Below are 144179 nucleotides of genomic sequence, written 5' to 3' on the forward strand. Positions count from 1 at the left end.
GACTCACTCGACTCACAGATCGACTACTAGGGAGAGATAAAGATATACAAAGTCTGTCAGGATACCTACAGTATAGCCTGTCTCTGATAACTACAGTATAATCTGTCTAGGGATGCACCGATACCGATCCGATACCCATTGTCAAATTTTTTTCCCCAAAAATAATTTACAAAAAAAAGATTTTATCCACGTTTTTTTAAATTTATTTTTTTATATTAAAAATATATTTTGTTTTCAAGAATTGTAAAGGATCACAAGTGTGTTTTTGATTTGTTGTAAACAAAGACAGAAAATAAACTTCATTCATTCAATTAATAAACGGTATGCCTCACTGTCACTGTGTGGAAGAGACTGGGATCATTCTTTTGTGCAAGGAAACATCAGGCTTGATTTAAAACATTACTTTCCTAACTTAGTGAAACTAAATGTAACAAATTAACACAGATATAAATGTACTGAATGGTTATTTCTTATTTAATTTATTATACATTTTTTAATAAAAAGAAATAAAATCCGATATATATTTTTACCGATACCCGATCCAGCTATTTTACTGTTATCGGCGGCCGATACCGATACCAATATCGGATCGGTGCATCCCTAAATCTGTCCCTGACAGCTACAGTATAATCTGTCCCTGATAACTATAGTATAATCTGTCCCTGATAACTACAGTATAATCTGTCCTGATAACTACAGTATAATCTGTCCCTGATAACTACAGTATAATCTGTCCCTGACAGCTACAGTATAATCTGTCCCTGATAACTACAGTATAATCTGTCCCTGACAGCTATAGTATAATCTGTCCTTGATAACTACAGTATAATATGTCCCCTGATAACTACAGTATAATCTGTCCCTGATAATTACAGTATAATATGTCCCTGATAACTACAGTATAATCTGTCCCTGATAACTACAGTATAATCTGTCCCTTATAACTACAGTATAATCTGTCCCTGACAGCTACAGTATAATCTGTCCCTGATAACTACAGTATAATCATCTGTCCCTGATAACTACAGTATAATCTGTCCTGACAGCTAAAGTATAATCTGTCTTGACAGCCACAGTATAATCTGTCTTGACAGCTACAGTATAATCTGTTTTGACAGCTACAGTATAATCTGTCCCTGATAACTACAGTATAATCTGTCCCTGATAACTACAATATAATCTGTCCCTGATAACTACAGTATGATCTGTCTCTGACAGCTACAGTATAATCTGTCTCTGATAACTACAGTATAATCTGTCCCTGATAACTACAGTATAATCTGTCCCTGATAACTACAGTATAATCTGTCCTGATAACTACAGTATAATCTGTCCCTGATAACTACAGTATAATCTGTCCCTGATAACTACAGTACAATCTGTCCGGACAGCTACAGTATAATCTGTCCCTGATAACTACAGTATAATCTGTCCCTGATAACTACAGTATAATCTGTCCCTGATAACTACAGTATAATCTGTCCCCTGACAGCTACAGTATAATCTGTCCCTGATAACTACAGTATAATCTGTCCCTGACAGCTACAGTATAATCTGTCCCTGATAACTACAGTATAATCTGTCCCTGATAACTACAGTATAATCTGTCCCTGATAACTACAGTATAATATGTCCTGACAGCTACAGTATAATCTGTCCTTGATAACTACAGTATAATCTGTCCTTGATAACTACAGTATAATCTGTCCTGACAGCTACAGTATAATCTGTCCTGATAGCTACAGTATAATATGTCCTGACAGCTACAGTATAATCTGTCCTGATAGCTACAGTATAATCTGTCCCTGATAACTACAGTATAATCTGTCCCCTGACAGCTACAGTATAATCTGTCCCTGATAGCTACAGTATAATCTGTCCTGATAGCTACAGTATAATCTGTCCCTGATAACTACAGTATAATCTGTCCCCTGACAGCTACAGTACAGCTAGAAATACCTGGTAGTCCACATCCGTCCTCCTTCTCCTCCTCCTCTCACATCTACGATCAGCATAGGTGAGGTTTTCAGCCGCGCGTCTCTCCCAGTTATACATTGCGAGGGAATACAAAGGCACAACACTCTGAGACAAACAACAGACAACTGTTACAGGTGGTGCGTGACGTCATTTCAGCGAGAGGCCAGTGGAGAGAACATACATGGGTGTTTCTCACGCGTGACATAATCTCACAGACAATTAGAGCGGGTTGTCACTGGTCACCTGTATCAGGTGTGTCTGCTCTGTCGTGTGCCTATGGTACTGTTACAACCTTACAGAATTACATAAGTGAGCTGGTTATACAATCATGTGAGTTAATTGACAGGTCATGTTGGCGTTGGCGCTGGGTGGCGAGGGCCTGGTGATGGTCGAATGTCTCACGTTTCAGAGGTCGTCCTTCGAAGGTCATCCACATGTAAACTGGCGATTACAGCTGTCCCCGTCGTCTGCTGTCAACGCCACCTTTCCTCCCACGTGTCAGGCTCCTCATCAAGTTTCTTTAATAGTTGTCATACAGAAGTACAGAATACTTTTATACAAAATGCTTCTTACTGTTACGCTCCAGAGACTGTGCAAGACAAGATAAGTATGAAATAAAATAACATAGTATAGCATGTAAATTAGAAGTAAAAAAAATGAGGTCACAGTGTTCAGTATAGACATGTACAATGTTCGATGCAGAATAGACGTAACTGAGTTACCATATAATATACAATACTGTGCAGTGTACTAATACAATACTATATAGTGCAAGGCAGAAATGGGATGAGGCGCAATTTAGGTACAATTTACAGTGGGTGTACGAGTTGTAGTGCAAATCCTTTATCAATAAATATAAAGTGTGTTTGTGTGGTTTAAGTGAGTGTGTGCGTGTGGGTGTGTGTGCTGTGTGCATTTGATGGTTGTTGCATAGTGTTTATTGTTCGTTTAGCAGCCTGATGGCCTGGGGATAGAAGCTTCTTCTGAGTCTTTCTGTGCTCGCCTTAAGACTCCGGTATCGCTTGCCTGACCGCAGCAGTTCAAAGAGGCAGTTGTTCGGGTGGCTCGAGTCCTTAATAATTCTCTTAGCCTTCCCCCTGCACCGCTTGTTGTAAATGTTCTGGAGGGTGGGAAGCCCCCCTCCAATTGTGCGTTCGGCTGAACGTGTCACTCTCATTCACTTCCATTCATTTTGGGGACCTATAGTCTAATATCATGCTTCTGAAGTATAGGCCTAAACAAACTACCGCTGTGCAGATTTAAATAAATAGACAATTCTGAGTCAAAGGTACGTGTTTGTTTTGGCATTTCATGTGTCTTTACAGATTCATGACCGTTGGAAAAATAAAAGCAGATCTGGTCAGTTAGTTTTAGTGTGCTGTGTATCTTTGCCTTGCATGGGATTTTAGGAAGTGGTTACCTGCTGCCTTGCTGTAAGAAAGATGCTAAACATTCTGTGAGAAGTTGACAGTTGGTCAAACAACTAATAGTTCTGTATCACACTAGCTCACGCTCAGCGTCTCATGCATATATCTCGCTTCAGCATATATACACTGAATACATTTCAAAATGTACCTTTAAATGCCAGCATTCATCTGGCCACACCCCCATCCGCTTACCTATATAAGCAGGGGTGGTGCCACACACTCATCTCCTTCTCAAATTTCATCACAAGCAACGTGTTGCTATATGCCCACTTGACGTGGAGAAAAATATTAGCTGTAAAAGCAATGTTTATGAGGAAAGGAAGAACAAGGAGATACGTTGACATCATATCTTTATTTTCTCTCTCACTATTTTCGAGAAAATACGGCGATATTGTCTTCGTCACTGGAGTGTCTGGAAGATGGTGATCATTCTAAAAATCCTCCACCGGTTTTCGTATTGGGAGCACGCCGCTGCATGCCTCTCAACTGCAGTTCCTTGCTGTGTTGGTTGGGGTGAAACCTTTCAGGACACAGCTGAACTGTAGGACGCGCCGCTGTTGTGAGAAGCGGTGGGTTTCAGGTTGGGTGAGTACTGTTTGCTTGCGGCTCCACTTGTCTGTTAGTGCTATGGGGGCTAACTGACAATGTTTACGAACACCGGCCCCAGTTTAAGGTCTTTTGGTTCAGCCTCTTGGGCAGCAGCGGAAGACCTTGATCTGAAGCCCATTATAGTTTGACTAGTGGGCCACGACCATTAACACTGGTGATCCCTGTGTTTTCTGGACGAGTGGATATCTCTCTGTCACCGTGTTAAGGCCCCATCTTTCATAGCCAAATGAGAGTATTCCCTCACGAGGAGATATGGGCATAGATGTTCTTTAGCGGAAGATCTGTGTTCAAAGTCAGCTACACAGGCCAGTTGGGTATTGTGCTGGCTCCGTCGGGTGTTGGTAAAATCACCGTTGTAAAACTGTGTTAACATCTTGTTTCTCTTTTCTCTTAAAAAGTGAGGAGGGTTTCAGAACGGCGGCCTGTCTGGGTGAGTGTTATATCATTGTGTACAAGTTCAGGTGATAGCTGCTTAGCTTACGGTTAGCCAGTCAGCTGTTAGCTGCGGCGTTAGCCTGCTGTGATCACTGCGTGGCCTATCTAGGTTGGGCTTACTGTTAGCCAGTCAGCTGTTAGCTGCGGCGCTAGCCTGCTGTGATCACTAGGAAACGTTAGCTTGCTGCTATTGGCCAAGGCCCAGCGCGGGGTGGTTCCAGCTCCTCGCGCGCCGCCGCGAGCTCCCCTCTGGTCGCGTGCGCCGTTCGCTGGCCGTCTCGCGGGCAGGGGCAGTAGCGACCGACGGTTGGAGCGGCCGTTAGCTTAATGCTACTCTGTTGAACGTGCTTTGATTATAACATGTTTTAAACACTCTTGACTACGACGTCATCTTTGACAGAGGATGTTCGTCGAACCTGCCCTGGGCCAGGACGGCAAAGCCTGCGTCAACAAAGGGGACCGTAGCGACGGGTTGGAGCGGCGACGCTGCCCAGATCGAACAACACAGGACGGCTGTGTTTTCTACGGTGTCTTGAGACTGCACTTCGTTGATCTACGCTCCGGGTAGGCCAGGTCTGACCAGACCTTGTACACTTCTTCTGGCTTTCCCTTCTAAATGTTTTGTAAATAACGATGTTTTCCAAAACGAGTGTTACTGCACTACATTTAGGATACGACGCGAGTTGTGTGTGAATTGTCTTGTCACTAGGTATTTAGCTTCTCCGTGCAAATCGGGTTGTTGTTTCAGATGTGAAAATGATCTGGTTTGTTGTGTTGAGAAACATCATGTGTGTTTATATGTACTGTGTACTCACAACTAAGGGGGTTAACTAACCTATAAAGCTATGCTTAGTGACAAATGAGTAAAGAATGTTCTTTTCTCAGCCTGTAATGACAATGAACAGTGTGTTCACATATTAACAGGTTTTCCTGTTTTAACTGGCCTTATTAAGGGTAAAGTAGGAGGATTGTGTTTCCCCCCGGTTCCCTGGGGACTTCTTCATCCTCCTACTGTATCAGACATGTTGTTGCACTACATTGTGTCTCTGTGTGGTAGGGATGCGATGTAACCCTTAGCTTGATTGCTGAGGTTGTGCTAAAACTGCTGGAGAAACTTTATTTTCCTAAAAGAAAAGATTGTTTGGTCGCTTTCGTGTGTGCTTAACAAGGCCTGTGGCCGATACTAATCAAGAATTATGTATTCTCTCATTATGAAAAACGGCGTTCCTCTGTAGAGTGTTTTTGCCATTTTTTGTAGGTGATGATGGGTTGTGTGTGTCATGTGACCTACAACTGGGTTGGACTGGCCACAGAAGCACATGTGTAAGTTTGGTACCGGGGCTCTTGAAGAGCCCTCTCTATTCTGTTTTTTTTTCTTAGTAAAAATCAGATAGCAGGTTAGCTCATGCGCGGCCTGGAATATTGGGCGTGTGCACCGCAGAAATTCCCGCCATAGAGTACGTCACCGTGCGCGTCTCTGTTGGTAGGACTTCCGTGTGCTGTTCAGGTCCATGTGATGGATCTGTTTCGGGGGGGTGGTCAGGGCTCCTCCTCACCAAGCTCCTATTCGGGCCTTCTGTGAGTTGGGACTCCTCCTTCCATGTGAGGGAGCCTCCTTCAGAGTACAGAGCCTCCTCCTCAGATTGTCAAGGTGAGTGGACCCTCTAGAAGGAGTCCTACTCTATTGTGTGTGTATTCGATTCAATTCGATTATTGAGTGTGTATGGGTTCAGTGCCTCCTCCCCGGAGAGCCCTAAATCCAATTTTTTACATGGCTCAAGGTGCAATATATTCTTTTCAATCTGTACAGCTCACGTGGGAAGTCTCTCTGGGGATTCCCGTCTCCTTCCTATGGGAGGGTGGTGGGATGTAAAAATTTGAATTTTTTTTACCCCTGGCTGTGTAGACTGGGATACATACTGTTGGTGCTTCCTTCTTTTCTACAAAAAAGAGTTGGAGTTAGGAAGTGTCACACCCCTCTTGTCGTTCCCCATGGCGCCTTGGGGATTCAATGACAGGTCTAAATAGCCTGTTCATTGATGTGGGTGTGTCCCGACGCACGTATAGTGCTAGCTCGGGGTGTTCTGTAAACAGGCGACTGACTGGCACGCCTTGGTTGCTTGAGGTTAAAACGGCGTTTTTATAAAGCAACTGGGATGGAGGTTTTTCCTCTTCCGACAACCAAATCCAACGACCTGGTTTTTGTTATCGACGGATTCTCGTTCATGTCTGGGGGATGATGACGGAATGGATCTGAACATATGTAGAGGGGTCTCACGCCCTGGGGGTGGGCCACCGGGCGCGGTTCGCCCGAACGTCTGGGTGGCGCCTTCTTTTCATGTTTAAGATCAACACGCATATCTGCCCTTTCTCCTGGAGTAGGCATGTCGGCGTGGTTAGGGCACGGGACTGGTTCTGGTCACGCTGGTCCGGATCAGTTGAACCCGTTGTCCGCCGGGGATGCAGATCTGCTGTTCTGGTACCCTGAGGGACTTGGGCTTTTTTCAGGGGGAAAAATGCCAGGTTGGTCCGGGTGTCACAGGGTTAAGCACTATGGAGACCCTGGTTGGGTACGTTTTTTACTCAGCACTGTCGTAATGGCTTACGGCCATGCCAACCTGTACACGCTCGATCTTGTCAGATCTCGGCCGCTACACAGGTTGGTCCTGGTTAGTACTTGGTTGGGAGACCGCCTGGGAATACCAAGTACGGTGTGCTTGGGGTTGGTTCTCCATTCTTTTTCGCTCCTCTCTCACGCATGGCGAAGAGGTGCCTGTTGGGGTGGTCTTTGACCTCCTCTGGTGACCCTGTGCTTCCCGTATCGCCGGGCCCGGTCCGAAGTAATGTTTCGTCGACCCGTAGGCCTGGGTTAACCCTTTTTTGAAAAACTGAAACACTTGTACTGCGGTATAGCCGGTGTATACCCGCAGGTGTGTTTTGGAGTTTTTTCTTGAGGGGTTATAGGAACAACCACCGCATTGGGTAACACCAAGGTGGTTGATTCCCTGGTGTGTTGGAGCAGTGTCAACTCCCGGGTTCACCGTTTGAGGGTGCCCCTGCACGTTCATGACGTCTGCCAATCGTGTCAGCCTTCTCTGCCTCAACCCCTCTGGGTGGTTTTTTTTTTAAATGGAGGCTTGGTCATGCAACACCGCCAGCTTCCGCCCCTTCCGCCGGGGCGGCTGTGTTCAGCTGTTCCCTCTGGCGCCTGTCTCGTCCGCAGTCTCCAGGCTAGGGTTAATAGCCTGTTGCCTGGTTTTTTCCCTGGTGCGCTGCCTGCTTCCGTTGGTTAACCTTTTTTGTGTGCTTACGGCCATGCTGACTGCCTGTTCTGCAGGGTCAGTGTGCCAGGCGGTGTACTATTGGGGGGACAGGGCCCGCTCGGCTGAGGGGCCTTTGTCCGAATACGCTGGCGATGTGGGGGGCGGGGTCACTAAGTGCCCACCTGGTGGGGTCTTGATGCTGGCATCATGGACTTCTCCGGGCCCCCGTTCCAGGGGGTCCAGTCCCTTTGGTGGGTCTGGGTCTTCCTTCGCGCTCCGCTGCTACGGCCTTGCCACGGGTTGGGTTTGCCCTTGACCCCGTGATTCTGGGGGCAGTAACGAGGTTTTTCCCTCCGTTCGTTCCCGGGTGGCATGCGGGTTGTGCGTGTGTGTGTAGTCGTGGGGTCAAGCCACGGTCTGCTCACCCTGTGCGTTGAGTTGCTTGAGTGCCTCTTCGCACGGTCGGGTCCGTCGCCCTCCCGTGAAGCCCTCAATAGGGGGGGTGCCCTCCATTAGGGGGGGTCGGGGGGGCTCGGTCCTCCCTGATCTGATGGTTGTGGGGGGCCTCAGCAGGGTACATTTGTCGAGCTTCTAGCTCCCGCTCAGCTCCTATTATGCATGAGACGCTGAGCGTGAGCTAGTGTGATACAGAACGTTAGGTTATGACTATAACCAAGTTCTGTTAACACTAGTGAACGCTCAGCGTCTAGACGCCGCTGCGGCCCTTGATTTTTCATTGTGGTGAAATTTGTTGGGAAGGAGATGAGTGTGTGGCACCACCCCTGCTTATATAGGTAAGCGGATGGGGGTGTGGCCAGATGAATGCTGGCATTTAAAGGTACATTTTGAAATGTATTCAGTGTATATATGCTGAAGCGAGATATATGCATGAGACGCTGATCGTTCACTAGTGTTAACAGAACTTGGTTATAGTCATAACCTAACGTTCCTACTTCCTATAATTAGAAAATGGCAACATTAGCTTCATTAACAAGTACCTTTGACTCAGAAAAATATATTACACCGAATAATATTGCTGTATTGTTTGTACTTCAGAAGTATGATATTTAGACTAGGTCCTCAAAATGAATGGAGTTAATGAGGAGCCTGACACCTGGGAGGACGGTGGTGTTGACGGACGGGACTCCTTAAAAACGCTGCATCTCATGTTCTATACCCCTCACTCACCCCTACACACGAATTCCTAAGCAAGCGATATAGCTGAACGGAGTCCCACAGTTTTGCAGGCCATGTAGGAGTGTGAATGAATGAATGAATGAAAACTGTATTTAACAGATTGCAGAATGGGTACAATACAGTACGGCTCAATACACACAATTGTTAAGGGGATGCAGACCAGAGAAAGACGTCTGTCTTGTTTACATCAGGGACCCCGGTCCATGGCGCCCGTATGAGATACCACGATTTTAGTAAGTCCTCAACAGGGACAGCTGTGGCTGCTAGCTTACTTGTAGATTACCTTAGTTTACTGCTGAATTTTGACACGTTCTGCTAAAGTGGGATATCTCTTTAACGCTACTGGTCCTCGTTACACTATGCTAGCAAGATGTAAAACAAAATCATGTGATCAATCAATCAGTAATTCCACTTACTTACGTATTATTCAATCGGACCCATGTAAAACAAATTAAAACTCCCTGCATCTGGTCTCCATGGAGATGAGGTCGCATCTCTCCCACCCACTCACCCACCCCCTCCAAATGTACAGTCTCCACCCCACCCACCGTATGTATATTTCTCTCCCACCCACCCACCCCCTCCTAATGTACAGTCCCCTCCCCATCATATGTATATACTCTGTCAGGATCTATGGGTAACAGTACTGTATATTTGAATACCGTTTATGTCACAAATGTATCAGTACTAAATACCTCTATGTCCCTATGCCATAAATGTCATGTATGTTGTGTATGTCATAAATGTCGATATGAATTGAAAATGGGGGACCCTGATGTAAACAAGACAAACGTCTTTCTCAGGTCTGCATCCCCTTAACAATTGTGTGTATTGAGCCATACTGTATTGTACCCATTCTGCAATCTGTTAAATAAAGTTTTCATTCATTCATTCATTCGGTTTGCTTCTATGGCACCCGTCTGTCAAAATGGCATCCAATGTAATAAAAAAAGTCAACCAACGAACACGATTCTTGTACCGGATCTCCTCACTGGTAAACAAGAATACCCTGAAGACTCTGGCAGGAGCACTCATTCAAGGGTACTACGACTATGCATGCACCTCATTTACATTTACATTTACTCATGGTACCAAAGCACCTCAAAGGCGCTAAAAACTAAATTACAAACATCTCAAAACAAACTGGTCAGACTACTGCTTGACCTTACTCCTAGAACCCACCTCACCCCTGCCCACTTTGACAACCTAGGATGGCTTAGAGTAGACGACAGAGTACAGCAACTTGCAATGGGCCTGGTCTACAAGATACACTACACGACCAAGGTACCCATGTACATGTCAAAATACTTCCCAAAGGTCAGTGAATACCACGATCACAACACCAGAGGGAGCTCCACAAATCATGTTAAACACAGATTCGGCTCAAACAAGGGACTAAACACGTTTCGCAATTATGCCACATCAATGTGGAACGCCCTACCCAAAGCTGTAAAGGAATGTGAATCACTACCCACTTTCAAAAACACTCTCAAAACACCTACGGGAGACTGCAATTCTAAACTGGCCCCTGTAAATGTCCTAACACAACCCCCCCCAATGTACAGTAAATGACCAAGTATGGTCTTGTCAATATTCCAATGTACAGTTTTGCTTGTTCAGTTGTACAGTGTCCCCCACCCACTCCTCCTACCCAACCCCCCCCCCCCCCCCCCCCAACCTCCTCCAATGTACAGTTTCTATGTCAAATGTATATACTCTCTTTTGGTATGTCATAAATGTATAGATGTAGCAGTACTGTATCTATGTCATGTATGTTATGATGAATTGAAAATGGGGGACCCTGATGTAAACAAGACGAAAGTCTTTCTCTGGTCTGCATCCCCTTAACAATTGTATGTATTGAGGCAATTGAGCTGTACTGTACTGTACCCATTCTGCAATCTGTTAATAAAATGTTCAATCAATCAATCAATCCCAATAATAAGGGATTTGCTGCCACCCGCTGGTCAAGTTGTACATTACACCACTGTGTGTGTGTGTTTGATTGATTGATTGAAAACTTTATTAACAGATTGCAGAATGGGTACAGTACAGTACAGCTCAATGGGGATGCAGACCAGAGAAAGACTTTCGTCTTGTTTACATCAGGGTCCCCCATTTTCAATTCATCATAACATATATGACATACACGACATACAGATAGACAGTACTGCTACATCTATACATTTATGACATACCAGATTTGCAAATACAGTACTGTTTGTGATATAAAAAGAGTCTAAAAAAGAGAGTATATACATTTGACGTAGAAACTGTACATTGGAGGTTGGGTAGGTGGGGTGGCGGGGGGGGGGGGGGGGGTTGGGGACTGTACACTGGAGGTGGGTGGGGTGGGGGGAAACTGTACAACTGTACAAGCAAAACTGTACATTGGAATATTGACGAAACCATACTTGGTTCCAAGAGGAGGGTCTCGTTAGGGCATTTACTGTACATTGGAGGGGGTTGGGTTAGGACATTTACAGGGGCCAGTTTCGAATTGCAGTCTCCCGTAGGTGTTCTTTGAGAGTGGTTTTGAAAGTGGGTAGTGATTCACATTCCTTTACAGCTTTGGGTAGGGCGTTCCACATTGATGTGGCATAATTGCGAAACGTGTTTAGTCCCTTGTTTGAGCCGAATCTGGGTTTAACATGATTTGTGGAGCTCCCTCTGGTGTTGTGATCGTGGTATTCACTGACCTTTGGGAAATATTTTGACATGTACATGGGTACCTTAGTCGTGTAGTGTATCTTGTAGACCAGGCCCATTGCAAGTTGCTGTACTCTGTCGTCTACTCTAAGCCATCCTAGGTTGTCAAAGTGGGCAGGGGTGAGGTGGGTTCTAGGAGTAAGGTCAAGCAGTAGTCTGACCAGTTTGTTTTGAGATGTTTGTAATTTTGTTTTTAGCGCCTTTGAGTTGCTTTGGTACCATGAGGTGCAAGCATAGTCAGTTGTGCGTGTGCTCAACTATCTATCCATCCATCCATCTATTATCTATCCATCCATCCATACATTTTTTTTTATTTTGCACCATTTCAGGAAAACAGTAAAAAAACATTGGCCATGACAGAAAGTGTATATAAAGGTGCTGAGTAGAGGCAAGGGACCCAGATGGGCCTATACGGGGCCTCAACTCATTAAATCATTGGATAAAAAAACCCACAAAAGTAAAGTGAAATAAATTCATAAAACAATTTTCATAATATTAAGATAAGATAATAATAACAATAATAATCAAAGTAATAATAATAACAAAAACAACAACATTAATAATTAGTCTAAACAAATTAACATGAAACTGTAAAACAAAGTGACTAATGGTTTTATGAGATTGAAGCTATTCATTTAACAATGTATATTTAAGCTTGGATTTGAGTGATGAAATAGATGAGCACATTTGGTATCCGTAATCGTACAGGCTAATACTCCATGCAGATATGTTACACATTGGTCAGATACAGACCTTGAGTAGAAAACTGGGAAAACCCTGATGGAGCAACACTGCAGTAAAGTAAACAGGACACTCACTTTAGAAACTTAGAGTAGATGCTAAAAACTGATTGTGAACCACTTTAAATTAGGTTCTGTCAGCTTGACCTCGATAGATGGTGATTGATAAGTAAGGTTGCCATGGGAACATACTGGGAAGAGCAGCGTTACAGAGACGAGGGGTTTATGACCAGCCTCAAACGAGAATCTAACAAACTCGCTGCTAAAAGCCACATGTAGATTTTCCCTCCATTTTTGGGAGACAGAGAAAGGGTGAATATTGGATCAAACGCTGGCATACCCACTAAAAAACATTAATAAAATAGGAGAACCATATCATTGTTAAAGAAATAAGATTCTAGTTAAATTAGAACTAATATTTAAGACTATTACTAGCGGGAAACCAAGTTAAACAAAACAGTGTGTTTAGAACTTAAAACAGACTGCAAGAGTAGTTTAGCCTACACCTAGAAAAAAGAACAAATAAAGTAAGCAATAGATTGGAATATTCAAATACTTCTTATATTAAATTAAGGACTCAATTAGGATAAAATATGTTTAAAACGTACTAGGTACATTGTGTAAAGACTGACCTAGGAGGTTTAGATAAACTAGAGAGTAATATCTAGGTTTCAAGATACCAAAAAAATAGACAACCATATTTAAAGCATCCTGTCAAACTTATATGACTTAAATTCCAACGGACGAAACCCTCCTCTGGGACATTCAAATCAACCCCTAGTTGGTGCTATCTTGAAACCAGAGACTCAAAATGGCCGCAGACTAGAATTCCATAGGCCAAGAGCAAACCAAGCCTTCTAGCCCCTGTGTCATCCGACAGGGCAGAGAGGTGGGGTTTTAGGTTTTTAAACAGTGAACCCGCTGGGGGAACACACACACACAACAGACACAAGGCAGATGAGGCCAGATGGAGATGAAGATGACGAGGAGAAATGGCCAGAATTGAACAAAGGATGAAGGCTCTCTGCTCTGCCATGCCAATGATGACTACGACTATGCAAAATGCCAAACGAAGACCAAACCTGCTGAAATAATGATTTTGTAAACAACCATCCAGAGAGTGTGTATTATGATATTTCAGAGAGCTTCAAAGACGACCACCTTCAGGGACTCTTTTAAATAAAAGCTCTAGTATACCACTCCAACTGGCTTGTGTGGACTCAGATTCTTCTGCACTACACCTGCACCAGACCGGTGGTCGAACCAGACACGTAGCCACAGACGAAGCAGAGTACTGACCCAGAATATACGACACACATTTTTATTATGGAGGGTTTTCCATCCATCTATCTATCTATCCATCCATCTATCCAACATTCTAATTATTTCGGACAGCAATAAATCCCAGTGACTCTCCTCATTCAAAGGCATTCATAAATTCTCAATGAATATGTAACAAAACAGTTACATTTTTGTAAAAAGTTATTTTTATTATTAAAGGTACACTTGTGCATTTTCAGTAATTTACAGCATAAATATGCTATCTTTCTATTTACAAGACTAAAAGAATCTCTCTTTTCAAGTTCCATCTCTCTTCATATTGACCAGAATTCTTCACTGGTAGCTACAGTTCATTATTCTATTGTTACTTATTGTTGGTGCCTCCAGTACAGTAAGATGGAAACCCAGTCCAGTGGAACATATCTAGAAGCTGTACCAGCAGGCCATGTCAGCGTCTAATTCACAGCAGGGTGTTGGTAGTAATATTCCTTTGACACGTTTCTATATTACAATAAAATATGGCGTGGGTAAAAATGAGACTGAAAAGACATAATATCAGCATAATACAACCTCAACTTATTGCCATATATGATATATTGTAATTTAAAATCCAACCCAACATTTATGAGTACATTTTATTTTTTAAATGGGCTAAACATTTTTATGGAAGCATCCGTTTGATCTTGCGTTAAACATAAGAGCGTTAATGCATATTTCCAGGTCTGACTTCAGGTGTGTCGTTGAGCTACAATCACTGTGTATGCAAACATACAACATACAACTGATGCCTCAGTGAATCCTGCAACACTTGATTTGATTTGTCAGGTTTAGAAATCTAATGCCTCGGGGAGCTTCTTTCCACTATGGGCCCCCATGGTTTCAATAAGGAATGTACCTTTTTCTGCACAAAAATGTCAAACTATTCCTTTAAGGATGTGATACAAGAGAATGATTTGAGGCACATCTGCCAGCAGTTAAGACTCGTTTTTCTCTCCTTACTTTTAGTTCCATAAAACCCATCATTATAACGTGCCTATAGGGAGGTGTAGTGGTTATGTCATTGGTGTTTCCCGCGCGGTCCACCCTCCTTGAAATTGCCATGTATTTCCAATGGACCCATTTCTAAATCGTCTCGTTTAAAACAAATAAAGCATGAACATTGGCATGGTGTACCTTTCTGTGTATTCATCCACAATCTATAGCTCAACATGAAAAAATTCGCAATTAATCGTAAAAGTAGCAAAATAACAACGTTTATGTTTTCGTTCACTGAGGAATACACTTAACTTTGGCGCTGCTGACTGACGTCACCACAGCATAGACTCCTGGCTGTATTAGGCGACAGCACTGAACGGCGTTCTACTGGTAAGTGTAGTTCTTTTTTAACAACAAATTAAAAACCTTATAACTAACTAACTAATTTCAACCAGAAATGCTTAAAATAATGTTAGTGATAGAAGGGAACTCATTTTGTGCACAAATGGAAAGCTTGCCAATGTTCATGAGGCAGAATTATTACAATAGCCGATAATACATTTTCCCAATAATAAATCCCTATACGGGTGGACCGTGCAGGAAACTAAAGTGACATCAGACTACACCTCCCTATAACTGCCTCTCTATGTCGCCTCAAAATGGCGCCCGTCATGCCTTTCGATGCTCTCCTGTGTTATAAGGTGTGATGCAGCTTCTCGTGCTGCAATACTGCCGAAGATAATTAAAATGTTTCAGGCCTCCAGGAGTAGCAAGACCTGGACGCAAGCAATTGTTGAGTGCGTTTAAAATAGTTGAAGAGAATGTGAATTTTAGCGTTATTTCCACTTTTGTGTCTGTTTGTTGCGTGGAATGTAAATAAAAATAAAAATAATTGAAGGGTTTAATTCCAAAATGCTATGGTGCTGTTTTTTTTGGAGAGAAAACTATTATTATCTTCATGACTCAAACCTTAAAAATATATAAATTATTCCTGCGCTAAAATCAGCCATAGATAAGCACAGACAAAATCTCACAGTTGCAGTGCCACCTCGAGTGTATTGCATATTTAGGGCAGCGGTGGATAAGGTTAAAGGTTAAAGGTTAAAGAAGCTTGTGACTTGGAGGTCGCCGGTGTGATCCCCCAAACTGGCCGGAGAAATCTTGGCAGGGAAATTAATGAATAACGTTCTCCCATCCCTCAATACCAACCGCTGAGGTGTCCTTGAGCAAGGCACTTTAACGCCCAACTGTTCCAGTGGAGTTGCTCAGTGGCCAACAGTGTCAGACTGTGGTTGTACTGGGCAGCTCCTAGTGGTCAACAGTGTCAGACTGTGGTTGTACTGGGCAGCTCCTAGTGGTCAACAGTGTCAGACTGTGGTTGTACGGTGGTGGCGGCACGGTGGTGTAGTGGTTAACACTGTCGCCTCACAGCAAGAAGGTCCAGGGTTCGATTCCCGCTTGGGGACCAGGTTTCCATGATGCCAGTTACCCAGGTGGGGTATCTCCCAGGCCTTTCTGTGTGGAGTTTGCATGTTCTCCCCGTGCTCGCAAGGGTTTCCCCCCCGATAAGATAAACCCAATGGAAAAACATGCACAACAATAGATCGCTAACGCTGTGGCGTCCTTGACGAAGATGGACAGGAGCACTTTGATTGGTCCCCTGGCGCGGCTCACGTTGACGCCTGTCTGCTCCCGGCTGCCCTTGGGGGGGAAGGACGATGGGATGGGTTAATCGCAGATACGAATTGCATGCATGCATCGCATGTGTGCCGATTGATGACCTCTGAGCAGGTCTTAAATTATTATTATAAATTATACTGGGCAGCTCCTAGTGGATCAACAGTGTCAGACTGTGGTTGTACTGGGCAGCTCCTAGTGGATCAACAGTGTCAGACTGTGGTTGTACTGGGCAGCTCCTAGTGGATCAACAGTGTCAGACTGTGGTTGTACTGGGCAGCTCCTAGTGGATCAACAGTGTCAGACTGTGGTTGTACTGGGCAGCTCCTAGTGGATCAACAGTGTCAGACGTTGTACTGGGCAGCTCCTAGTGGATCAACAGTGTCAGACTGGTTGTACTGGGCAGCTCCTAGTGGATCAACAGTGTGAGACTGTGGTTGTACTGGGCAGCTCCTAGTGGTTCAACAGTGTCAGACTGTGCTTGTACTGGGCGGCTCAGGGCGGAAGCAGGGCATTGCTAAAAAAGAGCATCTTTAAAAGGTAAAATAAAGAATAATAATTGCTATTATACCACAGTTTTATCAACAATTTGAATAACAACAAACGCTTATTTCAGCTGCTTTTGCTGTTGTAAAATGGATGTGTAGGAGTGAAAAGGACGTTATCGGGAGATGTTGGCATTGTGGGAATGTTGCAGAAAAAGCGAGATGTGAACTGTGGTGTTTATCTTGTGTTTCTAGGCAACAAGGATGCTGCTAACTTGCACTTCTCAAGTCTGTCACACAATATCCAGAGAGGTATATACAGTATTAGCCTTCGAGGTCTGTCGATTTTGAATGAAAAATGGTTGTTCTTTCTCTTCACACTTATCTTTGTTACCAGGAGAGTGAGCTATAGCAGAGCGGTTTAGTCCATGTAGATGTTTTCAGCTTGGGAACATCCGCACTAGCTACTAGCATCTTTTCCACGAAACTTAGCAACCGGAAAGAACTAGAGCGGGTGAAAGTGGGGCCGGGGGAGAAGCAATAATGAGTGAATCATTCACAATAATGACAACTGGATTCTTCATCTGGATCTGGAGGTCTGGAGAGAGGAGGCTCCTGCAGGCGGGTTCAGCTGGAAGCGAAGATGAGCTCGTACTCGTTGAGGATGAGCTCCACGATCTGGTTCTGGAAGATCATGTGCATGGTGATGTTGGCCAACTCCATCTCCGGCCGCAGCAGCGTGGGGCCGAACACGATGGCCACGTTCTGAACGCTCATGCGGTTATCGTCGCCGTATTCGATGACCCTGAGGAGAGGGAGGAGAGAGTATTGTATTTTAAATTAAAAGGAATTTGAGAAATAAACAAATAACTGTCTCTAATAAACAAAAAGACCAGTTTGAAAATCTTTCTTGGTGAATAAATTAGAAAGGGTTCAAGATGTATTATGTGTGAAATGCCCCTTTAAAAGGAAAAAGGGACTAAAATGGTAAAACAACATACTTGCGTAAATGACCAAAGAGAACCTCCATAGTGTCATGATTTTCTGGAGGGAGAGACTTGACGAGGTCACACATGTAAGACACTTTCATGTTGTAATCAGGAGATCCTAAAACAAGGTAGAAGAAATCCAGTATGTTTAAATAAGGACAACAAAGTATGAATGAATGAAAACTTTATTTAACAGATTGCAGAATGGGTACAATACAGTACGGCCCAATACATACAATTGTTAAGGGGATGCAGACCAGAGAAAGACGTTTGTCTTGTGTACATCAGGGTCCCCCATTTTCAATTCATAGTGATAATCCTTTACATAACTTAAAACATATTGATACACTGATACATAACATAATATATTGTGTTATGTAGTGTTGTATTGTATTTACTGCTGTCAAGCGACTCAAGTTTTTTCTTTTTGTACTATAAGTAAAAGTGTATTATATAATGTATTATACTAAATTATGTTATATCAAGTAACATTTTATGGAAGAAGAACATTTAAATGTAAGGGGGTAGGGATCAATAAGCTTAGCTTCCCTCTATTCCTTTTTTGAACATGTCAACTAACTAACTACATTGCTCTTGACTTTTTGTTTAATTTCTTTTTCATTATGATTGTTCTGTATGACGGAGCTTGATATTGTGATTTGTTTGGAGGAATATGGAGAATACATGTTCAAAAATTTACTTTTTCATTAATTCATTCATAACTTAAAACGTATTGATGCACTGATACATAACTTAAAACATATTGGTGCACTGATACAACTTAAAACACATTATTGTGTGAAAGGTTAAAAATAAAAAGCTACTCACTGATGGCTGAGATGAAGCCGGTAAAGTGGCTGAAGGGGAACAGAGGCTCGGGGAGCTCTCTGAAGAACAGCTTGAGAGCTCCGGTGATGACGTGGACATCCTCCCACTGACCGTCCTCCAGGTCCAGCTCCTCTGTGTGTCACAAGCACAACACAACCACTTTTATTCTGCATCATGATCTCACACAGGAGAACAGCCTCCGGCATGAATCCGTGGGAGTTCACAGGGTTTGGATTTGTGAAGGCAGCGTGTGTCTGAAACTATAGGCCCTACATGTGTCGAGTCGGGACCCAAAATGGGTTGTATTATTGTATTATTTTTTCTTTTTCTTTTTTTGCATTCGACTAAGAGGTTGGCAGTCGACTACGGCTCCTTTCGATCGTTTAGTCGAATATTCGACTAGTCGGGGTCAGCCCTACTCAATATTAACACATTCCAGGCCAACCCTGAGATATCTCGGGTTAACTCGCCATGCGCTGGGCGCCAAGACCAGAGATATCTCGGGTTTTAATCGATATTTCTTTTATTAGCTATATCCATTCATTTTTCATCCATCCAGCCTGACGTTATCATTGGGAATGGGTCTGAGCTCGCAAAAGGGCAAATGCCGCCGCCTACGCCTTCCAGCAGGTATTGCACATCATTCAAATCCCTCCCCCTTGGGCTGTACGCTGATCTAAGAAGTCCAGTCCAGGTTTTCCTTCTCGGGCATGCAGTATCATTCTAACAGATTGACTGGGGACACTCAGAGCAGCGTGGATTATGTGTTTTGGATCAATAAACACGATCAATATTTGGAATGGCGATCAGGAATTGGATGAATCTTTTTGCACTACATCAGATGTGAGGGAAGGACTCTATGTTACGAATCTTGGGTTAATCCGATGTTTCTTTCACCGCCATCGGAGTGTGTGTGTGAGGTTCGTGCCGACCAAAGTACGGAGAAGCGATTTTTCAGACGCTGCTTCTGTTCGTGCATGATGACACATATAATATCGATAATCTAGCGTTTATTTGAAAACGATTCATAAATCAAGCGACAAATGGCATGATTTCTAAGGAAATACATTGAAGCTCGATTTGCTGGAGTTTATTGAGATTAGATAGAACGCTCTAGAAATATATTCATATTCATCACGGTATAAAACGGAAATGTATGTATGAAAAAATTATCTGTTTCGTGCATGTTGACTGGAAGCAACTCACTGACGATCAACGTGTTATTTAGATCTATTGCTATTATATTTCATATATGTTAAGCACTCGCAAGTAAAGCTATACCTACATTGGATAAAGCACTGGCGCTGAAGGGCCATCAGCGCCCTCTGCTGTTGGCCCCCAATGAGTTAAATGACTCAGATTGAGGGCAAAAGACCTTGATTGGGACGAGACCTTCCTAGAATAAAGGCAAGTCAGGTTATTATCCTTTACTGCTGGGAGACAAAGTAGCGTCGTCTCCCAGTGCTAAATAATCCCAACCTCTTCTTATACGTGTAGGCCGAGGTGAGGATTTCGACAGGGAGGCTCAGTGTGCCCAGCAGATTCATACTGATGATGGAGCTTACCGTGGTCAGCCTTGAAGCGGAGCTTCTGGATCACGGCCAGGTTACCATTAACCCTGTAGATGCCGTCGATATCTAAACCTGTGAAAACAAACATGATAGCGGTTAGTCACACAACTACTACATAGTTTGCATGAAATTATTAACAGTGTAAGTAAGTAAGTAATGTTTATTTATATAGCACCTTTCACAGACCAGGGTCACAAAGTGCTTCACATAATAAAAACATCAGTAAAGTGCAAAGATAGCAGCATGGTAAAGAAAAGTCATTAAAAACATGAAAGAACAGGAAAAACAAAAACAGATAAAAAGTAGGGCTGTCAGTTTATCGCGTTAATTAGATTAATTAATTACACAGCAAATAATCGCGTTATGAAAATTAACTCAAAATTTATTACAAAAAAAAGTTTTATTTTTTTATTTTTTTATTAATAATAATATTTTTTTGTATCTCATTCATTCCATAAGCATGTAGAATACACATTTACAGATTTTTTTTTAAATATGGTCCATTCGCATGTTCTTGGTATCTGATTCTAGGGACATCTATGAATCTCAGGGAATGTATTCCCAATTTCCCAGTGTCAGAAATACTGTGGGCTAGATCCACAAAGAATGGATTGCACGGTGCAAGTTGCACCCTTACTTACAATTCATTATGAATTGAAAATGGGGGACCCTGATGTAAACAAGACGAAAGTCTTACTCTGGTCTGCATTCCCTTAACAATTGTGTGTATTGAGCCGTACTGTATTGTACCCATTCTGCAATCTGTTAATAACATTTTCATTCAATCATTCAATCTGCGCGGTGATTGATTGAATGAACATTTTATTTTGAGTAAATTGTAATGAACCAAATGAGAATATCAATACATTTTTTTTTATCTTTGACTGTGAATAACACCATGCTCAAATTGACCAGACCTGAAAAATCTAAGCAAATTAATAGATGGAAGATGATTAAACAGAAGGTTTTGTAGATACAGTACTGAATTCTGCCATCCGGACACATGCAATTTGAAATATGATTATAGAATATAGAATATGAGGCATAAAATGGTAATGCGATTAAAATGCGATTAATTAGATTAATTAATTACAAATCCTGTAATTAATTAGATTAATTTTTTTAATCGCCTGACAGCACTAATAAAAAGACATAAAATATTTGCACAGACATAGTTAGCCAAACGCCTGTTTGAATAGCACAGTCTTTAGCTGCAGTGATGGAATACTGGCATAATACAGGCACTTCGTGTACAACCAGTTAAACCTACGCATGTGTAACATCCTGCCCCTCCTGCCATGGATTGCCATCTCTTTGTTCCCCCTGCCCTTGTCATCGACATTCCTTCTCCTTGTTTCTGTCTCTCTCTCTTTATGTTCCCCTGTTAGTTTAGCTGTTTTATGTATTAAAACATATATACAGTATATACAGTATAATAGAATAATTGTACATGGCCACCATCATACATGTATGTAAAACAGTAGTATATGGGTAGATTATAGGATGAGGTAGGTAGTTATGATTACAGTGCAACACGTTGTGACAGTGTGTCCTAGTTTAAATTATACAGTGATTTTCTTTTATTGGGTTTTATGGGCCCTCAGGCCGTGAAACTTAATTCCCTGAAACACTTGTTCCCAACCTGGGGGGTAGGGACTCCCAACCTGGGGGGTAGGGACTCCTCAAGGTGACTTTGGGGGTCGCAAAAAGATTTACAAATACTGTACCAAACAGAGAAGGCAAAGACGACTTTAAACTGTTAAACAGTAATCCAGAACTGTTTTGTACAGAATTGTATTAATGTCTGCACTTTATGTGCTCATTTGATGTCTATTCTCTTCTACAATTTTATTGCACTGCACTATTTTACTCTGTCTATTTTATTTTACTCTTTTTATTATTGTCTATTTAAAACTGAATCAAACCATAAACAAGGTGGCCTGTTGGGATGTTAGATCCTAATGTGAAAAACTGTGATTTGATGTCTGCACTTTATGTGCTCATTTTATGTCTTTTTTCTGTTGTGAAGCACTTTGAGCTGCAGTTTCTGTATGAAAGGTGCTATACAAATAAAGTTTATTATTATTATTATTACATTAGAGTTTCCAATTATATTAATCCAGCTAAACATCCTGAATTTCTTTTTTTCAAAAACTGGTTTCAACGTTCTGTCTACTCTCTAGTCTAGACCATTGTGGGTTGGGTTGCAAACAGGCATCACTCTTTTAGGAGCCACAAAGTAACAAGTATCCAATTGAAACATTCAATTCAATTGACATTCTTCATCATCGTGATACAATTTGTGTCTAAATTTACGAGGGGAAAGAACAAGCAAATGTTACATTTTCGCAAAACATGATTTCTGAAGTATTTTATATATAACGTTGCGAAAATGTATCATTTAGCTTGTTCTTTTCCCTCGTAAATTTAGACAACAAAATTGTATCACGATGATTCAGGATACAAACATGAAACGATAATACTATAATATTAATAGCCGATTAATAACGAATAATCGGCATGTTGATTTACTTACCCCTCTTCTCCACCGCTCTGATACAATTCTCCACAAATCTGGGAACAGTTGTCTTCTCTTGGGCACACAGTGTGGCCAGATGGCAACTAAACACATTGTCTGTAGTGATTACAAAATAGTTTCAAAATTAGTGGGCAACGCAACAGAAAACACGTCCAGAAGCCTCCGTCTAAAAAGTGCCAACATTTTGCTTGGAGCAAAAGGGGGCGTAAGTGACACTTCGGGTGAAAATGAGTTTTATATATAATTTTAAAGCTCTTGATGAGCTCTATCAAATGGTAAAAGGATAAGTTCACTATAATTTAACTTTTTCAAATAAAGGCAGAAAACATAAATGCGTAAGTGGGAACCTTCAATTGAGTTTGCCGTTTGTCTTTGCTCTCCTGTAAAATTCAGAAAATGTCACTTACGCCCCTTTTGCACCAAGCCCTCTAAATAGAGAACATTCAAATCATTGAGAGTAAACGTCGTCGGCAGACGTTTGTTTTTCCGCCGTGCGGGGGACACGGAACACGTCGCACCTCGGATGTAACCTTTCTCCTTGATGGACTGGAGTGTGGGGCGTTTCATGAGGAAGTTCATCAGCTTGGTTCTGACTCGCTTCTGTTCCGTCTCTCCTGCGTTGCTGAAGGAGCTGTGGAGGCTGGAGACTTGGGGAGAGGAGGAAGAGGAAGAGGACGAGGAAGAGGAGGAGGAGAAGAATAGCATATATTTAGATGATAGCGTCTATTGTAACTATTTATTGTAATGCAAATATAACTGCATTACAGTCTTCTACTATCACCATGTACCTGTACCTTCCCCTCCCCCACACTGCTATGATGCCTGAATTTCCCCAAGGAGATCAATAAATTAATATCTTATCTCATCTTAAGAAGAAATAATTCAAATGCTTCTCCTAGATACACATAATTCATACATACAGAGAGGTCAGAGCATAGGGTCGTTACTGAAACCGTTTGAGGGGGGTTCAGTGCCTTGCTCAAGGGCACTTTAGCAGAGATAACCAAAGATGTAATACCAGCCACCATACAGCGTACATGTAATAAAGTATAATCCAAGATTGGATGCTAATCCAAGCTAATATCAGAATATGCCACCGCTATTTTACAAGTTTCTCATAGGTGATTTGCCTATCTGGGGTTAAAGTGAACAGGATATTACATTTAAATGAGCCAACTCAGAAAATGGAACAATTAAAGGGGCTATAGATCATGTTCAGCCACTAGATGGCACACCAGCACCAGCATTGTCCATTTATCAAATCAGGTGCATTGTACGTGAGGGAAATGGGAAGTAGGGAGGGGATGCATGCAGGCAACATGCAACATTAATTTTGGACCCGAAAACGAAATTAATGAATCAATAATTATTTTGGGGAAAAGCAATACTTTCTAAAAGCTCTATGGATGCATTTCTTTCTCTTTTATGATTAGCTACTCTACATGAACATTTTATACAGCACCTATAAATAGCATGTTTGATATGTTGATGACATGCTTTCACAGATACAGGGTTAGGTGTGAAACAGCTTTCATAGCTCAATCCAAAAAAGCCAGTCTTACTAGTACTACGTTTCTTCTCCTGGGTCAATACAGGCCTGTCGTCCCGCTCTACAGACTTCTCACTGAGAACCACGTCCTCCTCTTCCGAATGATGGTTTTGATAATCCTGATGCCAATGGACAGATGGGAATCAACAAATCAATCAATCAATCAATCAATCAGAGTCACTTTATGATCCCAGATAGGAAACGTGGCTTGCAGTTATAGAAATAACACAATATACAAATAATAAATATACAGTGTACAATGCCTCACTGTGCCTCACTGAGTAAATCCCTGTATATCTTCCTGTACATTTTCATTTGTCTATATCTATAGGCATACCTTCCTGAACATTTACATTTAAATTTGACTGTATATTACCGTATAGTGTCGGACTGTATATTTCAGAATTTTAGAATGTATATACATATTTTAGAATGTGTATCTCTGACTGTGTATTTAAATTGTATTCCTATTCTTATTTTTGACTTTTGACTAACTAAATGTTCATTGTTTCCCTCGGGATTAATAAAGTACTTCTATTCTATTCTCCATCTAAATGCGATACCCATACAATATATAGTACACACAAGTGCCCTCAGTTGCGCACAGAACAGATGATTATTATGCATAACAATGGAGATCAAGCAGCCCCCCACCTTCTCGTAGGTTCCTATTATTATGCAAAGTCTAGGTGACAAGTGGCGGCCGCCGGCCGGGTAGCTTTCTACAACGGCCGGGTACTTATCATTGCGCGCACTTCTGCCCTGAGTGACTACTAATAACACGCCGTGTAACCGCGTGTGTGCACGACTGCACCCCTGGGTATGACGGTGGGGACAGACCCAACGCGACTGAGACAGACACTTGCAGGGCAAGGACCAGAAGAAGAGCAACAGGAGAGACCGCCACAGGTGGATGACACGGGTAGCTAAGAATGGTATATAGGTATAATCTATGGAAAAGGGTAATTTCTATTTTTCAATATGTGGAATGTGCAGTTATAGTTAAGTAGTTATTTTCAGTAGTTATTTTCAGAATATAAAACGAATCAAAATAAAAGCGCACTTATGTTACTTAATAAAAGAGAAAGGGAAAAAGCGCCGGTGCACACGCAGTTTGCGAGCTCCCCCAAGGGGTTTACGTACTTGGGGATAAAGATAACCCCGGAGATTAAAGACTTAGTACAAAGTAATTACGATCCAATAATGACAGATGTAGAAAATAGCCTTGAAAGATGGAGCAAATTACCAATATCAATGATAGGCAGAGTGAATATTATTAAAATGACTATATTGCCTAAATTCCTTTACCTATTCCAGTCAATCCCAATGCCCTTACCGGAAACTTTCTTTCGGAGATTGAAAACGATGTTCACACGTTTCATATGGAACAATAAAAAACCCAGGTTGAAACTGACACTCCTTTACCTCCCGTATGACAGAGGAGGGCTCAAGGCCCTCCCATAGTCGAGCAGACTGTACACAGAGCAGACTCCGCGGAGGTCCACTGGACTCTTTGAGCCTTCATAGTCGAGCGGATCTCCGCGGACCAATTTCCTACATGTCACGCGCCAGTTTACACAATTGTCCCCACGCTGTTCAACTTCTGTCATGTCGTCGTCATCCGATGTCAAAATAAAGAGTATGTTATCTCCGTTTCCAATATTTCGATAATAAAACGGGCAGTTTTACGCACTTGAATAACAGGTATATAGGCAGCGAGATGCAATGTACCGTATAGGCTTGAGGTGGACAGCGCGGTGCTGAAATGACAAACACGCATTGCATGAAATAAAAGCACCAGTTTTATTTCAAAATATTGGAAATGGAGATAACATTCTATGTTATCTCAGTTTCCAATATTTCGAAATAAAACTGGCAATTTTACACACTTCATTTAGAAAAGCCATTCAAACATCTCTCTTGGCACGGAGCGAGTGGTCAGAGTAAAATGCGTTTTGTGTGACACCAAGTCAGCGGCGCGGACGTCCGCGCGTCAGAAAATAGGAGCTTCGCACTTGGACTCTGCTGTGGGTCTGCTGTCCGCTGAGATCAAAGCTCAAAGAGTCCGCGCGGACCTCCGCGGAGTCTGCTCTGTGTACAGTCTGCTCGACTATGGGAGGGCCTTTAGACTTCCAGATATGAGGCTTTATTACTGGGCGGCACAGCTCAGGACAGCAATCTACTTTCAGTTCTACTTTCAACATGCAGATATACCGGCTTGGATGGAGATAGAAAAAGAAGAGACAAAGATAACACTAGACGCATATATATATATTCACGACAGAGTAACTTGTTGATAAAAAATACAAAGAACTTGTTCCTCCAGAATACAGTAAGGATCTGGCACAAGGCGCACTTACACTTAGGTAGAAGAGATAAGTTATCGGGTATACACCAATCTGGGGGAATGAGGAATTTAAACCGGGAAGGAATGATGGGGGATTAAAAAATTGGGCAGAAAGAGGTTTGGGTAAGATTAAAAACGTATACTTAGAGGGAGAATTGATGACCTTCGAACAGATAGTAAGCACATTTGAAATCCCAAGATCACATAGATTTAAATACTTTCAAATCAGGAGCTACGTAGTCTCAAAGAACGGGGGCACAGAGGAACCACCCACATCCATAATAGAAAGACTTACGAGGAACAATATGGTGGGAAGAGGACAATTATCCAAGTTTTATGATGTATTGTTATCAGGATCGGAAGAGAGCTCTTTGAGCAGTTTGCGGGCATGGGAGAGGGACATGGGGGTAGAAATAGCAGAAGAGGATTGGGAACAAGCATGTGAGATGTCACAGACACTCTCAATTAATACCAGATGTAAACTCCTACAATATAAGTGGATACATAGAGTATATATGACACCAGAGAAATTACACAAGTTTTATCCCATGATCCCGGATGAATGTACTAAGTGTGGGGTAGAGGTGGGGACCCTGTACCACTGTATGTGGGAATGTGAGAAGATACAGGAATAAAGGAAGGAGATATTGGAACTCATATCGGAGATGACAGAGATAGAAATCCTGACCGATCCTAAGTTATGTATACTACACTTATACCCGGAGAAGTTCCCAGCTTATATTAGAAAGAAGAAATTGATTAATTTTTGTTTGTTACAGGCCAAGAGAGTGATAGCTTTGAACTGGAAGGAGATACAGAGACCAGGAGCTAAACAGTGGTTAAAGGAAGTGTCAGAAAACTTAGCAATGGAGAAACTAACATATATACACAAGGGAAAAACAGAGCAGTTTGAAAGGACGTGGACATCGTTTATACACTTCCTGGAAAACATAAGAATCTAAAGGAGAGAGATAGGAAACATGAAAGGTAAGGGAGAGGAAAGGGAAAATGGGAGAAAGGTTTAGGAAAAAAAAAAAAAAGAAAAAAAAAAGTGGATGGAGGTAGAGAAGCCGAAGGACAGTTGTTTATTTTTATTTTTATTTGTTTTTTTTTATACATTTTATGTTATTTTATTAGTGTATCTTGTATTGTAGTTTTATATTGGTTTATTTTTTATTTTTATTTTCGTGCTGATATTTCCGTGATTTCTTGTAGGTAATTTAAAGGAGAGCTATTTTGCTGTTTCTTTCACGGTGTGGGAACTTTTACACAGTTCCTGTGAGTCTATGGAACACCTCTGAAAGGTTTAAAAAAAAAAAAAAAAAAAAAAAAAAAAAAAAAAAAAAAAGAAGGAGGAAAATAGGAGGATCATTGTTCTATATTTCTAATCAGGTACTGAAAAGCAGCAGTGTTCTACCTCAGGATCTTGGGACATATTAAGGCTGGGCTCCTACTACTGTGTGGAATGGGGCCAAATGCCACACCGACTGCCACATTATTAGGTGGTTGAGGAATCTTGGACATTGAGAGTCGGAGACGTGGAGCCTGTAGATATGAATCCACATAGCTGGGGTCGGTACTGGACACTGAGGAGGGCCATTTATAAAATAGTTCCCCTTTAACGATTAACAATTAAGCATTAACAATAATTGTTTCTATGGTAATATGTCTGCGGAAAGGTCAATTGTGTTGTAATTAGGGAAGGGAGGGGATTGAAGGGTGTCTTTTTTATTTTTGTCATGTGCTGTTGTTTGTATATATGTATGTTTGTGTAAAAGATTTTTTTTACAATAAAAACATTGTTTAAAAAAAAAAAAAGGTGATATTCACAACTCTGAAATTAGAAGGATACATGTGGATCTTAATCCGGTCAATCAAGGGTTATATTGTGAATTGTGCGTTTAAATATTTACTTTTAAATTCTTTAACATCGTATTCAAATGACTTTTATTCATTATTTTTGATAACTATTAGGTTAAAGTATCTAATCATTTGTATTTTTGGATTACTATGTGACTATGTTACCCAAGCCCCCAGTTTTATTGTTTATTGTTAATACAGTTAATAGATTGTATTAACCAGATCTCCATTGACAGAGTAAGTTATTATGTAATCCACACTTCCAGTTACCATGGAGTTCAATATGATCACCGTTCATTGGTTATTTTAACAAGCAGACTTTCGCTGATACAAAATGTAAATTTTGTATATAAAATACGGCATTTAACATCTTGCTTAGGGACTACAGTTGAAAACTAGCTACCCAGCTAACACTGGTATATATACAGTGGTGGTACTCTGTCTCATTACTGTTGAATAATGTGCACTGTCCCTATTCAAATAAACGTAATAAACAAAAACAAATATATATATATATTATATATATTATGTATGGCTATAACATAAATTTTCCCCCCTGTGGTACTTTATTTACGCTTTCTGAGGAGACCGTGTTGGCATGTTGGATGTGCGAATATCTCTGGAAGAAATGAGGATGTTAAAAGAACTCACAATTTGTCGTATTGTGTCCATCAAGACTCTGTGCCAATCACAGATGATGCTGTCAGTGTCGTACTGTATCAAGTACTCAGATCCATTCCTGCCTTTTAACTGGGGGGGGGGGGGACAAAAGTAGATGATGACGAACATTTAAAGGAACATGCACGAAGATAAGACACCAATTGCCTCTCTGTGTGTTCAGTAGGAATCTATACGGCTGCAACCTAGCCTAGCTTAGCACAAATGAATGGAAGCAGATACAGATCAGCTAGCCTAGCTTAAGAGGTGTTTTTGGCCAACAGTTAGGCTAGCTGATCTGTATCCGCTTCCATTCATTTCTGTTAAGCTAGGCTAGCTTGCAGCCGGATAGCTTTCTATTGAATTCTGGTTACCGGTTCTGACTACCACAGGTGTCGATGGATCCACTCTACTCTCTCAGTTTCTACAAGTATCTTCTTGTCCCATAATGTTGCTGTGTTCCTTTAACTCTTTCAATGCCATGCCTGGTTTTCCGTTTTACCGCTTGAATGCCACCATCGGCGCCAATGTTAACGTTAATATCGCCTAATCTATGTTTTAAATTATGGCTATGTGTCTAATCTGCCCATCGCATTATCAAATACTATTTTCCAGTCAGTGCTGTGAAGGCAGATTCTTTTTTTATCGCGTCGTTTCCGTTTTAGAGCAGTTAGAAAAGCCCCCGTTTTGATATAAAAAACAGCTCATTCTGGAGCATTCTATGAAAATCGTCTTTTAGTGGAATATTCCACAACGTTGATATTCGTCTGCCTTTTTATGAATCGTTTTCAAATAAACGCTAGATGATCAATATTATACGTGCACGCACGCACATTACGGCCGCGCACTGATAATCGCCCCGTTGATTTCCTCTCGGACTTTTACAATGAAACCGAAAGAAGACATTTCACAAAACAGCTTATAACTTCATCAAACTTACTCCGATTATCCTACCACTGATAACACAGAGTCCTTACCTGACATCAGATGGTATCCAACTGGTATATTCCAATTCCTGATCACCATTCTAAAAAATCGATAAGTGTATGGATCCAACGCGACACAGTAGATCTCTATGATCCGCGGGGATCTGAGGCTCCAGAATGAACTGTGGTAACCCCGGCTGGATCAGTGAACTGGAAAATGTGGAGTACCGGATTTTTTTCCCCATTCATTTTCATTGAGTCCATTCCAAAATCACTTATGTCATCTGGGAGACGACAGGGGGCGCTTTTTTCCACAGTGATCGTCGGCGCCCCTCGGCTATACTCGGGTAGGCTCGGGTGATGCAATCATTTTTCAGATCGCAAAAAAAAAAAAAAAAAAAAAAAAAATCCGAGAAATCTCGTGAGTGGCTAGCAACCACCTATAAAAAAACACGAGAAATCTCGTGAGTGGCACTGAAAGAGTTAAAGAAAGATTATACTCTTTAATAAAAAAATTTTTTTTTAGTTCCACAGCAAATAACCCACCTCTAAAACGTTCTTTTTGCTGGACTTGTCTTTAGGGGCCCAGCCAATCGATGCCCCTCTTAGTTCCACCGTGACCTCCGGGAGGATCTGACTGGTCTTCTGTTTTGAGAGAAAACACAACACCATTACAAAATATAGAAAATCTGACACCAAAGTATAAAATATAATTATATGAATTAATATAAGCCGGCCTAGTTGAGTGCTGGAAATATTTAACTTCAATTGAGCTCATTTGAGTGGCTTGTTATTAAGGCTCCCACAGAGTCGTGAGCGACGTCCGCGGGACAGTCTCGGCAGAGGAGCGTTATTTTTTTTCCTAGCCGCCTTTCTGGCAAGACGCTCTCTGATTAACCGACGCCTGTTTCTACACTGGTTAAGCTTAGGCACTCTTTCGAAGTTGGTTAAGGTTAGAGTTTGTCTTAGAGCGTGACGGCAAGTTCTTTCGACGGTTAAGCTTAGGCACTCTTTCGAAGTTGGTTAAGGTTAGAGTTTGTCTTACTTAGAGCATGGAGATAGAACGCCAGGTAGTTTGCAGGCTGTTCGACGCGGAAATGGGCAAAGACACAGCTCGTCACGCGATTGGGCAAACATGTCAGTGGCCAATCAGAGAGTGTCAGTCAGTGGCCAATCAGAGAGCGTCTGCCAGAAATGCGGCTAGGAAAAATAATAACGCGGCAGAGGACGTCAGCGTCGCACACCGGTGTCACACAAAAGGCTGCTCGGCGTGTTGGTTGACATCGACCTGCATTAAATGTGACACCGATCTCACTCCGTGCCAAGAGAGAGTAGGGCAGGATCATGGTTCTATGGGTAGGATTGGTCCGGTAAGACTTTGGCAGGTAGATGACGCAAAATCTTGTTTCACTATCGCTAATAATCGTTATCCATCCCAATTCATATACATTTGGACCATGTCTTTTTTTCATCATCCGAAGAAACTTGAGAAGTTGGAATGGCTTTTCTACCACCCGTTAGCCGTGTGTCGATAATGATAGTGAACAGGGTAAATGGCAAATGGTAAATGGCTGCATTTATATAGTAGCTTTTATCCAAAGCGCTTTACAATTTGTTCCACACATTTTACATTTCACTCACACATTCACACACCGACGGCAGAGGCAACCATTTAAGGTGCCAACCTGCTCATCGGGAGCAATTCGGGGTTAAGTGTCTTGCTCCAAGGACACTTCGACACGCTGCCTGGTAGGAGCGGGAATCAAACCGGAAACCTCCGGATTACCAGACGACTGCTCTACCTTATTGAGGCACTGTCTCGACCCCAGGGTGTGGTAAACATGGAGGACCGCGTGGCTGTGGCTCTCTGCAAAACCGACAGCACTGCATTCCATGGAAGTGGATAGATGGAACAATGATCTGCCTGTCCCCGACAGCCCGTAACCTGAGGGTTTGTCTGTGTGCCACCATCACTATGCTAGATAAGCTAATATTGTCATCTTGCATTTCCTCAAATATGCGCATATCAAGCGTGATGCTACATAGTAGGCCTGTCCCCGACTAAGGATTTGTATAGTCGACTTTGATTGGCCACAATTTGACGATAGTCCACTGGTAGTCGACTACCCCCCCGAATGCAAAAGAAAATCTAAAAACTAAATGTAGAAATATCTTTACATTTTTTTTTATCATTCCATTTGGGATGTGGGGCGTGCTTAATGTCTGAAGGAGTCGACTGAAGGCTTCTTGTCCTCTGCGAAAGCATGCAATTGGTCCACTGATGGATACATCTTGATATTTGTCTACTCTAGTGTGTTCATTAGACGTGCATTAGGTGAAATCCTCTTTCAGTGCCTCTGTGCCCGTTTTCTTAGGCAGTTAGCCTCGCTGGTATGCGCGCCATTATCATTAGCCATGCTTCTAGGCCACTTTGCTTTTGGAAAGAATGATCCCAAAAAGAAAAATATATATATTCTAATGTTTCTTTTTTTTTGCATTCAACTAAGAGGTTTGCAGTCGACTATGGCTCCTTTCGATCGATTAGTATTAGTCGACTATTCGACTAATCGAGGTCAGCCCTACTACATAGTACTACTGGATGCGTGTGTCTCAGAGCGCGTCCAGGCGTTGGAAACGGTAACACAAGTATAACGCCAGGGTCTCTGCTGTGTTTGCTCGTTTCCTTCTCTGGTGGAGCGAGGGCACAGGTTCAAACAGGTCATCGGTGATGCCGTGCGATGGCATCGGATCGGCCTTCACTCTAGCAGGAGGGTCGCGAAGAAATGGGGATTTTAACCAGGGGCGTGGACTGCTCCCAGTAGCTGGAGAACTAACGCCTGCAGAACTTGAGAATGTCTGACCACTAAATGTGTCTGACTCTGTGTGTGTGTGTCTGACTGTGTGTGTGTGTGTGTCCACCAAAACCTGCACAGATTATAATGTATATCATGCCAGTTAGGGTACAGACCCTCACCTGCACCTTGTACCGTACTTTCCGGACTATAAGCCGCGGCTTTTTTCCCCATTTTTTTTACCATGCGGCTTATATAACGGTGCGGCTTATATGTGACTCGACGTGACCAAATTCGAAAATGTAAACATCTAAATATTGCTTTTTTGACTGCATTGAAAGGTTATTTATCTGTTCCCTTATTTGCTAAACTTAATACAACTTGTAAATGAGTTAATGCTTGTTATTTGTCCGACAGTATTGTGTCCCAAAGCTAATTACATATGGTAATTAAACATTAAAACACCTGCGGCTTATAGTCCAGTGCGGCTTATATATGTACACATCATTCAATTTAGCTGCTGCGGCTTATAGTCAGGTGCGGCTTATAGTGCGAAAAGTACGGTATATACAGTTTACTTTACTCAGTATATTATTCAGATTACATTGTCTTTATTTATTGTCTATTTTTATTGTCGTGTATATTATAACCGATAGGGCATATAGACCATCGATATATTATTTTCCCAATATTTTTATATTCAGATTACATTTTATTGTTTACACTGTTTATTTCTCTCAAATTTTATATTCAGATTCTACTTCAGTGCCTTTATTTATGTGTAGTAAAGAAGACACGGCAGCGCCTCTACTTCCTTAGGCGTCTAAGTCAATGGATCTTAAAGAACTCCTACTTCTACTCTACAATAGAGAGCATCCTGACTGGTAACATCACCTCCTGGTTTGGGAATAGTAGCACCGCACACGACCGCAGCAGACTGCAGAGAGCGGCTCGATCAGCCGAACGCACCATCGGAGGTGGGCTTCCCACTCTCCAGCACATTTACAGAGAATAGACTGAGAGAATAGTCAAAGACCAGGCCATCAGGCTGCTCAATGTGGACTCACTGTAACATTCACTCGTCCATTCTACATCCATTGTGCACAACATCCACATGCACACACTCACTTTTAACATTCACCTTAAACACTTTTTAAACACTACACCATATTTTATCAATTTATTCTTACAGATTTGTACTACCTAATTTTTATTTTTTTTGCATTTTGCATTTTGTACATTTTAGTTAGTGTTTGGGCTTTACTCTTACTTTTACTCTATGAAGCCGAAGCGCAACTCAGAAGGCTCATACAGAACCAAACATTTCACTATAATGTACATGTACCTTATATGTGACAAATAAAACAAAACTTCAACTTGAACTTGTCTTTCTTCAATAGACCTGTTCGCTGTAGTTCAAGTTTCAAGTTTGTTTATTAATTATCACAATAAAATACACATACTTCACAGTGAAATGCTTGGTTCTGGACTTCCGGTTTGCGACGTTCTGGTGAGCAGCCACATGAAAGAGCTGCCGGTCAATGAATATCAAAAAAAGGAAGTAAAACAATTCAAAACTAAATAAAAAGTGAAGATTCGAGGACAAAAGAAAGAAGGAAGAATGAACACGAGGACAAATGAAAGAAAAACAATCCCAGATGAAGTAAATACACAGATGGAAAAGACTCAACACGAGGCAATGATGCAACAGGTAGAACAAGCTAGCGGGACGTCAGTGCAGAGAAGCTACAGGCTAACATACAAACTAGCTTACAAGCTAACATAGAGGCTAACCAGGCCACCACGCAGATTGGATTAGGAGCAATGCGGAGCATACAATGTAACACTGAAAAATCCAACGGAGGTGGCAATGAAGCGTCGGAGCTATGTAAAATTCAGAAAAAGAAAGGAACCAGGTCCCAACAACGTGCAGGTGGTGGCGAGGGACACGGCGCGGAGAGGATGGAAGGTGCCGGGAGGGGAAGGAGAGAGGCCTACGCTGACGCAGAGGATGGAGAGGGCGCGCAGGTGGACCAGAACCGGGAGACGAGGACGAGGAGAGGAGGACGGGAGGAGGAAAAGAGGGGACCTGAACCGATTCAAAGCAGATCAACTATGAAGAACAACAAAGGGACACGAGAAAGGGGCATAAACGTGGAAGAGTACCCAATACAAACATACACATGGGGGACCTGGGGATAAGCATAGATGCAACAGAGGAAAGATAATTGAACAGTTACCCCAAGAAGTATAAAAATATAACACCAGAATTTAGAATAATTAACACTATGATTTACAATACACACGTTATAGACAAATTATTTGAAATTTATTTTAAAAGGGGACACGCTGATTAGGAAACATATTGGGGAATAATACACGATGGACTGGTATGAAGGAACTACAGGATTACACGTGACACACAATACAAATGAACATGAGCATAAGAAAGACAAATTCAGAGCATTGACCGGGAGCTCTGAGGCCGTCCACAGAACGAATGTTGGACTTATATAGTGCGTACTTCGCCACTAGGGGGAGCCCTCTCACTAGGAGAGCCATTACTCCTCACCCTTCCAACGGGGAACAGAGGGATATGATTAAGATCCTCTAACACCATGGGAGCACCAATGTTGTCTTTTTTCTTTGTGTTATGTTAGAATCTGAGTTATGTTATGTTATGAATAGCAGTTGCTTTAAATGTGCACATGGACATTTGTGAAGGACAAGAATTCAAAATGTTGGACAATAATAGAGGCTTGGAGAATCTAGGGGGGGCTTCTCCATAGGAGAGCTGATTCCCCTCCAAACCACCAACGGAGACAAAAAGTGCTAACCATATACGGTAGTTTATTTTATTTTCATTTCATTTTTTCTTATTGGGTTTTCAGTCTTATTTTTTAAGTCATGTTAGCATACATTTATAGAGTGATATCGGTGACATGGGAGGTACAGAAGTGGGCAGGCTGAGTTCAGTGGGGGGGAAAGTTGAGGAGAGGCGCCATCGTTCCGGCCGTTCGACCCGGGAGGGGGGGGGGCCTTGCGTGTTGTGGGATCGGTATGGGTGGGGTGGGGTTTCCTGGGGCCCTCGGCCGCCGTGGCCTGGGCGGTCTGGTCACCGGGCCGGGGGGACACCGGGCTTGGGGTCGCGGGGCCATTGAAGCGTGGTGTTTTGGCCTTCTGCTGGCCTGGGCTTGGGGTTCTCGTGGGCTGGGGGCCTGGCGGTCGGGCGGGGGCGGGTGCGGGCTCTGGGTGCTCGGCTCCGTGCATGGTGGACCAGGATATGGGGGTGTTCTGTTTCTCGGGGAGGAGGGCGGGGTTTCTCTTATAAGGGTCAGAGTGGCTGAGCTTTGCCCAGTGCGGTCTTGTGTGTGGGGTGGGGCTCTCGGTAACCGTATACATACAAACTGTATACAAACATACCGTGTTCGAGCCAATCAGCAATACCAACCAAGTCATGTGACTAAGTTGCCCCCTACCTGCGCGACCTGCTGCGGTAAAAAAAAAGTATAATGGGGCTCTATGGAGAAACCATGACATTCCCCTGACTAAAAGTGGTTTCAAACGAAAACGGCTGGATGTCATTTAGCCAAATCAGCATGGCTGTGAGTATGAGTCTTTCACCTTTTACACATCTAGCTTTGGCGTGGATTGATTGTTACTTTAGATCACTAGCATGGCTAACAAATGCAAATATATTGTAGTCTGCCCCGTTGTTCTGACCAGGATTACGTTCCTTTTGCCCCATGTCTTGATGCACGATCACCGAGTCTGACGTATACAGCGAACAGGCCCATTACCCTGCCCATACTTGTACCTCCCCTCCCCCACCCCCGTGTTTCCCCAAGGGGACCAGTAAAGGAATATCTCATCTCATCTTATTTCACTCACTTTGGCCGCGCTGGTGGTTTTTCCCAACAGGCGATGAACAAAACCTTTGCTTTGCCGCCTGTGGTTGACTGGTGAGACCCTGACGTCATAAGAGCTGTTATTGTTCTCTCCCCTCCCTGTCATTAGAAGCTCTCCCGGAGAAATGTACTGAATGCACTGTACAGGAATGTAGATTCCCCACCGAGAGCCTCATCACCGCCAGGTGATGTAAGCAGCCGTGATGTAACATTAAGGTACAGATCCAAGCGAAGGGATATATTTGTACGATACTGTTGTCGACCATGTGTAGACGTCATCAAATGATACATAATAAGTTGTTGTATAAGGTAATTTAGAACTGTACTTTGTAAAGAAACTCAAAGTGTTAAGAGCGATGCACTGTTAACAATTTTATCACACTTTTTACTGTCCGTTCTATTTGATAATTTTTTGCCTATTTTTAAACTGAATCAAACCGCACTTTTTTACTCTATCTAATCTATTCTATTTTATTATTTGTATTACTGAAAAACTGTGATTTACCTTACCTTGCTACCTCTCTATCTTTTTGTATTTAATTTTTTATGCTCGCTTATGCCTGTATTTTTTACTGTTGTGAAGCACTTTGAACTGCAATTTTTATATTTTTTTACCCACTTTTTCTCATAATTTTTATATTTTTCCCCCATCCCAATTTAGCCATGCCAATTCTCCTCTCCCCTCCCCTGTCTTGAACGTTGCTCACATGTGCCCCCCACTGGCCGGTTGTAGGGAGGATAGAAGCCCATCACATGTCCCCTCTGATACATGTGCAGGCAGCCAGTCGCATCTTTTCACCTGCCAGCGCGGACTCTCATTTGGCGAGGAGAAACGTGTAGGAGGCTCACACTGCCCCCGCCATTTTCCTGTCTCTGCTGTACAGGCGCCCCACCCGACCTGTAGGAGTCGCTGTTTACAACGTCCAGATTACCACCCATCGACTTCCCACCCGCTAACTCTGCCAATTGAGTTAGTATGACGGCCGGCCCAAGCCGGAGGCAACGCAGACAGCCGGATTCGATACCGGTGTCTCTTGCGTTGGTGACGAGCGCAATGTCCGCTGCGCCACCCAGCCGCCCTTTGAACTGCAATTTCTGTATGAAAAGTGCTATACAAATAAAGTTATTATTATTAAAAAAAAAATTAAGTTAACATAAAGAATTGGTACCTCGCATGAGGGTTGTTGGGTGAAGATGTTGGGTTAAAAACTGAATTGAAATATACTCTTTTGATGAAAAAAGCACCATGATAATTGTATTACAAAGAAGAGGACATCGAAGAGGATTTCAAACAATCATTTGCACTGGATTAAGATCAAACACTGTCAAATATCATTATACCTTCAAACACCTGCATAAATCTTTAGGGTGAATAGCCCAAGTGGGACCCAAACTCCTAAATCTGGCAATGTCACATTTACCAAAAAGTATCATGATAAATGGACTGCATTTATATAGTGCTCTTTTATTCAAAGCGCTTTACAATTTTGTTCCTCACATTCACCCATTCACTCACACATTCACACACTAACAGCGGAGGTGATCATGCAAGGTGGCAACCTGCTCATCGGGAGCAGTTAGGGGGTTAAGCGTTTTGCTCAAGGACATTTCGACACACTGCCGGGAGGAGCCAGAATCGAACCAACAACCTTCCGATTAGCGAACGGCTGCTCTACCTACTGAGCCACTGGGGGGTTCGCTGGTTTCCTCATGGTGTGAGTGGCACGCGGGCTGTTTGTGTTTTCCTTCTGTCATGACGTGCTTTATCAGGGGGTGTGTCTTGGATGGGCATATGGTGGGGATTGATGTGTGGGGTGTTTGGAGGACTGGCTGTTCCGGGGGGGTTCACATGCCTTCAAGCAACACTGTACTTATTGTACTTATTTTATGCCTATTCTTATGTCTGCACATGCTACATTGCACTACTTTTATACCTATTCTTATGTCTGCAATTTATGCATTGCTTTTATTCTGTCAAGTGTATGCAGATGTTATGCCTATGTTCATTTTATGCTATTTGCTGTGGGGCACTTTGGGCTGCGGTCCATGTGTGAAAGGTGCTATAAAGATAGTTATTATTATTTATTATTATTATATTGTAAAAAATGTATGCATTGAAATGTCTGTAAGTCTCGACGACATTGAAAATGAGGGTGACCTCAATTGTCCTTTGAGAATAAATAAAGGTTTGAATTGAATTGAATCATCGTAGTGACCACAGAATGACAGAACGAAGTGATACTTGCTCTTAAGGATAGTACAGTACCATGCTTCCACTCAGTCTCACCGAACCTCCGGTGGTTGTAGATCTGGGGTCCTTGTGGAAGGTCAGCACTCCGCCGTGAAGAACGGTCCAAGACTGAGACCAGTTTTTTCTGAGCAGAGAGAATTGTTTAGTGAAGAGGAGAGAGCGGGTCAGTTATGGGACGTGAGGATGGACATCAACAGGGTTCCCACAGACATTGCAACACATAATTCAAGGACTTTCAAGTTTAAAAGGATACAATTAACTTTTAAATGCTGTTTTTTTATAGAAAAAAAATCGGATCCAATATTTATGGCTTAAAACCAATTTCCAACTATTAGTTACACTTTAAATAAAATAAATTCAATTTATTGATTCAGAAATGTTTTATCATGGATGAACAAAACTTTCAATGCAAATGGTTTCAAGGAATTCCAGGTCTTGACTTTTTTTGTCAAAAATCAAGCACTTTAAGCACTTTAAGGACCTTGTGCGAACCCTGCATCAACCTCACCAGTCAACTTTAATTCAAACTACAGAAAGTGATCTGCCTCAACTAAAATGCAGAAAAGCATTTGGGAGGAAAAGCCATCCAACCTTTTTATTTAACCAGGAAAGTCACAATTGAGATTAAAAATCTCTTTTTCAAGTGAGACCTGGCCAAGACAAGCTGCAGCAAAGGAATACAAAAGTTGCACATAAATACAAAAAACAACAACAAATTACACAAATACACTAAACAACCAATATCAGAGCCAGAGGCAACCTAGCAGGGCAGGCAGCAACAACAGACTAATGATTAACCTAATGGTAAATGGCTGCTTTTTTTATATAGCGCTTTTATCCAAAGCGCTTTACATATTACCCATTCACACACCGACGGCGGAAGCAACCATGCAAGGTGCCAACCTGCTCATCGGAGCAATTAGGGGTTAAGCGTCTTGCTCAAGGACACATCGACACGCTGCCCAGGAGGAGCGGGAATCGAACCGGGAACCTCCGGATTGCCAGACGACTGCTCTACCTCCTGAGCCACTGTCGCCCCAATAACAAATAACTGCGAATGAAAGTTCTATCGAATGACCGAACCAAGAGTGAATTGACCCCCGACCCTGCCGTGCACATACACACAGTAGAAAAAAGAACACAACTGAAGCTTAATTGATACGTTTGTGTAAAGAGAGGAAAAATGTCACTATGCTCCAAGCACCACAGAGGTAATGATTGAGCTTGATAACAATGAGGCCCGATTCCCTGTGGAATCACACAACTTAGAATGACAAAACAAAAACTAATCTGGTTCAGAGGAGGGTGGCAAGGCATCGTAACTTTAACACAACTTGTATTATCCACTCTTGACACTCTTGTCCTTGACAATTCCCTCCTGATCGTTGCTCTGTCCTACTGTCATTCTGGGGAGGGTGTAGACTACCACATTTCTCCTCCATTGGTCTGGGGAGGGTGTAGACTACCACATGTCTCCTCTGTTGTTCTGGGGAGGGTGTATACTACCACATGTCTCCTCTGTTCATGCCTCTTCCGATACACGCAGAGTCGCCAGCATTTTCTTTTAACACGGGTGGAGGTTCACGCTATTTCCCCCCAGATCCCCTCCCTGCTGAACAGGCGTCTCCAACCGATTAGCAGGAGTCACTGTTGCAACGACCAGGACTAATACCCCACCGGCTTCCCACCCGCGAGAAATTGTGTTCGTAGGGACAAGTGACCAAGCCGGAGGTAGCGCTGCCAGGAATTGAACCCCGGGTCTCTGCGGTGGTAGGCGAGTGCATAGACCTCTACACTACCCAGACGCCCCAGGAGAAAAATCCTTCTTAATTATTCTAAAAAGATTTGTCATGCTCCAAACTGTTATCCTTGTAACAAAGCCACTTGTAAATAATAATAATAATAAATAATGGATTGGATTTATATAGCGCTCTTCTCTGACTCAGAGCGCTTCACAGAGTCCATTATTCATTCATACACAGTCATACCAGTGGTGGTAAGCTACAATTGCAGCCAGAGCTGCCCTGAGGCAGACTCACGGAAGCGTGGCGAATAATCATCGCCTACGGCCCCTCCGACCACCACCAACATTCATTCACATGCATACACATTCATACGAGGCAAGTAGGTTAAGTGTCTTGCCCAAGGACACAACGGCAATGGGATGGACATGGGCTTGAGCGGGATTCGAACCACCAACCCTTCGATCATTGGACGCTCCGCTCTACCCCTGAGCCACGCCGCCCCACAAAGAAATGGAACAAGAGGCTTGGTGTTTTTCATTTAAACTTGACAGACTTCCAAGGCAAATTTTTGAAATCGGCAAGCTAGCAGCTTTGTTGTTGCCTGGACCATAAAGAGATTGTGTGCGAGGCGCATGAATGATTTGGGCGAACAGACACTTAAAAAAAAAAAAAGAGATAATAATGAGGGTGGTAATTACCTCACTCGTTTGCCATTCTCAGACACCTTCGTCTTGTTGAGAATCCCAGCCTTCTCTAAGTTCTGCACCTACAATTTAAACAAATCACAGTAAACAAGTGTCATTTGTACATCGTTTGCTCACTGTGTTATATCGGAATAACAGCAAAGCATGACATAGGTGTAATAATGTTTTGATCAACACATGATTTCGGTTGCTGTGTAGAATGAACATGGACTTCGCTAATGCCACCACGCGGGGGCGCTATTCACCAGTATTCATAACAGGGCAGTGACAGGTGATCACATGCATCTACATGTCATCTGAACAGCAAACCATTCGACACGCACCACTACTGCAGTAACGGCAACACTTTACTTTGGGGGGGGGGGGGTGGGTTTGCATACTTTTTTTGCAAACCAAAACAACATTTATACTTATAGCACATGCATTCATAATTCAGCAGGGCACCTCGCGCCGGTCTAAACCACATTGCATGCGTGCACGGCGAAGGATAATAATGATGATCTAGCGTTGATTTCAGGAAGATCCGATAATCAGGCGAAAAATGACAACGTGTTTATTGAATTACACAAAAACGCTGTTTTCGTGTCTTTTCCCTGGAATTACTCAGAAGCAACCAAACTATATTCATATTTAAAACGGTATAAAACGGAAATGTACGGATGAAAAAAGAATCAGTTTTTTGCACGTTGACCAGAAGCAACTAAATGAGACTCAACAGCGTTATTAGACCCATAGCTATACTATAAAATATAGGTTTAGCTCTACAAATTACAACTACATTTACATGGGATTAATGGACGGCACGGAAGGGGTCACTTCCCGGAAGGGGCGTGGCACTCAATGTGTTAAGAGGCCACAGCAATAAATTATTAGGTACCTAGGAACTAACAAACCATTTATTAAATCATTAGTTACTCAAGTCTCAGAGCAGGTGGCATCCTTTGTTTCTATTTCGCTTCCCAACAACACATTAATTTCAAGCAATGTAGTAAAAAAATATTTGTTCCTGACTTTTGTTAACATGTCTTTTCTCATTAGTTCCTATGTACTTAATCACTATTTGTGCTCCGTAAAGTAAAGTGTTACCTGAATAACTAATACACAAGCATCACACATACAAGCTATTGTCACTGTGTGTACATAGAAAATAGCCCCTATTTTCTTACATACTAATGATGTTGTTGATCAGTAGAGTCCTTTCTCATGCTGTTCCTCATACTAGCTCTGGCTAGTTTAGCGGGAGCATGTCTATGTTCCCCGGGTCCTATGTTCCCCGGGTTCTATGTTCCCCGCTTTATTGATTGATAGATTGAAAATTTTAGACCACCAGCCCTGATTCCAAACTCTAACCTTAACCAGTTCGAACGAGGGCCTAAGCTTAACCGTTCGAGACAAGGCGGACATTAATAATTAATAAAATAATAAAAATTTATAAAATGTTCAATCTATTAATCAATCAAAGCGGGGAACATAGGACCCGGGGAACATAGGGATGATCCCAGTTTAGCCATGAACCAATGCAATGACAATGGGGTCAAGTTCCTGTCTTTACAAGCTGACTGAAGCTCACTTAAATCTACTTTGTGGAGTAGATTTCAGTGAGCTTGTACACACAGGAGCTCGACCACTAGCCTAGCTTAATACTCTGGGAGAGGCGCTTTTACCCAACAGCTAGCTGGTCCGTATCTGCTTCCATTAATTTGTGCTAAACTAGGCTAGCTTGCAGCCAGATATCTTTCTACTGAAGGCACAGAGAGGAAATTGGTATCTATCTTCTTGTCTGAGACTGGAGAACACGGAAAGCGCATTTCCCATAATGTTGGCGTGTTTAAAGGGGAACGCCGCCCAAATTAATAATTCCAATACGTTATTTCCATGGCCCAGGAAAGTTCAATTCATATTGCGAACATGAGCTACTCTCTCCCAAAGCAAGAAACCATAGAAGTTAAGACTCAAACTTGTGATTTCATCAGGTATAAAGCTGATCCATGGACAATGAATGGGAGAGTGATTTTGTGGACCCACGAAATGTTTGTTTGAGTTTTTATACCCACATGAGCTTCATTCTCGTAGCGTTCTCAGCTCTGCGACACAGAACATGTACCGGTATACTCAGAACATTCTCCTGGGTGTTTAGTTTTTGGATTTGTGAGAGAGTTGTCAAAGTTCACTAATATTGTCTCGACTGTCTTACCAGGGACATAACATGAATTCTTAAATTGACCCCTTTGAGCTCTTTCAAAATGGAAATGTTTTTGGAAAATTCGAAATTCTAAATAGTTTCTCTCCTAATAGAGCCCCATCAGTGACACAAAGGTACATAGAAATGGGTAGAAACAGAAAAGACATTCTCTAGTTGATCCACTGACAAATGTGAGTTTTAAAAAATAGTATTTGCTGTATTTTATGACCGTGAAGGAAAGGACTCAGATTGGGGACTTTAAGCAAACAGATGTTGAAAGGAGTGGCCTTAATGCCTCTACATGCTACAGCAACTTCAAAGCAACTGCAACACAACATCAGCGCGATTTCAACACGGTTGTTGCAGAGGGTCTTGTAGACTGTGTTGCGAGGATGTTACGCACATCTCCTCAAAATCTAATCTAAACAACCGTTGCGTTGATATTGCGTAGCAGTGATTGGTTGGTTAGCGAATGGGGGCGGGGCTGTCATAGAATAATATTGGTCCCGCAGAGAATACCATCCTCCATTGTTGTAGCCAGCCAGCGTTGATGCTAAATAATTAGCGTCACATAGCTGGCCTTTTTCTGAAAACCCAAGCACATATTGTTCCATAGCATACGCCTTCAGTTGATCATGACAAATCCTCTCTTACCTTGACGATTAAAAAGCCTCCATAATTTAGTAAATAAAGCTGTAGCCAGCCAGCTAGCATTGGTGCTATTCAAAATGCTATCCACATTAGCTACATAGCTAACCAACTAAATACAATGGTATCCTGAGGTAACGTTAAATACAACGTTTGCTAGTCGAAATGACTGGACACACACAGGGACAAGTTAAACATCAATCAATTAATTTATTCCAACAGGTAGTTTGAGCTGCATGTGAGCCGAGGTCTTTCTCTCCTCTCCATTGGAAACTAATGACGTTACGTTAGCTAGAAAAGCACAGAAACGGGCGACAGAAGTTAAGCTGCTAGCAACAGACACTATAACACTTCCAGTCGGGGGATTTCGAAATAAAAGAGCGACGTCTAAAAGCACCGGAAATACGTTTATTTTGTACATTATCTAACGTTAACACGAACCTAAACTAACTTTAGATTAGTTTAGGTTCGTGTAACGTTAGATATTGTAAAAAATAAACGTATTTACGGTGCTTTTAGACGTCGCTCTTTTATTTTTAAACCCCCCGCCCGGAAGTAAAAATGATGCTTATTTTCAGTTTATTATCAATGGGTTGGTTGAGAAGGGAAGTGTCATCTATCTAGGGAACCTAGCTACATACGGGGTACAATGTTACATAGGCTGTGCATCGATGTTGCAGAAGCATAAAGGCAGAGTGTCTGCAACACCTTTGCTTTGTCGATGTTGTGGTGCAGTTGCTTTGAAGTTGCTGTAACATGTAGAGGCCTTTAGGGACTGGTCGTTCAAGAAACACAACTGTTGTGTTACAAATAATATGCCTATTGAGCTCTTATTTTACATTAGAAAAACAACAGCGAGCAGCAGCAGCAAACCATGCAGTGCTGATGTGAGGGCAGATGATAGTAGGGCAGATGCATGATGGGACTTCCTACAATGGCTACCACTGTAACATTTTTTTTTATAAAAAACCCACATCAAAACGCAGCCACTGCGAGGTCAAATGGTAGGGATTTCTCCAGGGTCTAAACCCAATAGCCTTTAGAAAAAGAGAGAGAGAGAGAGAAAGAGAGACAGACACACACAGAGCACCATTGAGAAGAGGGACATGTCACAGACGTGGGAGATGATCTAACGAGTGTCAGCAGACCGGGGTGGTGCAGGAGGAGTGCTCTTACGTGGTGCTGCTGCCGCTCAGGCGAGCCGCCCGGACTGGACTCGTCGCTGCCGTGGTCCGACGCGGTCCTCCGATGAGTCGGGAAGGACTTCTGTCGCCCGAAGGAGAGAGAGAAACAAGAAAAGTCTTAGATGTGGATGGTTTATTTGAAAGGCATATAAATAATCAAATATTCTATTTAAAAAATTAATAAAAGAATAATCAAATGTTGGCTAATTGGTTAATTTGTTAGTTGGTGAATTGGTGAAAGGAAAGGGCTACACTCATAATGTACACTCAAGGGTTTCTGTGAGTCACTTTCAATTAACGTTAATTGCGACAGTTTTCCATTTAATAGTCAAATAAAAGTTTGACTATTTCGCCGTCAACAAAACACACTTCTTCAATCAATATCTGAAATGAAAAAAACCCACTAACCTTCTTACTGTCCTATACTACCATGCACTCTTCCTACTATACCAATATGTCTTTACTACTATGCACTCAACACTGCAGCACCCAAGTTTCAGCACTGTTTGATGAACATTGTTACTCAGTTGTAAGAGTTGTACCCTTCCTACTGACTTGTCGGGCAGAACTTGTAAGTCGCTTTGGATAAAAAACGTCAGCTAAATGACTAAATGTAAATGTAAATAAGCAAGCCAAATCCAATTTGCAACATTCATTGAACATAACGAAAGGTTATTTCATAACCTAGTTATATGAATACTGGCTGAGCGTCTCGCTCTGCCAATGAGATATCCTCTTATCTCCACGCACATAGCGTGCACGCGAAACAAAAAAATTCACCCACTTGCACGTGACCAAGCCACTCCCATGCGTCTCCCTATATGACGCCGGAAATGGTCACGCTCCACCTTCCTCGGAACGATTTCCATAAGCGGAAAACCCATCCAAGGGACCTCAGGGCGCTAAGAGTGAGACGCTCAGCCAGTATTCATATAACTAGGTTATGAAATAACCTTTCGTTATATATTATACTTGGCTATCTCGTCTCGCTCTGCCAATGAGATATGGGGCAGAGCGGACGCGTGGCCCGACAATTGTACCCCCTGAGGGCCCGTAAGCCCCAGCCAGGGAGGAGGGGAGTCCCGTCCACCCGCCCACCCGCCCGTCCTAACGAAGGGGGGGGAGGCAGTCAACTCCACCAAAGTGCGAAAAAGGGGGAACCAGGCAGCCCTGAACGCACAGCACAGGCGGGACCACGTGTGACACAGCACTCCGTGGCCCACACCCACACACCCCTGCTAGCCCACCAAATGGTGGGACACAGGAGAGTTTTTTTTCTTTTTTTTTACCTTTAGGGGGGGGGGGGGGGCCTCACGTTTAAATCTCGCACAGGGCCTCGCATTTCTCCCAGACGGCACTGTGTGTGTGTGTGTGTGTGTGTGTGTGTGTGTGTGTGTGTGTATGTGTGTGTGTGTGTGTGTGTGTGTGTGTATGTATGTGTGTGTGTGTGTATGTGTGTGTGTGTGTGTGTGTGTGTGTGTGTGTGTGTGTGTGTGTGTGTGTGTGTGTTAGGGCTGGGCGATATGGCCTAAAAATAAAATCTCCGATTTTATTTGATTTTATTTTTTTAATCCGATTTCCGGTTTTAAGCGATTTTTTTCACTTGAAAACTAGAAACGCCTAGGAAATCATTCAAATAACCTTTGTTTTTATTTGACAAAAAAAAATTATCAAACCAAGATGAATTTCCCTATTGGGATTGAAGTGCAACCCTAACTTTCACCAATCTTCACTTAAAAAAAAATAATAATAATATATATATATAAAAGGTTACTCTTGATCAAACAAAGATGAATGTCCCTATTGGGATTAATAGTGCAATAATTGCTTTTTCACCAAACTTCACTTAAAACAAATAAAACGTGCCTCTTGATCATCAAACAAGAATGAATAGCCCTATTGGGATTAATAAAGTGCAAATCTAACTTTAAATCTAAATCGTCCTAGATCATTCATTCGAATTAATCGAAAAATCGATTAATCGCCCAGCCCTAGTGTGTGTGTGTGTGTGACCTCTCACCCCGTCCTCCTGGGCAGAGCAGAGCTGTGCAGGCCCCATGGTGTGTCTCGTGTGTCTCCAGTTCTTGACTGAGACTCCCTCCTCTTCGTTTCCATTTCCCACATTGCACTGCGCCGGAGCTACAGGAGCCTGGAAGGGTCAAAACAACACAGTTGAATGAATGGCTTTACGTAATGCTTTATGTGGGGGTGTGAGGCATAGTGATAATAACTGTATTCCTATAGTACAATTTGTGTGTTGTTCCTCTTAAAAAAATTATGGAAAATGTGATCACCGTCTTCTCGAGAGTCAGACAAGAAGATAGATACCAAGTTCCTCTCTGTGCGTTCAGTAGAAAGCAAGATAGTCTAGCTTAGCATAAATTAATGGAAGCGGATAGGGACCAGCTAGCATAGCTTAAAATGCCGGAAGAGGTGTTTTTGGCCAACAGCTAGGCTAGCTGGTCCATATCCACTTCCATTCATTTGTACAAAGCTAGGATAGCTAGCAGCCAGATAGCTTTCTACTAAACGCACAGAGAGGAACTTGGTATTTATTAGGGATGAGATCGAATTTTCGAATAGTCGATGCCAGTCTCCACATTCGATTTTCATGTCAGAGTCAAATTTATATATATATATATATATATATATATATATATATATATATATATATATATATATATATATATATATATATATATATATATATATATATATATATATATATATATATTAATACAAAATATATATTTTTTTCTTTTATATAAAATACTTTTTTTCTTTTATTGAAGCAAACCATTCTTATTTAATTCCTTTTTATATTTAGAGGCAGCCGAATTTTCATAGCCTAATTGATTTAAAAGATGCACATGCTACTGTTTCTGTTTGTTTATTAAAACCGGTTTGCTGCCAATGCAATGCTGTTATTATAGGCTACGATGGTGAATGGTGTAATGGGGGGTCGAATATTCGGTCTTATCTCATTGGACGCCAGAGGTCGCTGTGGGCATATGTGTGTGCCAGCGCTTTGTTCAATGGGGATAAATGCTGGTGTTTACAGTGCTAAAACTATATTAAATATTATAGCTATGGATCTAATAACATAGTCGATTGTCATTGAGTTTCTTCTGGTCAAGATGCAAAAAACCCACGTTTTATACCGTGGTGAATATGAGTATAGTTTTAGAGTGATTCTGTGTAATCCCAGGAAACGACGCCAAACAGCTTTTACTGCATTTCATTATAAATCATGCCATTTCTCGCCTAGATCAATAATCAATCTGAAATCAACTCTAGATTATCGGTATTATGTTTCATCATGCATGCATGAAAGTGTGGGGGGGGGATATCGTTTTTCTATGCTTCGATCACCACCAACGGAATACGCTACACAGTACATTAGACACACATTGTCTATGGTGTACTGCAAAAAGAATAATCCAATGATCTGATCGCCATTCCAAATACTGATCGCGATCGTGTTTCCAACGTAATCCAGCATTGAACATGAACGGGGGGGGGGGGGGGGGGTGACCCTCAGTCAGTAATCAGTTTATAACCACTTCTCTTGCCGGAGTATTTAGACCCCGCCCGCACGCCGCAGCTCGGCCCAGACAACAAGCCACATCGTTTCAAATGGAGTGCAATAGCGGCCGCAAGGCGTTAGGCGGCGGTATTGGATGTTTGCGATCTCAGACCCATTCCCAATGATAACATCAGGCTGGATGGATGAATTATGAAGGGAAATATCGAATAAAAGAAATAACGACCAAAACCCGAGAAATCTCGGGTCTGGCGCCCAGCGCATGGCGAGTTAACCCGACTTATCTCGGGTTTGGCCCCGAATGAGTTAAGAAACAGCGATTTTCGAATAGCACTTTTGCTAGAAAGTCCCATCCCTAGTATCTATCTTCTTGTCTGACTCTGGAGAAGACGGTGAGCACATTTCCCATAATGTTGGCGTGTTCCTTAACACTTTCGGGGCCATTCACGTATATATACATTATTGGGCGCCAACGGGTAACGATCGTTTTCCCTTTTTTCGATTTTAATATCCTATTCAATGTCAGGGTGCAGTACCGGCCAGACCCTGCTAGTAGGCAGTATCGAGAGTGCAGTAAACCCTGTTCCAGACCGGGTGTAACACTCAAATGTCTCCGGACGGACTTTTCTAGTAATGGGAAACCTAGGGCTTCACTCGATCGCATTGAATCGTTTTCGGGACCCCCGATCCATATGTTGTGGTGGGTTATGTCATGGACCAGATGGGCATAGGATGGACCAGATGGCGATCAAATAATTGGAATATTATTTTTGGAATACCACTGACTACAGATAAGGACAATCTGACGTCAATTTCAGCTTGATTGTGCATGGCATGTGTTGTGGTAACGAATGCCGTTATTGGCAATCAATTAATCAGAAACCACCCCCCCCCCTTTCATGCATTCATGATGAAACATAATGCCTATCATATGCATTTGATTTGAAAATAATAGCGTGTCCAGGGACGAAGTGCCAATGGATTTAGTAGAATTCACGTTGTGCCCTATAGCCAGCCTCCCAGGAATTAGCCCGGATCATTCTGAAATTATACTCATATTCATCACGGAATAACGTGTGAACATATTCATGAACATTTTTATTCTTTTTTGCATCTTGAACGGAAGATAGTTACTGTCTAATGACCATGTTAATGTTACTGTCTAATGACCACCTCGGTGTATCATTGGGACTCATTCTGAGACCTCGAGATTGCAATGCCGGCCGAATCGCCTAACGGAACGTAAACCATTATCGTCCACTCAGAACCAACCTATCAAATTCGGCCACGCGTGGCATTCTGGGGTTTTACTCAAAGCCCAGTCGGATTTTGACGTCGAAAGGTAGGTGATGTGAAATAATACTTATTTTAGAGTATATATATCAAATTCCACGAGTATTCATCTATATTTAGTCATCCAAAGACTATTAGATATGAACGTATGTTACCAGTAAGAAGTGGGAATCTCTAGAATGTGTTTTGGGCGACGGGGGTCTAACGTTATGTACACTATCTTTCTGTTGTCAGTAGATGGCAGCATTGGTTTAAAAGGTGAAAATGGTATGTCAAAACTAAATGACTACAAGTCCCAAGACCTTTGTCACCTTAGTTCACAGGTCAGCACCGGATTAAAGGTGAGGAAAAACGCGATCTGAACACGGGAGCGTTAAACTATTAATGCGACCTCAGTACAGTGACCGAGAATGGTCACCTAATTATCTTAACAAAAGTGCATCATTAGCATTATGTTTGTTGTCTAAAGGGAAACATAAATGGTACAATTTAAAATTTGTAATTTGTAATTTGTTTAAAATATAAAGGACAAATAAAACATCGTTAATTTGTAAGAAACCTCAATGAAAATGGCACAGGGTAAGTTATATTCGCTATTGTTATGAAAATGTGATAGAATCCTATAAAAATGTGGACGCATTTGGTCACCGTGACGTTACCCTTTGAAACCTTATTTCACACTGTGTGTTACATTTTATATGGTCCGGGCGGAGAAATGGGACACGGGCAAGGGAAATGCTTCATTCGAGCCACTTGGAACGCGTCCAGCACACTTGATGCATAGTTTGTCCCATTTCATGTCAGGGACCCAATGGACATCAATACTGGAAATCGCGATCAGACAATTGGAATATTCATTTTGGAATACCTCCTAGCAAAGGTAAGGACTATATGACATCAATCCTACTTTAATCCTACAATGATTTCACATCGATCGCAACGATCATATGTCACGTACTCCAAAACATATGCTGTTGCTGACGATCAGAGCATCACAAAACAACCCCCCCCCCTTCATGATGAAACATAATACCTATTATTTACCTTTGATTTGGAAATAGTATCGTGTCCAGGCGAGCAACGCGAACGACTTTCGCAAAATGCACATAACACTCCATAACTCAGCTTCCAGGAATTAGCCCGGATCACTCTCAAACTATACAATATTCACCACGGGATAACACGCGAACGTATACATGAAAAAATTAACTCTTTTTTACATGTTGGACGAGAGATAGTGACTGTCAAATGAGCCATAGTATTGTCTCCATAGCTATAATGTAGAATATAGATATAGCTCTGCAAACATCGTGAAGCACCGTGAAAATGACCATCTTTTAAAGCGTGGCCCACGGCAGCACAGATATAGCGTGGCGCTGAAAGTATTAAAAGAGGAATAACTATTTGCAGTGAGATCATATGAGGACAATTACATGGAATTCACTGCATTATGATATTATAAATCTGGTATGTTATACATAGTTTAAAGGTGCTATACTATAGTTTAATGTAGAGTAATCATTTATAAAATGAAAGAGAAAAAAAAGAGCTTCTAGAAAGGTGCAGAATAAAAGTATTGCTTTCCTATCAGTTGTTGATGTTAGCAAACGCTGTGGCGGGAAATCAACTGCAGTCCAAACAGCACAACAAATATTCCAATGACACCGTCCAGAACCAGTCTCACCTCAGGCAGGCTCCACAGGGACCTGGATCCGTCTCTCAGGTAGTAGTAGCTCTGACCGTGCTCGTCCAACGACTTTATCCACTGTCACACAACACAGATTCCCCATTAAACACCAATGCGTGACAATCATTCTACATTTCAATAACAAATGTTGGAAAAACGTCCCACGGAACTGCCCCCATATCCTGCATCTATCCTGCATTAGTACTACAGTGGTAGCCATGGTAGAAGTCCTCCATCCTGCATCTATCCTGCATTAGTACTACAGTGGTAGCCATGGTAGAAGTCCTCCATCATGTATATATCCTGCATTAGTACTACAGTGGTAGTCATGGTAGAAGTCCTCAGGGTTGCCCCCCGGACCCCGGTTCTAAACGGGAACCGGTACTAAATTAGAAAATATAGTATTAATAAGCTCCGATGTTATCGGTACTGCTATCGATACTTGAGAAATTATTATTATTATGAGTTTTTTTTTCGAGGAATTTAAACGTTGCCAACTATCTCTCCTCTCTCTGTCTGCATGAGAAGCGAGGCAGCAAGCCATTACACACACTTGTCGCGAGCCGCTCACACTCACACATACACGGGTAGGGAGGTGCCTGTCCGTGGCTAGCTACGTTAGCTACGGAGCTAATAGAGTGTACCATCCAGCAACACTGAAACTGACTAACGTTAACGTTATGCCGACTCGCCGAGTTCATACTACACTACACGTATGAACTCGACATAGCGTTAACGTTACTCCGTTTCCATGAAGTGTTTAATTAGCAGCAATCTGTTCTGTTGTTGAAAATTTTACGTTAAGGTAGGTATCCGACGCACTTCCGGCGAGGACAGGAAGCCGTCATGAAATCGTTGTAGTAATTTTTTAGTCTTATTAACTAAAAGATTTTAACTAAATAAAAAGCAGCAGCACTATTGCATAACTGAGTCATGTTTGCTATGTATTTCTTTCTTTAGGGGAGTAGGACATTTATTTCACAGTTTTAGCATGATGTTTTATAGATGGCCAGGTTAAACACAGGTTTTTGTTTTTTTAAGAGGGGGGGTTTGACTTGATTGAAGTTTATTTCAAATATGCAACACACCAAACAAATATCAAGTACAGATATAGCCTTAAGCCGTTCAAATAATAAATTGTAAAAAAAATTATTTAAATAATAATCTAAAAGAACCGATAAGAGTATCGATAAAGAATATACATGAAGTCCTCCATCATGTATATATCCTGCATTAATACTACAGTAGTAGTCATGGTAGAAGTCCTCCATCATGTATATATCCTGCATTAGTACTACAGTGGTAGCTATGGTAGAAGTCCATATATAAAAGTGTCATGTCCCGGCTCTGCTTCATCTGTACCTGCTCTTGGGAGTGTTCGCTGGTGAAGACCCAGGTTCCGTCCAGGTCGACGTTCAGGTTCCAGCCAGATGGGACGCTCCGGTCCAGGCTAGCCCTGGGGATGATGGCCCGGGTCACGGGGCTGAAGCTGTAGTCCTTGGGGAGGCTGGCAGGAGCCAGGGGGGACAGGAGCTCTTCCATGACATCTGCTAGGTCAGGGGCTGCGTAGTCCTCTGCTGGGTAGTCCTCCTCAGGCAGGGGAGGCTGTGTATCACAGCAGGAAGAAAGAAAGAAAGAAAGAAAGAAAGAAAGAAAGACAGACAGACAGACAGACAGACAGACAGACAGACAGACAGACAGACAGACAGACAGACAGACAGACAGACAGACAGACAGACAGACAGACAGACACAGACACACAGACACACAGACACACACACACAACTTCAGAATGAGGAAGCACCTGTGCATGTGTCTGTTCTGTGCACCAGCTTGCATATACGCCCCCAATTCATGGTAATGCATTTCTAGTCAGCAAAGAAGCTGCTAGCTTCAAAATGTGCCTTCAAAGTCTGTCAAGTTGAAATGAGAAACACAACGCCCCCTTGTTGAATTTCTTTACAAATAGCTTTGTCACAAGGATAATGATCAAGCTACGCAGTTTCGAGCATTATACTGTAGGTGCATGACAATATTTTTTGAATAATTAAGAATGACGTTCCCCCTCTTATTAATCTTTCAAGAGTGGATAATAATACAAGTGGTGTTAAAGTTAAGTTGTCTTGCTCCTCTGACCCAGATTATTCTTTGTTTTGTTGATGAAACACATTCTATGTTGTGTGATTTCATTGTTATTAAGCTCAACATTAGCTCCATGTGTGATTTCATTGTTATTAAGCTCAACATTAGCTCCATGGCCTCTGTGGTGCTTGGAGCAACATGTTTCATGTGTCTGCGAGTCTTCTCTACAACCTCTGTGGCTCTGAGCCCTCTGTTTACGCAGAAGTATAAATTAAACTTGAACTTCTTTTTAAGTTTGGGGGGAATGTGCTGTAATATGAGCTGTGATACATGCTTAGTTTTATCATAAACTCCCAAATCACAATCATAACTCACAAATCACAATCATAACTCACAAATCACAATCGTAACTCACAAATCACAATCGTAACTCACAAATCACAATCGTAACTCACAAATCATAATCATAACTCCCAATCATAACTCACAAATCACAATCATTACTCACAATCATAAATCACAATCATAACTCACAAATCAATCATAACTCACAATCATAACGCACAAATCTCAATAATAACTCCCAAATCACATTCATAACGAACAAATAAATCATAACTCACAAATCACAATCATAACTCACAAATCACAATCATACCTCACAAATCACAACCATAACTCACAAGCTCAATCCCATTGTTCATTCATAAATGCAGACTAAGGACCAATGTCTCTTTAATGTCTTCTAAAGACAATACCACTAGCTTTCCCGGCCTGATAAGAAAGAGTCCAGGCCCTCTATGTAGGTGCTTCATTCCATTAAAAGCACATGGATATTTAAAGCTCTCTCCTGGGGGAGAGGGAGGGGGGGGGGGGGGGGGGGAGCTAAAACAGGAGGCCAAGAGAGACCGGCTAAGTGGAGCAGCTAGAGCAGCCCTTACCGGCCCGTCCTCCCGGGGCTGGCGTCCACCCGGAGGCTCCATGAATCGGGGGTACGGGCTCAGCTCCTCGGGGGGCTCCCAGGACGTGTCCCCGGTAGCAGGGTTGTAGAAGTAGACGCGACCGCTGGTCGCGTCCTCCAACCTCTCCCAGTCGGACGACCACACAGGCGGTGGCGGCAGGGGGGAGGGGCTGGGGGTGGGGGACCGGGACAGGACAGGGGACGGGGGCGGCGACGGGGAGCCCGGCTCGTCGGAGGCCTCGGGGTCCATGAGGGCGTCTAGCAGGGGGTTGTCCCAGGTGGTGTGCCCCGTGGTGGTGTGGTGGTAGTACTCCTGGCCGCTCTCCCGGTCAATATGCACCTCCCATCCCTCAAGCTCCGGGTAGGAAGGAGAGGAGGACGAGGGGGCCGACGGAGGCGAGGAGGAGATGCTCTGGCGGAGCTGGGCGACGTTCACGTAGATGGAGGACCGGACACTCTCATGTTCCACCTGGTTGGGAGAAACAAACGTGAAGCCAGATGTCAAACGATGTCTGGGATATTTTTCAGAGGGAAAACCAAAACAGAATTCATCTATGTTATTCCTATGGTCTTGCACAGTTCAGTCTTTGTGAGCATGAAAAGAGTCTCTTCCAAAGATAAAACGACCATGACAGCGAATGGGAGACTGTTGGTTTAGTTTAGTTTATTTGACAAAAGCATGAGTTATAACTAACAACTTTCATTCAGTGTCAAGGATAACATGATAAAGTCCCAGACTTATTTCCTCCATGGTCCTTGCTGTTACTGGGACAATACAATACACATACAGATATTTACATGAAAACATCTTAAAAAGACATAGTCACCTATGACAATAATACCTGCATTTCAAATACTACTCAAACTAATGTGTTAGAGCTACCGCTTCTATGTTTCTACATTCTCCATCAGCCAGGGCTTTTATTTTATTTCATCATTATTATTATTCGTTTAATTTTTTTTTAAGGTGTTGATTAGCTGTGTTCTTTTATACTGTATGCAAAGGTATTTTGACCATGTTGGTTCTCTAGTGTGGTGACCATGTTGGTGTTAAACCAGCACAGGTCACAATGCTATCTCTAGTGGTGACCATGTTGGTGTTACACCAGGTCAGTTCACAATGCTAGCTCTAGTGTGGTGACCATGTTGGTGTTACACCAGGTCAGTTCACAATGCTAGCTCTAGTGGTGACCATGTTGGTGTTACACCAGGTCACAATGCTAGCTCTAGTGGTGACCATGTTGGTGTTAAACCAGGTCACAATGCTAGCTCTAGTGGTGACCATGTTGGTGTTACACCAGGTCAGTTCACAATGCTAGCTCTAGTGGTGACCATGTTGGTGTTACACCAGGGCAGCACAGGTCACAATGCTAGCTCTAGTGTGGTGACCATGTTGGTGTTACACCAGGGCAGGTCACAATGCTAGCTCTAGTGTGAGGACCATGTTGGTGTTACACCAGGGCCCTCATTCATCAACGTGTTCTACGCACAGATTTGTGCTTACCCTGTGCGTACGATCATTTCTAAGCAAAGAGTGGGATTCATCAATTTCAACTTGAACTTGACTCCGTGCTTACGTCTACGCACAGGTCAGAGCACACTTAGCTGACGCCCAGTGGTAGAATATCGTTACTACGCATAAGCACTCCTCAGTTCTGCATTAGTTTCAAGGCGGAAATAAGCTTCCGTGCATTAGTGTTCAACTTCTGTATGACCCGTAATTCATTATAGTTCATTGTAAAATAGCGACAGTAGTGTAATTATAACGGGCTCACACGCGAACAAGAGCTTGGCCTGCTTGTTTGGCACGGGGGGGGCAGACGCAAAACACCAACCTCCAAACGCGATTAGATATTGTTTCAAATAAAAAGCAAATTATTTTGTGTGTCATGTTTCCAAATAAGATTGGTCACGAAATGCTTTCTACTTCAATTTGTTGGTTAGAATAGATGACCTCTGTTGAAACTTCACTGAGACTAACAGTCTATTTGTGAGCTCCCGCACAGATGTGATGATAATAATAATAACAATAATAATAATAGCTTCATTTTATATAGCGCCTTTCAAGAGACCCAAGGTCGCTTTACATAGATAGGGGGGGGGGAATAACAAAGTAACAAACATATTGGACAGACACACAACATATATATATGATGATGGAATTCATTCAAGATCCTCTCCACCCTCGGGTCTTTGCCACCGGCACGGTCCATCGTGATATTGGAGATGGATCGAGCAATAGACTGTTACTGACTTACTGTAGCGATTTGATTTGATTTTGATTTGATATTTTTTTATTTTCGTGTCTTACATACCCATAACAATAAGTATATAATAATATACTTTACCAATTACTTAACAAATGACATAGACCAAGATGGCCATAAAAAAAAGAAAAATACAAGAAAATACAATAAAACGTAATATAACACAAGCTGTACTCAATGTAAATAAACAGAAAAACAAGGTGAATTCAAATACAATTATATAGGATACAGTGTGTTTTGTCTCAGGTGCCATGCCTTCTCCAAAAATCCTGCAAAACCGAAGATGTCCTCCACAAAAAAACAACTCAACATACAGCTCTCAGACTGCCAAAACAAATCTGGGTTTACAATTTGAATTTTTTCAAATAAAGCCCTCCTCAAAGTGGTGTACAAAGGGCAATAAAAAACAAAATGATATTCATCCTCCACCACTCCCAGATCACACAGAACACACAACCGCTCCTCCTCAGGTTTACCCTGGAATCTACCCACTTCCACAGCCAGACCTCAACTGGGCACACAGAGACCTCCGTCTTCTCTTTAAGTTTAACATTACATAAGGTTCAGTAAAATACTCATTTTTAATTGCAATATATTTTCTAAGTTTAGGTTTTTTCAAAATCTCCACCTTCCACTTATCCTGATGGATTGTTGATAATTTTGTTTTAATTATGTGAACCTTACACTGCAAATTGTTCATAAAAATCATACTCAAGTCAGTAGAAGAAAAAATCATAGACATCTCTCTTGACCAGGGATGACCGTGTGCTCTGTCCCAATTAGCTGTCAAAGCTCCATCACAAATGCAGATATGTGAATAGAAAGGGATTCCACTCAGTCAATGTTGCAATGCGCATTTGCCTGATACATGTTATTGCTGGATGCCGGGAGGAAGGCGATGCTGAATGTTTTCAAATCATTAAATAAAACGGATACTTTTTGCAAGGGTTTACTGACTGTCATACAAATAATCAACCAACTACATACTGTAACTTTTCAGTGCACGTTCTTATTTACATTGTGACAACAGCCTTGTGAGTTCCCGCAGTGACCCGCACACAGACATGATGGAATTCAAGTTCATGTTTGTATTGATCACATATAGGCAGGCTACACATGGCGTATCTGCTACATCATACATGGCAGTAAGATTCATTGTTCTTGTATATGCTCTCGTATTATTGTTTATATAGGCTACCCAATACTGACATCAAAATAGATTGTAGTATGCCTCTAGAAATCATATGCAGCAGGTAGAGAATTGACGGGAGATCCATCGCGATTTGGAATAAAATTGAGGAGAACTTTAATCCCTGGGTATTAATCAAACAACACGGGAAAAGGCAGTCATATTCCAGCGCGGTATTTATTAGTGTTTGCGCTGCCCAGGCAGCAATGGTTAATAGATATCATATCCGACATCACCGTAAGTGTACACGTCTGTCAGCCTGTCTCATGACACGCTTCCCTCGGCTTAGTCCATTTTTCCACATTTCATGGGTGTATTCCATTACCGTATATGGTTAATCGGGGCGTTTCTGGTATGCAAATACTTAAAACAGTGCACGAGCTCAAACGTAGGATCAAAGTCATATTCATCATGACAGGTGTGCGTAGAACCTGCGTACGCACGTGTGATGAATCCCGACTTCCCTGTGCGTACACTCATTCTAAATTCTGTGCTTACGTGTGGAAATAGAACATGTTCTACGCACACGTTGATGAATGAGGGCCCTGGTCACAATGCTAGCTCTAGTGTGGTGACCATGTTGGTGTTACATGTACACCAGGGCAGGTCACAAATGCTAGCTCTAGTGTGGTGACCATGTTGGTGTTACACCAGGGCAGGTCACAATGCTAGCTCTAGTGTGAGGACCATGTTGGTGTTACACCAGCACAGGTCACAAATGCTAGCTCTAGTGTGGTGACCATGTCACCGCTCCTCTGGAAGTGGTCTTTGAGGTACTCTGGTGCTCTGTTGTTATACATTATGGACTTCAGGGGTAGCCAACCCAACTGCTGGAAATGCGGTTTTCCTATAATGGTCCCTCGAGGTCCAAATGATATTGTAGACACATTGTGGAGAATGACATCGTGTGACAATATCCAGGAGGAACTTACATTGCGTTTTGTTTTCATATTCATAGTAGAGGCACTTACAACAATATAAGTGCATTTTTGTTTAATATTCATAGTAGAGGAACTTACAGCAATATGAGTGCATTTTGGTTTCATATTCATAGTAGAGGAACTTACAACAATATAAGTGCATTTTTGTTTCATATTCATAGTAGAGGAACTTACAGCAATATGAGTGCATTTTGGTTTTGTATCATAGTATTCTATCGGAGACATCATCATGGTACCAAAATAGCAGTTGATTATCGTTAAACGACAACTGTGGCCAATGAGCTGTGGCATTTCGCCATATTGGTTGGCATGACACGTCATGAGAATACAAAGAATAACTATGAACGCAAAAAAAGCACATTTAGATGTTAAAGCTCAAATAAACTTTAGCGGCCTCCAATCATCATCAACTCTGGGTTCTGTCTGCCAACGACAATTAGAATATTGTTTCCATAGAATTCTAATTGATAGACCAGCCATTCCCATTCAAATCTATTTGCTGGTACACCTATAATGTCTCCCATATAGCCCAACCCAAGGAATGCTATGCAAGCTAGAGCTATCTTGATGCGTAATGTTCCAATGCTACGCAAACTAGAGCTATCTTGATGTGTAATGTTCCAATGCTACACAAGCTAGAGCTATCTTGATGTGTAATGTTCCAATGCTACGCAAGCTAGAGCTATCTTGATGTGTAATGTTCCTATCCAAGCTCCGGGAGGGTCATCAAAGAGAAGTCGCCTATTCTCAGTCCTTGCCCCACAATGGTGGAATGAACTACCCACCCCAGTTAGGACAGCCGAAACCCGTCCAATCTTTCGCCGTCGACTAAAGACGCACTTCTTCAACCATTATCTGAATAAAAAATAAATAAAAGAAAGAAAAGATCTAACCCTAACTAACCTTACTGTCATGCACTTGTCCTAATAAACTAACCTACACTGTAGCACTCAACACTTTGATGAACATTGTTACTCAGCTGATAGAGTTGTGCCCTTCCTGATGACTTGTCATACACAACTTGTAAGTCGCTTTGGATAAAAGCGTCAGCTAAATGACTAAATGTAAATGTAATGTAATGTTCCAATGCTACGCAAGCTAGAGCTATCTTGATGCGTAATGTTCCAATGCTATGCAAGCTACAGTAGGAGAGACAGAGCTAGCTTGCGTTGTGTTCCCAGGGTCTGGCATGTGTTCAGGCCTAGTAGCTGCCATAGAATCTTTGATAATGCCATGATGGAAATCAGTAGTTGGTATGGTGTGCGTGACAGAGCCATTTATTACCATTTTAATAAATGGATCTGGTGCATGAGAGAGTGGATCCATTACCATGGCAATGGAATCATTTGGGTGGAACATTTCAGTGTCGGTTGTGTTGAACATTAGAACTTTCCATTTGTGAGACAATGCTCATTTTCAGAAGAAATGCTGACAATAAAGGTTTTAGACACTGCAAATTAATTCTGCCTTGACAACAGTGTCACAGTTCTATGGAAGCCGCGGTCGGGTGGCGTAGCAGAGATTGCGCTCGTCACCAATGCAAGAGGCTGTGGTCTCGACTCCCGGAGTCAGCATTGCCCTGCGGCTTGGGCCGGTCGCCATACTAACTCGTTTGGCTGAGTTAGGGGGAGGGAAGTCGTAGGTGGTAATCTGGCATTGTGGACAGCGACGCCTACAGGTCAGGTCTGGGCGCCTGCTCAGCGAAAGGCAGGAAATGGTGAAGGCAGCGTGATCTCCCACGCGTTACGCTTCACCAATGAGAGTCCTTGCTGCCAGGTGAAAAAAGAGCCACTGGCTGTCTCCACATGTGTCGGAGGAAGCATGTGGTGGACTTCAGGGTTCCCTTGTACCGACCAGTAGGAGGAACATGCGTACAACAACCAGGTAGGGGGGGGGGGGGAATTGGCATAATGACTAAATTGGGATGGGGAGAAAAATATAAAATCAGGCGGAGAAAAAGAGAAAAAAGAAAAGAAAAAGAAAACAGTTCTATGGAAGCCATCGGCCATCCTAGATGTGCCAAAGGAAATTACGACCCATTTGGGGCGGCTACGTGGCGTAGTGGGCAAGGCGCTCGCCACGAATGCGGAGACGCTGGGCTCGCCTGTTCGAGCCCAGCGCTCCACATTGCTTTCAGTTTAGCTGGTCGTTCATACTAATACACATTGGCCGTATTAGGGGGTGGGAAACTGATGGGTGGGGATCGGGCGTTGTGGACAGCGACTCCTACAGGTCGGTTGGTGCGCCTGCGCAGTAGAATCAGGAAGTGTCGGGGGCAGCGTGAGCCTCCCACGCGCTACTCCTCGCCACTGAGAGATCGAGCTGCGCAGGTGAAAAGATGCGACTGCTGTTACCTCAAGTACCGGAGGGGACTTGTGCTATGTATGACTTAGTCCACATTGCAGCCGGCTTGTGGGAGGCAAGAAACAGCGTTCGTGACAGGGGAGGGTTGAATTGGATGATACGAAATTGGGATGGGAGAAAATATAAAAAAATGGGAGAAAAAGTGGATAAAAAAAAAAGGAAATTACGACCCATTTCTATTCATTCTAGTTCTGCTCTTTGTTTCTCTACTTTATAAGCAAGTACTTTATAGATATTCTTAAATAAATACCCATAGGACTGTCTGAGATCATCAGAAAAACATGCAAGTTATTATTCTAAGACACCCACACACCATCTCATGATGCCGGGTGTGTGTAGGAATAAATAAATAGTCATATTTATCACAGAACTTGAATGCATAGAATGGCCCTTACTTCCTTGTGCACACTCCTACGTAGATACAAATGTTTAGACTAAAGTACAGAAAAAAGGTACCGTTGGGTACCTGTATCGATTCACAGGTACCGGTACCGTATCGGTTCAAATGTGAACGGTACCCATCCATAGTCTCTACACCGGTAAGTCACAGCCTGAAACACCTCTGTCTCTATACCTGTACGTCACAGCATGAAACACCTGTCTCTACGCCTGTACATCACAGTCTGAAACATCCGTCTCTACGCATGTACGTCACAGCGTGAAACACCTCTGTCTCTACACCTGTACGTCACAGCCTGAAACACCTCCGTCTCTACGCCTGTACGTCACTGCCTGCTAAACACCCGTCTCTACGCCTGTACGTCACAGCCTGAAACACCTCTGTCTCTACACCTGTACGCCACAGCCTGCTAAACACCTCTGTCTCTATACCTGTACGTCACAGCCTGAAACACCTCCATCTCTATCTCTATCCAGAGCCTGCAGAATAATGAAAGACCCTCACCACCCCAACAACAGCCTGTTCATGCTGCTGCGGTCGGGCAGACGCCTGCGGACACCAGCTACTAGGACAGAGGGACTTCGGCTCAGCTTCTTCCCCCAGGCCATCAGAGCCTTGAACACTGAACTCTCCACACACAAGCACACATGAGCACACACACGACACACACACTGTAGGCTTGGGCGTAGGGCTGGGCGATATGGCAAAAAATCATATCGCGATAACGATATGATAATGTTATCATATTTCTCGATATCGATAATTATCGAAATTGTTATAAGTATACCTTTTTTTTGTTCTTTTTTTTAATAAATAACAGATGTATGTTTATTTTGCAGCAATTCTTTGTCATTGCCGCCATCTTTAGTGTTACATCCCCTCACACTCCAGTTCTCAGGCTGCAGCTGGTTTAAAAGCGAAAGTAAACCGGCTTCTCTGCTGGCTGTGGCTCCAGGGGAGTTGAACAGTTCTGGCTCTGCTAGTTTATTTTCGATCTTTTGGCGCTTTTTTGGTGGACAAACCACCGCACATATGCACCGTGACTCGTGACTGGAGTCTAGCTCTGCTAGCACACATAGCCTACTGTGTACAGACTGTTTCAAACTGTATTTTAAATTAGAAAGCAAACAAAATAAATGGACAAGAGAAAAATAAATCTCAATTTGGTCAGTATTGTCATTTGGACAAGCAAAGCCATTACTTTAAGTTGCAGGCAAGAAAGACAAGTCTGTCCACTGTCTCTGGTTTTAAAACTGCCCTGTTGCAGGTCACAAAAAAAAAAAAAAAATATATATATATATATATATATATATATATAATTAAAAAAAAAAAAAAAAAAAACGATTTTTAGATATAATTTTTTTCCGATATTCGATATCGATTATTAAAATATATCGCAATATTTATCGTTATCGTTATATCGCCCAGCCCTACTTGGGCGGTATCATTTTTTTCACACGTCATACCTTGATGACATAATACCCCGGTATACGGTATTTGACGGCATGACTTTCATTTTCATCAGCGGGGGGGGGGGGGGGGGGGGGCAACCCGTGTTACCAAGTAAACAAATCATCGTTGGCTCTCAGAATGGTAGTCAGAAGCCCGCACCGTTAGCGTGTAGCCTAGCCATGGCGGACTATTTGATTCCTTAAGGGCTCGAAATTGCCTGGGTTTTGGTCATATGCTCCCGAAATGCTCCCGCTGTTTGGCTACTTCTATGTGCAGTGAAAACTACTAGAATGCTTTATAACCTAGTCATTGATTTAGTTCAGGGTAATCTAAGATTAGCCGCAGAGCTAACGCTAGTTAACGTGAGCTAACGCTAGTTAATCAAGCTCACAGAGAGAGATAAACAGCTGACAGCGGATAGTACAGGACGGTACAAATACAATAAAAAAGCGGGTGGGGGCTGTTGTGTAAACCTTGTACTCTTTAGTTCACATATAATAAGAGACGGATTATTTGCTTGCTCCACCAGTGCACCACAACAACACACACCAACTCTCGTCACAATGCTTTACGGTATTTTCACAGCACTGTCGCAACATTACCGTAAAACGTGAACACCGTTGTGATACACTCGCTCCACTAGTGAGGACTGGTCTCGCCCTCTGCTGGCGCGTGTGTGCACTACACTCAAAACTCGTTATTACGTTTCACTGTAATAGAAACTGAAGCGCATCTGTGATTTTGACGCCAGTATTGATTTTCAATACCGTCGGGATTTCTAAATACCCTGGTATACCGTAATACCGTCATACCGCCCAAGCCTAACACACTGTACACGCTCACACACTAGCAGCCACTTTAACATGAGCAAACACACACTCATGCTGCACACGCTCACACTTATGGTCACTTTACAAAAGGAAAGGTCACTTTAAGAATAGTATAGTATAACTTGAGATTGTATAATATAGCATTGTATAGCAGTGTCTCTATCACAGCATGAAACACCTCCGTCTCTATGCCTGTACGTCACAGACTCACAGCCCAAAACACCTCTGTCTCTATGCCTGTACGTCACAGCCTGAACCACCTCTGTCTCTATACTGTACCTGTATGTCACAGCCTGCTAAACACCTCTGTCTCTACACCTGTACATCACAGCCTGCTAAACACCTCAAACCTACACCATGAATGTAGGTTTGAATGGGGATAGCCGTTCTATCAATTACATTTCTGAGAGGACTCCACGCTCCCTCAGGGTGTCGACCTTCCGGAGCGCAGTGATACAGGAAGTAGCATAGACCACAGAGTCATGCCTCTAACTATGGAGCTGGTTGCCTCCTCTTTGGTGTCTTGCATTTGCGGTAGGGTTATCATATCACAGAGTCCCGTTCCCTCACTGCCTAAACGGAGGTGTACGGATGTACAAAGTTCAAAACTGTATCAGTGACACATGGTATAGGGAGGATAGTGTTCCCTCTGTGTGTGTGTTAGGGGTGTCAGTTGTCCCTAATAATATGAATAGGCTGAAATGAGGCAGATTTGGATGACATTTTTATATCCATTATGGAATATTCATATTATTACCACATCAAAGCAGGTGTAAAATGCACCCGGTTATCGCCTTGTTTTACAGGCACACTTTAAAAAGCACAAAAAAAGAACCAGTTCACCTCATATGATAATAATAATGTTATTGTTTTGTCAAATTCATACATGTTTTTCAACAAATTTAGAAATTTCAGAGTGAGAGAGAGTAGGAGAAAATGGGGGGGGGGGGGGGGGGAGACTTTTTATGAGATTTGTTTATGTTTTGTTTAGAAATGTGTTCCAACAGCCCTAGTATGTGTACTGTATGTGTGTGTATATCTGTGTTTGTTTGTTACTTGACTTCCTCATATTCCCTACTATCTCAAAGCACCATCGTGTCCCTTGTTAACCGTGAAACCAGATAAAGATTGACACCCGATTTGGTTAAAAGAAGAATACTAATGAGAGTAAAACTGGCTGCCCCTGTCCCACCCATGACCCCGCCCCCCCATCCCAGGACACCCACCTCCTCCACATCCCTAAGACACGAAAAAGTATGTATATTTGTATGTAATATATTGTGGATGACGGTGTTGTAAAAATCCATCCCTTATACACCTTCAGTACGACCTCCCGGGCCGTGCCTCCACCCAAAATAAACACTAATCCATCCCTTATACACCTTCAGTACGACCTCCCAGCCTCCAGACTCTATCACAACCCAAAGTTTATCTCCTGTGTTTCCTCTAGTCTAGAATATGTCTCCCTTGCAGCCTTCCTACTTTCTCTGTTAAAGTGACAGGAGTGTGGACTGACTGCCCACTCTCCTTTTAAAATATAAAAAAGATCTTGTATTTCTTGAAGATGCAGTCATCATCTCATCTCATCCGAGTCGCACTGAAATGACCCCTCCTCCTCCTCCCTCTCACACTCATGGGAAATACCAGTTTAGAGGAGCCTGGGTATGCTGTCTTTATGCCACAGGGAGGGACAGAGAGAGAGAGAGAGAGAGAGAGAGAGAGAGAGAGAGAGAGAGAGAGAGAGAGAGAGAGAGAGAGAGAGAGAGAGAGAGAGAAACAGAGAGAGAGAAACAGAGAGAGAGAAACAGAGAGAGAGAGAAAGAGCGAGAGACTGAGAAATAGAGAGACAGAAAGAGAGAGAAACAGAGAGAGAGAGAGACAAAGACAGAAAGAGCGAGAGACAGAAAGAGAGAAACTACTGCCTCTCTCACACTGCACTCTACCATCTGGGGATGGTGTATTTATGCCACAGGGAGGGAGGGACGAGAGAGAGAGAGAGAGAGAGAGAGAGAGAGAGAGAGAGAGAGAGAGAGAGAGAGAGAGAGAGAGAGAGAGAGAAAGAGCGAGAGAAAGAGTGAGAGACAAAGATACTACTGTCTCTCACACTGCAGTTCACTTCTCCCCAGGATCTCAATCATGCGTCTGTCTCGTCTGTCTGTCTGTCTGTCTGTCTGTCTGTCTGTCTGTCTGTATATCTTGTTTGTATGGTGTCTCAACATTAGAATGTCTCTCTCCATCACATTTCTGTGAAAACAACACAGGTCAATTTTCGTCTGCCTCATTATTGATCCTATTATCACAATTGAGGCAATCAATCCATCCAGGACCAGACAACTGACCCCAAAAATAGACCAGACTATAAAAAAAACTCAAACCAGATAGAGGAAATGAGAGAGTTGCATCATTGATCTCAAAGTTGACGAAGGTGGAATGCCCCTGGCCACTGGAAAGCTGTTTACCCCGACTGACCTCCTACACTAAAAAGCATACAGGAAAAACAACCTACCCTACACTAAAAATCACACAGGAAAAACACTCATGTAGAGTGGCTGATTGCCCAATGATGACAACAGCTCATTAAGGGGCGGGTGGATAAAACCTGGAATCATGCACACATTCAAGGCGCCTTATCTACATTGCCACTGACCGGAGTGGATTGTGGGGTTGCCATTTTGCCACTATTGAGTGGATTACTGTGTTGACTTATTTATTTCCACTATTGTGTGGATGAGATATCGTGTTGGCCTTATTTGCCACTATTGTGTGGGCTGGTGTGAACTGTGAAGTTCACACGTGTTTATTGAATAGCCTTATTTGTTGTGCTGGTTGGTTCAACCAGTGTCTACCATGTACCTGTAAGTGGCTTGTGTCCTGTGACACATTGATAATTTGTGTTTACTTAGTGTTGTTTGTCTTATTGTACATCCCTGTTTGTTCTCCCCTACCGTATCCCTGATTGTGTGTTGTTGTGGGTTTCATTCCCCTTGTTGAAATAATAAATATCATTTACTTTTGGAAAACATTTTGTTTATTCCTGCGGGGATAAATGCACTTACTGGGCGGGTTGGGTTCACAATGACCCGGTCCAGGTATTTGTGTTATTATTAGACATTTGTTTGTGACAAAAACTACACAGGAAAAACACTCTACCCTAAACTAAAAACTACACTCTAACCTAAATTAAAAACTACACAGGAAAAACACTCTACCCTAAACTAAAAACTACACTCTACCCTAAATTAAAAACCACACAGGAAAAACACTCTACCCTAAATTAAAAGCCACACAGGAAAAACACTCTACCCTAAATTAAAAGCCACACAGGAAAAACACTCTACCCTAAATTAAAAACCACACAGGAAAAACACCCTACCCTAAATTAAAAACGAAAAACAAGGCCCCCACTATTCCAAGAGTTATTCCACTGTAAGGTGTTTCCTCAACAAGGTGGCTCACCACAACATGACCACCACCACCACTGCTAGATACAATGAGACATTAATAAAACATTATAAATTAGACTAACTTCCCCTTCAAAAACACTAACAATCGGTGTTAAGGAGTAGTGCTTTCATCACTTTCATGTCCAAATATGAATAGTTTAGTGCTACACTCTACATTAGAATCAACAAATCAACACTATGAGCAACAGAACCAACACTAAGATCAACAGAACCAACACTAAGGACAACAGAACCAACACTAATAACAACAGAACCAACACTAATATTAACAGAACCAACACTAATATTAACAGAACCAACACTAGTATCAACAGAACCAACACTAATATCAACAGAACCAACACTAATATCAGCAGAACCAACATTAATATCAACAGAACCAACACTAAGATCAACAGAACCAACATTAATATCAACAGAACCAACACTAATATCAACAGAACCAACATTAATATCAACAGAACCAACACTAATATCAACAGAACCAACACTAATATCAACATGCAGACAGTGGAAAAGCGGCATAAGAGAATACTTCATAATGTTTCATGCAATTAAAAAGTAAATATAGTATATATATTTAATACACATGATGCACAAACACCTTTACAGTGTTTTGTTTACCAGTAGGATGTTATAACATTGCTGATAATAAAGAATATGATTATTTTCTCACAGTAGTGTGTGTATATAATTATATGTGTGTGTGTGTGTGTGTGTGTGTGTGTGTGTGTGTGTGTGTGTGTGTGTGTGTGTGTGTGTGTGTGTCTGTGTATTTTTGGCTAAAGTGGATCGAAAACACAGTACTGTGCAATAGTCTCTTAGGCCCTGTTTAGACGGAAACGCTAGCAGGTGAATCCGCAAAAAAAAAATTCGGATGTGCCTTTCGTTTATACGGAAACGGCGTTTTTACGGGGTGAAACCGTAAAAAAGTGAGACCACCTTCCAGGGTGAAATTCCTAGAAACGATAAACCTTTGCACTATCATCTAAACTGTCAAACCGCATAAAACGATGACGAAAGGGTTCTCAAGGCTCTCGTCGCGTACTGCTTACTGTACATCACAGGCATGCGCCAGTAGCCTAGAAGCGTAAACAAAGCATGTCTGATTCTATCCATGGTGATCACCTGAAGGCTACATTGGCAGTACTTTTAAATACACAAGAATCTGTCCCGCGGCTATCACAACTATTAGTACTGGACCCACTGTCTGTGAGTGACTCTGCTTTGGTCCAATCACATTCCCCACCCAGTCTGCGAATCAGAGGCAGAGTAGGGCAGGTCTTCACAGCACGTCATGTGACATATGCGCCAATCGTGTGACAGTGGGGCTCCGTCGTCTCGAGTCTTTACAGTGTCGTCTGCACGCAGAATTCCATCTCAAAACGCTAGTCTAAACGCAAAATTAAAAGTGAGACCGCAAGACGACTTTTGCGGTTTCTGTTCAGACTCTCTCCGTCTAAACGTAGCCTTAGGCACCCAAGAGTTTTTATATAAATTGTCTTAGATGTTAATACATTTGTTTCTGTATTAGTGTCAGTAGAGTACTCTTTTGGATTTTTTTAAACTTTTAATTTAATAATTTTTGAAAGCATCTTCATGGTTTAATGCAGACATATGTTGCAGGGACTATTATAATCATCATGTTGGCGTAACTGTATGCATCAAAGGGTTAAATATATTTTCAATCAATAATTTTTAAGCGCTTTAGAGGAAATGTAAAAATATCGCGATATATATCGTGTATCGTGACATAGCCAAAAAATATAGCGATATCATTTAGAGGCCATATCACCCAGCCCCTAACATTACCCCCTGCCACCACTACTACTAAACTATTACAGAGGAAACACTGTATTATGTTGCTCAAAATACATTTCAAACACTAGTTGCAGAATAAGGTCTAGTATAACATTTGTTGTTGGTTGAGTTGGATAGGAACGCCCTTGCTGGAGAGTTTCCTACAGGGGATCTTACCCAGAAACCAACGCTGAGACGATATGCCATTTGAAAGAATCGATAAATCGGGAATTTTTTTTCGATAAATATAGATTTATTTTTAATTATCATTTTGCATGTAAAAATAAAAAATAAATAAGTTTTAAATACTAAAAGAAAAATATATATAATTTTTTGCCACGTGCACTCACTGTAGTTTTTGCGATGCTGTAGTTGGCCCACGACACACACACACAAACTAACGTTAAATAAATGTTTTTTTCTTTTTATGCAAAAAAAATCTATAAGTTACGTAGGGCTGACCTTCTAATTTTTTTTTGGAATTCGAAGCTTCGGGGCCAAGATTCGATTTTAATTTGAAGCTTCGAGATAAAAAAAATATATAATAATAATAAATTGTCTTTATTATTTATTTAAAAAAATATTTATGTTGTGGAACTTTGTTCAACTTTGTCAGTGCTGTAAAGTTTAAACATTTTTAAATCTTAGACAAACGAAACACTTTGCTTTCATGAAATATTGTAAGCCGTCCTTTGAGGCTTTATAAAAGCAGCACAATGAACACAAATCTGTCAGTGCCGAGTCCAACCTCATCTTAAATAACAAACAGCATTGCTTGTTGTAATTAACAAAGAGAGGCAGAGTTGATTTTGCACACACACAAAAAATAAAAAAATAAATATAATTTTTTTTAAATATATATATTTTTTTAATATATTCGAATTTTATTTTCATATTCGAATCCCATGCCCATCGAACGAAGCTTCAAAGCTTCGAAGTATTTAAGACAGCCCTAAAGTTACGCCACTTATCGATAACTCGATAACTCGATAAGTGGTCTCAGCCTTACCAGAAAACCAAACAAACCCTCATACAAATATTTGCCTGGTTAACACTTTAAGTGCCGAAAACGTGTTTAGGCGTCCTTCCCCGCCATGCTCAAGTTGCCGAGGACGCCGTAACTCGTCTTTAATATCAATATTTCAAAAATCTGTGATCGGAATCATATTTTCCATCCGCAGCCTTCACACACAGTTCTGAGCTCCTCTCAATCCTCTAGCGGTTCAAGAGCGCCATCTGGTGGCCGATCGGCAGAAGCGCCAAACAGGAAGTTATGTGGATGAAGTGCTGATCACCCATATTACTTCCCGGCACTCGCTATAGGTCCCGGGACTCCATCTTGATACACTGGACATCGATCGGTTGCAAATAACTCGATAAACAACATGATTTGGACGTATATAGTATTATACAACCTGGAAATGGACCGGGTATTTCGACATCCCATAATGGAAAACTGTCTACCCCACGCTGATCGCCCAACGGCCCGCGGAGACTGGGGTGAGTTTTAGCGTGTAATATTACCGTGTTCGACACTAACTGCTATGATGAACATTTGACCCACATTAGATGAATGGTATAACGCTGCCCACGGAATTATAAACGCCCCCTCGCCCATCCGGTCAACATCAGATGACATGTAGTAACTTCCAGAAGTCCGTCCAGTTGGATTTTTTTATATCGCGCCGATTGCTATCAAACTGTATTTGATCATCAATATAATGCATTTGGGGCTATAAATCACGTTCTGGAGAAAGCTGCAGAAAGAGATGAAAACATACTTATACTTTAGATCATATTTTAGTATGAATATGTGAATGAAAAAGTTTAACGTTCATACACCCTGAACAATACATATAGGACATTGAATGGGCCCTAATAATAGCAATTTAGCAATAGAATTTAAAAAGTTATAGCCCTGCAAAGAAGGGGAACTTCTCCATAGACAAATAGAGCTGGCAAGGGATGGTATATCATGAATTTAGCCTTAGGCAATCAAAGTGTTAAGGCCAACACAAATATAAACAAACACCAAGATGTACTAGTATTTCTTACTTACCAATGATGTTGATCCTTTCTCAGTACATTCCAAGCTGTTCCTCATACCAGCTCTGGTTAGTTAACCACAAATTATTGCCATCAAGCTCCCGTCTGTACTTGCTGACCGACGCTCTCTGTGTTACACTGTAGAGTCGATTTCAGTCGGCCTCGGTCAGCTTGTATAGACAGGAGCTTTGACCCCATTGACTTTGCATTGGTTTGTGGCTAACTAGCCGGAGCTAGAATGAGGATGTACGGGGAACAGCTTGGATTGCGCTGAGAAAGGACTCCTACTGATCAGACTTAGGTGTAGGGTTTCAAAAATCTGAAGTATCCATTTGAAGAGGAACACAACTGTATGGCATCATGTTCCTAAGTACTGGACATGTCGGTTTCTCTTCATTACCCCGAAGCTCAACTAGAAATGCAATGTAAGCAGAGTGTCTCAGGGGATGTTGCACTGTGTGCATCAGGCACTGTGTTTTGAACAGAGGCAGCGATCGTCCTGCTCTCCCGGTTGTGTTCGTTACTCTCTAGTAGGGCTGACCCCAACTAGTCGAATAGTCGACTAATCGATCGAAAGGAGCCGTAGTCGACTGCCAACCTCATAGTCAAATGCAAAAAAATTAAAATTATAATAATAGTTATAATATTTTATTATAATTTCTTTTTTATCATTCTTTCCAAAAGCAAAGAGGCCTAGAAGTGAGGTGCACATACCAGAGGCTAACTGCCTAAGAAAACGGGCACAGAGGCACCGAAGAGGATTTCACACACTAGACAAATATCAAGATGTATCCATCAGAGGACCAATTGCATGCTTTCGCAGAGGACAAGAAGCCTTCAGTCGACTCCTTCAGATCATCATTTCATGTAGACAACTTATGCTCTGCTAACTGAGCATAATATTTTTATGTTTACATTTAGTCGTTTTTGGCTGGCGCTTTTATCCAAAGCGACTTACAAATTGTGGTCCTAATGTGGTGTAGCCTGTTCTACTGAGTAACATGGCAGCAGTTGAGCTGCAGTGGCTGCTCGCTTCCCCCCAGACTAGTTGATTTGCAGCCTTTTTCACACGTTAACTTTCTCTAATGGAGAAACATTTTATCTCAATAATCTTTGTCCAAATTACCCTAAAATAACGGTCCGTCCATGTCTATACTGTTCAATAAAAGTAATGGATTGGATCGGTACTCTGTATCAGCCAATTTGTATCGTGAATACTACTAAGCACTACTATGACGTAAAGATTATTTGGGTGTAAAACTTTTAGACAAACATTCGATGAATCCTCAAAGTTAGACAGTCCCCCATTGGATAAAGCAGTTCATCGTCACAGTGCGTCAGCGTGACATCATTATGGATAATAATAATAATAATAACTTTATTTGTATAGCACTTTTCATACAGAGGTTGCCGTTCAAAGTGCTTCACAACAGTAAAAAATACAGGCATGAGCGAGCATAGCAAGGTATGGTAAATCAGTGTTTCACATTAGGATCTAGCATCCTAATAGGCTCTCTATTCAGTAATACAAGTAATAAAATAGTTTAAAATGATTAAGTTTAAAAATAGTCTAAAACTAATTAAATAGAACGGACATACAACAACAGTAAAAAATACAGGTATAAGCAAGCATAAAAATTTAAAATGTAAATAGCAAGGTTACAGTAAAAAGTGTGATAAGATTGTTCAATCAGATGAAAATGGCCCAGCTAGGAGAATCAACATTGGCTAGGCGGTGAGGTTCACGATGTACCTAACTGGAATGGTAAACAACTTTGCTAGATTTAGGTCAAAAGTCATCTTCTCCTCACAACAGAGCATCACTCCAACATCATAGAACCGACATATGAATTTCATTGGAAGTGTATGAAAGTAGGTAGGGTAAGAATATAGCAAGGTATGGTAAATCACAGTGTTTCACATTAGGATCTAGCATCCCAATAGGCTCTCTGTTTACAGTTTGATTCAGTAATACAAATAATAAAAATAGTTTAAAATGATTCAGTTTAAAATAGTCATCAGTAAGAAGTAAAAAAGTGTGATAACCGACACATGAATTTGATAGGCAGTGTATAAAAGTACAATTTGTGTCAGGATATCTCTGATGTTTCTATAATAATATTTCCTCTTGTCACTAGGTGGTAGCAGATATCTATCTTCAGATATTTGCCTGCATTACCCCACAGTGAAATGCCTGAGCAAAGAGATAGGTTTTAAGCTGTCTTTTAAAGATGTCTAGCGAGTTGGCTTCTCTGATGTTTTGGGGTAGTTTGTTCCACAGTTTTGGGGCATAGTTGATAAAGGCTGCATTACCGATCCTCTTTTGACTGTTTCTGGGAGCCTCTAGTAGTCCAGCTGCTGATGATCGCAGTTCTTGCTGGTGTGTAATTTATTAGAGTGTTGGCGATGTAGCTAGGTCCCTGTCCATTTAGAGCTTTGTATGTAAGGAGAAGGATCATAATGTTCTTAATCTAGAAGCTCCACACGCGCCAACCGAGGGAACAGGAGGGAACGCTAGGTCCGCCTGGTGCTCTCAGAATAGGACGGGTCTTGAATCGAGGACAAGCGTCTGTACTTGGTCCAAAGTAGAACACTGGAGCACATGGATGTAGGACGTAAACTTTTATTAAAGACTTCCAGCAACGCATTGGTACGTCTTCATCTTAGTCAAAAACACAGGTCAGGTTTGACTCTGATGAAGACACACGGATGCGTCGACACGTTGGATCTTTAATACAAGTTAATAGCCTAATATCGGTTCTTCTGTGTGTTCGGTTGTTCTACTTTGGCCCACTTTTCTGAATGCTTGTCCTCGATTCAAGATCAAAATCTTGGTTCTCTAGTTTCACAAATACCTACTGGTTGAAAATCTCTACCTTTTTTTCGGGGGCAAATGTGCCGTAATTTCAACCAAAAATCTAAGCTGTAACAAACGGCCAATTCCATACTACTGTATAGGCTACAGGTCAATATTCAGCCCGTCTCTGTTGTCTGATGAAAACCAGGTGGTTTTCTGGTCCAATGGTTCTCAAACGTTTCCATGTCAAAGACCCCCACATTGACACATTATAAACCCCCACCCACATTGACACATTAAGACTCCCACATCGATACACATTAGGACACATTGGGCCATGAACCCCCATTAGATAAGATATAGTCTCAGGGACCACCATCTGAGAAGATGTGTTGTTTTGGTCCAGAATTCCAGAGATATACTGTACTCTAGTAGGGTGGAACGGTACGCATTCTAACCGTACACCGTTCGGTAAGACCTCCACGGTTCGGGGCATGTGTGTATTGTTCGGTTATAATGTTAGCCTCGAGCTAGGCTAACGTTACTTTAGCCACAAGCTAACTAACATTAGCCGCAAGCTAACCATGGAAACCCTCACAGTGATGTGACTCCACGACACCAGTGGGGAAGGGGGGCATGAGGCGTGTATGCTTTCTACAACGCAGTTGAGTTTCCGGGTTCCGTTGATTCGCCACTGACCTATGCTATTACGCCCCCCTTTACACTCTCGCGCTGTGAAGCGCCAGCGGGGCGAGGCGGTGGTTTCTCCCCGGCTCCGTGCGCCACTTGTCTCACATGACTCGGTCCAGCTCCAGCAGCAGCGGCCATCTTCCGCCTGCGGTATCCTCCCTCCGAGGCGGCTCGTTCTTATTATTATCCCCCATTGTTCAGGTCGACATGATCGCACAAACACATAGGTTTCAATCACTGAACTGTCTGTCTGTTGTTGTGTACCTCTCTCTCCATACAGTACCAGCAGCTGCAGGTCTGACGAGCACAGAGTTGCCAGTCGATAATTCTTGCTATTTAAAAATATTCCTCTTCTTCTCCCCCACTACTCCTCCAACGGGTGTTTGTGCGACCATGTCGACCTGAACAATGGGGGATAATAATAAGAACGAGCCGCCTCGGAGGAAGGATACCATTACCGCAGGCGGAAGACGGCCGCTGCTGCTGGAGCTGGACCGAGTCATGTGAGACAAGCCGGCGGCAGCGCGGCGCACAGAGCCGGGGAGAAACCACCGCCTCGCCCCGCTGGCGCTTCACAGCGCGAGAGTGAAAAGGGGGGCGTAATAGCATAGGTCAGTGGCCAATCAGAGGAACCCGGAAACACAACTGCGTTGTAGAAAGCATACACGCTGTCGTGTTATGGGTTGGCGCACAGTTGTGCACCAACCCATAACACGACATCATAGTTTACATCCTGGTCCCTGCTGGGATGTACCAACTCCACACACCACTGTGGGGGGGTTTATATAACATTCCCCATTCCCTTGTAACATCTCCTCTTTTTTTTTTTTTTTTTTTTTTTTTTTAGATAACAGTTACAACATTCCTTAGTGCAAATCATTATTAATACAAGAAACCCTAATACCCTAAACCCTAATACAGCACTAGACTTTCTTATCAAAAAGGAAAAGTCACAGAAAATATGATTAGGGTTTTAAATAAGGACGTTCCTTATTTAAAACCCTAATCATATTTTCTGTGACTTTTCCTTTTTGATAAGAAGGTCTAGTGCTGGTTGAGCATATGCATACTTTATGTTGATGGCCTTTGTCTATAATGTGGCCACAAAAATGAAAAGGTTAATACTTTGACAAATGTTGCCTATATTTTTCAGTCAGTTTGGTCTTTGTGTGCCAAACATTATTTAAGGCAAACCGCTGTAAACCTTTTTTTTTACCAAATAAATGAGAAGCATGTTTAAATCGGCAATGCCTCCCCTCTTGCTGTACCAAAATCTCTCCTAGCTCTAACCCGGTCACTGTCAAAATGATGTGCCTGATGTCAAACTGCCTCATTCTTTCAGTTTTTGCATGACTATGTCCTTGAGAATAACTGAAAAGTAGGATTATTTTTAGGCTAAATATAATTATTTAATTTATTTTTAAACAACGTATACGAACCGAACACCGTGACGCCAAGACCGTGATACGAACCGAACCGTAGATTTTGTGAACCGTTCCACCCCTACTATACTGTGCTGTGCTATACTGTACTGTACTATACTATACTACACTACACCTTACTCTATTATACTGTACTATACTGTACTATACACTGTAGTTGAGGAGGTAACTGTGGAGAAAGTGACACCTATGATCAGAACAGTAATGTTTTATTGTCCCTTTATTCCTGAATGTTAATGGTATCTGCCAGTGCCAGGCCTTTCCTCTGCATTGGTGCTAAACATGGTGTGAACGGTCTGGGAAGAGCAAGACTATGTGCACTCAAAACTGGAAAGCTTGTGACTGGAAGATCAGTTGTTCGATCCCCCAGAACAGCAGGAAAAGTCTGGGCAGGGAAGTGAATGAACATTCCCTCAGAACCAACCGCTGAAGTGCCCTTGAGCAAGGCACCCAGGTGTGAATGTACAGTATGTAACTGTGTGAGTTTGAAGCAGGGCGTTGCTGAAAAAGAGCATCCGTGCTCCATGAACCTACCCTGGCAAATAAAGGTTAAAAACAGAACCTACCCTGGCAAATAAAGGTTATAAACAGAACCTACCCTGGTAAATAAAGGTTATAAACAGAACCTACCCTGGTAAATAAAGGTTATAAACAGAACCTACCCAGGTAAATAAAGGTTATAAACAGAACCTACCCTGGTAAATAAAGGTTATAAACAGAACCAACCCTGGTAAATAAAGGTTATAAAAAGAACCTACCCTGGTAAATAAAGGTTATAAACAGAACCTAACCAGGTAAATAAAGGTTATAAACAGAACCAACCCTGGCAAAACAGAACCTACCCCGGTAAATCAAGGTTAAAAACAGAACCTACCCCAATAAATCAAGGTTAAAAACAGAACCTACCCTGGGAAATAAAGGTTAAAAACAGAACCTACCTGTCATAATCACAGCACGGGCATACTTCACTCCCCCTCCCCTCACGTCCTCCACACGCTCCTCTTCATCCCTCTCCACCCACTACACACTCCTCCTCATCCTCTCCTTCTCCATCCACCCCTCCCTTTACCCTCATACGCCCAGCTGCACTCCATCCCCCTAATTCACACGCGGTCAGGCACCTCACTCTCCACAGCTGCACTCAATCCTCCCCTGATGGAAGGACTACTTCTACTCCTCGACGCTGACCAGAAGCTGTCGTGGTATTAATTACCACTACCCAGGTACGACGTCTCTGCCTAAAGCTCTGCTGGATTCCATCCTTGTATTGTCTACTCTAACCTGTTAGGGCTGGGCGATAAAACGATAACGATAACTATCGCGATAAATTATTTCCTCGAAATAAACATGAAACGTGGTCGCAAAGTTTCGATATATCGATTTTCCAAGCTTGGCTCCGTTCAGCCTCGGCTCAGCACACTAACTAACAACAACCAACCTTACGTGATGACGTGCTACGCACAACAGCTAACAACCAATCAGTGAAGGAGATGGCCGAGATCGACGGAGACCCGGAAGGAGACCCAGAGCGGTAGGACTCACTCAACAACAAGGCTTGCTAGGCTAATTAGCTTGCACAGCGTTGTTTTATATATTTACGTGCCGAGTATGTGTGTGTGGTGAATTCTGAGGCCACGTTTATAGTAGTGGGGGTATACAGTGGTAGTCGTTTCAATATATTGTGGCGGAAGAGAGTATTTTAGTGTGATATTTAGTACATTGTCATGGAATACACCGCGTAGAAGCAACAGGCTGGCTAGGTTAACTAGCTTGCACGGCACTGTTTTATATATTTACGTGCCGAGTATGTGTGTGTTTTGAATTCTGAGGCCACGTTTATAATAGTGTGGGAGTGGACGTCGTTTCAATATATTGTGGCGGAAGAGAGTATTTTAGTGTCATATTTATTGTCATGAGATACTCCGCTTGTCGGCTAACTGCTAACGTGCGAGGACTGATGACGACATCAACTCGACTTGAGACATTCGCAGCAGCATATTATAAGTTAATTAAACTTGACAGACATTATATCGACGATAATTATCGATATCGAATTATATGAAAATAATTTTATAATTTTATCGCGATAACGTTTTTGGTCATATCGCCCAGCCCTATAACCTGTTCTCTCCTGTGCCCCAAAGGACCGCCATCCCTGCCTGGACCTCTCCTGTCCCCGAAGAGGAACACTTGTTCTCCCGCTGCAGCCCAGCAGCTTCCAAGACAAGCACAAGGACCGCTTGCTCGGTCGCTGCCGCCACGGCAGCCACAAGACAGAACATAACCCCGTTCTATTCCCCCCAATTCCTGTGTTGCTCATTTCATTAAACACCCTTGAAACCGCTCCTATCTCCTCTCCTGTGTATTCAGCAATTGGGCTGTGCTCCAGACCCCAGTTCTCACACTACCCTGGTAAATAAAGGTTAAAAACAGAACCTACCCCAGTATAAAGGTTAAAAACAGAACCTACCCTGGTAAATAAAGGTTAAAAACAGAACCTACCCCAGTATATAAAGGTTAAAAACAGAACCTACCCTGGGAAATAAAGGTTAAAAACAGGACCTATCCTGGTAAATACAGGTTAAAAACAGGACCTATCCTGGTAAATAAAGGTTAAAAACAGAACCTACCCAGGTAAATAAAGGTTAAAAACAGAACCTACCCCAGTAAATAAAGGTTAAAAACAGGACCTACCCTGGTAAACAAAAAACAAATGATCATCACAACCGATTAGTTCACTTTTCAACCAGGAGAGGGGGGGCAACCCTATTATAAAATGGGGGTTCTAGGGTTCAAGTTTAAAAACTCAAAAGCATCAAAACTGAACTTCAACAGGGGGGTTTTCACCACGCAGCAGAAGCAGTGTGTCAGTTGCGTTAAGGCTGTTCAGCAGCCCCTCTGCAAGACAGGAAAGTAAACAGTCAAGTGACACATCCGTATGAAGCAGACTGGCAGCAGGAAGCAACACAGATCAAAACAAACTGTGTAGAAATGATCTACCTGTGTCTGGAATCAAGTCCCTTTCAGCTCACGTCTGATACACTGCACGCTCAAAACAAACATTTCATTCTCAAGTTAGTGGTTCAGAGGTTGGCTGAGAAAGCCTTCCGATGCCAAAAGCCTTCCAAATATCTCCTGAACTGACTGAACTGAATGTAAACTGGCTTTCCAACCCTGCTGGCCTCAAAGAACTGACTCATAACTGTAACCGCAAGCTTATTCAAATCAGTATAACAACCAGCACGCCGTCATTCGTTGACCTTGTGTTATTGCGGGAAAGCAGGAAACAAGAGACCTTTCATAATCACACAAACTCACGCCGTCGATGAAAATAACACACCCATCGGGTCGTTGGGTCTAAATACGCATCACTAAATGCAAACGGCATAGTATTGCAAGTTCGGCACAGTGGTGTGTGTCTGTGAACCTACCTGAGCTGCTAGCGACAGGGTCAAGCCCGCCTTGGCCCGGCAACTCGGCCGGACCCTCGCGTACACGTCCACCATGTCGGCTAAGTTATTCCAATGAGCGGCAGAGCCATATAGAGGACACCGCTGGTGTGGCACCGCAGCGACTGCGCTGAACTGATTACCCAGCAAGGAAAGATGCCGGCACACTCTCTCACACTCTCTCACTCTCTCACACTCTCTCACTCTCACACACACCCCAATACACCCACCGTCCGCCGCACATCCAGCTTTTTGACAGTTCTTTATAGACCACACAGAAAGGAGAACTACACACTCAGAGGCAAGGGAGGGGAGGAGGGAGCATGTGTGTGTGTGTGTGTGTGTGTGTGTGTGTGTGTGTGTGTGTGTGTGCGTGTGTGTGCTTGCATGGCCATCGTGTGTTTTGCAAGTGAGGAAGGGAGAGAGTGAGTGTGATAGCGTGCGTGAGAGTAAGAGACAGAGAGAGAGAGAGAGAGAGAGAGAGAGAGAGAGAGAGAGAGAGAGAGAGAGAGACTGCCCCCCAGGCAGTAAGGCTCATGCACAAATAATCTAACAGCCTGCTGCCTGTCTGCCCACTACTGTGATTATCATATTATAACTTTATCAATTTTTTCTTTCAAACCTTTCTGACAAGTTATGTTTTTTGTAGGTGTAGCCACCTGAATATGTCTGATTATTATTCAGGGTGTCTAACACTAATCTTTTGCATTCCCTGTGTTCACGAGGACGTTGTAACCGGTTGACCGCTCTTGATCATCCCTACCCTGACATGGACACTTAACGTGCTGCTCTTTGATCATCCCTACCCTGACATGGACACTTAACGTGCTGCTCTTTTTGATTCTCCCTATCCTAAACATTGACGCTTCATAGTGGGACAGGATACAGGTGCCGCCAGGGGCGCTGGTGGTGACTTTGGGCAGGGAGCCACAGGTGAAGAAGAATGGGTGCAGCAGGGAGGGGCTTCCTCTTCAGCGTTTTCCAAGGAGGGAGAAGGACACGGAACGAGAGCTCCAGAGATTCAGCATGCGAGGAATAAACTCAGTTACAAAACGGAATCCTAAAAGTATGCGGTAGTTTAGCGTTTGGTTAATGCGCCAGATAAACTCAGTTACACAACGGGTTATCCTAGAAGTATGCGGTAGCTTAGCGTTTGGTTAATGTGCCAGAGACACTGTGAATGAACCAACAGGCGAGCATCGCCGAAGACCAGGTGGTAGATATTGTCCACCTTGCGTTAGCTGTGTATAGGCGTCATAGCAGGGGGGTTCACCACGACCCACAGCTTAGCTTTGTTTAGGCGAGCACCACAGTTTAGCCCGCGCTTCGGCCCACCTCTTCAGCCCAGCAGAGGACGCCACTACACTGCACGCTCCTCCAGCCCCTCCAAGCCGTTGCCCCAGCAGCTCACCTGCCCCAGCGTCTACCCCGCCCCGCTGGCTGTTATCGCGGGATCTCCGACGGCCATCTTAACACCCGGACTAGTGGTGGTGAGAGTAGGCCCGCCATCTTGGATAAGTACAGCGGCGCTCCGAGTGCTGAAACGTTATCGGTAGACAATTCACTGTGTGGCGCAGGCTCTCTAAGGGCGAAGATAAGCGGTGCTTTGAACGAACGCTGGCAGCAGTGTATAGGGGCGCCCCAACCATTTATAGTTTTGGGGAAAAAGCCGGCTTTAGCTAGGACTTTTATTTGCTAATGTGGGCCCACTGTTAATTTCTTTTGAGTGTAATAATAACATGTGGTTCTTTATAAAATTCCCATTGAACTCCTTTACTATTTACCTTGTGCTCACCTATCGCGAAGCGGAGCAGTAGATAACCCTTAAAGGGAAGAGGTTCTTACTGTGTCTGTAATATATAGTGAGAGCACTAGGTGCCCAGTGTGGGAATAACTTTCCTCCATGTGTATTGTAGAGCGAGAGCACTAGGTGCCCAGTGTGGGAATAACTTTCCTAATTGAGTAATTCCTTTGTATATTGAACCAGACTTCCAGTAAAGGAGACGTAAATGGGAGCACTGTGTGTGTGTCTTTAATGTGCATCTTGTCTAACCCTTTTCTCTCCGGGTAATGCTCATTATTGTTTAACCCTTTCCCCACCCCCTGCCTATAGTTTATTGTGAAAGGTCTCCACTCATCATTAAGGAAGAGCACTGCTTTGGGGAGCGAATATATCATCCATCTTACTGCCATCAGGTGTGGGAGGGCTCAGGAAGTATTGGGGGAAGTGTGGGTGTGTGGGGAGCTACTGCTGATCGCCCTGGAGGGCAAGAAGGACCAGAGTACCATCCCTAGGTCAGTGAATCCTAGGCCCCATCCACTCCTGCTGCTCGACCTCCACTTCAACATTCCTGGCCTACAGTCGGGGATCCAGCTAGACTCAGCTCTGCTGCGTCCCGCTACCAGGTGGCCGTGTACAACCACTCCCATAAAGCAGGGATAATCCACCCTGCTACATAGGTTTTTATTGAGTTTTTGCTACCGGGCAGTCCGGTAGAGAGAGAGAGAGAGAGGAGGAATGGGACATAGAGCGGGGAAGACATTCGGCAAAGAACGCCGGGTCCGGGAGTCGAACACGGGTCTGCCGTGTAGCACCGTAGTGCTGTATGCGGTGCGCCACTGGGGCGCCCCACTTTATCAATGTTGCTGCTACAACTTCGCACACAACACAACCGGACTATGATTATCGTTTTTATCATTTGGAACTATTTTTATCATTGTTTTCTGCTGCACATACCACACATCCATATACTGTAACTATTGTATTATCATTTTGTGCTGTTTCTATCATTGTTTCTGCTGTTTTGCCCTTGTTTTATCTTGTTTATTGATGTCACTGCTGTGAGGCCAAGGAGCCAAGGGCAGTAGAATGTCACTACATTTTGCTTGTAGGAAGTCACAGTTTGATGTCACAATAAAGATCTGAATCTGAAGAGAGGGAGAAAGAGACAGAGACAGAGAAAGAGAGTGTGCGAGAGGGGGGGAGAAAGAGTGAGTGAGAGAGAGAGAGGGAGGGAGAAAGAAAGAGAGAGGGAGAGTGTGAAAGAGAGAGGAAGAAAGAGACAGATAAAGAGTGAGAGAAAGGGACAGAAAGAGAGTGAGAGAGTGAAAGAGGGAGGGAGAGAGAGCAAGAGACAGAGAGAGGGGTTAAAGAGAGCATGTGTGAAAGAGAGTACGAGTGAGTGAGTGTGAGAGAGAGAGAGAGAGAGAGAGAGAGAGAGAGAGAGAGAGAGAGAGAGGAGGGGGGAGGCAGAGGGAGAGAGTTAAAGAGGACAGGTTCTGTTGACCTACTTCCTGTCCGTGTCACCAAATGATGAGAAAGGAACCGTTGTCATGGAAACTAACCTTTATTAAAAGACTGCATGCCGTTTACCGGACCGTTAATTCAATTAATTGGCAGGGAACCTGTGGCAGAACTGGGCTTCTGACAAGAACATCCTGCTTCAATCCATCTCTCCTGAGTCCACAACCAAACCAAGTTACTGTCCTTTAACTCATTGGCTGGCTGCCACGCCGTTTCCGGGATATGGCTATGCGCTGCCACGCATTAAACAAATGGAGTCTATCACCTTGTTTGCAGGGCTATAACTATATTCTATATTATAGCTATGGATGCAATACTATGGCCCATTTGACATCCGAGTATCTATCGTTCACAATGTGAAAAAGAAAAAAAGATTCCATCCATACATTCCCGTTTTTTACCGTGGTGAATATAAGTATGGTTTTAGAGGGGTTTAGAGTAATTCCTGGGAGGCTAGTAATAGCCTGTGATGTGTATTATACCATTGGCATTTCGTCCCTACACATGCTACAATAAAAAGTTTAAATGCAGGCCGCCTGAGTGGCAAACCACGTAATGCGCTGCGTCGCAACACGGCCGACCCGGGTTCGATTCCCGGACCCAGTGTTTTTTGCCGAATGTCTTCCCCTGCTCTGTCTCCCATTCCTCCTCTCTCTCTCTCTACCCGACTGCCCGGTAGTAAAAACCAAATAAAAAAAAATCTACAAAAACATAACTTGTCCGAGAGGACAAGTAACATTTAAAAATTCAAATGCATATGATCGGTATTATGTTCCATCATGAATGCATGAAAGGGGGAGGGGGGGGGGTGTAGTTTCTGATTAATTGATTGTCAATAATGGCATTCGTTAGTACAACAACATATGCTGATCAGGGCGATGGCTATGAAAACAAGGCACAATCAAGCTGAAATTGACGTTAAATTGCTCTTACCTGTGGCCGGTGGGATTCCAAAAAGAATATTCCAATTATTTGATTGCCATTTGGTAGATCGTATGTCCATTTGGCCCACGACATAACCCACCGGGGGTCCCGAAAACGATTCAATGCGATCGGGTGAAGCCCTAGGTTCAGGTTACTAGAAAAGTCAGCCCGGACCAATATAATCGACGCACAGCCCAATACACAGAGTTTCAAAGGATGTGCAATACCGGCCGCATCCTACCAGGTGGCGGTATTGGACTTTTGCGATCTCAGACTCATTCCCTATGATAACACCAGGCTCCCTGGATGGATAATTAATGGAAATATCGAGTTTAATCATTGTTTGCAGTGAATGAGTTAACTCAAGTACACTTTTTTTTGTCAGTGACATAGTAAATGATCTTCAGGTGTCAATCAAAATACTTTTAACATACACAAACAAAGGCGGCTGGGTGGCGCAGCAAAGAAAAGAAATCGGCATAACTTAGAAATTAGATTGCATAGGTCTATGAATCGAGATCGTGATTTTTCGATTAATTGCCCAGCCCTAGTATATATATAATTCTGTGTAGGCTAATTTGCACACGGATACTATTCAGCTAATGCTTATTATGCTATGATGTATATATGCCATGGATTGATTGATTGATTTACAATCCATTTACTTTATTAACAGATTGCAGAATGGGTACAATACAGTACGGCTCATTATACAACGGCATGCAAATTTCTCGATTCTGATTGGCCATTTACACGTCTTTATTGGCAACAATCCACGGTCCTGGGCTCAGGACCCGCCCACAACCGAATCACATATCACTCCCCGGCTCACTCCGGGAGAAAACAAGATCGCGGACAACAAATGGATATGTTGATAGCACCATAACGACTAAATATGAAGCGATTCTGTCAAGGGGAATGTGTTAGTCCTTTAAACAATGTTGGATGATGTAATTGATGGGTCTTGAGTCAATCTAGAACAAAAGAAAAATCGCGGATTGATTGATTGATTAATTGATTGATTAAAATTTCTACTTCCTTCCCACTGACTGCAGCGTTCACTCTCACACTGTCCGACGCTGGCGTACCCACAAACACACACATACACACACACACACACACACACACACACACACACACACACACACACACACACACACACACACACACACACACACACACACACACACACACACACACACACACACACACACACACACACACACACACACACACACACACACACACACACACACACACACTGTGACACACACACACACACACACACACGCACACACACACACACACACTCCTGTCTGCAACAGCGGGGGAGTCAGACTGAGAGAGAAGCAGCGCTGTTTTAAGTGAGCATGGTCTATTGAATTGATTGATTGGTTGATTGCTAATTTTATTACTGTACCCCTGGTTTCCAACTGGTTAAGTTTAGGCTAAAAGAAATAAATAAAAAAATAGGGCGAAGAAAACGTTTTTTTCCTATAGGGCAAAGAAAACGTTTTAATTTGTTTTACCTACTTTATATAGAAGCATCTAAGAATGAAGTTCTATGGAAAGTAGGTCTGCATTCCCTTAACAATTGTGTGTGTTGAGCCGTACTGTATTGTACCCATTCTGCATCTGGTAATAAAATTTTCAATCAATCATTCCAATAATACACAGTTGGATGTGTTAGTTGGTTGGATGCACTTCAAGCTGCTTCCACATGAGGCAACTTCTCTCAATCATTCCAATAATACACAGTTGGATGTGTTAGTTTGGTTGGATGCACTTCAAGCTGCTTCCACATGGAGGCAACTTGTCTTTTTTGTAGTTGTGGGAACAACTTTTTCTGGCGGATGGTTTTTTCAATAAATCTTCGATTAATGTGTGTTTATTGTATAGAAATAAGGTTGGATGAATCTGGCAGTTGTATAAAAGCTTTACACCACTTGTAGTCGTGATTTGTGACCAATAAACCATGCCTAGGGGGGTCTAACGACCCTCGGCTGCGCCTCGGGCCTAACGACCACCCCTAGGCATGGTTTATTGGTCACAAACCACTCCTGCGCGTGATGTAATGCTTAAATACAAAACAACTGCTAACAGGATGCAGACCAGAAAAATACTTTCGCCTTGTTTACATCGGGGTCCCCCATTTTCAATTCATCAGGACATTTATGACTGACATACAAGACATAATAGGCTTGTTCGAGATGGGATAGGCGGACGCAGATCTGCGCAGGTTTCACTACTGCCTCGCCAAGCGCGTTGCATGACGGTTAGAATGTTGTCCGACTTGCTCTGAAAATCTGACGAGGCGAGGCGCGGAACTCCCGCGGGAGCGAGCCATGCGCAGCCTTCAGAGCGAGGCGCCACAGTACCTCTCACTCGGCTGCTCCCGGCTGGGAAGCGACTTGCTACGGTTGCGCAAAGCGCCTATTGGCTCAGAAAAGTTGTCAGTCACCAGCCACGTGACAGCCAGGGAGTTATGAGACGTTTGATTGATTGATTGAAAACGTATTATGTTATGCGTTATCATCATATCATCATGATAAACTTCAAGCTGTCAGACACACACACACATACACACATGCGTCGTCTGTTTTGCCTCAATACTGTATATATAATTCTGTTTTGCCTCAATATACACAGTATACATAACATATATATATTGATGCAAAACAGAATTATTCAGCAGTGTGTTGTGTGTGCGTGCGGCCAGGAGCGCGCAACAAGATGGTATACATTATGGTATATGAATAGTATATTCCACTATAGCAGTATATGGTGTGCTGTACATTTGAATCTGATCTAATTTTGCCATCGCATTATAATGAGCTGGACAGGTGTGTAATGTGTGTGTGGTGACGTGAAAGCGTATCTGCCATGCGAGACTAGGCGAGAGGCTCTCGTGAAATCGGCAGTGTCCGCCCTTTTAACTCCTCCCCCGGCTTCACTCGGCTACTCTCGTCTACTAGTCGAGGCAAACCGAAATCCATCTTGAACAAGCCTAATGTCATGGTTCCAGCCTGCCAGTGCTCCTCCCTCTCTCTGTCTCTCTTCCCCCTTCTCCCGCTCTCATTATGGTCAAGTAGGTGCAGCTGTGGTGTCAACGAGGCAGCTGATCTGAGGTCTGTGGGCAGAGTACATCATGGTATATAAACCCCGCCCCAGACGTGGAGAAGCTGTCAGATCGTAAACTCTCGTTTAGTGATGCACGATATATCGGCCGCCGATATAATATCGGCCGATATGGCAGTTTTTTTTACACATCGGTATCGGTCCGATATCAAGATAGGGCCGATATTTAAAAAAATAAATAAAAAGAAAAATCATTTTTTTTCCTTTTTACATGTTTTGGCCTTAAATAGTTTCAAAATATCTGTCATTTCTGAAAATAAGTTAAAAAAGTTTAAAAAAAAGTGCGTTTTGGAAAATAGCTCTTTATTTGATTATCATAAAAAAGTGTTTTCTATACAGAGATATCGACATCGGTAAATATCGGTATCGGCCAGAACAGCAATATTAATATCGGTTATCGGTATCGGCCACAATTTTCACATCGGTGCATCACTACTCTCGTTACCAGTTAGTCATGTTATATTGCTCGTGTTCATTATTCTGTTACTTCTAGTTGTTCGCCTGGATCTCTCGTTCTTTGACCTTGTCTAACTGCATTCTCATCCTCTCTCACCTGGAGACACTGACCTGCCCGGCTAAGACCTGGAGACACTGGCCTGGCTCACAAGGAACTGCTCTGACTCATGCCCGGTTGACGACACCTGCCCCTGCACTGACCCCGTCTGTCTGATTCTCCTGCCCCTGTGTATATCCTGGACATTATGATTACCCCCCCTGTGAACCGACCCCTGCCTGGACATTGACCATCCATTAAACGCACCCATATTGGGTTTGCACCAGTTCTGTCTCTGTCTGCATATTGGGTTCAATACTACATCCGTGACAACATACAGATATACAGAACTGTGTAGTAAAAAGAGATCATAAAAAATATATACATCCGAAGGGGAAGAAACTGTACATTGGTGGGGGGGGGGGGGGAATTGGACATTTACAGGGGCCAGTTCCTAATTGCAGCCACCCGTAGGTGCTCTTTGAGAGCGGTTTTGAAGGAGGGTAGGGTAGGGATTCACATTCCTTCACGGTTGTGGGTAGGGCGTTCCACATTATTGTGGCATAATTGCGAAACGTGTTTAGTCCCTTGTTTGGATATATGGATATACCTTTAAAACTTCTATTTCACGGGTGCTCTAGTAGCACACCATGTAACACGCTGCGTTGCGAAACGGCCGACCCGGGTTCGACTCCCGGATCCGGCGTCCTTTGCCGAATGTCTTCCCCCCGCTCTGTCTCCTGTTCTTCCTCTCTCTCTCTCTACCGGATTGCCCGGTAGTAAAAATAATAAAAATCTACCAAAAACTATTAAAAAATAAAAATAAAAATACTATTTCACAACAAACCAGATGAACTCTCGACACGCTGGCTCACATGAGCTTTTTACGATTTCAAAGCAAGATGTGTTACAATATACAGTCAAGTCAACACACAAAAGAGGAAGTACTCCTAGCTCATTTCCCAAAATATGGGAAAAATTGCTTCATGAAGGTTACTATACACAAGTTCAGCTTTGGTTCAAACTACAGACCCATGATGGTGAATGCGTGAAACAAGGAAACTATAAAAGAAGGAAGGGTCATCACGTCACTGTGTAGCACATGAACACAGATTGGTGCCAAGTGTGGAAACGTTCAGTTTCAGCCGACATCAGCCGTCTCCTTGTTTATGAGGTCATTTAAACAACTTATTACCTTGGATGTCAGAATCATCTGCAATTTATTGCATTGATAAGGTGTAGGGATGCTCGATATTGGCTTTTTTACCGATACCGATATACCGATATTGTCCAACTCTTAATTTCCGATACCGATATCAACCGATACCGATATATGCAGGGTTTCCCCCCCCAAAAATGGAATAATTTCAGGTAATTAACATTACATATCTGCCTGGGTAAATAAAGGTTATAGAAATGTAAAAAATAAATAAAATAAAAATAAAAAATTGAAAACCAATACCAATATTTTCCGATATCACATTTTAATGCCGATATCGGCCGATAATATCGGTAGGCCGATAATATCGGACATCCCTAATAAGGTGCTATAGATAAAATGTTTGTGTAGACTGAGTAATCATTTATAGCTTTTAGAAAGGTGCAAAATAAAAGTATTGCTTTTCCCCCCAAAGAATTACTGATATATAATTTTAAAAGGTTTGGCGGATCCAAAATTAATATTAATTAATGAATCCCCTCCCTACTTCCCATTTTCCCACGTGGAGTGCACCTGATTGGATAATGTGCTGCTAGTTGAGACATGCTGACATGCTCTAGTGGGACATCTAGTGGCTCAATGTTATCTGTAGTACCTTTAACTAGTTAACGATTGATATAATTGGTTGGTATATTTTCAATAGGCTTCAATAGAACTGGCACCAAAGTCTGGCACCAAGCAAGAGCATAGAACTCTGGTATTCTGACTTGATGACCCTTCCTTCTTTTATAGTGTGCTTGGTGTGAAAAAGGAAACCTTACAGAGGGGACCATTGCTCAACCGTCATTTCCTTTCTGTTGGGACATGCATGGCAGGTCTCTGTAGTGAGCAGACAATCGAATCTGATATTAAAAAGGGCACTTTACAGGGTTCCCACAGACATTGCAAAATGAAATGCAAGGACTTAAGTACTTTTCCAAGCACTATTTTTCACTCGAAGGATACAATTCACTTTTAAATGCTGTTTTTTTAAGCATCTTCTTGGCCTGGCAAGCTAGAGCATCACACGCAAAGAAATTAGGAAAAGCAGTTGGCGCGTGCAAGACAGCGACTCATCAGATTTTATAAAAAAAAGAAAAAAAGGATTTCTTGATTCAGAACAATTTGATCATGGATGAACAAAACATTCAATGCGAATGGTTGATTTTAATTTCAAGGACTAAGCACCTTTTAATGCACCTAATAAATGGGCTGTTTTCAAGGAATTCCAGGCCTTGGTCTTTTTTTTGTAAAAGATCAAGCACTTTAAGCACTTCAAGGACCTTGTGCGAACCCTAACTTTACCAAAAAAAACAATGCTGATTTGCTTTGCACATAATCTCACATGCATAATATCACATGCATCCAAAAACTCTTAAACAGTTATTGAGAGTAAATGAGTTTGAATATGGCAGTGATGTCATCAGGGACATTGGATCCTTGTGTTGTGTTAATTACACAAAACCATGAAATGATGTAGATCAAAAAGAAAATAGCAATACCTTGTTTTATAGGGACTGCTACCCTATCGTTTCATGGAGCTGTAAGTAACACATTTCAATGTCCCTGGTGATCACTGGTGAATGTGTGTAAAACTGTTTCGTGTTTTCGGATGTGTGAGATTATGTGCAAATATTAGCATTGTGGCCCTTTAATTGAATTTAATTGAAAACCTTTATTTATCCCAGAGGGGAGATTAAGATGTCCTTTACAGCATAAACAGTGTAACAGCAATTTAAAAACAGCAATTAAAAAACTGTTTATACATAACATACACTTATTAGTATGTGTTAAAAACAAGATGGACAAGTACACAGGGATAAAAATAGCTAAAATAGGACTAAAAAGAGCTAAAAGTGGTGAAAAAGAAACAAGTCCAATTGTTCTGAAGGGCCAGATTAACATTGAGAATCTACGTTTTATTGTTTTATATAACTTGTATATTATTTATATATATAAGCTATATCCCTTTAAGCCTCCGTTTGAATCATAGCATTATTCGCTTTCCTCAATGGATAATGCCCTTGACGTTGGCGGCGCCAAGAATCGCGCCCCTCAGACAAGTTCAAAGACGAGTCTGGACAAGTTGAGACATGCCTGGGGCCAGCGCATTGATTCCAGACAAGAGCTTCGGCTGCGCACTAGAAAGCCCTCTAAGTATATATATTGTGGAAGGCGCAAACAGTAGCAGTTCGTCAGTACAACGGTGAAGTTCGACCTAATGCAGTAACGTGAAGTTCGTCCGAAGTAATGCAACAGTAGTAGTTGAACCTAGCGTATAGTAGCAGAGTCAAGTTCGACCTAACTTAACGTGAAGTAAAGAGTCGTCATTTAGTGTGAATCGTATTTACAGCAGTTCGTTCGGTGTGCAGCATTAACAAGCAGTTTGTTTGTTTAGTAACTAGCGTGAACCTTAGCAAGTGTGTGTGGACTTAAAGTAATTAGGATCCGAACACGAGGTGGGCCTAGTAGCAGAACTATTGGACATGTGCGCATTGGAACCTACCGCGGCGATATTGTAGAACCATTATTGGTGGATTATAGTGATTTGTGGAAACGTAGTACCGTGGAGAAGAGCATCGTTAATACCCTCGTCGTTTGGATTTAACTACCCTGAAGATTCTACATCGGGCTAGCTTCGGGGACGAAGCTGGCTGGCTATCATCATTGCTATCGGGCATTGGATTACAGCTATTACCTTGCTACTGAGCACTTGGATTATAAAGACCGGATCCGTATGAGAACCCCTTTTCTTCAAGTGACCAGCCTGAGTATCCGTACATTCTTCATTCCTCTGGAGCTTACAACTCTGTGGGAGGATATCACCAGTCTCCAGCTGTACCCTCGTTTTGCCCCCCTATATTGCCATCTCACGCCAGGCGGCGTCTGGTTTAGTATACCTAGCCTAGGAATTATTCATTCCCACTGACTTTGCTACTCTCTGACTTTCTAATATCATTCGCCATAAAAGAGCGACCCAGTAATTATCAGTTGTACCTTCTGCATAATAATAAAATACTGTAAATGATATCTCCTTGTCACCGTGCCGTCTATTTGAGTGTCTGCCATAATTAACTGTACTGTCTGGCAAGTAATAATAATAATAATATGTAGTAGTGGTTTAATCTATCACAATCTTTAATACAGTCAGGGTTTTGTAACCCCTCAGTTACACCAATCATGAATGTGTTGTTAAATAATGAAATAAATTTGTTACAGTCCACAACCCAGCTCCTCCGGTCCACAGCAGTTGGCCCGTCCTGGCCCTGCTTGGTTGTGGAGCCTGATTGCCACCGGCACAAAGGACTGCCCAAAGCACTTTGTGGTATGTCGGGGGGGGTGAGTCTGTGGCTAAACGTGGACCACATTGCGGTCAGCTCATCATAGAGGGGGTGGCAGGGGTTCTCAAGGATAGCATGCAGCTTCCTCCTCGTCCTCGTCCTCCCCTCCCCTTACAGGAGGGTTTAGACTAGGGAGCGCTTCACATATAGCTACTACTCTTAAATAATTTTCTTTTAAAGGCTAGTTTTTCTTTTTCTCTATTTCTCTTATTACAACAATGGCTGAGAGGCTGTTATATATTATATGATAATCTGTGACGATTAAAGATGCCGTCTACAGTACATAGACAACGCGTTTGTACACCCGTTTTATGATTCACGAGTGCTAAGTTACTTGCCGACAACGTACTTGGCTTAGTTGTGTGACAGTTTACAACTACATTACCTTTCACGTGGCTGGGATATGAGGCTACTAGGATTATTAAAGCTTTTGTGTGTTTGCCAAGCCCTACAGTACCTGGAACATCCCAACTATGAGGCGCCTAAGCACAAGGTATTTTATTATTCAAATAAGCGACACCCTAGATTGCTACGTTGAAGCATTCTAGTCTAGTAGGCCAAAGTCTGGTAAATAAGAACACAATGATGGCGTGATAAAATTTTGATGACTTTGTTTTAGGGCTGGATTTAGTTAGTTTGCTTTTAACTACTTAAATGTGCTTTTAACTACTTAAAAGATGTCAAAACGTTGTGTAAATAATTCCAGTCTCAAGATAAGCTTTGAGATCCTGGTGGTGAACCATTTTCTCAACTCTGAACCCCACTGGTTGTCTCTAGGCTCTGTTGCCCATACCGTACAAACTCTGAACTCTGTTGACTATTATTCAATCTATACCTGCCTACTGCCTTCACTGTCTACAACTGTCTTACACACTACCTACTGTACCTCAACGTCGTATAGTCTACCCATATATTACTGTTTACATACCTGTATGATAGCCATGCACAATAATTCCATGAACTGTATTATACTGTAATAACTGTATATATATTAGGGCTGTCCCCGACTAAGGATTTGGATGGTCGACTAGGATTGGCCAAAATTTGCCGTTAGTCGACTATTGGTCGACTTAAAAAAAATAAAAAATAAAAGTATAATATTTTAAAACTTTAAAAAAAAAAATAATAATTATCATTCCATTTGGGCTGTGGGGGTGCTTAATGTCTGAAGGAGTCGACTGAAGGCTTCTTGTCCTCTGCAAAAGCATGCAATTGGTCCACTGATGGATACATCTTGATATTTGTCTAGTCTAGTGTGTTCATTAGATGGGTGAAATCCTCTTTCAGTGCCTCTGTGCCTGTTTTCGTAGGCAGTTAGCCTCTGGTATGCGTGCCATTAGCGTTAGCCACGCTTCTAGGCCTCTTTTCTTTTGGAAAAAATTATAAAAAAATAAAAATAAAAAAGAATATTAATATATATTTTCTATTTTTTATTTTTTTTCGACTAAGAGGTTGGCCAGTCGACTACGGCTCCTTTCGACCGATTAGTCGACTAATCGATTAATAGGGGTCAGCCCTAATATATATATATTTTACTATAGGCGGCTGGGTGGCGCAGCGGACATTGCACTCGTCACCAACGCATGAGACACCGGTATCGAATCCGGCTGTCGGCGTTGCCTCCGGCTTGGGCGGGGTGTCATACTGGCTCAATTGGCAGAGTCAGCGGGTGGAAGTCGATGGGTGGTAATCTGGACGTTGTGGACAGCGACTCCTACAGGTCGGTTGGGGGACGCCTGCACAGCAGAGACAGGAAATAGCGGGGGTAGTGTGAGCCTCCCACACGTTACACCTCGCCAATGAGAGTCCGCGCTGGCAGTGAAAAGATGCGACTGGCTGCCTACACATGTATCGGAGGGGACATGCGATGGGCTTCTATCCTCCCTACAACCGGCCAGTGGGGGGCACATGCGAGCAACGATCAAGACAGGGGAGGGGAGAATTGGCACGGCTAAATTGGGATGGTAGAAAAAAATTGAAAAAGAGGAGAAAAAGTGGATACAAATAAATATATATATATATATTACTTTATTTACCCAGGGTAGGTTCGCTGAGCACGGATGCTCTTTTGCAGCTACGCCCTGCTTCACATTCACACAGTTCCATTCACACCTGGGAGCTGCCCAGTACAACCACAGTCTGTTGGCCACTGAGCAACTCCACTGGAGCAGTTGGGGGTTTAGTGCCTTGCTCAAGGGCACTTCAGCGGTTGGTGTTAAGGGTATGGGAGAGAGTTATTTATTCACTTCCCCAGCCCAGATTTTCCCTGCCGGTCCGGGGGATCGAACCGGCGACCTTCCGGTCACAAACCTGCTTCTCTAACCTTTAGGCCACCGCTGCCCGTATATTATATATGTATCTACAACTGTTGGATATATCTGCATATATCCCAGTTCACATGTACAGTATACATACCTGTATATATTATATCTATATATATCCCATAACTACTCTTAATAGTTATACCACTGGCAAGCATGGCTTACTAACATGGTATATTTACCTGTTTATTTATACATGGTATACCTATTTATACCTGTATCACTGTATAGCATAATTAGACTGTAAATACAATTTAACATATATTACCAGTAGCTTGTTATATACTGTATATCACACTTAATCATCATTAACACTTTGAATGCTGACGACGTGTATTGTCGTCTTATCAGACCCCTGTTGAGTGCCGATGACGTGTATTGTCGTTTGATTTTTTTATTAGCGATCTGAATTCATATTTCATCAACAGAGTCTCCCGTTGGTACAGCAGCCCCTGTAGGAGCTCAGATGGGGAAAAACCGCCCCCTATCGTCTATCCCTGTGTAACTGCAGGTCAGTCGATTATACTGGGAGATCCCTGTGGGGATCTGTAGAGTAGTGATCGGTGCGCCGGCATACACGTTCACGATGCGAGTGCACCGGTGGAATAAGTCCGCATCGGCAACATTTCAGGCTGAACTCGCGATGCATCTTGTTGTAGCGTCTTTGCATCGGTCAAAAACCAATGCATTCATATAATTTCCTCTCATCCACTTCTGTCAGCAGTGCACTGTGACTGCGCACACACAGCAGATACTATTGCTTCGCTACTAGAAGGCGAGAGCCGCGTCACAGTTATCAACAAACAGTGGAAGTCGAGGAGACATGAATAGAATTTATCAACATGGCTAACGCTAGTTAGCCGTTCAGCTAACGCTAAACTAGTGTCTAACTAACTAACTAACGTGACTCTGCAAAACCAGTTCCATTAGTGAGGAGGGGGGGGGGGGGGTATATTGAAGACGCTTGACAACAGGGGTTCAAATATAACTTCACATTTATTGGCAATTTGTTTCTTAATTATATCGCTTCATGCATCGGGCATCCAGGCAGGCTCCGTGTGTTGTTGACGTGTGGACATCCTAGTCTAGTGTTTGTGACATCATCAACTGTCGACGGCAACTCAGACGGGGAGGGTCTCTCTCTCTCTCTCTCTCTCTCTTCAATGATTTAAAGTGGCCAAACGTTACAATATAAATAACGTTTATATAAATAAATCATTAAGTCTGCTATAAGCCATTATCCCTTTGTGTATGATTATTATTGTCTCACAGTAGTGTGTATATACATTGTGTGTGTGTTTTTAGCTAAAGTGGATAGAAAAGACAGTTTATGCAAAAGTCTTCTTAGGCACCCAAGAGTTTTTATATAAATTGTCTTACAGTAGATTCTGTTATTTTTAATAATAATATAAGCTGCATATAAGGAATACAACCAAATCCTCTGTCATACCATAAAATTCTATCATTATTTTGCATCGTGTTGAATCGCATCGTATCGCCCCGAATCGCATTATGTTGAATCAAATCGTATCGAATCGTATCTCAACAGGGGGTGAATCGTATCGCCCGGTGCTTCAAATGTATCGTTAATGTATCGTATTGTTGGCACCGTATCGAGATGCGCATCGCATCAGCCTCAGTGAGGAGATGCACATCCCTACTGTAGAGGTGGAGCCAACTGGCTCCATTGTGCTGGCGAGCCGTCTGATGATGAGGGATCTGATCGCGAGTTGGAAAGCAGCCTGGAATATATATTTACAGCAGCCAATAATCAATCAATAAACGCGATCGATATTTGGAATGGCGATCAGGAATTGGAATAATCTTTTTGGAGAACATCTGATCTAAGGTAAGGAGTCTATGTTACCAGTCTTGGGGTAATCAGAGCTGTATTCACTGAGATATCAGCATGTGCCGTATGTGTGTATGTGTGTGTGTGTGTGTGTGTGTGTGTGTGTGTGTGTGTGTGTGTGTGTGTGTGTGTGTGTGTGTGTGTGTGTGTGTGATCTTGAGGAAATGGATAATAGATTTTTCAGCCCGCCTCTATAGCGTGCATAAGTACACATATACTATCGATAATCTAGCGTTTATTTGAAAACGATTCATAAATAGGCCGACAAATGACAACGTGTCTACTACTAGTGTATTCGAGAATATTCCAATAAATGCCGTTTATGGGGGAATCTTTAAATTTTCCGAATTTTTCGAGAGAACGATAAGCTTTTCGAAATGCTATAAAAAGGATATGAACCGATTAAAAAACAATCTGTTTAGACAATGTTGACTGCAAACAAGTCATTGAAGCGACGGGCAGATTAGACACAGCCATAATTTAAAACATAGATTACCGGTATGCGTTTTTAACGCTAACATTGAAGTGGATGATGGCATTCAACGGGGTAAAAAGGTAAACAAGGCCGGCACTGATAGTGTTAATGCAATTTACTGTTACATTTGCACTCTGGTTAGTTGCCAAACTTCTTTTTGTTGTACTGTACTTGTGCTGTGCAATGACAATACTTTTGAATCGAATCTAATCTAATCTAATTAGTCAGGAATGTCTGGAGACTATAATCCTTAAAAGGCAGAATAGACAACTTTCATTGGCTTCAGCGATGCATGAAGCAGCAATCTGCTTGATTACTTAACCACATTATAGCAATCATCCAATCAAACAACAGGGAAATAAATCGGGGCCCCAATTCATGCCACGAAACACAGTCAAGCTATTGAAGGGATCCATCGCCGCCCCTTGGTTACATCACACTCGTCATGGTCCAGAGACTTGTATTACTCCAGAGGACGTATAGTGGAATTCACACAGAACTCGTTATTTTTATTTGGATCTTGTTTTTAGTCCCATTGGGCTATTCTTCCATAAGTCTGTCGCATTAAAAACAACATTTAATATGACAAATGACCAGAAACGGTTACTGTAAACGAGAACACGGGAAGCAGACTGAACTTGAACAGGCAGAAAAGAGCTTTCCTAGAGTAGCGCGGTCATTTCCTATAGTAGCCTAGTAAGCCTACAGTAGGCAGCAGAGTACAAACGATGTAGACTTGAACGGGAACAGCGGTTCTATGAATTCTATTTCTACAGGAATTCCATGTGATCTCAGTCCTATAGAAACCTTGTGCCTCCAATTCCGACCACTTTTGCTTAATCAGCCGTTAAGTCACAGCAGCTGTGCTCGGAGACAGTCCAGTGGTTAAAGGGCAAGTTCAGGATTTTGGGTGTGTAAAGGTTCTGAACTTATAGCTTTCAAGACCTTCACGTCTGGAAAGACATAGAAGGGACAGACCATACTGATACTGATATGCGATATCGGACCGATGTCAGGCTGAAATAGAGTAACAGTAAGTAAGTTAAGAAGGGAATAGACCTATACAGTGCCCTGAACACGGTTTAGTGTTTTTGTGATGATAGGTCAGTATGTAGTGCCTGTATCCATGTGGTACAGAGGTCTTTAACTAATTCGGGGCCATCCACGTAATATTACGTGTTTGCCCGACAGCCGTTGGGTGCCAGCCACGTAATATTACGTTTTTGGTTCGTTAAATAAAAAAAAAATAATAATAATATCCTATTCACTGTCACAGAGCTGTATTTTGGCTGGAAAAGGTATAGTGGGAGTCCGAAGGTGCAGTACCGGCCAGATCCTGGTAGTGGCGCTGTCTCAAGAATGCAGTAACCCCTGTTGCAGACCTGGGCCCTCATTCATCAACGTGTCTTACGCACAGATTTGTGCTTACCCTGTGCGTACGATCATTTCTAAGCAAAGAGTGGGATTCATCAATTTCAACTTGAACTTGACTTTGTGCTTATGTCTACGCACAGCTCTGAGCACACTTAGCTGACGCCCAGTGGTAGAATATCGTTACTACGCACAAGCGCTCCTCAGTACATGCATTCGTTCCAACGCGGAAATAAAGACACTGGCGCGTGTTCTGTATGACCCCCGTAATTCATTATAGTTCATTGTGAAATAGCGATATTAGTGTAATTATTGTCAAACCCTAAATAGCATGTGGAATAGGTCTTTCTCTCCGAATGAATGCAGGTTTATATATATAGCGTTATGGGGTGCACTGACTGCGCTCGCAGGAACTGTTTTCAGAGATAGCATCAGATAGGGATGAATGAGGGGCAGTCTAATTGCAGAGAGAACATAATATTAACTAGAGTCCACTACCCGAGACACCTCCTTCATTTGTACCGCAATTTGGGACCCAAATTGGAGCTATGAGCTTAAAAGCTTTTCCGTGCTTATTTGAGAAGGTCCAGCTGCAGAGCCGGAGAGACAGACAGCAGAGAGACAGACAGACAGACAGATAGACACTGTTCCACAGTGTGTGTGTGTGACCACTAGTCTCCTAGTAGAGACCCCCCCCCCAGGGCTGTACGCTAAGCTTTTTCACTAGGGGCACACTTGCCCCTAAATGAGAAATTTAGGGGCAAACAATATTTTTTAGGGGCACATTTTTAAATAACTATTTTACCATTATAGTAGGGCTGGGCGATATGGCCTCTAAATGATATCGCAATATTTTGACATTTCCTCTAAAGCACTTAAAAATGCTTGATTTAACCCTTTGATGCATACAGTCACGCCAATATGATGATTATAATAAGTCCCTGCAACATATGTTTGCATTATTAAACCATGAAGATGCTTTAAAAAATAATTTAATGAAAATGTACTAAGAGTAGTCTACTGACACACTAATAAAAATAATTATTTACATCTAAGACAATTTATATAAAAACTCTTGGGTGCCTTTTACACAGTACTGTGTTTTCTATCCACTTTAGCCAAACACACACACACACACACATATATATATATATATATATACAGTAACACACACACTACTGTGAGAAAATAATAATCACACAGACTTAATGATTTTAGAATATTTCAGATAATGAAATTAAATGTTTATATCATCAACTATCCAGTTAGTATTTATACTGTGTGTAACATTTGGCTACTTTAAATTATTGAATGTAGAGAGAGAGAGAGAGAGAGAGAGAGAGAGAGAGAGAGAGAGAGAGAGAGAGAGAGAGAGAGAGAGAGAGAGAGAGAGAGAGAGAGGAGAGAGAGAGAGAGAGAGAGAGAGAGAGAGAGAGAGAGAGAGAGAGAGAGAGAGACCCTTCGCGTTTTGATAGTCTAAGCTGCCGTAGGTGATGACGTCACTCTCGAATGTAAACAGGAAGAGATGGAGACACACGGAGATGGCAATTCAATGATATACAGAAATGAATAACCAATAAATATGAAGTTATGTTTAAACTTCTGTTGTCAAGCGTTGTATATATATATATATAATATAACCCACCCCCTTTCCTCACGAATGGAACTAGTCTTGTGGAGTCCGCTTTGACCGTTTTCCAGGGTTAGCAGAGATCGCTAGTTAGCTTAGCATAATCCTAATGGTAACCTTGGTTAGAAGCTACCGTTAGCTCATTGCTCGTGTCAATTAAATTGCATGTTATTAAAGGTCCGCGCTGGTCTGTCTAATGAAATTACAACCGCAACATTATATTGCACTGTACAGCCCTGGTTGTAGGCTAATGTTTTACTACAATTTGTATGGATTAATTTAGGAGTGAAATGCGAATGAAGGGTTGAAATTACCACTCGCAAGCTTGCCCCCAGATATTATTTTAAACTCGCACGGACCAAATTAGGGGGCAATTTGCGATCATATCATCGCAGTGTACAGGCCTGCCCCCTCTGGACCACCTCCCAGTAGAGACCCCCCCACCCCTCTGGACCACCTCCTAGTAGAGACAAGTTTTCTGAAATTTATGTTTATATATGCAAATGAGGCACTTCCCCATTAAATATGTGGACATTTATGGATGCAATAAGGCAAAATGAAGTAAAATGAACAACTAAATGTGTGTTATTGACGTTTTATTGTCACTAGTTTCATAGAAGACATGTTTAGGAAGCAAAATATAACAAAATCTCAAAATCAACAAAAAAAGTATATTTGCCTATTCACCTGCAGTGTCTCGCCTTAATCCTCATCTTCGTCTTCTTCCTAGAGAAGTCTCTACTAGGAGGTGGTCCAGAGGGGGGGGGGGGGCTGAGTCTCTACTATTAGACTAGTAGTCACACACACGCACACACACACACACACACACACACACACACACACACTGTGGAACAGTGTCTGTCTGTCTGTCTGTCTGTCTGTCTCTCTGCTGTCTGTCTCTCTGCTGTCTCTCTCAAAATAGTATAAGTGCTATCTTGGCCCTGAGAGTTGCTCTCCGGCTCTGCAGCTGGACCCTCTCAAATCAGCACGAAAAAAGCTATAAGCTTATAAAACGATTTAATATGCTAAACTTCGTTTTAGATTCCTTAATTCACTTTTGTTTATTTCATAAGGATTTTCCCGACATAATGATACCTGCCCCGACCAGATCCGTGACTCTGTTGCGATACAGATGGATTATCTACTCAGAATAGTATTATAAAGTGGCTATCTTTTATGCTGTAGATCACTGCTGGTATGTGCGTGCAGAACATTTATTTCAGCGGGGACTGTAGTATTTATTTGACGTTACTGTACAATATATGTGTATTAAAAGACGGAGCTGTCTTTTATTGTATTATAATAATTATTAATATTAAAAATAAATTAAGAAAGGCATTCTTATTCCAGCATGCATTAATGACACTAACGGGCAACGGCAAAACAGTGGTTAATGGTCTTTATTAGTGTTTGCGCTGCCCAGGCAGCAATGGTTAATAGATATCATATCCGACATCACCGTTCTCATAACACGCTTCCCTCGGCTTAGTCCATTTTTCCACATTTCATGGGGGTATTCCATTACCGTATATGGTTAATCGGGGCGGTTCTGGTATGCAAATACTTAAAACAGTGCACGAGCTCAAACGTAGGATCAAAGTCATATTCATCATGACAGGTGTGCGTAGAACCTGCGTACGCACGTGTGGTGAATCCCGATTTTACTGTGCGTGCACTGATTCTACATTCTGTGCTTACGTGTGGAAATAGAACATGTTCTACGTCCACGTTGATGAATGAGGGCCCTGGTGTCACACTGTTTACGCTCCGGGCGGACTTTTCTGTTAGTCTGAAGCGAGGGCTTCACTCGATCGCATAGAATACTCTTTGGGATGCTGAATTCATTATGCAGTAAAGGATTATGGCATGGGCCAATGGACATATGATCTACCAGATGGCGATCAAATAATTGGAAAATTCTTTTTGGAATCCAACCGGCCAAAGGTAAGAGCAATTTGACGTCAATTTCAGCTTGATTGTGCAAGGATTTAATAGCCATTCCTCAGATCAGCCTATGTTGTGGTAATAACGAATGCCGTTATTGGCAATCAATTCATCAGAAACAACTTCCCCCTCCCCCCCTTTCATGCATTCATGATGGAACATAATACCGATCATATGCATTTGGATTTTTAACTGTGTCGTGTGTAGGGACGAAACGCCAATGGATTTAACGTTATTAGCTTAACGCCTTATAAATAGCTTTGCAGGAATTATCCCAGATCATTCCGATATAACACTCATATTCACCACGGTATAAAACGGGAACGTATTGATGAAAAAAATATTTATTTAATGCATCTTAAACGGAAGGTTCTTAGTTCTTACTGTCAATTGACAATGATATTGGATACATAGCTATAATAATATAGATTTAGCTCTACAAACAACGTGACGCACAGTGAAAAGTTGTAATGGAAAGCTGGCCTAACTAGAGCGGGCCCAGTCTAATAGCTGGCACTGATTGAGTTAAGCTGTGAAATAATGTCTGTATTATTTAATTGATTGTTGTGATTTTGGTTTGTCCCTTTAGGAGGAGCTTCCAGGATAAAGCCTGGGATAGAAGCTCCTCTGGGAGGAGGAAGTAGAAGCAGGCTTGGAAGAGAGACACAGCTGTGCTGGAGCTAGTTCCCATAGCCAAGGGCCTAGTTGTTGCGTGATATTTTGTTTGTATGAAAAGTTGAATCGTTTTGCATTTCTTTGCTCTTATTTTCAAATGGCATTTCTTTATATGTAAATGCTACTTTATGGTAATTAGTTGTGGTGCAGGCTGCAGCCTGTTTTTCCACTGGTGAACAAAAGAAAAGAGAAGAATAAAAACCAACCAAGTTTTTCCACCGCTTGGCCACATCCTCACACTAAGTATCAGAAGGGTTTATCCAATTAAAACCTGATCAAGAACCACGTGTGATGTGTCAGAAATCAAAGCACGGTTTCTTTACTTTATCTTTTTTATGTAGACATTTATTATTGTAACGTATAGTATAACCAATAGGGCATACAGACCCTCATCTGCACCTTTGTTTACACTGTTTATTTTGATCATATATTTATATTCAGATTACATATTTTTTTGCTATATTATGTCTTTCTTCTATTACCCTGCCCATACCTGTACCTCCCCTCCCCCCTCCCCCATGCTGTGTCAGGGGATGTGTCAGACTGTGGTTGTACTGGGCGGCTCCTAGTGGTCAACAGTGTCTGTGGTTGTACTGGGCAGCTCCTAGTTGTCAACAGTGTCAGACTGTGGTTGTACTGGGCAGCTCCTAGTGGTCAACAGTGTCAGACTGTGGTTGTACTGGGCAGCTCCTAGTGGTCAACAGTGTCAGACTGTGGTTGTACTGGGCAGCTTCTAGTGGTCAACAGTGTCAGACTGTGGTTGTACTGGGCACCTCCTAGTGGTCAACAGTGTCAGACTGTGGTTGTACTGGGCAGCTCCTAGTGGTCAACAGTGTCAGACTGTGGTTGTACTGGGCAGCTCATAGTGGTCAACAGTGTCAGACTGTGGTTGTACTGAGCGGCTGGTGTGAATGTATGTAACTGTGTGAATGTGAAGGATGGTGTTGCTGAAAAAGAGCCTCTGTGCTCAGAGAACCTACCCTGGGTAAATAAAGATTATAAACAGAACCTACCCTGGGTAAATAAAGATTATAAAAAACCTACCCTGGATAAATAAAGATTATAAAGAACCTACCCTGGTAAATAAAGGTTAAACAGAACCTACCCTGGGTAATTAAAGGTTATAAACATAACCTAAACCTGGGTAAATAAAGGCTATAAACAGAACCTACCCTGGGTAAATAAAGATTATAAAGAACCAACCTACCCTGGGTAAATAAAGGTTAAACTATGACTGGAACTCAGCCCCCACCCCCCCCCCCCCCCCCCCCCCCCCGTTCCTGAAAAGTAGTCTTTTTGGAGATATGAGGCTTGTGCAGGTGCCTCTTATCTCTCTCCACCTCAGGCTGAGCTCTGACTCCTACAGTATGTGTCCACGAGCCACAGCACAAAACCTGTTCTGATATTATCGACACGTGACAGGTGTCCACTACGACTATGTATTCTATGTTTTCTATACGGAATGGGGAACTAGTATTTAAAGGGACATTCCACTGCCAAATAACGTTATCAGGACAGCTGAAACCCGTCCAATTTCCCCACCGTCGACTGAAAACAAACGTCTTCAATAAATATCTGAAATATATATAGTTTTTTATTAAAATAAACTACTAACCTTCTTACTGTCCTTTATTATTATGTACTTTGCTACCAAGTAATCTACTATGCCTATACTACTACCTAATGTGTCTATACTACTACCTATTATGTCTATACTACCATTTACTAGGGGTGGGGGGGGAAATCGATACGTAGTAGTATCGCGATACTTTGCGTGGCGATACTGTATCGATACAGGGACGCCAAGTATCGATATTTAATTATTCATAAAATTTAAAAAAAAAATGTATAAGGAAGTTGCATTGTTCATTTCAATACCTGTAATAGTACAGTAGTCCACACACACACATGTGCATTCAGTTAAGTTGGAATATGACTAATACAAACAGTTCAGTTTGTCAGGTACATGCAACATAGATTACAGTGTTTACATCCGTCTGCTTGAGAAAATACCATGTTCTGCAATAAAAAATGATTGAAGTGAGATGAACTACAGACTGAACTTTATTTTATTAGATCAAATAAAGTTGACAGTTTTACTTTGCAGTTGAAAAAAGGTAATAAATGAAATTAGATTTTTTAGCAATACTCAGCGTATCGCGATATATTTAGTATCGCGATACTATCGTATTGTGACGCAAGTATCGCGATAGTATCGTATCGTGAGGTCTCTGGCGATTCCCACCCCTACTATTTACTATGCGACTATACCTACAGTATACTACTACCTACTATGCTAATATGTCTGTACTACTATCTACTATGCTAGTATGTCTATACCACTACTATGTACTCAAGAGTGTAGCACTCAAGTTTGACACTGCTAGATGAACAATACCACTTAGCCGCCAGAGGTGAATCCCTCCTGCTGACTTGTTGTTCACAATTTGCTAAAAAAAAATAATAATAATAACGATATAATACAATTTCTAAATGTAAACGTAATGTTATGCTCAGTTAGCAGAGCATGAGTTTGCTTCATGAAATGACACCACGCCACCAATAGATTCTCCAAACTTTAACGAAATAACATTAAAAAGTGCTTCTTAACGTTACAAGTGAACACTTCTCTCTGCTGCTCTGACTGTGTCCTGTGCCTGTCCTCTGCTTGATAACCAATGGTTCTCGAGCCGTAACGGCACATGGGGCAGGAGCCTATCTCCTGTTTCTGTAGTGTGAGGCAGCTTGATGTACAAGTACACCCCTTGGACATGACGCTAGTATGTCGCAAGGACTTCCCCCCAAACCAACCCTTGATGCTGAGTGTCAAGCAGGGAGGCTATGGGTACCATTTTTAAATAGTCTTTGGTATGACTCGGCCGGGGCTTGAACTCCCAGACTCCCGGACTCAGGGCGGACACTCTACCCACGAGGCCACTGAGCCGGGCTCTGTCCTCTGCTTCTATCACCACAAACAACCTGAGAGACCCGAGTGTTTGTTGTTGTTTTGAGTCGTTTAAAAAAGGGGAATTCCCTCTGGGAAGATGTTTCCCCGGGGAGATACCTACACTGAAAACCACACACTGTGAGGAAAGACCTACACTGAAAACCACACACTGTGAGGAGAAACCTACACTAAAAGCCACAAACAGCTCAGAGAGACCTACACTGAAAACCACACACTGTGAGGAAAGACCTACACTGAAAACCACACACTGTGAGGAAAGACCTACACTGAAAACCACACACTGTGAGGAGAAACCTACGCTGAAAACCACACACTGCGAGAAGACTTACACACACAAAACACTGAGGAGAGACCTACACTAAAAACCACAGAGTGAGGAGAGACTTGCACTAAAAACACAAAGTGAGGAGAGACCTACACTGAAAACCACACTGTGAGGAGAAACCTACACTAAAAGCCACAAACAGCTCAGAGAGACCTACACTGAAAACCACACACTGTGAGGAGAAACCTACACTAAAAGCCACAAACAGCTGAGCTCAGAGAGACCTACACTGAAAACCACACACTGCGAGAAGAGACTTACACACACAAAACACTGAGAGACCTACACTAAAAACCACAGAGTGAGGAGAGACTTGCACTAAAAAACCACATGGTGAGGAGACTCAAGGCCCTCCCATAGTCGAGCAGACTGTACACAGAGCAGACTCCGCGGAGGTCCGCGCGGACTGACTCTTTGAGCTTTTGATCTCAGCGGACGTCCGCGCGTCAGAAAATAGGAGCTTCGCACTTTGCACTCTGCTGTGGGTCTGCTTTGACTCCCTTTGAGTCCGCGCGGACATCCGCGGAGTTGCTCTGTGTACAGTCTGCTCGACTATGGGAGGGCCTTTACACACACAAAACACTGAGGAGAGACCTACACTAAAAGCCACAAACAGCTCAGAGAGACCTACACTAAAAGCCACAAACAGCTAGGATATACCTACACTAAAAACACAAACAACAAGGAGAGACCTACACTAAAAGCACAAGCAGTTAGGAGAGACCTACATTACAACCCACAAATGGTGAGGAGATACCTACACTAAAAAACATAAACAGCTAGGAGAAACGTGCACTGAAAACCACAAACAGTCAGGAGAGACATCTAAAAACCATGAGCAGCTAAGAGAGACCTACAGTAAAAGGAAACGCAGAGACCTACACTAAAAACCACAAACAGCAGGGAGATACAAACCACAAACAGCTAGGAGATAGTAGTTACCTACACTAAAATCCACAAACAGCGAGGAAAGACCTACATCAACAGGCAACTCTTCCCTGTGTAGGTAAATGTAAACAACAATAAACAAACAAACAGCAGCATGATCCTGTGACAAGATTCTCAAATCCATCAAAACAAGACAATTAGTTTAGTTTAGTTTAGTTTCTAGTTGCTGAGGGAACTCTGGATCCAGAACCCCTGAATCACCCACGTTTGTCCTTTTATCAAACTTCTATGATTCCGTTCAGGCGATTCAATTGAATCACAGAATTATTCAATTTGATTAAAAAAAGGGCGGCAAGAAGGAAGTGTTTTGAAATGTCTATTGATGTACGAGAATTATGGCCATCTGGAGAGTATTACCGGTAGTAATGAGATATTACGCAGATTCGCACGCGCACACACACACACACACACACACGGTGCATAATAATAATAATAATAATAATAATAATAATTGCTAAATACTATTGTATGATATTATAACCTGTGGGGTCAATGAGACATATCTCAGTAGGTGTGCTTTAATTCACAGGGGGAACATTCCACCCAAAAAAAGAGAGCCAATTTATTCTGCCCAGGTGCCCATAATCTCACACATATTGCAAAATCACCAACTGTTTTGAGCAGATTAATTTTGAGAGGTTTGAGAGTTGTCATCATTACAATCGGCACATATTCCAGGAAGTATTAAATACAGTTCAGTGAAGTGATTAAAATAGATGTTAATTAAGTAGTAAGTTTCTAGAAAGCCACATACAAAGGCCTTTGCTATTTTCATAGTTTCACTGCATTTTAATGCTTATACTTAATACAATACATATTTAATACTTCCTGTAATATATGATATCATAATGATATCACACGCTTCAACTCATTAGTCATTCATTCTCAAACCAATTGAATAGAGTGTTTCTTTAAAGGAACACCCCAACATTATGAGAAATGAGCTTACCGTCTTCTCCAAAGTCAGACAAGAAGATAGATACCAATTTTCTCTCTGTGCGTTAGGCCTGTCCCTGACTAAGGATTTGTATAGTCGACTTTGATTGGCCAGAATTTGCAGATAGTCGACTTATTAATTATAAATATTTAGATTTTTTTTGGATCATTCCATTTGGGCTGTGGGGGGTGCTTAATGTCTGAAGAAGTCGACTGAAGGCTTCTTGTCCTCTGCGAAAGCATGCAATTGGTCCACTGATGGATACATCTTGATTTTGTCTAGTGTGTTCATTAGACAGGTGACATCCTCTTTCAGTGCATCTGTGCCCGTTTTCTTAGGCAGTTAGCCTCGCTTGGCTCATTTGACTAAGAGGTTGGCAGTCGACTACGGCTCCTTTCGATCGATTAGTTGACTATTCGACTAGTCGAGGTCAGCCCTACTGTGTGTTCAGTAGAATCTGGCTTGCGGACCAGCTAGCCTATAGCTATAGCATAAAACTCTGGGAGAGGTGTTTTTGGCCAACAGCTTGCCTAGCTGGTCTGTATCTGCTAATAACTGTAAGAACTGCAATAACAACAACACAGGAGATTCTGTCGCTGTGATAAAAGACGGTGACCTCTGTGACCTCTGAGACTCGTCCTCAGCGCTGGGAGTCAAAACGACCCTCTAGAACAGTGCTTCCCAAACAGGGGACCTTCAGGGAGTTCCAGAGGGCCAACAGCCAAACCAATGTTATCTCAGCTACAGGAGTCTGGACTTGTCTGGACTTGGATCAAGTCCAACAACAGAAATCTTCTCAGACGGGCGTCCCGGAGATCAAATAAAACATTTGATCAGACGGGCGTCCCTGAGATCAAATAAAACATCTGATCAGACGAGCGTCCCCGAGATAAAAATAAAACATCTGATCAGACGAGCGTCCCTGAGATAAAATAAAACATCTGATCAGACGGGCGTCCCGGAGATAAAATAAAACATTTGATCAGACGGGCGTCGCGGAGATAAAATAAAACATCTGCTCAGATGGGTGTCCAACGCTTCATTTGATCAACGTAGGGGGTACCGTTGAGAAACACTGTATCTAGGAGGAGGTGAATCGCATAACAGGCAGCTAGAAAAAATGCTGACTTTCCACTTGCCACCCTGTTGTCAGGGGCGGTATGTCGAGCACATGCAGACATACCCTACTACACTACATGAATAGACCCAGTGTTTGTCCTACTGCTCCCAAGGACCTACATTTAAAAAGGGGAATGCCACCAATTTTAAGAATTCCCATATGTTCTTTCTGTGGCCCCAGGAGTAGCTCATGTTCACAACTAATGATTGGACTTTCCTGGGCCATGGAAAACAACATTGGAATTCTTAATTCAGGTGATGTTCCACTTTAAGATGTGGCAAGACCTATTACACAGGTATTAAAGGGGAATACCACCCATTTGAATATTCATTCATATTATGTTCTTCCTGTGCCCCAGTATTTGTGAACACACACCACTCTCTCCTAAAGCTAGAAATCAGAGAGAGAGAGAACCCTCCAATCTATGATGTCACTGGGATGTGAAATCGGGGGCGGCTCCATAGATAATGAATGGGGCTCTGACTTTGTGAGGCCATACAATGTTAGTGTGAGCTCTTACACCTAGATTAGGTTTATATTCTAGCCTTGCTAGAATATCTGAACCAGAATTAAAAACTCATTTGGGTGTAAGAGCTCACACAAACATCTTATGGTTTGAACATTGAAAATGTGGGACCCTGATGTAAAGAACAAGAGTGACAAACGTCTTTCTCTGGTCTGCATCCCCTTAACAATTGTGTGTTTTGAGCCGTACTGTATTGTACCCATTCTACAATCTGTTAAATAAAGTTTTCATTCATTCATTCATTCATTCATTCATTCATTCATTCATTCATTCATTCATTCATTCATTCAGTCTCGTAAATCCAGAGCCCCATTCATTGTCTATGGAGCAGCCCCATATTTCACATCCCAGTGACATCACAGATTGGAGGGTTCTCTCTCTGATTTATAGGATAGTGGTGCGTGTTAAGTAACAAATACTGATTGAACTGTCCTGGGAAGAACATAGGCGAATTCATTCCCCTTTAAGCCCTGTGTCTTCATTGACAATGAATGGGAGACTGATTTTGTGGGCCCACAGAATGTTTGTTTATTCTACACAGTAGCGCTCTAACACAGAAACTGTCTCTGTACATGCAGGAATTTCCATGGGTGTCGCTCAGTGTCACCTAGAACACCTTTAACACATTCCCAAAGTTTGCACACCTTCATGTACCCGAGTATTCCTTTCAGTTCAACCTGTAACTGTCTTGGACTGTCTTGGACCAGAGGAATAACATGTTTTTGGGTGTAGTTTCCCCTTTAACAAATTAGCCTATAGTATTATTTCCACAAAAGGCAACTCAACGTCATCCATCAAAGTTGTACACACAGACAGAAGGCTCTGATAAACGTCCCAAAGGTCTAACTCAACATGTTGAAAGAAGGCTGTGTACACAATGCAGGCTACAGCATTTATACAGGCTTCTTCAAAGCGTCACAAGTACTCTGGTCAGTGATAACTTGATGACTTAATGGCCTAATGATCAAACTCAACGCGTTAAATGAAAGCTGGTGTGTGTGCTAAGGACAGAGGCTATACATTTTTTTTTCTTCAACGTTGTCAAAGGTAGAGGCTTTGTCTTGAGGCTTTAAATACACAGCCGTTCGGTTGCAGTGAGTTGTTGTTGCATTGAGTTCTTCTATTTTCTGACAAAACTTTTAAAGCTGCTGATGATGTGTTTCCATTTCCAAGATAATTCCTCTTTTGCTTTCTTTTTTTTTCCAGGAGGGAAAAAAAGCTTTTCACCAAGTGGTTGATGGGAGCAAACACCCAACTAAAAAAACAGACTCACCTGTTCTGTTCCTACAATTCCTCTGCTCTCTATTGGAAGAGTAGGAACCGAGAGATCTGTCTGTCTGCGCTGTCTGCCTCCCTGCATGCATGTCTGCCTGCCCGGCTGTCTGTCTGTCTGCCTGTGCGTCTGCCTGCCTGCCTGCCTACCTGTCTGTCTGTCTGTCTGTCTGTCTGTCTGTCTGTCTGTCTGTCTGTCTGTCTGTCTGTCTGTCTGTCTGTCTGTCTGTCTGTCTGTCTGTCTGTCTGCCTGCCTGCCTACCTGCCTGCCTGCCTGCCTGCCTGTCTGTCTGCCTGCCTGCCTGCCTGCCTGCCTGCCTCTCTCACACTACCTGTTGGAGCAGTTTCCTGCCATTGGATTCCGTCCGCTCCCGCGGATCAGAGGCAGCTGCAGCAGTGTTCTATTCAAGAGAGACTACGGTGGGGTCTCCCCCGAGAGCCTCGCCCAAAACCACAAGGTTCATCTGCATGAGGCGGCAGAGAGAGACGGAATTCTTAATTCAGGTGATGTTCCACTTTAAGATGTGGCAAGACCTATTACACAGGTATTAAAGGGGAATACCATTATTATGTTCTTCCTGTGCCCCAGTATTTGTGAACACACACCACTCTCTCCTAAAGCTAGAAATCAGAGCGAGAGAGAACCCTCCAATCTATGATGTCACTGGGATGTGAAATCGGGGGCGGCTCCATAGATAATGAATGGGGCTCTGACTTTGTGAGGCCATACAATGTTAGTGTGAGCTCTTACACCTAGATTAGGTTTATATTCTAGCCTTGCTAGAATATCTGAACCAGAATTAAAAACTAATTTGGGTGTAAGAGCTCACACAAACATCTTATGGTTTGAAAATTGAAAATGGGGGACCCTGATGTAAACAAGAGTGACAAACGTCTTTCTCTGGTCTGCATCCCCTTAACAATTGTGTGTATTGAGCCGTACTGTATTGTACCCATTCTGCAATCTGTTAAATAAAGTTTTCATTCATTCATTCATTCATTCATTCAGTCTCGTAAATCCAGAGCCCCATTCATTGTCTATGGAGCAGCCCCATATTTCACATCCCAGTGACATCACAGATTGGAGGGTTCTCTCTCTGATTTCTAGGATAGTGGTGCGTGTAAAGAGAGACTACGGTGGGGTCTCCCCCGAGAGCCTCGCCCAAAACCACAAGGTTCATCTGCATGAGGCGGCAGAGAGAGACGAGGGGCTGAGATTATTCTACAGGTTGCAGTGGAGAAGTTGGACGCGCCTTCCCAGAGAGAAGCTCTTACTGTGGTGCTAAACCAAACTAAATCAAAGCGACTTACAAGTTCTGTACGACAAGTCAGCAGGAAGGGTACAACTCTTACAGTTGAGTAACAATGTTCATCAAACAGTGCTGAAACCTGGGTGCTGCAGTGATGAGTGCATAGTAGTAAAGACATTAGTATAGTAGGAGTGCATGACAGTATAAGACAGTAAGAAGGTTAGTGTTTGTGTTTTTTTTCATTTCAGATATTGATTGAAGAAGTGTGTTCTTAGTCGATGGCGAAGAATTGGTCGGGTTTCGGCTGTCCTAACTGTGGTGGGAAGTTTGTTCCACTATTGTGGAGCGAGGACCGAGAATAGGCGGCTTCTGTGCTTCTATGACTGGGACTCTGGGAGGGACAGTCAATGCATAGATATAACCAACTCCTCAAGTGGATGGTATAGGTCACATGGTACCGATCAGGAAGATCGCAGACAGAGCAACACAAAGGTAGTTTAGTAACCTTTGTTCATATTAATGGTAAATTGGTAATACAATTTAGGTGAGGTCAAAATCAATATTGAAAAACAAAAATGTACTGGTACTGATTTTAACAGCATGTAGTAGCCACTATTCTACAGGTGTCATACAAGTGCAGTCAACCTTCCTCCTGCCTTGCAGAAGATCAATGGAACATTGGACCCCCTCCTGCAATCATCCCTATTGTTCAACGATAAAAGATTCACACAAGTGCCAGGGTGGTGCACCACGTAACGCACTGTAGTGCAACGCGGCCGTCCCGGGTTCGACTCCCGGACCCGGCAACCTTTGCCGAATGTCTTCCCCCATATCTCTCTGCCGGACTTGTCCAATAAACTAATACAAATCTACCAAAAACATATTCACAGAAATAGCTGCGCTCACTACTCTGCCCCAAAGGTTTGAGAGTTTCCTTTTTCTCTCTGTTGAAACACAACAGGGTTACTAACGGCGAAAGGAAATAACTCTATAAAATAGCCTAATAATGTCTGAGTTCCAGTGGGTTCTACCGGAAGACCGTCGTCCAAAAGATTAACGCAGACAAGTCTGTGAATGTATTCAAGCATAGTTTCGTAGAAAGATCAGAATAAGTTGAATTCAATAGAAAGCTTTGAAGGAGACATTGAATTTAACAGAATAATTACACAAGCCTCAATATACAGTATAACAGTCTGACCACATGGCTTAAGGCATACAGTATAACAGTCTGACGACCACATAGCTTAAGCCTCAATATACAATATAACAAGTCTGGCCACATAGCTTAAGCCTCAATAGTATAACAGTTTGACGGCATGGCATATCTTACATGAAACCTTGGGGTTGGAACCCCCCCAGGGGGTCACAAGATGATTTGTGGAGGTCACGAAAATATATACAAACATCATTCTTGTTAAATATGAATATTTGAAGTCGAAAGCCCTCCTCCAATCATTAATCAAGTGAAATAGCCTGAAAAGGGAAACTAAGATGGAATTATTTGCGGTCAGAATTCACCATTCTCTCTCTGCTTCACCATGCTAGGGGTCATTCTCTCTCTGCTTCACCGTGCTAGGGGTCATTCTCTCTCTGCTTCACCGTGCTAGGGGTCATTCTCTCTCTGCTTCACCGTTCTAGGGGTCATTCACTCTCTGCTTCACCGTGCTAGGGGTCATTCACTCTCTGCTTCACCGTGCTAGGGGTCATTCTCTCTCTGCTTCACCGTGCTAGGGGTCATTCTCTCTCTGCTTCACCGTGCTAGGGGTCATTCTCTCTCTGCTTCACCGTGCTAGGGGTCATTCTCTCTCTGCTTCACCGTGCTAGGGGTCATTCTCTCTCTGCTTCACCGTGCTAGGGGTCATTCTCTCTCTGCTTCACCATGCTAGGGGTCATTCTCTCTCTGCTTCACCGTGCTAGGGGTCATTCTCTCTCTGCTTCACCGTGCTAGGGGTCATTCTGTCTCTGCTTGACCTCGATGGGGGTCATGAAAAGGTTTTAGAGGTCACGTCACATGGTGAGGTTGAGAGCCACTGATATACAGCAGATAGGAAGCACATGCCCCAGAGGACACCAGAGCAGAACCTAACTCAGGGCCTCAAGCCTGCAAAGGAAGTGACCTACATTTGGACTAATTGGTCATTGCTCACATTGGGTATGCACACACACACACATTGCATGCTGGCACCATAGCACCAAAGCCCTGCCTGTTTTAGAGTTAGGCTAAAACCCCACACGTCACCATGGAGACGGCCCTCTATTGTGGGGGAAGAATTGCTCCACTTGAGGGGTCCTGGCACGTCCATGAGTAGCAGCAACTCAGTGTCCAGCCAATGGAAGAGAGGACCATTCATCATTCAGAGCGCACACACACACACACACAAAACTAGCATGATTATAATATATTATTTCCAATGCTTGTTTTAAATTGTAATATATAATTTCTCCTCACTAATGACTCATAGCCTATCCCTGCCTAATTCTCTTTCTTCAATAATAACCCTATACCTAACCTATACTAACCTGGTTTGTTTTGGTAATTACAATACCATAGCATGAAGTCTACAGGATAGTCTATCACAGACGCAATCGATTCAAGGGACAGTGAGTGACCAGCAAACATGCGAGATGTTTATATACTACTACTACTACTACCACAGCAGACAATAATGTAACCAGGCACAGACAATGATGTAACAGTTGCGGAAGCGTGGTGTGCAACTAAAATCAGATATGAATAAACTTTTATCTTTCAATTAGGCTCGTATAGCCTACGTCACTTTACCTTGAAACAGGTGCGGAAGTGTGGTGTGTGCAACTCTGATGAACTTAAAAAAATAAAATGTCCCGTTCAAAAATCGTTTTCCTTTTTGACAAAGTATAGTCTAATCCAACGGGGAGGGGTGGAAAAACACGAGCTAAACTAGTATTATGCTCCGTGCCATAATAACAATAATAATCCCCAGTAGCGTCATCGGTCGTCCAGGCAGCAGGTAGCAGCTGGAAGCAGGAGTTCTGGGGAGTGGCTGTTGTTGGCAGGTTTCTGGTTAACTCCTTCCGCTCTTTCTAGTCGTTCACCACTGAGTAAAAGCCCATACAACCTGTTTAATAACCTGTTCTGTTCTGTCGTTTCCCCAACAATACCAACTCGACATGCACGGCCTATAGTTTGTGAGACGATCGACGCGTCTTGTCCCACAGCCAGGCTAGAATAAAATTATCCCCTTATAAGTCATCATGCGATCCATTAATAATCACGCAAACGCAATCATGCGGTCAAGGGTCCGTCAGTGGAAGAAACTTTCAATCACATTGCATACAACACCACTTAAACGGTAACCCCACCTTTTTAGTAAAGCTTTTATTTTTCTAGATCCTGATGACGTGCTTTTTTTTTTTATCTGTTGCATTAAATTTTTTAACCTGTAGCACTTTGAGTTTGTCAAATCTAAAGTATTATTATTATTATTATTACATACACACCACGGTCAAAAACACCCGAGTCCACGCCTGCGAAAGTTACACAGCGACCAGTAACTATATAACCGTATCCTAGCCCCCCCCCCCCTCTTTTTGCCCATTGAAATGGCAGGCAGAGAAGGCGACTGTGTAGTATTCATATGCTGATGAGCTGGCACAGATATGAACTCGACAGCCAATGTGATATTTGTTAGGGACATGCCTATAGGCTGTAGCCAACTCCCAACAGACCAACACACCTCTGTTTTTTTTTTTTTTTTTTTATATATTCCAGCAGTTCATTATATTAAACTGTATACTTGCTATGGCATGATGTAGATGTATCCTTAGTTAAATGGTTCATAAAGATCCACTCAAAGCTTTATTCCTTGGTGTTTTCACATCCTAGACTTATGAGTTTGTGATGCAGTTACTACTGGACCCAGGACCCTAAATCTAGGCACATGATCTTCTGGGGAAAACGGCATAGTTTCCCTTTCCATGTCACTGTGTGTATAATGTATATAGACATATTTCCTGGATCTTTTCCCTCCTGTTCTCAAAATACACATCATATAGTCATAAAAACCGCATCTTGTAAACAGGTTCCCCCCAAAGCTTTTTTCATAATAATTTCTTTACCCAAGCTTTCCCATAGGCTTTCTGATTACTGTACATTCCATAATAAAAGTACAGATAGTTGATTATGAGTCAATTAACTGTCCTAAGTGCAGAGGATGCAATCTGAGTGCCAGAGTATGTGTCGAGAATATAGTTGTGATTGTTTCCATTTCAAATAAGGATCAGGCCTACATGTAGCCTATTGTACACCTGAATCTACCGTGATGAAACTGCACCCCCGTGTGGCCTAAACTTGAAATTACAATATATTTCACCCCCTCCCTTCTGTGTAATAGGAATAGGCTACAGCACATTTAACCCTTTCAGATGTACAATCTCACATATGGGCAGTGGTGGAAATTATTTTTACTCAAGTACTTCAAGCTACTTGTACTTTATGTGAGTATTTTCCTTTTAGGGAACTTTATACTTTTACTCCAGCGCCGCGTCCTAAAAGTCTGTGCCGACCAACTAGCCCCGGTATTCACTGACATAATACCTGTCCTTAGAACAGGCTGTCATCCCCACCTGCCTGAAGAAGTCCACTATTATCCCTGTACCCAAAAAATCCAAGCCTGCTTGCCTCAACGACTACCGCCCTGTAGCTCTCACCTCCATAGCCATGAAGTGCTTTGAGAAGCTAGTAAAGGGCTACATCTGCTCCTCCCTCCCCATCAACATGGACCCCCTGCAATTTGCATACCGCCCCAACAGGTCCACGGAGGACGCCATAGCCCATGTGCTGCACACAGCAGCATCACACCTGGACAAGAGGCAGGGGAACTATGTGAGAATGCTATTCATCGACTACAGCTCGGCATTCAATACCATAGTCCCCTCCATACTCATAGCCAAGCTCAGGGACCTGGGCTTGAACTATGACCTCTGCCAGTGGGTCTTGGACTTCCTGACTGGCAGACCCCAGGTGGTGAGAGCAGGCAACTGCACCTCCTCATCCATCACCCTCAACATAGGGGCCCCCCAGGGCTGTGTTCTGAGTCCCCTCCTCTACTCCCTGTACACACACGACTGTGTGGCTCAGCGGAGTAGCAATACAATCATCAAATTTGCTGACGACACAGTGGTGGTGGGCCTGATCTCTGCCAACGACGAGAGGGCCTACCTGGAAGAGGTCAAGGTCCTGGCGGGATGGTGCCAGGAAAACAGCCTCTCCCTGAACGTCAGCAAAACAAAGGAGATGATTGTGGACTTCAGGAGGTCGGGGGTCAAGGACTACAGCCCCCTCAGCATCGACGGGGCACCGGTTGAGAGAGTCAACAGCTTTAAGTACCTCGGAGCCTACATATCCGAGGACTTGACATGGACCACACACATTGACAGTGTTGTGAAGAAGGCACGACAACGCCTCTACTTCCTCAGGCGCCTAAGGAAGTTCCAAGTCAGTCAGAAGATCCTTAAGAACTTCTACTCATGTACAATAGAGAGCATCTTGACTGGCAACATCACCTCCTGGTTTGGGAATAGCACTGCACAAGACCGAAGCAGACTACAAAGAGTGACACGTTCAGCCGAACGCACAATTGGAGGGGGGCTCCCCACCCTCCAGAACATTTACAACAAGCGTTGCAAGGGCAAGGCTAAGAGAATCATTAAAGACTCCAGTCACCCGAACAACTGCCTCTTTGAACTGCTGCGGTCAGGCAAGCGATACCGGAGTCTCAAGGCGAGCACAGAAAGACTCAGAAGAAGCTTCTATCCCCAGGCCATCAGACTGCTAAACGAACAATGAACACTACACAACAACAACCACCAAACGCACATAGCACACACATCCACACGCACACACTCACTTTAAACAGACACACTGTAGCACCCACTCCACACACCTTATAGCACACACCCACTTTAAACAAACACACTGTAGCACCCACTCCCCACACTTTATATTTATTGATGAAGGATTGCACTACAACTCGTACACCTTACTGTAAATTGTACCTACATTGTACCTCATCCCATTTCTGCTTTGCACTATATAGTACTGTACATTAGTACACTGCATAGTATTGTATATTATATGGTAACTCAGAACATTGTACATATGTCTATACCGAACACTGTGACCTCATTTTCTTCTTCTAAATTACATGCTATACTATGTTATTTGATACTATCTTGTCTAGCACAGTCTCTGGAGCGTAACAGTAAGAAGCATTTTGTATGAAAGTATCCTGTACTTCTGTATGACAACTATTAAAGAAACTTGAAACTTGAACTCCACTAAATTTCAAGGGAAATATTGTACTTTTTACTCCACTACATTTATCTGAACCCATCAGTTACTAGTTACTTTGAAGAAAAGGATTTTGCATAGAAAACACAATTTATACAAAATAAAAAATGTATGAAGATTATATACTTTCACATTTGAAGCCTGTCAACTTCAAGATGACGTAATCAGAGCAGCATAACTGGACCACATACCACTTTTTTTTTTGATCCACTTTTTCTCCCATTTTTCTATATTTTCTCCCATCCCAATTTCGTATTATCCAATTCAACCCTCCCCTGTCACGAACGCTGTTTCTTGCCTCCCACAAGCCGGCTGCAATGTGGACTGTCATACATAGCACAAGTCCCCTCCGGTACTTGAGGTAACAGCAGTCGCATCTTTTTACCTGCGCACCTCGATCTCTCAGTGGCGAGGAGTAACGCGTGGGAGGCTCACGCTGCCCCCGACACTTCCTGATTCTACTGCGCAGGCGCACCAACCGACCTGTAGGAGTCGCTGTCCACAACGCCCGATCCCCACCAATCAGTTTCCCACCCCCTAATACGGCCAATGTGTATTAGTATGAACGACCAGCTAAACTGAAAGCAATGTGGAGTGCTGGGCTCGAACAGTCGAGCCCAGCGTCTCCGCATTCGTGGCGAGCGCCTTGCCCACTACGCCACGTAGCTGCCCGACCACATACCACTTTAACATAACCTTTCATCAGAGCAGCATAACTGGACCACATACCACTTTAACATAACTTTTAATCAGAGCAGCATAACTGGACCACATACCACCTTAACACTTTGAGTGCCAGCAGGGGGCGCACGATTTAGCGCTTGAGTGCCAGCGCTCTATTCAATGAGAGGGCGAGCACATTTGCGAACGCATAAACTATATCTTAAATTATGGCTATGTGTCTAATACGCCCGTCGCTTATCAATGACTTGCTTGCAGTCAACATTGTCGAAATGGATAGTTTTTTCATCTGTACATTTCCGTTTTATACCATTTAGAAAAACGCTCGTTTTTGGAAATTTCCAGAAAGAAAAAGAGATTCCACAGGAATCGCCCTTTACTGGAATACACAAAAAACGTTGTAATTTTTCGGCCTATTTATGAATAGTTTTCAAATAAAAGCTAGATTATCGATAGTATATGTGTACTTATGCACGCTAGAGAAGCGGGCTGAAAAATCGATTATCTTATTTCCTGATCAGCACACACACACACACACACACACACACACACACACACACACACACACACACACACACATACACAGATAGGGGACATGTTGATATATCTGTGAAAAAAGCTCTGATTACCCCAAGACTGGTAAAATAGATTCCTTACCTCAGATCAGATGTTCTCCAAAAAGATTATTCCAATTCCTGATCGCCATTCCAAATATCGATCGCGTTTATTGATCCAACGCTGGGTGCTGGAAACACATATTCCACGCTGTTCTGAGGGACCACAAAGACTGCAATCGGCTCGGTAAGTAAAATGTGGATTCCGGATTTTCTTTTCCCCATGCGTTTTCATTCAGTCCAATCCAATGGGTGCATTATCATCCGGGAGATGATAGGGGGCGGTATTTTCCCTGTTCGAGCTCAGAGAGAGTCCCAGTGGTAACGTGAGGCTAGATTGATGAAAAATTTATGGAAATCGCTAATAAAAAAAATAACGATTAATAACGAGTTTTCTCGTCGTTGGCACTCAAAGTGTTAACATAACCTATAGAGGCCAATGGATACTTTTACTTTAGATACTGTAAATTCAATAGCAAATACTTCTCTAATTTTACGTAGAATTTGAATGGAGGACTTTTACTTTGACCAGAGTACTCGTTTATCTGAGTATTTCTATTTTTACGTAAAGGAGCTGTGTACTTCTTCCATCACTGGATTCAATATTTTGGAGCTGGAACATTCTAATGATGTCACGACAGCTACTTGACAACATAAACATTCAAAATTGGACCCACGTTTATTTCCTGTCGCAGATTGATTGATTGATTGATTGATTGATTGATTGATTGATTGATTGATTGAAAACTTTATTAACAGATTGCAGAATGGGTACAGTACAGTACAGCTCAATACATACAATTGTTAAGGGGATGCAGACCAGAGAAAGACTTTCGTCTTGTTTACATCAGGGTCCCCCATTTTCAATTCATCGTAACATATATGACATATATGACATACAGATAGACAGTACTGCTACATCTATACATTTATGACATACCAGATTTGCAAATACAGTACTGTTTGTGATACGAAAAGAGTCCAGAGAAAAAGTATATACATTTGACGTAGAAACTGTACATTGGAGGAGGTTGGGTAGGTGGGGGGGGGGGGGGGGGGTACTGTACATTGGAGGTGGTTGGGTGGGTGGGGGGGGGGAGGTTTGGTAGGAGGGGTGGGTGGGTTGACACTGTACAACTGTACAAGCAAAACTGTACATTGGAATATTGACAAGACCATACTTGGTAATTTTTACTGTACATTGGAGGGGGTTGTGTTAGGACATTTACAGGGGCCAGTTTCGAATTGCAGTCTCCCGTGTTTTTTGAGAGTGTTTTTGAAAGTGGGTAGTGATTCACATTCCTTTACAGCTTTGGGTAGGGCGTTCCACATTGATGTGGCATAATTGCGAAACGTGTTTAGTCCCTTGTTTGAGCCGAATCTGGGTTTAACATGATTTGTGGAGCTCCCTCTGGTGTTGTGATCGTGGTATTCACTGACCTTTGGGAAGTATTTTGACATGTACATGGGTACCTTGGTCGTGTAGTGTATCTTGTAGACCAGGCCCATTGCAAGTTGCTGTACTCTGTCGTCTACTCTAAGCCATCCTAGGTTGTCAAAGTGGGCAGGGGTGAGGTGGGTTCTAGGAGTAAGGTCAAGCAGTAGTCTGACCAGTTTGTTTTGAGATGTTTGTAATTTTGTTTTTAGCGCCTTTGAGGCAGTGTCTGCTAATGTCGATAGGGATAAACTCGGCTACCTTAGCTTGGACCAAGTTACGCAATTCCACTGAAACCTATGGAGTGGCGGAATTCTAACATAGAATTATGAGAAAACCTCCCAAATCACCCACACCTAAAATCGTTTTTGAATACAGTGAAAACATCACATGGTGTGTAAAAAAAAAAAAAAAACTGTAAAAGAGTTACAGTACCTGGACCTTTAGAGGAGGATCTGGAGTATGAACTGAACTAGAACAGTGATCCGGACTTTGGTGCTGGAATGCTGTTACGTCAGCTGAAGCCATGGCCAGTACCGGTACCTCTATAAACGAAACGTCCGCTTTTGGGGTTCTGAAGTGCGGTATGGTCTCGTAAATATGTGCACTCTCTGGTTCAGGAACTGTTAGGTTATCTCCCAGCATTTTGATCTGACGTCGGGAGTTCCTCGGAAGTTCTCGATCGGTCGAGGGCAAAGTGGCCGCCAGTCGACAGGAGAGGCCTCGTCTGGGCTTGGGCGGAGACAGAGGATCGGTACAGTGTGAGTGGCGGCGCATATACAAAGGGTTCGAGGTCAATGAAAAGGTTGCACCTGAACTGTGTCTCTTTAACAGGTGTGTGACGCCCGTGGACCTGATGGTGTTGGAGGTCTCTGTTTGACATCGTCTGACATGCGGCGGGAGGTTTTCAGAGAAACCAAATGTGGAAAATCGGCAAGTGTCTCTCAGGCCATCCGTGGAATACGGTCGTGGGCCCCTCACCGGCGGCGCCATACCATCTGATCTCGTCGTGGCTTGTATATTATCCACCGGTTCTCTGTCGGTTGGAGGCCCAGGGGACGGAGAAGCTTCGGGCCACGGATCCTGGGGGCAGTGGGGGCCCTCCTCGGTGGCAGAGGGGACCTCCCTCACGTACTGTGCCGGGACGCAGAAGGGCCTGGAGTCCATGTCCTTGCGGACATGCCACCAGTGGTCGTTGGTCTTGGAGATGAGGATGTATCTCTCGTCTGACTTGATGGACACACGACGGCCGTCCTTGGCCGTGTACTCGTAATTGTGCTCCACCGACACAAGCTCCATGTTCCATTCAGTCTCCGTGTGACCTTGGCGTTAGTGTGTAGTCATGGATACGGTGGGATCACGTCGGTCTGGAGATGAGAGAGCGGCATGAAAGAGATGGCAATACTGTTAGTCTCAGCATACTATATACATAATACGACGATGTATATTCACATACAGAGTTCACGTTCAGTCCAGACAAGAAGATTAGATACCAATTTCCTCTCTGTGCGTTCAGTAGAATGTTATTTCTTCTTAGGCCTTTAAATTCCCAAAGGAACATAGGCCGTCGACGAAGCAAGCTAGCCTAGCTTAGCACAAATGAATGGAAGCGAATACGGACCAGCTAGCCTAGCTAGCTGTTGGCCAAAAATACCTCTCCCAGAGTTTTAAGCTAGGCTAGCTGGTATCCACTTCCATTTATTTGTGCTAAGCTAGGCTAGCTTGCAACCGGATAGCTTTCTACTGAACGCACAGAGAGGAAATTGGTATCTAATCAATCTAGAGTGATTCTAGACGGTAAGAGCATTTCCCATAATAGCGGCGTGTTCATTTAATGTGCTTTTAAATATGTGACCATAAAAAGATGTAATTTGAACAAATGTAGCATGGCGACTTTGGATTGTTCAGTGTATCACTGCTCTTCCATGTCGGTCCCCTGTGGTGTTTGGCCCTTCAGCCTGACTTTATCATGACTGAAAAAACACAGATTGTAGAATGTAGTTTCATGATTTCAGTAGGGCTGACCTCGACTAGTCGAATAGTCGACTAATCGACCGAAAGGAGCCGTAGTCGACTGCCAACCTCCTAGTCGAATGCAAATATATATATATATATATATATATATATATATATATATATTATAATAAAATAAAATTAATTTAAAATTAATTTCAATCATTATTTCCAAAAGCAAAATAAGAAAACTGGCACAGAGGCACTGAAAGACGATTTCACACACTAGACATATCAAGATGTATCCATCAGTGGACCAATTGCATGCTTTCGCAGAGGACAAGAAGCCTTCAGTCGACGCATTCAGACATTAAGCACCCCCCACAGCCCAAATGGAATGATCCCTCCAAAACATTTTAAAATATAAATATAAATATATATATATATACAAATCCTTAGTCGGGGACAGGCCTAGATTTCAGTAAAATAAACAAGAACAATAATAATAATATAATAATAATAATAATGCAGGACCTGTTGCAGAGGTCTTTATTCGGCATGCAATGACACTCAATGTTTTAGTGGTACACACAGCGGGTAGTTTAGCACACACACACCGGAACACACATTGTCTCTTTAGGATCGCAGATGCGATTTGTCTCTGCGATTAACCCATCCCGTCGTCCTTCCCCCCCAAGGGCAGCCGGGAGCAGACAGGCATCAACGTGAGCCGCGCCAGGGGACCAATCCAAGTGCTCCTGTCCGTCTTCGTCAAGGACGCCACAGCGTTAGCGATCTGTTGTTGTGCATGTTTTTCCATTGGGTTTATCTTATCGGGGGCGAAACCCTTGCGAGCACGGGGAGAACATGCAAACTCCACACAGAAAGGCCTGGGAGATACCCCACCTGGGTACCTGGCATCATGGAAACCTGGTCCCCAAGCGGGAATCGAACCCTGGACCTTCTTGCTGTGAGGCGACAGTGTTAACCACTACACCACCGTGCCGCTGGTGTATGGCGAGGCAAAGGTGACAGGCCCTAATTGCCGTCTGCACACATTGCTTCGGTTACAGGAAGCTGCTATTGAGAGAAAATGGTGGTTTTTTCAATGTATATTTGGTTTATAAAACTGATATAAAGAGACGCTTTAAGAGGGTAATATCATTATCATCACGGGATGATATTGACGGTGGTGGAACCAGTGGTTTCACAGGCACAGGCCGTGTCAGCGAGGGTGTTTTGTTATGAATTCCTTGTAAGAACAAAGATAACAGAGCGAGGGAGAGGGGTGACCTCTTTAATGCAACAGTGAATGAGACGTTTTGAAGTGTGTGTAAAGGTTAAACGCGGTTGTCATGACAGCGCGTCGCCCTGACAACCAGAAGAGGGGCGGGGCTATCGTTTCTACGACGAAGATCTATAAGTCGAACGGTGTTTCCGGGTGTAAGGCAGACTAGAATCTGACCAAGAGCGAGTAGGACTGAGATCACACAGAAGACACTCTCTCCTCTCATTGAGAGGGGGGGGGGGGGGGAAGGATGCCACATCATCATTAGCTTCGGCTACCACGAGGATGGTCTTGGCTAACGAACAGGCCTGAACACTATTGGACTGAATAACAAAAGGACGATAGACGAACACACCGAAAGATCATTAGAATAGACTCTTCAAGGACAATACAATCTGTTAACATCTGAGCTGAGGTTTCTGTTTATAGCAATAAAACAACGCTTTTCCTCATAAGGTATTTCACGGTGTCGAAGTGTCGAATTCTTACGGAGGTGGAGAATTATTATGGTTTGCGGATTGTACTAACGGGGTGAGATAAGGATCTTATCAGCCAGTATAGAGACGTCAGGACCATTAAAATGACACAACGCAGAGGAATTGGATGGAGGGCCAAACAGACAAAGACGTGATACTGGCCAGTTTGATCAGGATCTAACAATACCCTAACCCCAATTTTGACCGAATGCTGGACCCTTAACTCAATGGAGGCCAAACCCGAGATAAGTCGGGTTAACTTGCCAGCGGTTGGGTGCCAGACCCGAGATTTCTCGGGTTTTGGTAATTTATTCCTTTATTCGATATTTTTATTCATTATTCATCCAGGGACCTTGGTGTTACCATATGAGTCTGAGATCGCCAAAGTGCAATACCGGCCGCATCCAGCTAGACGGCGGTATTGAGCACCCTTTGTAATCTTGTATCTTGGCCTGTGTAATGGCCAAATGTCTCCGGTCTCACTTTTCCTTGTCGGGCGAGTAGAGCGGTTCTCCCGGATCCATTGAAGCGCGTCAAATATCCCCGATCCATATGTTGTGGTGGGTTATGCCGTGCACCAAATGGACATCGGATGTACCAGATGGTGATCAAACTATTGGAATATTATTTTTGGAATAGTCCCGATCACAGGTAAGGACTATCTGACGTCAATTTTAGCTTGATCGTGCAATGCTTTTATACCGATCGGGCTGATAAGCATTTTCAGTGTTCAATACGAATGCCGTTATTGACAATCAAATAATCAGAAACGACCCCCCCCTCCCCCCTTTCATGCATTCATGATTAAACATAATACCTATGACATAGATGTGATTTGGGAATAGTAGCGTGTACAGGCAAGAAACGGCAACGTTTATAGTAGAAGTGACGTATTTATAGTTTATAGTAGAAGTGACGTATAAGGCTATAACTCAGCATTTCGGGAATTACCCCAGACCACTCTAAAACCATACTTATTCACCACGGTATAACACGGGAACGTATGGATGGAAAAATGTATTCTTTTTCACATATTGAACGATAGATAGGTGATGTCAAATGGGCCATAGTATTGTATTCATCATAGCTATAATATAGAATATAGTTATAGCTCTATAAACAAGGTGATGCACTTCTATCTTTTAAAGCGTGGCCTTGCTATGACGGGCTCCGTCTAATAGCTTGTGCTGAATGAGTTAAAACAGGAAGCCTGCCACCCTCAGTTAAACATGGCTTCAACGTCATACGTCAACGTCATTCAACGTACAATCTCAGTTCCCCATATATGGCCCTGTGGAAGCCCTGGCTGTATCACATATGAATATTCACTTCTCCTATTCCACGCAAACACATATGCTGAAACAGACAATGACAGACGTAAAAAGAGTTATTACCCATGATTGACTTCCTCTTCTCTGTAACAGAAACCGTCTTATAATTGAATGACTTTTCACCCCCTGTTGTGACCGAAGAGGCACTTTGACATGAGATGAGATAAGATATTCCTTTATTGACCCCCTTGGGGAAATTCGGGTGTCATAGCAGCATGGGGGAGGGGGGTGGGGACATACAGGTATGGGCAGGGAAATAGAAGAAAGACATAAATATAGACAATAAAATGTTATCTGAATATAAAAATATGAGGAAATAAACAATGTAAACAATATAATTAAATTTGAATAAAGAATATGAGAAAAATAACGGTGTAAACAAAGGTGCATAATATATGTTACAATAAATATAGGCAATACAATTTTTTTATCTGAATATATATTATGAGTGAAAGTAAACAGTGAACAGTTAAAACAGTTCCTGTGGTCTTGACTGTGTGGGCGAGACCGGGGTTGTGTTTGACTATGTGGGGGAGACCAGGGTGGTTTGGCAAAATGTTTCACTCTCTGCTGTATCACTCTGGCATAATTTACATGAGAATATTCTAATCAGCAGCAAATGAGGGGTTAAGGTCTCAGCTATAAATAAACATTAGGTGGCAACAAACCCCAAAATATATCACATTGGGACCAACATTTGTGATTAAACAATATTACCCAGTTACCATCACTCATCACAGACTTTCAGATCAGTATATCAAACTGTAGCTGATTCCAATCTCTATTAACTGGAAGTAATACATTTACAATCTCTGTATCTAATACAGTCTTATGATACGTTATGCACAGGGACCTTTTATTTTTTAATATCTTTTTTATACTTTTGATACTACAAATAATCTTCCCCTCACCAAAAAAAGTGAGTGCCTTTCAGATAGTGCTGAATTTCCCTCGGGATCAATAAAGTACTTCTATTCTATTCTATTCTATTCTATGTTTTGACATAATAGATAGTACTCTGTTTGCAGTGTAACATTACCTCCAAGTCATCCAGACCTTCAGGATGAGAACCTCTCTCAGTTGTGCCTCCAAGTCATCCAGACCTTCAGGATGAGAACCTCTCTCAGTTGTACCTCCAAGTCAACCAGAGCTCCAGGGTGAGAAATAAAAAATCTTGTATGTATCTTCCACCATGTGTTTCCCATTATACTGTAGAGCTTTGAAGCTGTCTTCCTCTCTTGGAGTGCCAGAGTGAATGCGCTCCTCCTACGTATGTCATACTGTCATGCACCAACTCGCCTGCTTCTGCCTCATTTCCTGTTTTGTATATATATATATATATATGTGCATGTGTGTGTGACATTGTGTGCACACAAGGAAGCATACACAGCCGTGACAAATGGGAGATTTGACGACTTTAACCACGTTTTCTAATTTCTACATCCTGTGTTCGTGTATTACTTCCATGGTGTTTTCTATGAAAGGCTGACACCAGGCTGAAACAGGGTAACCAGTGTGGAAGAATTACCCCCCCCCCCCCCCCCCCCCCCCAAAATAAAGAGAATCCAATATCAAGAGTCAACCTTTTTCTGCATTGTTGGCACTTGGCACACAGAAACATGTTAAAGATATCCTAATGGAGGAAAATGGATAATATCTCATTAAGTTTTGTCCAGTGATGGTAAACTACAGTAACACACAGTGACAGTCTACACTGGGGCTACACCAAAGTTTGTGTGTGTGGTGCGTGTGCAGCCCGTGAAAATGTAAACTGTATAGGGGCAGCCGATAAATAGACAAACATTATTAGTTGTTTGTTTTTGTTATTATTGATTATTACTAGTCATTATTGGAAATGATCACAATAATATAAAATATGCTTTGGTTTTGACTAGGGATGCACCAAGAATGCACAAGCGAAATTACTTAATTTGCTGCATTCTTGACACACAGAAGCATGTTAGATCTCTCTAATGGAGAAGAATGGATTTTTATCTCAATCAGTTTTGTCTAATGACCCAAAACGAACGGTCCAAGTCTATACCGTTCAGTAAAAGCTACCGATCAAATGTTCAGACAATCACTTCAAGTGTTTAAAAAAACAAAAACATCCATCACAACAGTAAAAGTAAAATAGACACACAAAAACACACATTAAACAACATTAAAATGTCCTCTTGTTTATAAGTGATTTGTATTTGCAATACTTTTAAACTGAAACCCACGTCAGGAGCTCTGTGGTTCTCTGTGAAGGTTTAGAGCTTCCTCTTGCAGGACTGTGCTATAGCGGCTTCTTCCTCCCCGGAGGGAAACCGGCGCAACCACAAATCTCTCACTGCTGAGACAGCAGTCAAGGGCAGACAGGCATGCACCCACAAATACTGTATATCCTACAATGAATGAATGAATGAATGACTTTATTTGACGATATATAAAATAACATGTGGCAGAAGCACAGTCAGGAAATACTGCCATGGATGGACACAAAAAAGCTCAGAGCTTATTTCCATTGTGGTCCTTGTAGGGGGGTAGGGGATGCTTAGACATGCATCATACAGACACATCACATATACATAACAGACGCATAGAAATAATGAATGTTTTGGAACATGCCAACATTATGGGAAATACGCTTACCGTATTCTCTTGAGTCAAGAAGATAAATAAGTTATCCGGCTGCAAGCTAGCCTAGCTTAGCGCAAATTAATGGAAGCGTATATGGATCAGCTAGCCTAGCCTGAAACTCTGGGAGAAGTGTTTTTGGCACTAGAGCTAGGCTAGCTGATCCGTATCCGCTTCCATTAATCTATGCAAAGCTAGGTTAACTTGCAGCCGGATAGCTTTCTACTGAATGCACAACAAGGAAATTGTTATCTATTGTTGACAGATGTTGGCTATGGGGCGACAATAACTTATCATGACGACAAGGTCCTCTCACTTCAGCCTTTAATCTGCGTAGTTTATTATCACATTGGTACACAGTACATGAGACCTTCTCTCTGTGGGAGGTAGGTTGGAAGAGACAGAGAGGGAGGGAACAATCCCTTAAATACCCTCTTACCTGGCGCCAGCGCCAATAGCTCCACCTATAGCGCCCTCTTGTGGAAACAGTTAGACAGTTACATGCAATCGTATACATCACATAACTTTAACACTCCCACTTACGGCTGTCTTGTATACTGTACAACTTTTTCAAAAACAATCTTTAAAGAAAATAGTACAGCTCAGAGCATCAAAAAGAATATGGCAGTCAATACTACATAACAGGCAATATTTACACACCAAACATGACCTCTGCAAATCTTCTCAATTTCAGTTTGGAAACAGGCTTCGTCATAGCGTCTGCTACCATGTCGTCTGTAGGACAATAAACAAGTGTCGTCATCCTTTCTTCCCTGATGACAGATCTGATGAAATTATATTTTCTCTGTCGGCACACAGGGTTTCTCGCAATTGCAATGGTTCCCTGGTTGTCTTCATAAACAACCGTTTTCTTATATACAGGTATCCATTCCTTCGAGCAGTTGTTCTAGATAAATACATTCCTGTATTGTCATAGCTAGAGCCATGTATTCGGCTTCACAAGTTGACAGTGCCACTGTGGGCTGTTTCTTTGTTTTCCACGAAACCAGTGAGTTGTTTGTGTTCAAACTCACACAATACCCTCTGGTACTCCTTCTGTCTGTGGTGTCTGCTGCCCAATCTGCATCACTGTAGGCTTTAAGCCCTAAGCCCTCGCTGCTCTTTCTGAAACAAAGCTGTTTATCTGCTGTACCTTTGAGATAACGAAAAACATGTTTTGCTGTAATCCAGTGCTCCTCTGTGGGGTCAGCAAAATGCTGTGACAATTTACTCACTACAAAAACATAGGTCAGGGCGAGTACATGTTGTCAAATAAATGAGGCTACCTACAGCTTCTCTGTACATTTTTACATCTGTCAATTTCTGAGCATCCTCTTGGTAGTCTAGTTTTTGATCACATGGTGTTTCCCTTGTTCTACATTCTTGCATGTCAAAACGTTTCAGGATCTTCTCCACATATCTCTTCTGGGATATTTTTACACAACTGGCAGACTGTTCGAAGTCCATGCCTAGAAAATGCTTTAACCTGCCTAGGTCTTTCATTTTGAATCTGGTGGAGAGCATACTTTTCACCTGCTCTAGGTTTCTTGTGTTGTTCTCTGCGATGATCAAATCATCCACCCAAATGACAATTATCACTTTTCCTGACTCTTTTGACTCCCTTGAGTAAACACAGGGGTCTACTGGGTTCTGTAGGAAGTGATCTTCAATGAGACATGTATGAAGCATCTCGTTCCAATTTCGCCCAGACTGTTTCAGGCCGTAAATGGATTTCTCTAGCTTCCACACTAGCTTCTCGCCTTTCTTCTCGTAACCTTCAGGTTGTTCCATGTATATCTCCCTATCTATGGGTGCGTGCAGGTAGGCTGTCTTCACATCCATCTGGTGTAAAATCAAACTGTCCTCAGCTGCTTTCTGCATCACTACCCTTACACTGGTCAGATTGGCTGTGGGGGAGAATGTCTCACCGTAGTCTATCCCCTCCCTCTGACTGTAACCTTTAGCTACAAACCTGGCGTTGTACTTGTCGTGGCCTTCAATACCCTCCTTGATTGAGTACACCCATTTTCCTCCCACTGTCTGTCTGCCCTCTGGTAACTTGGTTAGAGTAAAGGTGTGGTTGTCCTCTAGGGACCTCATCTCCTCATCCATTGCTCTCTCCCATTTCCTTGATTCAGGGGACACCATCGCCTCTTTAAAGGTCTGAGGTACTCCACTCACTACTCTGTAGCAGTAATCAATGCTGGTAAGTGTACTGTCATCCTCGTCACTTTCTCTCCGGGCATAGTCTTTCAGATACTTTGGGGGTTTGTGTTCCCGTGAGGGATACCTCCCACTGCATGAGGCACGTGACGTCACCCTCGGGTGCTCCTCGTCATCATCCTCTGGGGGTTGCTGACTGTCTGTCTGCACGACTGTGCTAAATACACTAGGCTGAGGTGTCTCTGTTTCTTCACACCTTACTCTGGAGTCCAGCTCTGGCTCCTCTGTCTGTGTCTCGTTCTCACATGTTGTCTTTGTGACAAATTTGACTAGCCTGTGTTTTTGCACTTTCCCTTTACCGGGATAATAGACTAGGAAAGCAGGGCTTCCTTTGTCGTGCCCTACAAAGAGTCCTTTTTCACATCTGGACTCGAGCTTTCCTCTGTCCTATCTATCTAGGTCGTCCTCGGACGGGCCCTCCATCAGTGCTTCCAGTCATCCCGATCCTCCATGCATCTGGCTAGCTCGCCGGTGCTTTCTGTTCCCGCATCTCTCCTGTCCAGCTGGTAAGCATAACACACTGATCCAAATTCGTGCATTCTAGCTAGATTACATTTCTTTCCTGTCAGTGCTGTATACGGGGTGGTGCCCAGTGGAGGTTTCTCTATGACAACACGTGAAACACAAATTCACTCATAATTCATAATTATTATTCATTTACATATATATATATACATTTATTTTATTTATATATATATAAAAAAAAAAAATTTTAATTATTATTATTTTATATTTTTTTATTAGAAAAGTTTTCCTCTGTAAAAAAAATGCCAGTGAATTTTTTCTTTTTAAAAAATGGCCAAAATTGACAGCTCTGAGCAGGCCTGCACTGCAGTAATGACTGCAGTAATTATTCGTGAAGAAAACTTCACAGGTGTGACCCAATGTTATATAAATAATAAATAACAGCCAATCGAAATAGGCTATTAATTTCGTCTAAGCACGGTCTGTGCAGTTAAACTCTTGCCTTTGAATGGAGGATTGAATGATTGACAGCCCTTGCCATCCAATACATGGAGGTTGAATATGATTGGCAGCCTTGCAAATCCAATCAGAGATTGCTGCATTGCAAAGTCAAAACGGGTCCATCTGCAGGGTAGGTTTAGCTCTGGCCAATCTCAAGTTTCTCAAGTTTCTTTATTAGTTGTCATACAGAAGTACAGAATACTTTTATACAAAATGTAACAGAAATAAGCATTTTGTATAAAAGTATTCTGTACTTCTGTATGACAACTAATAAAGAAACTTGAGAAACTTGAGATTGGCCAGAGCTAAACCTAATCTCCGACCCTGCAGGTGGACCCATTTTGACTGTTTGAAAGAGCAAGGAAGTAGTTTAGTTGTTGTTTAGTAGAAGTAAGCTGTACAGCTATAACAAGTAAAGTCAGGCTAAATTAAACTTTGCGCCAACATTAAGACCGAAGTATAAACCAGCAACTGAGCAACATGAAGAAGTGGATTTATGCATCTGGATCAGAAAAAACATTGTGGATGAAAAAGTAAGTAGGCTAGTGTTTGTAAAAGCTTGTATGCTAACAGTAGCTACCCAGCTTATAGCCTACATCACAATGATAATCACCAAGCTAACTTACTGTACACACTGTAGGGCTGGGCAATTAATCAAAACAGAATCGCGATATCGATTCATAGACCTATGCAATCTCATTTCTAAGTTATGACTATTTTTTTTTATTAAAACATTTTTTTTTTTTTTTTTTTTTTTATTATTTTATCTGGGTTGAACATGATTTGTGGAACTCCCTCTGGTGTTGTGGTCGTGGTATTCATTGACCTTTGGGAAGTATTTCGACATGCACATGGGTATCTTAGTGGTGTAGTGTATCTTGTAGACCAGGCAAGTTGCTGTACTCTGTCGTCTACTCTAAGCCATCCTAGGTTGTCAAAGTGGGCAGGGGTGAGGTGGGTTTTAGGAGTAAGGTCAAGCAGTAGTCTGACCAGTTTGTTTTGTGATGTTTGTAATCTTGTTTTTAGTGCCTTTGAGGTGCTTTGGTACCATGAGGTGCAAGCATAGTCGTAGTACCCTTGAATGAGTGCTCCTGTTAGAGTCTTCAAGGTATTCTTGTTTACCAGAGAGGAGATCCGGTACAAGAATCTAGTTTGTTGGTTGACTTAGTTTTATTACATTGGATCCCATTTTGTCACAGGAATGATTTGCCTCTATAGGATGGAACCCATGTAGGGAATTTCATCTTTCCTTTTAAGATAAGATAAGATATTCCTTTATTGATCCCCTTGGGGAAATTCAGGCATCATAGCAGCATGGGGGAAGGGGGGGGGGGGGGTACAGGTAGTGAAAACAACACAAGCTGTGTAAACAAATAGGTCAATATAATTTACTATCTAACTAACTGAAATATATTTTCACAGTGTCACATAAGGTGCAGTATGCATAAGGTAGTGTTATAATTTACTATCTAACTAACTGAAATATACATTATTCATTATTCACAGTATCACAGTATCCACATAAGGTACAGTATGCCTAAGGTAGTGTAAGTTGTCCTCCTTGGGTTCCTATAAGTCCCAGGTCGATGTCTGGCAGCAGTTGCTGCCCACTGTTGTGGAGCCTGATGGCCACTGGTATGAAGGACTGTCCGAGGCGGTTAGTTGAGTGTCGGGGGGGTATGAGTCTGTGGCTTCCTTGTCACCTTCACCTAATATGTTTTGATCTGGTCAGGTGCGCTGTCACCTAAAATGTTTTGATCTGATCAGGTGCGCTGTCACCTAAAATGTTTTGATCTGGTCAGGTGCGCTGTCACCTAAAATGTTTTGATCTGATCAGGTGCGCTGTCACCTAATATGTTTTGATCTGGTCAGGTGGGCTGTCACCTAATATGATTTCATCTGGTCAGGTGCGCTGTCACCTAATATGATTTCATCTGGTCAGGTGCGCTGTCACCTAATGTTAATATGTTTTCATCTGTGTCCACTGACCACTGACACACAGTGGGGGATGTTTTAAAAATATAATTTAATATATAATATAATATAATAATTTGTGCTTCACCTAAAAATTTGGTCAGCAGCCTCCACTGGTGGTGCCCGTGTGCTTATTAAAACACCTGTTTCTGGTGTAAGCGGCTTCTTGTACCGCATAATGCCATAGACTCTTAGGTAAGTTACCAGCTATTAGCTTACACCTAGCCATTTCGAAAAGAGTCCGTCCTTCCCTCTCTGCCACCCCGTTCTGGTGTGGGGAGTACGGACATGACGTCTCGTGTCTTATCTTGTTCCTTCTCAACAGTGATTGGAACTCTCTATTTGTGAACTCGGTTCCATTGTCGGACCTCAAGCATCTTATGTTGCCATACATTTACATTTACATTTACATTTAGTCATTTAGCTGACGCTTTTATCCAAAGCGACTTACAAGTTCTGTACGACAAGCCATCAGGAAGGGCACAACTCTATCAGCTGAGCAACAATGTTCATCAAAGTGTTGAGTGCTACAGTGTAGGTTAGTTTATTAGGACAAGTGCATGACAGTACGGTTAGTTAGGGTTAGATTTTTTTTTTTTTTTTTTTTTTTTTTTTTTTTTAATTCAGATAATGGTTGAAGAAGTGCGTCTTTAGTCGACGGCGAAAGATTGGACGTGATTCGGCTGTCCTAACTGGGGTGGGTAGTTCATTCCACCATTGTGGGGCAAGGACTGAGAATAGGCGACTTCTCTTTGATGACCCTCCCGGAGCTTGGATAGGAGTAGGTCTGAGGCGGCCAGAAGATGCAGAGCGTAGGGGTCTTGAGGGTGTGTAGTTAGAGACCATTGACCGGAGGTAGGCGGGAGCGGTTCCCTTTGCCGCACGGTATGCTAGGTCGAGGGCCTTGAAGCGGATTCGTGCAGCAATGGGGAGCCAGTGCAGGTCCCTAAGAAGTGGGGTGACATGGGCCGACTTCGGTAGGTTTGAGATCAGGCGGGCCGCTGCGTTCTGAATGAGTTGAAGAGGCTTAGTGGCAGTGGCCGGGAGGCCAGCGAGCAGTGCATTGCAGTAGTCGAGGCGGGAGATGACTGTTGATTGGACGAGGAGTTGGGTGGCTTCTTTTGTCAGGAAGGGGCGTATCCTTCTGACGTTGCTCAGGAGGAATCGGCAGGTTCTGGTCGTCGCTGCGATGTGAGCAGAGAAGTTCAACTGGTCGTCGAGGACAACACCAAGGTTCTTGGCGGTCGGGGACGCAGTCACAGCTGCATTCTCGACTGTGATTGAAAGGTCGGTTAGGGGGGAGGATTTGGCCGGCAGGTGGAGCAATTCTGTTTTGCTTAGGTTCAGTTTGAGGTGGTTGGACATCATCCAGGCTGAGATGTCGGACAGACAGGCCGAGATCCGCACAGAGACGTGGATATCTGAGGGAGGGAAGGAGAGGAAGAGTTGAGTATCGTCGGCATAACAATGGTAGGAGAAGCCATGAGACGTGATAATGTTACCCAGTGATTTAGTGTAGAGGGAGAAGAGAAGGGGTCCTAAAACCGAGCCCTGGGGGACACCCGTCCGCAGGGGGCGGGTGGCCGACAGGGTCCCTCTCCATGACACTTGGTAGGAGCGGTCATTGAGGTATGATGACAGCCATGTCAGCGCAGAGCCAGCCACTCCCATTCCTGCGAGGGCCGCAAGGAGGATCTGGTGGTTGACTGTGTCGAAGGCTGCAGATAGATCTAGGAGAATCAGGACAGAGGAGAGGCCTTTCGCTTTTGCTAAGTGAAGTGCCTCTGTGACCGCAATGAGGGCTGTCTCTGTGGAGTGACCAGTCCTGAAGCCTGACTGATTAGGGTCTAGGAGGTCATTCTGTAAGAGATAAGTAGTAAGTTGGTTGGATACAGCACGTTCAAGTGTTTTAGAAAGGAAGGAGAGAAGAGAGACAGGACGGTAGTTGCCTATGACAGTAGGGTTCAGGGTTGGTTTTTTTATGAGCGGGGCTACGTCTGCCAGGAATTTCTCCATGGCCTGGAGTGTGTCACTCTTTGCTTTGAGAAAGTAAACAAACACTGCCCCTGTACACACCTAATGTACCTAGCGTTATCGAGGTTGATGGGGCATTTATAACAAAGCCTGTTGATATAGCTCTGTATTTTAATGACTTCTTCTTGTGTAAGGTTGAAACTCTAAGGAATAATATGTGTATGAGTAATGTAAAATATAATGATAACATATTAGAAAGGATTATGAAAGATAAAAAATGCTCATTTAGTCTATGTTCTGTTGACACTAAAATGGTGGAGGAAATGTTGTCAGATATAAAAAAGTAAAAACCAGCAGGCCTGCAGGAACATGGATGGTAGACTACTGAAGGTTTCAGCAAAGCATGTAGCAGGTACGGTCACGCATATTATAAATCAAAGCATTGAATATGGTATATGTCCAAAAGTCTGGAAGGAGGCTAGAATCATTCCTTTACAGAAAAATGCAAAAGTCAACCTGTCGGGTGCAAACAGTCGCCCTGTGAGCATTTTGCCAGTGTTAGCGAAGATAATGGAGAAAATAGTGTTTACACAAGTTACTTCAATGACAATGAATTGAATACTGATTTGCCTATAGGGATGGTTACTCAACAGCGACAGCGTTGACACAGCTAGTAGATGATTGTCTAATGGATATTGATAGAAAGAAATTAGCAGGATCAGTGATGTTAGACTTCAGTGCAGCATTTGATGTCATGGATCATGAAATACTGGAGAAACTTAAAGACTATGGCTTTGCTTCATCGTCAGTTTCATGGATAACTAGCTACTTATACAGTAGAAAACAGAGAGTATTTTTTAACGGTAGCCTATCTGAAGCGAAAAAAGTTAAGTATGGAATTCCGCAGGGAAGCTGCCTTGGACCTCTGTTATTCACCATTTATACAAATGATTTGCCATTAATTTTAGAGCAAGCGAAGGTGGCTATATATGCGGATGATACAACCCTGTACATGGCATCCTCCTCTGTGGAAGATCTGGGTGTGGCACTAAATAAAGAGCTACAAAAAGTAGAAGAGTGGATTAGAGCGAATAGAATGGTATTAAACATAGCAAAAACAAAGTGTATTTTAATGGGTTCACACCATATGCTAATTGCTAATCCAAAATAAAAAATAATGATGGGAGGAACTGAAATTGAACAGGTAGAAGAAGCAAAGCTACTAGGTATAACATTGGACAGTCATCTGAACTGGTCAACGCATATAAATAACATAACAAAAAAGATGGGGAGAGGGTGGCTTTAATTAGAAGATGTGCAGAATTCATAACTCCAGAGTCAGTGATCCATGTTATCCAGGCTCTGATCCTTTCACATCTGGATTACTGTCCGGGGATCTGGGGAAGTGCTGGAAGAGAAAAACTGGGAAAACTACAATGCTCTGAATTGTAGGAAAAGGTCAAACATAGTAAGCATGCATGAAAAACTGTCATGGTTAATGGTAGAACAAAGACTAAATGTAAATATCATAATGTTTTTTAGAAATATATATAAGAACAAAAAAACCTGCTTGTCTATATGATGAGATACAATTCACAATCAACAGACAGTTACTCCACCAGGCATGTGTCAATGGAAAGATGCACTGTAAAGATGCCAAGAACAAATGCAATGAAAAGAACTGTGATGTATAATAGAGCCATGACTGCATGGAATTCCTTACCACCTGCACTAACTATGTGAGGGCTGTGGGTGTGTGGGTCATGACAGATAATAGGGAATCTTAGGTCGCTTTCACATATAGTTTTGGTGGACTCGGTGCGGTTCTGGTGGTGAAGTTGCAACATTGTTGCATTCTTCATTTGGTTCGCCTGCGTTCACATAGAAATCTGTGAGGCGCACCGAACCTTCTGAACAATGTCACGCGGTCGAAAAGGGCGCTTGTCTATTGGACAGTGGAAATGTGTGTGGCTGCGAGCCCGTGTGTGCGCACGCGAGCGTGTGTGTGTCTGTGTGTGGACTGTCTGCGAGCCCTCCAGACCAGTGGAGGCGAGTTTTGACATGGCATTGATCCATTGTTCTATTGAAGCACATTACCACCATCCTCTCGCTAAACAACTTGTAGACCACAGTGTTTTTATGAGTGCCCACAAGTAGCTGTTTTATTAATAATATAATAAGCCTCGTTTTTTCTTCCTTCTTCCCAAGATGCACAGATATATAGATATATAGATAGATAGAGAGATAGATGCAGTGTGCTTGTTTTGCAGTGAATGAATGCTGCGAGCAGTGGTAAGGTAATAATAGTATCGACGTGGCATTGATCCATTGATCCAATGCCGTGCGCCTCTGTAATAATAATAAGCTGCGTTTTTTCTTCCTTCTTCCCAAGATGCACAGTTAGATAGATAGATAGATAGATAGATAGATAGATAGATAGATAGATAGATAGATAGATAGATAGATAGATAGATAGATAGATAGATAGATAGATAGATAGATAGATAGATAGATAGATAGATAGATAGATAGATAGATAGATAGATAGATAGATAGATAGATAGATAGATAGATAGAGAGATACTGTAGATGCAGTGTGCTTGTTTTGCAGTGAGTGCTGCGAGCAGTGGTAATAATAATCACTTCCTATATTTGGTTCGCGTTTGGTCCGATGAAGCGAACCGAGACCGACGTTTTCAGGCGGACCAGAGTTTGCCTGTTTGGTCCGCGAACCGAGTTCGACACGCATTCACACAAACCCGAAAAACCGGACTATAATAATTATAATTTAGGACCTGCTCAGAGGTCATCAATCGGCACACATGCGATGCATGCATGCAATTCGTATCTGAGATTAACCCATCACGTCGTCCTTCCCCCCCAAGGGCAGCCGGGAGCAGACAGGCGTCAACGTGAGCCGCGCCAGGGGACCAATCCAAGTGCTCCTGTCCGTCTTCGTCAAGGACGCCACAGCGTTAGCGATCTATTGTTGTGCATGTTTTTCCATTGGGTTTATCTTATCGGGGGGGAAACCCTTGCGAGCACGGGGAGAACATGCAAACTCCACACAGAAAGGCCTGGGAGATACCCCACCTGGGTAACTGGCATCATGGAAACCTGGTCCCCAAGCGGGAATCGAACCCTGGACCTTCTTGCTGTGAGGCGACAGTGTTAACCACTACACCACCATCGCTATCGAATTCTGGTCCGAAAGTCCGGACCAAACAGCCCCTGTGTGAAAGCGACCTTAAAGTTATACGTAAAACGAATAACCACAAAACTGCTTACGCAGACGTTTTAGGAGAAGGGGGAAAATAAACAACACAAAACAACCTTTACAGGTGAAAGCCTCAAAGTGAGTATTTAAGAAAATAAGTAAAGTCCAAAAAAACAGGACGACACTCATTAAAGGGGTATTGTAGAAAGAATAAATAAGCCACAAAGGCAACTCCTAAAACCAGAGTTTATATTGAAAACATAAAACAATAAACCTCCACCAAGGGAGTTTATGTGCAACGGACAGTTCCAAAAGAACAAAAGAAAACACTACCATAAAGGACTCAGCCTCTATAAAGTAAAGTGTAAACTAAGCCAGTAGCCGAAAACAAGATGGCTACAAAAGAAGGCTAAATGCTGAATAGGGCAGCACTACACTTAAATATAATGAGCCTGACCAAACGTATAGCCAGCACAAGGAAAATGAAAAAGCAGTTGACACTGCAATCTCCAAACTTACGACTTCGGGTTATTGAGAAGCGCTATATAAATTAAATGAATTATTATTATTATTATTATTATTATTATTATTATTATTAAATAGACTCCACATGGCCATAGGCACAGCTGCACTGCATCAGGTGCAATCAAGCCCACACACCTGCCGACCCATGAGGCAATTAACCACAGGGAACAGGGATTGCCAGCTATCCCTCACAGAGAGGTGAAATAAAGCAAAAATAGACAGGTGTCCCTCGCAGAAAGGTGAAATAAGGCAAAAACAATGACAAACTAGGGTTGAAGACAAACAGACATCTAAAAAACACCTTAAAAATCATATAAGAAAGAGTGGTACTGTCAGTTAAGTAAACATAGTGGGTGATTGAGAAGATGGGTATGTGTGATTGTTGAACTTAGATTTTTAATATATTTGTATATTGTATTGAGATGTATTGTTGTGCTTTAAGTGAACATATATGTCTTGAAACATGATTGAGTAGATGGGTATGTGTGATTGGTGAACTTAGATATTTTATTATATAATATTTGTATGTGTTATTGAGGTGTATTGTATTGTTTTATTGTATTGTATTGTATTAATTGTATTGTATTGATTTTATTGTATTGTATTGTATTGATTTGTGTGGACCCCAGTAATAGTAGCCTATGCCTGTGGCAATGGCTAATGGGGATCCGAATAAACTAAACTAAACTAAACACACATCTGTAAAAGACTGTACATATCTAAAGCCACCTATGGACTCGTTGCTTACTGGACCGGCTAGATCTGTGTTAACTAGCGCAAGTGGTACCTTAACTTTTTCTGTGGGACTTCTGTTTTTCGATTGAGTGAACTTCCCCTTTATGCACACTTCACATTCTTTGTCAGGTTTACGCTTTTCACCTTTAATGTGCATGCCTTCTGTCACTGCTTGCAGTTTCAGTAAATCCCCATAATTACAATGACCCATGATCTCATGCCATGTCTGAATATCGTGACTGACAGTCACATTACACATATCATTATTATTACACTTGTCGTTGTCATTACACTCTGTTTGTAGATAATACATTCTCTTGTACACCTCTATGTTAAATCTGTTTGTAGATAATACATTCTCTTGTACACCTCTATGTTAAATCGCGTACCGTCAGGCTCTACAAGAACATCTTTACCTTCATTGAAGAACACTTTGGCACCGTTCACAGTAGCAGATTTTACAGAGAATAGTTCTTGTGGGAACGAGGGTATGTAGAGAGCGTTCTTTAACGTCACTGTACACCGGCGCCCCTCACTGTCTATGAGGCATACCTGTGCGTCTCCTCTCCTTTGCGCCAACCCGTAAGTGCGCTTCCCGTCTGCTAGCTCCATGCTGTGTCTCTCCGGCTCGAAGGTGTTGTCAAAGTTCTTGAATCGATTCCTGTCGTTGATGACGTGGGACGACGCACCTGTGTCCACGATCAGTCCCTTCCTTTGGGCCTGCTGCTGCTGCATTGGCTGGGTGACGTACGCTGTCTGCGCCCCGAAGATGAAGTCCTCTCGTCCCGCTACTCTCCGGGCATCGTCTCAACTCGTCTCACGTCCACCGTTGTCGCCATCTTGTCCACAGCCGTCATCTTGTCCATGCGCGTACCGTGCGCTCTGGTCGCGTTTCTTTCTACACACTTTGTCTGTGTGCCCCGTGGATTTGCAGAAGCTACACCAAACAGTCTTTGTGCAGTTATCTTTCCGATGCCCTTTTTCTCCGCATCGCCAACACGCCAGCTCCGTCGCGGGCCTGGTCTTCTCTCTCGGTGCCGCCCGGGCCTTCAGCACCCTCTCTCCCGCCTCCGCGGCGACTGGGTGTGTGTCTTCTGAGGCCTCAAAGTTCCGCAACTTGGCCTTGAACTCTCCCAGCGACATGTCCGCTGAACCGTGTGTCACTAGTAGTGTGAACGGTTTGTACAGCTCTGGTAGTCTTCTCATAACCATCGCCATCATTAGTCCATCGCTTGGTGCTTCTCCTGCACTCTTAAGCGCCGTAATGATCTGCTCAGCTCTGATGACGTATTCGGTCACAGTCTCTGTGTGCGCCTTCTTCAGCGCGGTTAGTGTTATGTAGAGGGATACGATTCGGGGTCTTCCCCGTCCGATATAATGTTCTCTCAACACTTTCAGGCTCTCTCGGCCTTTGTCCTTAGTGTCGCGGAATATCAGCCCCAAGCTTGTGTCGTCTAGCAGTGGTGCTAACTCACAGTATGCGTCGGCATTTTGCTTGGTGTCCAGGGCTCGCGCGGCTGCCGTTACTTCTCCCGTGGGGGCCGTCAAGATTGTTGTCTTCAGTCCCACACTGTGCATGCAGCACAACATTCGCTCTTCCCAGAGCTCATAGTCCTCTGCTCTTCCGTTGAACGAGGGCCATTTGCTCTTTCCTTTGGTCGCCATCCCTTTTTGATGGTAGGCATAGCTATACTTTAGCTAAACTTGCTACCCTTATTATTTTGCCCCTGCGTGATCTGGGCCCATAACCTGTTGACAGATGTTGGCTATGGGGCGACAATAACTTATCATGACGACAAGGTCCTCTCACTTCAGCCTTTAATCGGCGTAGTTTATTATCACATTGGTACACAGTACATGAGACCTTCTCTCTGTGGGAGGTAGGTGGGAAGAGACAGAGAGGGAGGGAACAATCCCTTAAATACCCTCTTACCTGGCGCCAGCGTCAATAGCTCCGCCTATAGCGCCCTCTTGTGGAAACAGTTAGACAGTTACATGCAATCGTATACATCACATAACTTTAACATCTATCTTCTTCTTCGTCTGACTCTAGAGAAGACAGTAAGCGTATTTCCCATAATGTTGGCATGTTCCAAAACATTCATTATTTGTCGGCCAAGTTAGCCTCAAACTATGTATATTTGGTAGCAAAGCAGCAGGCTTGAAACATCTTAAAATAAATAGAGGATTACCATAATAATAATCCTATTTACATTTTGAAAATGTTATATTGAATGCATCTGACCATTGAATCTCCAGTTAATGGTCTCTAACTTGTTGTGGAAAAGTGTTATTATGAAGTCCAGTGAGCTTATAGAAATTGAGATAGAGTCAAGCCATTTCCAAAGAAAATAGTTTATTTCTGTGATCACAGAAGTTTCCTCAGTTATATATCGCATAGCTCTGCTCAGCGTCTATTGCAATACTCTTCATATCCAGTATTGAACTGAAATAAATTCTCACATGTACCTTTACATACCATCATCTGTCTGGCCACACCCCCATCCGCTACCTACATAAGCAGGGGTGTGGCCATACCATCATCTCCTTCTTCAGTTTTCACCACGTCAAGTGCCTGCAAAGTACCACACTTTGAAGTTTGCTGGATTTATTGAAGAAAGTTGGAACTGCGTCGACATTATCTCTTGTTTTTTTTTTCTCTCACAATTTAAGAAGAAAAAGGCTAAGTTATAATGTCTTCTTCGGGGGGTAGCACTAGCAACGTCACCCCTCACCAGAGGTTCTCCATTGCCGCCTCCGCCGTATGTCTTGGGGCGGGACTGACTCCGCGGTCGTGGCAGTCAGTCGCGCCCGATCGGCGTCCGGTGGATAGTTTGCCTCTCCGAGGAGCTGGTGTTCAAGGTCGTCTCCTGTGAGATGGCCTGGTTCCTGCTCTGGTTCCTCCGCCGCCGGGGGGCGGTCGGCCGAAGGGCTGACGGTTCCTCTGGTAGCAGAGGATCTGAGACGTAAGCTTTTCGCCTCTGCTCGCTCCCGTCGTAGGAGGGTGGCTTGCAGGGGCGAACGGCCTGGTTTTGGTGAGCTGCTGGAGCCAGATGAGGGTGCTTCTGCTTCTCCGTGGCCGATGGAAACGGAGGATTTCATGGTGGGAGCAGAGGCGCTCTTATTTGACGCCCCGGTGGGGACGCATCACTCTCCCCCTCAGGGTGTGGCAGGGGGTGCTATGTCTCCTTGGGGTCCCTCGTACTCCGGTGTTGAGTTAGAACCTCCGACTCGGCGACGAGATGCCCTGGTATCAGCCACATCGGATGGTGGCACTACAGTGATTGGTAGCCTCTCGTATGTGAGGGACACGAGCTGCGTGGAGGAAGGTGCGCATGGGGAATTACGTGCCTTGTTCCCGGAGCTCATGGAGGCAGCCGCCGTCGCTAATGGCGTGCCGCTGCCGCAGCCACTGCCTGCCCCTGTCCCCGATGACTTGATAGGTCATCTATGGCAACGTCGTCTTGTGAGGGAGACGGGCGTTGTCTGCCCATTCTTCCCCTCAATGGAGGCCTACGTGCGTCAGGGACAGGCGATCTCCCACATCACTGCCTTACCCCCGCCTACGTGCAAGTCACGCGGGTGGCGGGTTTGGTTGAGGGAATGAAGGAAGGGGTGCCTCGGCTTGATAGACCGATGGCGTCTCTCCTTTGTCCTGAGGTGGTGTGG

General features: G+C 42.8%; 1 protein-coding gene across 2 annotated transcripts; it reads right to left on the bottom strand.

Moving 5' to 3' along the window:
- Positions 1-13837: 13837 nt before the first annotated feature.
- On the bottom strand, positions 13838-115717 carry arhgap27 (Rho GTPase activating protein 27). 2 transcript variants are annotated; one of them, XM_084331136.1, is made up of 17 exons: positions 115646-115717; positions 55003-55491; positions 53342-53584; positions 51977-52057; positions 47476-47604; positions 45448-45537; positions 41436-41503; positions 39008-39116; positions 30588-30686; positions 29110-29208; positions 24265-24370; positions 23221-23349; positions 22700-22798; positions 20158-20235; positions 18593-18724; positions 17777-17882; positions 13838-17580 (listed from the first exon to the last, which is right to left on the bottom strand). In XM_084331136.1, the coding sequence occupies exons 2-17, from the start codon at positions 55270-55272 to the stop codon at positions 17403-17405; spliced, it is 2016 nt and encodes a 671-aa protein (XP_084187262.1). In that variant the 5' UTR covers positions 55273-55491; positions 115646-115717; the 3' UTR covers positions 13838-17402. The 2 variants fall into 2 exon arrangements, with proteins under 2 accessions (XP_084187262.1, XP_084187261.1); XM_084331135.1 differs by lacking the exon at positions 115646-115717 and adding an exon at positions 114948-115141.
- Between the last annotated feature and the right edge of the window lie 28462 nt (positions 115718-144179).

The sequence above is a fragment of the Notolepis coatsorum genome, assembly GCF_963971535.1.
Source record: "Notolepis coatsorum genome assembly, chromosome: 15".
Classification (NCBI taxonomy): Eukaryota; Metazoa; Chordata; class Actinopteri; order Aulopiformes; family Paralepididae; genus Notolepis; species Notolepis coatsorum.

Excerpts from the sequence above, each read along its gene's own strand:
- arhgap27 (XM_084331136.1), bottom strand. The coding sequence starts at position 55,272 with ATGGACCCCGAGGCCTCCGACGAGCCGGGCTCCCCGTCGCCGCCCCCG. Across the intron at positions 53,585-55,002 it reads AGCCCCGGGAGGACGGGCCG|CCTCCCCTGCCTGAGGAGGA; the intron begins GTAAGGGCTGCT and ends TGTGATACACAG. Across the intron at positions 23,350-24,264 it reads GGAGAAGAAACGTAGTACTA|TCTCCAGCCTCCACAGCTCC; the intron begins GTAAGACTGGCT and ends CCTCTCCCCAAG.